Source organism: Mobula birostris, chromosome 17 (assembly GCF_030028105.1).
Source record: "Mobula birostris isolate sMobBir1 chromosome 17, sMobBir1.hap1, whole genome shotgun sequence".
In the NCBI taxonomy this organism is placed as follows: domain Eukaryota; kingdom Metazoa; phylum Chordata; class Chondrichthyes; order Myliobatiformes; family Myliobatidae; genus Mobula; species Mobula birostris.
In genome coordinates, this window is record NC_092386.1 from 504,810 (window position 1) to 620,914 (window position 116,105).

At 42.3% G+C, this 116,105-nt stretch overlaps 2 protein-coding genes across 5 annotated transcripts in view; both read right to left on the reverse strand.

Moving 5' to 3' along the window:
* Positions 1-5,303: 5,303 nt before the first annotated feature.
* Positions 5,304-97,201, reverse strand: ythdc1 (YTH N6-methyladenosine RNA binding protein C1). 4 transcript variants are annotated; one of them, XM_072281165.1, is made up of 17 exons: positions 96,949-97,200; positions 80,247-80,348; positions 79,250-79,593; positions 53,368-53,776; positions 50,404-50,502; positions 50,266-50,319; positions 37,734-37,828; positions 35,248-35,356; positions 34,362-34,479; positions 20,926-21,010; positions 20,680-20,846; positions 17,808-17,890; positions 12,638-12,674; positions 12,512-12,551; positions 12,343-12,408; positions 11,333-11,467; positions 5,304-6,363 (listed from the first exon to the last, which is right to left on the reverse strand). In XM_072281165.1, exons 1-17 carry the CDS (start codon positions 96,974-96,976, stop codon positions 6,154-6,156), a joined length of 2,181 nt encoding a protein of 726 aa, XP_072137266.1. In that variant the 5' UTR covers positions 96,977-97,200; the 3' UTR covers positions 5,304-6,153. The 4 variants fall into 4 exon arrangements, with proteins under 4 accessions (XP_072137266.1, XP_072137269.1, XP_072137267.1 ...); XM_072281168.1 differs by lacking the exon at positions 79,250-79,593; XM_072281166.1 differs by lacking the exon at positions 50,404-50,502.
* A 10,065-nt stretch (positions 97,202-107,266) lies between these two features.
* Positions 107,267-116,105, reverse strand: part of LOC140211358 (uncharacterized) — a 15,024-nt gene continuing 6,185 nt past the window's right edge. The window contains exon 2 of the mRNA XM_072281033.1: positions 107,267-112,770. Within this exon, the coding sequence (XP_072137134.1) occupies positions 110,040-111,650 (1,611 nt within the window). The 5' untranslated portion in view covers positions 111,651-112,770 and the 3' untranslated portion in view covers positions 107,267-110,039. The remainder of the gene's footprint in view (positions 112,771-116,105) is intronic.

The following is a 116,105-nucleotide window of genomic DNA, read 5'->3' on the forward strand; positions in this document are numbered from 1 at the left end:
ATCTCTGTGTCTGACCAACATGTTATGCATTTGTTACATTGATAACTAGGAGGGCCATTTTGTTGAAGTGGAAGGATACATCAGCTCCCACTTTGTCACAATGGTTCTCTCAAGTGATGCTAGTTTGGAGAAAATTGTAAGTCGAACCTTTGAACCTTTATTTGATTTTGAGAAAAGATGGGGTTCATTTGCTTGTTATTATCATTTGAGTTAATTGATAGATTTCCTCCACGATCTAATTGTAAATTTTTGGTATATGTCTTTTTCTTGCTGGCGGTTTGATGTTTATCTTTAGAAGCGTTTTGTATGATACATGGCTCAGGGGTTGTACACCTAATGAGGTTTTTTCCCTCCCACTTTTTCTGCTTAGTAGGTTTTTCTTATTATCACCAAAATTTTTCAATCTTTATTTTTTTTCCTTCAGACATTGTAATGGTTGCTTACTTCAATGTACTCATGTTATTTTTGAATAAAATAAAAAGACTTGAAAAGAAAATTTCTGAATGGACAATGAACACATTTACACCACCTCAATACATTTTCCTTTTTCCTTTTCTTTCCTACTCTATTTAATTATATTGTGATTATACCTTGTGATTTATTGTGGATTGAAATGTACTGTGGCTGCAGAACAACATTCCATAACGTATGTCATATTAAACCTGAATGATTCTGATCAGCTTTATTTCTTGGGGAAAGAAACTGCTATTGGGATTGATGGTCTGCCATGGCCACTGCTGCATCACTATCTATGGATTTACACTATGCAAGGTTGTTTGTTTACTGCAGAGTTTCAAAGAAAACATTGTAACAGTCTACAGACAACTGTGGCAACCATTGTCATTCCAGAGGTACTGCTGTAGATAAGCCTGGGTGTCTGAATGCCCATCATGGTCTCACTCTTGTTATTTTCATAATAAGGTATGTGTATCAGTTTACACTGTCCTGGGAAAGGTAAACTCGACAGCTTAAGAAGCAATGGATACTTCCAGCTGCAGGGAGATACATGGACAGGAGGTTCTGCAGCTGAAGTATCAGAAATGTATCTTTTAGATTTTATTATACAAGGCTTATATTTAAGCTCTAACATGCCTGAATTGAGGTACATCATATTAATAATGGTGTCATTAAAATTAAAACTGAAGTATGTGGTAATACAATTAAATAATTACAACCAAAAGTGTATACTGCCTGACATTCAATTTCCTTGTTTCACTTCATCTTGTTTGAATGTTGTCAGTTTTCAAGGTGATATTTCTTTTCTCGAAACTATATCACCAGGCAGTCTGTGACAAACAGGCAGCAAAAGGATGACAGCTTTGATCATTTCATCTTGGAAGATAGTCATTCTGAAATCTTTGTTGTGGAAGAATAGGAACAACATGCGGCTCGTCAGTTGCTCTGGGTGTAGAAATGAATGAAAAGCATGCATTGGGTGCATATTGAAAAAAACACCCACAGATTGAGTAAACCAAATGCATTGAAATGACACACTAGTAGGAACAGTATTATTACTCAGTTCTTCATTTCACAGTGCATTGTTGCGCTGCTCCTGAACAGGAAAGGAGTGTGGGCATTACTGGGTGCTGAGAAAGGATTTCTTGGAATGTATGCGGGATGGTTTTTTGAACCAATGTGTCGAAGAACCAACTAGAGAGCAGGCTATTCGAGACTGGGTATTGAGCAATGAGGAAGGGTTAGTTAGCATTCTTGTGAGAGGCCCCTTGGGTAAGCGTGACGATAATATGGTGAAATTCTTCATTAAGATGGAGAGTGACATAGTTAATTCAGAAACAAAGGTTCTGAACTTAAAGGAGGGTAACTTTGGAGGTATGAGACGTGAATTAGCTAAGATAGACTGGCAAATGACACTTAAAGGGTTGATGGTGGATATGCAATGGCAAGCATTTAAAGATCGCATGGATGAACTACAACGAATCAGGGAAGGTAGTGCACCCGTAGCTGACAAGGGAAATTAGGGATAGTATCAATTCCAAAGAAGAAGCATACAAATTAGCCAGAAAAAGGGTGGCTCACCTAAGGACTGGGAGAAATTCAGAGTCCAGCAGAGGAGGACAAAGGGCTTAATTAAGAAAGGGAAAAAAGATTGAGAGAAAACTGCCAGGGAACATAAAACTGACTGTAAAAGCTTTTATAGATATGTGAAAAGAAAGACTGGTAAAGAAAAATGTAGGTCCCCTACAGACAAACAGGTGAATTGATTATGGGCAGCAAGGACATGGCAGACCAATTGAATAACTACTTTGGTTCTGCCTTCACTAAGGAGGACATAAATAATCTTCTGGAAATAGTAGGGGACAGAGGGTCCAGTGAGATGGAGTAACTGAGAGAAATATGTGTTAGTAGGAAAGTGGTGTTAGGTAAATTGAAGGGATTAAAGGCAGATAAATCCCCAGGGGCCAGATAGTCTGCATCCCAGAGTGCTTAAGGAAGTAGCCCAAGAAATAGTGGATGCATTAGTGATAATTTTTCAAAACTCTTTAGATTCTGGACTAGTCCCTGAGGATTGGAGGGTGGCTAATGTAACCCCACTTTTTAAAAAAGGAGGGAGAGAGAAACCGGGGACTTACAGAAAGGAAAATCATGTCTGACGAATCATAGAATTTTTTGAGGATGTAACTAAAGAGTGGATAGGGGAGAACCAGTGGATGTGGTATATTTGAATTTTCAAAAGGCTTTTGACAAGGTCCCACACAGGAGATTAGTGCGCAAACTTAAAGCACACGGTATTGGGGGTAAGGTATTGATGTGGATAGAGAACTGGTTGGCAGACAGGAAGCAAAGAGTGGGAATAAACGAGACCTTTTCAGAATGGCAGGCAGTGACTAGTGGGGTACCGCAAGGCTCAGTGCTGGGACCCCAGTTGTTTACAATATATATTAATGACTTCGATGAGGGAATTAAATACAGCATCTCCAAGTTTGTGGATGACACGAAGCTGGGTGGCAGTGTTAGCTGCGAGGAGGATGCAGGATAGGTTAGGTGGGTGGGCAAATTCATGGCAGATGCAATTTAATGTGGATAAATGTGAGGTTATCCACTTTGGTGGCAAAAACAGGAAAACAGATTATCTGAATAGTGGCTGATTAGGAAAAGGGGAGGTGCAACGAGACCTGGGTGTCATTATACACCAGTCATTTAAAGTGGGCATGCAGGTACAGCAGGTGGTGAAAAAGGCAAATGGTATGCTGGCATTCATAGCAAGAGGATTTGAGTACAGGAGCAGGGAGGTACTACTGCAGTTGTAAAAGGCCTTGGTGAGACCACACCTGGAGTATTGTGTGCAGTTTTGGTCCCCTAATCTGAGGAAAGGCATCCTTGCCATAGAGGGAGTACAAAGAAGGTTCATCAGATTGATTCCTGGGATAGGAGGACTTTCATATGATGAAAGACTGGATCGACTAGGCTTATACTCGTTGGAATTTAGAAGATTGAGGGGGGAATCTTATTGAAACGTATAAAATCCTAAAGGGATTGGACAGGCTAGATGCAGGAAGATTGTTCCCGATGTTGGGGAAGTCCAAAACAAGGGGTCACAGTTTGAGGATAAAGGGCAAGCCTTTTAGGACTGAGATGACGAAATACTTCTTCACACAGAGTGGTGAATCTGTGGAATTCTCTGCCACAGGAAACAGTTGAGGCCAGTTCATTGGCTATATTTAAGAGGGAGTTAGATATGGCCCTTGTGGCTAAAGGGATCGGGGGTATGGAGGGAAGGCAGGTACAGGGGTCTGAGTTGGATGATCAGCCATGATCATACTGAATGGCAGTGCAGGCTCGAAGGGCCAAATGGCCTACTCCTGTACCTATTTTCTATGTTTCTATGTGGCTCGGAGCTCGGCTGGGAATGTAATATGAAAGGATAAACATAGTTTCAAAAGGACAGACAGCAGGGTGGCTAAGGTGGTGGGTGGCTTTGGTTAAAAAGAATGAAATCTGATCCTTAGAAAGAGGTGTCATAGGATCGGAAGGTGTAGATTCTTTGTGGGTTGAGTTAGGAGACTGCAAGGGTAAAAAGACCCTGATGGGAATTATATGCAAGCCTCTGAACAGTAGCCAGGATCCAGGATACAAATCACAACTGTAAACAAAGCACATAAGAAAGGCAATATTATGGCTCATGGGGAACTTCAATACACAGGTAGACTGGGTTAGCACTGGATCATAAGAAAAGGAACTTGAAGAGTGCCTACAAGATGGCTTTTTAAAGCAGCTTGTGGTTGAACCCACCAGCGGAAAGGCAACTGTGGATTTGCTGTTGTGCAATGAACCAGATTTGATTAGGGAGCTTAAGGTAAAGGAATCTTTAAGAGTCAGTGATAATAATGGCAGGGTAGGTTAGTATATTTGCAAATGACAAAGGATGGTGAAGTAGTGTATAGTAGAAACAATTGTCAGAATATAACAGGATATTGACTGAATGCAGAGCTGGAATGAGAAGTGGCAGATGGAGTTCAACATGGAGAAGTGATAAGTGATTCACTCTGGAAGGTCATATTTGAAGGCAGAATATAGGGTTAATGACATGATTCTTGACAGCGTGGAGGAACAGAGGGATCTTGGGGTCTACGCCTATAAATCCCTCAGAGCTTCAGCTCAAGTTAATAGTGTTGTTAAGAAGGCACATTATGTGTTGTCCTTCATTAGACAGGGGAGTGAGTTCAACAGCCAAGAAATAGTGTTGCAGCTCTATAAAACCCTAGTCAGACCACACTTGGGAGTATTCTGTTCAGTTTTGGTCACCTCATTATAGAAAGGATGTGGAAGCATTAGAGAATGATGTGAATGGTATTTTAAAATTTAAATACAGCTTTGAAATGTTCATGTTGTAGACCCCTGCTATCACTGTTTATAATGCTGACATCTGCAAAGCATTTTGTGGACTTTGGTTTCTCATATTGAAGGATTAGAAGGTGCAGCTCTACACTCAATAATTTGAAGTTGATAACAGTAACATTATTACAAGAACATAAGGGAAAGGATGTCTCCATGGAACAAATACTAAACAGAATATGATCAATATATAGCATACCTCCAACAGGAATGTAAAATTACCCTACAAGCCAGAAGCACTTTTCTAAATGCTTCCTCAGGGTACAACTGGACAGTATATTTTAAAGAAACAAACACATTTATGGAAGAAAGGGAATAGTCAGCTTTATAAATTTATTAAAGTTGAAGAGTTAAGATTACAATTTGAACACCATCATTAAAAAACTAGGATGAACACTGTGTATGGAAATTTCTGCTTTAGTAAATGAAAACATCTAAACCACCAATGATGATACTTAACAATTTATTAATTCAGGCTTGGTCCAGACTATCTACATGAAACAGTTTCATACCAAATGACATTATCTGAATTTTTACTTTACATCAGAAAGTACAAAGGGAGGAATCACCTTCAACACCAGTTAATGTAATAAAGCGAAACACGCTGAAAGTCATTATTTCTCTCATTTATTTTGTACAAAAGTTTGCAGTTAAAGGCAATGTAACAATTTCTATTCTAAACTTACAGTAAATCCAGGCCACTGCGTGCTTTTTTTTTTAATTTTGGGAGAAAAATAATAAACTTTAGCATCGATTAAATGCTATTAAGCAAGGGATTTCTATAAAAAAAAGTTAAAACTGGATTGCAAATATGTTTTGGAATATTGCTTTCATCATTAACACTGAAAAAACTGAAATCAAAATGGAGTTTTTAAAAAAGTTACTTGCTACAACATTAGGTCACACAATTAGCTCATTATATTTAAGTTGCATACTTATAGCAGCAATTTTTTTCCTCATTAATCCATGTGCAACTACATACAACAAAGTCTATGCCAAGTGCAGATTTCTTCTTACAGCTTTCAACTGAACGGAGGGTAAATATTACTGATTAGACATTGACATTCACAGATGGAAGTATCCAGAAAGCTATCCTTCCCCCGAAATAAAGCTCTAGAAAAACCTGTGCTTCTGAGATCAAAATTCAGTTGATATAGTCCCACATGCATGAAAGCAATAGACATACAAAGGTCAGATTAAGTCTGAATATGTAATTTAACTTAAAAAAAATAAAAAAAGGAACAGATCCAAACATCTTCCAGCCACGGTAAACAAAAATTGAGTGCTTCAGCGATTGAGCTATCGCCTGTATCTTCCTCGTTCCTTCTCTCTGTCTCTCTCCCTCATCCTTTCCCTCTCACGCTCTCTACCTCGATCACGTTCTCTGTCTCTTCTGATGTCTCGAGATCGTTCACGTTCTCTTTCTCTTTCCCGTGGTCTACTTCGCCGATTGGTAACCACTGCTTGTGTGCGACGAAGGAAATCATCTACTCTCATATCATAGTCATGCTGTTGGAAAGAATTAGGTGTAACTGAAGGACCTAAACAAAGTGCCACAGTTTGAACCCAGAGGGTCTGAGTAGAACCTTTTCCTACTCAGAAACTATTTCAGATCAATGCACTTCCATCAAGAGTTAAACACATACTAATCAAGTCATATCCCCACTTTAAAGTTTGACTAAACATTTTTAATTGTGAGAATGTTAAGAATTTAAAGTGTTGGGGGAGGAAATAAATGCAATGTAAAGCATGAAAGTGGCTTGATATAGTCCTTAATTGGTAATTGGTTTATAACTGGCACATGTATGGAGATACAGTGGAAAAACTTGATTGCATGCCATCCAATATGATTCCATGCACAAATACATTTTGTAATGAAAAAGAAACAGGGTGCAAAGTATAGTGTTACAGTTGAAAAGAAGATGCAGTGCAGGTAAACAAGTGCACTTCATTTTGAAATGCACACAAAGTTGTCCAGATGAATAGAACCCAGTTAGGGTGCACAAGAGAAACTGCAGTAATCACAATTTTATGCACATTCAGCATCAGAAACCAGGTTGTGCTCCCACATTAAACATGTAAAAAATCTCCATCTCAAGGACAGCAACAGCAGCAGCCAGGAGTCTGAGCAATACAATTCAATGGACAATCTTGCAATGAAGCTAAAATAGACAATGGGCTAGTAAAATAATATCCATACTATTTATGAACATAGCTATTGTTCCACCGTTTAAGAAAGGCTCCAAGAATAAACCAGGAAATTATAGGCTGGTGAGCCTGACATCAGTGGTGGTAAAGTTATTGGAAGGTATTCTAAAGGATCAGATGTTAAGTATTTGGATTGACAGAGACTGATTAGAGATAGTCACAGCATGGCTTTGGTTAGACATGACTGACCATGCTAAACCTTAGAGAATTTTTCAAGAAAGTTACCAAGAAAGAAATGTTCCTTTTAGAAGGAAGAATGGGAATAGAAAGAACCTTGGATGTCCAGAGAGGTGAAGAATTTAGACAAGAAGAAAAAGGAAAACTTCAGCTTCTAAAGTTAGGATCAAATCAAGCACGAGGATTATAAAGAAGCCAGAAAAGAGCTAAAGAAGGAAATTGGGAAAGCCAGAAAGTGCCATGAAAAGTCGTTGGCAGGTAGGATTAAGGTGAATTCCAAGGCATTCTATACATATAGGATAACCTGGGACCACTCAAGGATAAAGGGTGGGGAACACTTCCTTGGAGGCAGAGATTGCAGAGATCACTGAATCGTGGCTGAAGGATGACTGTAGTTGGGAGCTGTATGTTCAAGGTTACACATTGTATCGGAGGAATAGAAAGGTAGGTAAGGGGGTGGCATGGCTCTGCCGGTAAAGAATTATATGAAATCATTAGAAAAATGTGACACAGGATCAGGAGATGTTGAATCCTTGTAGGTCAAGAAACTGCAAGGGTAAAAGGACCTTGATGATGGTTATATACATGCCTCCACACAGTGCCTGGATGGATATAGACTACAGATTACAATGGGAAATAGAAAAGGCATTTTAAAAGGGCAATGTTATGATAGTCATGGGAGATTTTAACATGCAGGAAGATTGGGAAAATCAGGTTGATAACAGAACTCAGTGAATTTGTTGAATGCCTATGAGAAGGCTTTTTAAGAGTTGCTGTTGTTGAGCCTACTGGGGGATCAGCTATAATGGATTGGCTAATATGTAAGGAACCAGAGGTGATTAGGGAGCTTCAGGTAAAGGAACACAGTGATCACAATATGATTGAGTTCAACTTGAAATTTGATAGGGAGAAAGTGACATAGCAGTATGTCAGTGGATTAAAGGAAATTAGTGGTATGAGAGAGGAGTTGGCCAAAGTAAATTGGAAGGAGATGCTGGCAGGGATGACAGCAGTGCAACAGTGACTTGAGTTTCTGGGGAAAATGAGGAAGGTGCAGCATAGATGCATTTCGAAAAATTAAAAAAACTCAAATGGCACAATAGAACTGTGGCTGAGAAGGGAAGTCAAAGCTAAAGTAAAAAGCAAAAGAGAGGGAATACAACAGCAAAAATTAGTGGGAAGAAAGAGGATTGGGGAGCTTTGAAAACCTACAGAGAACAACTAACACAATCAGTAGGAGAGAAAGGATAAAATATGAAAGCATGCTAGCAAACAATATCAAGCTGGATAGAAAAAGCTTTTTCAAGAATATAAAAAAAGAGATGAAAATAGATATAGGGCCACTAGAAAATGAGGCTGGAGAAATAATAACGGGGGACAAGGAGATGGCAAATGAACTTCACTGTGGAAGACACTGACTGTGCCCCAGAATTTGCAAGGCACATGAAGGAAGAAAAGTGAGTGCAGTTAAAGTGAGAAGGTGCACAAAGAGCTGAAAGACTAAAACTGCATAAGCCACTTGGACCAGATTAGCTGCACCCTAAGTAGATATCTGAGCATTAGGAAACCCCTGGCCTCATTAGGGAGAGCCAGCATGGCTTTGTGTGTGGCACATCATGTCTTCCAACTTGATTGAGTTTTTTGACAAGGTGATGAGCGAGGTTGATGAGGGTAGGGTAGTGGATGCGATCTACATGGATTTTTAGTAAGGCATTTGACAAAGTCCCTCACTGGTGACTAACCCAGAAGATTAAGATGCATGGGGACAATGGCAAATTGGCTGTTTGGATTCAGAAATGGCTTGTGCATAGAAGACAGAGGGTAGCAGTTAAATGGACTTATTTGAGCTGGCCATTTGTAATTAGTGGAGATCCGCAGGGATCTGTGCTGGGATCTCTGCTGTTTGTTATATAAATGACCTGGATAAAAATGTAGATGGGTGGGTTCGTAAATTTGCAGATGATACCAAAATTGGTGGAGTTGTGGGCAATGTAGAGGACTCGCAAAGAATATAGCATGATATAGGCAAGCTGCAGATAAGGGGTGAGAAATGGCAGATGGAGTTTAACCCAGATAAATGAGATGTTACACCTCAGTGGGACAAAAACAAGGAGACTAAACACTGTTCGGGGCAAGATCCTTACCAGTGTTGCTGAGCAGAGAGATCTAGGGATCCAAGTTCATAGCTCCTTGAAAGTGGCTGCACAGGTCGATAAAGTGGTTAAGACGGCTTATGGAATGTTTGATTTTATGAGTCGAGGTATTGTGTTCAAAAGTCAGGAGGTTATGTGGCAACTTTATAAAACTCTGGTTAGGCCACGTATTGAGTGAATTGGGTACAGTTTTGGTCACCCAACTACGGGAAGGACGTTGAGGTTTTGGAGAGGGTGCAGAAGAGGTTTATCAGGATGCTGCCTGGTTCAGAGGGCATGTGCTATCATGAGGCGTGATAAACTTGGGTTGTTTTCTCTGGGGAACCGGAGGCTGAGGGGAGCTCTGATAGAGTGGACAGAAAGCATCTGTTACCCAGGGTTGAAGAGTTTAACATCAGAGGCCATGCACTGAAGATGAGCGGGTAGGTTCAGAGGGATGTCAGGGGCAAATTCTTTTTACTCAGATAGTCGTGGATACCTAAAATGCACTGCCTGGTAGAAGCAAATACATTAGAGACTTTTAAAAGACATTTGGATAGGCACATGGATGCAAGGAAAATGAAGGGATATGGACATTGATTAGTGTTTGAGTGTTTTTAATTTGCTTTTTAGTTGGTTTGGCACAACATTGTGAGCCAAATGGCCTGTTCCTGTGCTGTACTGTTCTACGGTCTATGAAAGTTGATGAAGGCAAGGCACTGGATGTTGTCCACTTGGACTTCACAAGGTCTTACATGGGAAGTGGTCAAGAAGGTTCAACCACTTAGCATACAAAATGAGGTAGTAAATTGGATTAAACATTGGCTCTGCAGAAGTCAGAGTGGTAGTAGATGGTTGCCTCTCTGACTGGAGGTCTGTGACTCGTGGAATGCCGCAGGGATCAGTCCTGGGTCCACTGTTGTTTGTCACCTATATCAACAATCTGGATGATAATGTGGTTAACTGGATCACCAAATTTGCAGACAACACCAAGGTTGGGGGTGTAGTGGACAGCGAGGAAGACTATCAAGCTTGCAGCTGGATCTGGATGAGCAAGAAAAATGAGTAAAAATGTCAGAGAAATTTAATGTAGATAAGTGTGAGGTGTTGCACTTTGGGAGGACCAACCAGGGTAGATCCTACACAGTGAATGATAGGGCACTGAGGAGAGCAGTAGAACAATGGGATCTGGGAATACACGTCCGTAATTCATTGAAAGTGGCATCAAAAGTTGACAGAATTGTAAAGGAAGCTTTTGGCATGTTGGGCTTCATAGATTAAAGGATTGAGTACAGGAGTTGGGATGCTATGTTGAAGTTATACAAGATGCTGGTGAGGCCTAATTTGGAGTATTGTGTATAGTTTTGGTCACCCACCTACAGGAAAGATGTAAATAACATTGAAAGAGTAAAAACAAAAAATTTACAAGGATGTTGCCAGGACTGGAGGACCGGAGTTAAAAGGAAAGATCGAATAGGTTAGAACTTTATTCCTTAGAATGTAGAAGATTGAAGGGAGACTTGATAGAGGTATACAAAATTAGATAGGGTAAATGCAAGCAGGCTATTTCCATTGAGGTTGGGTGAGACTACAACTGGAGGTTTACAACGGAAGGGTGAAAGGTGAAATGTGAGTGGAAACCTCTTCACTCAAGAGGTTGGTAAGAGTGTGGATTGAGCTGCTAGCGTAATTGGTGAATGTGATTTTGATTTCAATGTTTAATAGAAGTTTGGAAAGGTACCTGGATGAGAGAGGTATGGAGGGCTATGGTCTGGATGCAGGTCGATGGGCTGAAGCGCCTGTTTCTCCAGACTCTCTAACAGTAAATTCCTTGACCTCTGGTGAAGTTATACTTTTTCCAATCATGATAAACCATATAAAACATTATTTAAAAGGAATTAATCTAATCTAAGCACAACTACTGATAAGTTAACTGGAATGGCTCTCTAGTTAATACATACCACTCTCTTGTCTCTGTATCTGGCTTCATGTGGGACTGGATGATGTCCAGAATAAGGTGGGTGTGCCTGAGGTGGTGGGGGATGATGCTGGTAATAAGGATGATGAGGCGGCTGTTCCATACCAGGATAAGGTGGCTGGAAATTTAAAACATGTCGATGTTAATATTTCTTTAGAAAGCTCTTTGAAGCAGATGTAGAAAATGCCACTATATCCTATACTCAACTCAAGTGTTCATACTTTTAACTCAACTAAAATGTACAAAAACTGATGTGCAATGTTAGTAGTGACATGGGTTCAATCCTGAACTTCGAGCTGTTATCTGGAATTTGCACATTCTCCCTGTGACCATGTGGGTTTTCTCCCAAAGACCTGCTGCTTAGTAAGTTAATTGATTATTGTAAATGAGTGATTAAATCTAGAAGCTGATGGGAACATAGGGGAATTATGAACCACTGAATTAACATGGGGACAGTTAAAATGGGTACTCGATGATTGGTGAGGACTCTTGGGCTGAAGGGTCTTCTTCAAACTGTGCAACTCTATAAACTATAAATTACGGACTATTATTTACAAAAACGTACTCCAGACCAACATGTCCAAGGCTTGTCCTCCAAGCAATAAAACTTGGCTACTCAACTCAATACCTTCTAAGAAAATCAGGGATTTTTGTGTTATTATCTATCCAGATATACAATCGGCAAATCTTGAAAGGATGGTACAACAGCTACCAGCATTATGGATAGAAATTACTGTCTTCATTGCATTTGACTGTGGCAAAGGGAAAACACTCAGCTACGACACAAGATCAATGTTTACAATTCACATGGGCTGGGGTGTTACTAAAAGCAAATCATTTGAAGTGTTTCACTTAGTCTTGCACTGACAACTTTGCAGAATGGTCAGGCAAAAAGATCAACGTAAAAACGTATTACAATCATCTAAGTGTTTATAGACAGCACTAGTTTTAAATATGTAACTAATCAAAATGATTAAAGGTTTGCTAACTCACCATTCCCTGCCAAGGTGGAGGTGGACCAATGCTGTGATGAAATTCCCTCATATAATCATTGTAGGACTGTGAAAGAGAGATTTGTCAATTGAAACCAAGCTTTCAAATGCATTTATCAACACACTACAATAAATGCTTTGATTTCACAGACTGAGTGAAGATCACTTACTCCATTTAAAAACACATCACGTCTAATGCCGGAAAATCGCCTGTTGGGATATAAAGGTTTAAAATGATGATTGAGTTTATTCAAGGAAAAATAATGCAAATGTGTAATTTAATTTCAATAACCTACCTCTCTACTTCTTGGTATCGTGGATCCTTCATGTACCCTGCCCAAACACGAATACATTAGCAAATAAAGCTTTGCATGAGTATTTAGACAGGAAACCAATTCATTAACACAACTAGCAATACAATTCATTGGCAAAATACTGGGTTAATGGCATGATTCTTAACATGTGAAGGAACGATCCCCAGCCACTGAGACCTCAAAGTTGCCAGGGTTGTTAAGAAGGCTGTAGAATATTGACTTTCATTAGTCGATGTGGGACTAAGTTCAAGAGCTGCACGGTAATGTTGCACCTCTATTAAAACCACACTTGGAGTATTGTGACCAGAACTGAACATATCATTAAAGGAAGATGCAGAAGCTTTAGAGAGGGTGCAGTGATTTACCAGATGCTGCCTGGAATAGAGCGCATGTCATGAGGATAGGTTGAGTGAGGAGCAATGGAGAATGAGAGGTCACTTGATCAAGGTGTACAAGATGATAAGAGGCGCAGATTGAGTCTATACCCAGCACTTCCCCAGAGTGAAAACGGCTAATATGAGGGGTGTAGTTATAACATGATTGGAGGAAAGTATGGGGCGGGCAAAGATTAAGTATTTTTTTTATACACAGACTGGTGAACGCATGGAACACCCTGCCAGGGCTGGTGATAGAGGCAGATACATTAGGGGCATTTAATAAACTCTTACAGGCACATGGGTGACAACAAGTGGAAGGCTATGTAGGAGGGGAGGGCTAGGTTAATCTTAAGTGTAGATTAAAAGGTTGGCACACCATGGGCCGAAGGGTTCATACCGTGCTGTTATTTCCTATGTACATTAAAACATTATATTATTTAACTGAAGTGTGGAACAATAAATACACTTTACCAAACTACAATAGGCTGCATCTATAAATAAAGCCTTAAACATTTCGAATACACCCAAGAAATGAGGTTACACACAATTGCTGCTGCCAATTCTAGTTTTTAAATCAACATTTTATCAATCATCTGAGATGTCTGAGTATCCTATTTAGCACTGCCAAATCAACATGGCCGAATGCTACTGGAACACCCAGTAATCCATAACACTGAAATACCCCCCCCCCCCCCAAAAAATCTGCTGAAGCATTTGTTTTACAAAATTTACCTACAGCCAGTAGTTTGTTTGGACCTGGCAAGTTTAATTACTTTTCTCAAAGCTAATAACCAAATCTGTTAGGGAAAAGAGTGGACAGTTTCAGACTGCATAATTTTTCATATTTAATTGTTGCCACGAGCAGCTGTGGAGGCCAAGTCATTGGGTGTATTTAGAGCAGAGATAGATAGGTTCTTGATTAGCCAGGACATCAAAGGGTATAGGGAAAAGGCAGGGGAGCAGGGATGACTGAAAGAATTAGATCAGCCCAAGATTAAATGGCGGAGCAGTTTCAATGGGCCGAGTGGCCTACTTCTGCTCCTATATCTTATGGTCTTATAATTATAGAATAAAATCAGCTGTGGTCTTATGCAAATAGAAAACTAGTCCCATTTAAAAACGCAAAAACTACTGGCCTTTTTAAACGCCAACTGCACTTTTGGCTAATATACCCATAATTTTTTTAAAACCGATTTTAGGTGACAGTACTCATAGCCAGTCTAATATTATATTGTTATTTATATAAAGTAGAAAAATTAATGTTTCATCTGCTACCTGGTGATTGCAGATTGGCTCCTGATAAACAAGCAGGACCAAATACCATGACTGGAGAGCTTGGTGCAAGAAAAATACATCATTACTGTGCAAAAGTCTTAAGCACCTTTTATATCGTTTCAGATGGTATGGCCTCCATGAAGCCCTGCTCTCAACATCAGAGGCTGTCTGGGATTACCTGGAGACAGAAGTGAAACAGCCTACCAGCCGATTTTCTTATAAAACTGCACAACAGTATACTTAAGATAACTGATGCAATTTTAAAGGCAAAGGGTGGATACACCAAACACTGACTTGATTTTTTTTTACTGTTTTCTGCTCTTTTCAGTAATTTTTTTAATATTTAGAAACTTAATTTCATTATTTTTGAAATCATCTTTGTCTTAGAATTTTTTTTACATGTGCCCAAGATGTTTGCAGCACTCTTACATGCTCACCTCTGTTGTCTTGATTCAATCATGACCAGCTGAAGTGTTTTTACGCAGTAGCAAGACATTTGTGAACCCTCTGCATTAATTATTCATAAAATGTGGTCTTATCCTCACCTAAGTCACAATAATAGACAAACATAATCTGCCTAAACTAGTATCACAAACAATTGCAGTTCTCCTCATCAGTACTGAGCACACCATTTAAACAATCACAGTCTAGGTTCAAAAAAAGTATGTGAATCTTTGGGATAATATCTTCTACAAAAACTATTTGAAGTCAGGTGTTCCAATCAATGAGATTAGATTGGAGGAGATGAGGGTTGTAGAGGTACCCTGCCCTATAAAAAAGGAACACAAAGTCATGTTACTGACAAAGCCTGCTCTTCTCAATGAACATCTGTTTATGCATACTATGCTTCAACCAAAACAGCTTTCAGAGGACCTTAGAAGATGGATTGTAGAGATGCTTGAAGTTACAAAAGCACTTCTAGAAACCTGAATGTTCATCAGCCCACAGTAAGAGAAATTGTCTACAAATGGAGAAATTTAGTACTGTTGCTACTCTCCCTAGGAAACGGGCATCCTGCATAGATCACGCGAAGAGCACAACGTGCAATGCTGGAGGTGGTGAGAAAGGGTCTTGCAAAAGACCTGCAGAAATCCAGGTAACACACATCAAAGTTGCTGGTCCTGACGAAGGGTCTTGGTCCGAAATGTCGACTGTACCTCTTCCTAGAGATGCTACCTGGCCTACTGCGTTCACCAGCAACTTAGAAATCTCTAGAACTGGCTAAAGTCTCTGTTCATGTGTCCACTATAAGAAAATCACTGAAACCCTTTCATGGAAGGACACCACAAAGAAAACCACCGCTCTCCAAAATAAAAACAAAACACAAATACATTGCTACACATCTGAAGTTTGCAAAACATCATATGGATGTTCCACAATATTTCAAGGACAATGTTCTGTGAATAAATGGAACTTAAGTTGAACTTTTCGGCAGATATGCACACCACTATGTTTGGAGGAAAAGGAGCATTGCACACCAAAACCTCATGCCAAATGTGAAGCACGGTGGAAGAAGCATCATGGTTTGGAGCTGCTTTGCTGCCACAGGACCTGGACAGCTTGCAATCATTGAGGGAACAATGAATTCAAAATTGTATCAATACATTTTACAAGAGAATGTCAGGGAGGCAGTCTGTCACCTGAAGGTTAACAGAAGTTGGTGATGCAACAAGGCAAATTTTCGAAACACAAGAGTAAATCAACAACAATGATTTAAAGAGAAGAAAATCTATGTTTTCGGATGGCGAAGTCAGAGTTCAGACCTTAAACCAATTGAGATGCTGTTACATGCCGTGAAGAGGGTTGTTCATGTAAGGTATCCCAGAAATATCAATGAACTGAAAGTTTTGTATGGAGGAATAATCTAAAATTCCCCACTGTTGTGCAAATCTGATCAGCAGCTACAAGAAATGTTTGGTGGAAGTTATTGCTCCTAAAGTAGGTTCTTCCAGTTATTAACTACAGGGGTTCACATACTTTTTCCAGTCTAGACTGTGAATAATTAAACAATGCATTCAATAAAGACATGAAAAGTACAATTATTTGTGTTATTAGTTTAAGCAGATTTTATTCTGCCTGAAAGACCAATGTTAAAAATATAAACGATGCAACCACAGGATCTTTATTTCTATGGAATATGAGCATTCTGCAATTACCATCAACATCCTGAAATACTTTCTAGAAATAAAGTTGAGATATTCTCCATTTGGGAGAACACTTCATTGGCAATGTACTTTGAGTGAACTGAGAATATTGTTGTTTTAAGTACTTACAATGCAGCAGTTTCAGAGCAGTGGAAAATTTCTGGAATATGGGCCGAGATAAATGGGTGGAAGATGACACAGGACACAAACTCTACAGCTGGATTCCAAAGGTTATATTAAACTGTGTTCCCCTACAAGGTAGAAAGCCTTACCACAAAATGCACAGAAAAATTCAAAAACTAAATAGCTAGAGCGTGGCATTACTTTTCATGTGAAGGTGAACTTTCAGGCCTTCTAAAATTAATCAGCTGCCATTTCTGTCCACCCAAGCAACTGGGCACTTGAGTAACAAAACTAATGAGCCATACATGAGCCCTTCTGAACAGCATAAAGATGCAAAGTTATGAACGTTTTCAATCTGATGCCCAAGAACATTTTCTAAAAAGGAAGGTAACTAGGTTAATAGATGAAAAGGAAAAATGTGACTGTTTAAAGGAGAGGAAGAGTAATTAAACATCTGTGAAAAAGCCAGCACAGCAACAATAGCCTGTGCTACATTATTATGCATTTGCATGTTCTAAAATGTTCTAATTAATATTAAACTGCTAGATTGACTAGAATATATAAATACTAACAAATTTAATTGAAACTTAATTATTGTACACATGGACCTTTTTATTGTGCTCATTCAATTCTATTATTGTGTAGTTTTGGCTTTCATTGGGTTAGTAACAACCAATTTGATGCCTGGATTGTAGACTCTCAATTTCACTAACTTAAAATGAAGCATCGATCGCCTATCCTCCACCACAAGGTGAAAATGCAGACAGTTAAACAACACCAGCACTCAGCCTATTTACCCAGTGATTAGTGTTACTCAAAAATTAATTAACAACATTGCACTATTCAAATCACACAAACTGTATCCGCTTTAGAATTTGGTATGCTGTATCTACAAAGATCTGTTATTCAATTTGTTATGTGGCCCAAACTGTCTTTACTCGTTGGTTTATTGCCTACATCTGCTCAACACAAACTTTCACAGGTAACTGGCTGCATTGGTTAACAGAACACCTACCTGAAGTGGAAACCAAACAGTTTTTTGGTTAGATTTTATTTAGGAAACACAAGGACTCCATAAAGCATAAATCTAGCAGCAAACTACTGTGTTCAGAGACTCAAGACCAGCTAAACAATGTCATTCTTGAATGGGTAGGAAATAAAAGCATTTCTGCACATTGACTTCATAGAAGTGCCACATTTCTAACTCATTTCAATATGCTGCAAGATATTGACCTGTTCTTTGTGAGAATTCTGGTGGGTAGTCAATCCTTGGTCTCTTTCTGGTGTTATATGAGTCAAAATCTTCTGGTCGACGCCTACGTAAATTAGGTAAACAGAATCATTATGAAACCAAAAAACCATGAATACAATTGAAAAGCCGACCAATGCAAAAATTGAAGTTAGCAATCAAGAAATGCTAAACAGATGTTTCCTTGCAGTTCATTGATCAGAAATAACTGTCAATGACAGTTTTATCAAATAAGTTGGATGATATTTGTATTATCCTACTAAAATATTTGGAGTTAGTGTACATAATTTTTATTTTCTAAAACTTTAAAACTAGAACAAAAGAGAAAAGAATCTATATTACGCATTTTAAAAATGTGTAAAAAGATGACCAAATTGGATCTGATATTAGAAACACAGTGGGTACACATGTATAAAGCTGCATTTGTTACACCTTGCATTACGTTTAATAAAGCAACAAAGTTTTAAAAAACTAACTTTCATTAAATTGGAATGCACAGTATGTTATAATGTTGACACAATGGCATTTTTTTTTTGAAACTTGCATTAATAGCTAAAAATATTCAAATACTGCACACAAGGTCTGAAACAACAGTTGAAAAGTATCAGGCAGCAGATTAAGACATTGCAACCAGATTTTCAAATTATAACACAACATAGCTTAAGTATCCAACAACTTTCCCTATCCTTTCTAGTAAACGTGCACACTTGTATTGACAATGCGACAAGTGAATAAATATGGGTAGAGATCAAAAAGTGAAACCTATTTCAGATGTGATTCATACCAAGGTGCAAAATCACAATTTCCTATTTTCATGGGGATAAAACAGTGAAAACAAGAGACCTTAAACAAAGTTCCTTGCAAGCCTTGTTCGTTCAAAGTTAACAGGAAAAACGATGACTGGTTGTGTTTATACTGAATTATTTACACCAGTTTTCTGTTGCAAAGGTTTTCAGTATTTAAAATAAAAAATGGCATAAAAATTATTTACAGTGAGAAAAATTCATTAGTTCGAGATCTAATCTTATTACTGAGCTGAGGTGCAAGCAGTTACAGTCCGGATTCCAATTTCATATTGTATTAAAGTTTTGAAATGATAATGTCCAACTACCCAATCTGATACTACAGAAGTAAAACAGCTGTTAACTACTGGAATAGAAGCTGAGACACTATGCATTTGTATCAGAGAAGCTGTTTAAACCATGTCCATTTGGGTTACCCAGTTTTGTCTAGGCAGAAATGAGTGAGATACTTTGGAAAAACTGGCTTATCGTAATAAATTAAAATCATTCCTCAGCCCAGTAACACAAGTAATTAAGAAAACTGGATTTTTCTCACCCTATTACTTAAAACAAAACAAGGGAAACAACAGCAAGTTTATATAAAATGCTGGTTAAAGGAGGAACATACCGCTTCTTGTAGTTGCTTTTTGACCACGCAAACGAAGATTTTAATTTGACAGTAAAGTTCATAAAGCAGTCCAAACTAATGACTTATGATGCGTGAGCCACAAACATAAAAGGAGGGCCTGGCAAGTTGAGCAGGTGTTGTGGTAGCAATGCTATTGCAGTCCAGTGCAAAAAAATAAATTCCATTCACAAAGACCTTTAAAATAGCACAGTGTACCCCTTGGCTTATAACTTGAAAAGACAGCTGGCCGCATAGTCCATGAAAGCCAAAGGGAAGGGTACTGCCAGGTTTCCTCCTACCTAAATCGACAGTCCACTAGATCAAAGAAATGGGCCACTGTTGATTATTTTCTACCTACCACAGGTGCTTTTCATTAAAGGAAACATCTGTATCCCAGCAAACTACAACAATCCATAGTCCTTTGACAGAATGTGGAGGGTATTGAAAGATTTAAATCTGTTGTTTGGTAGTTGGCTACAGGCAAAAGCACTAAGCACAGTAGTTACATCTCAGTTCTTTGAAATTCTCCGCATTTTCACAGTGTGAACACCCCTTTTCTCCCCCCAGGGTCAGGAGGGAAACTGCATACTGTTCATAAGCAGTGCTCAGTGCTCAATGAGGTGGCTTCAAATTGTACAGGTCCAGTGGCACTGTGGACATCTAGGAAGAACGCACACGGACTCAGCAACATCCACTGTCTGGTTTGTTGCCAGGTCTCCAAGGGCCATCGATTTTCCCTTTTACAAAAAACCCTAACCACGTGGATGTTTTCAGAAGCTCAGCAGCTTGATGGATAGGTATTCACTGTGACTAACTGTAAGGAATACTTTCAATAGGTGTATGCGTCACGGTGACCACGGTGTAGCACCAAGTGAAACAGTCCCATATTTAATGCTCTTCTTGAACAAGATAAAATAACTTAACCCAAAATGAGATGTCATCTTCTGCAAAATTAATAGATACTGATCCTTTAAGTCCCAGGCCACATTATTATCCACAGGAATATACCTGGAAAAAAAAGGCTTTCACAAGATATTACAAAAGCAAGTTTACCATTAAAAATATATAATTTACACTCCACCTACCACACCAAGATTTAATTACTTCTACAGAACACCTCACTCTCTCCATGCAGGTTGCATACAGGATGTACTACTCTAACGTTGCATTCAAAATAATATAAATACACCTTTTTATTACAGTTCATTGTGGACATTAATGCTTTAGACATGTATGGCTCCTCTTTTACTCGAAGACGAAAAGCCAATGCGAAAGCACCACACGCTGTGTAATCCTCACTGAAGCCACAGACTAGTCCATGCAGCTTGGCATGAGGATTTTAAAATGATCTTCTGTATCGCTGGTACCATGAATTGGTGACTCTTAGTGCTCCATCATGTTATTCCATTACAAGTGCCTACTATCAGTCCAAAGAACGTTTCTAACCTTCCCACTTCCCGGACAGGATCACGGCGAGGAGGTCGCCCCCTTGATCGTGGCTGAGAATGCACTCTTTTCTTGTGCCGCATTTTATGAATGAATTGATACAAGTCAATGCTTTCATCCGGTGGGAATAGGAGACAAAGCTGTGTGCCACACTCAGGTTCAATTTCCTACACAAATAAATGACTGAATGAATAAAGAGCACCACATTTCAAGTCTACAATAAATCAGAAAAGTTAACTGATATACCTGCCCATCCCGTCCAATTTTGACTGGTTTATTCTCATTCCAAAGGTTGACAAGATGCCCTGTTTTTGTAAATGGCAACTCGCGTCTGGAAAAGAAAGTTAGAATATTATAAACAGCTAACTGTTAAGACCATAACATATAGGAGCAGAAGTAGGCCATTCAGCCCATCGAGTCTGCTCCAATTCAATCAGGGGCTGACCCAATTCTTCCAGTCATCCCCACTCCCCTGCCTTCTCCGTTTGATGCCCTGGCTAATCAAGAACCTATCCATCTCTGCCTTAAATACACCCAATAGCTTGGCCTCCACAGCTGATCGTGGCAACAAATTTCACAGATTTACCACCCTCTGACTAAAGTAATTTCTCAACATCTCTGTTCTAAATGGACGTCCTTCTGAAGTTGTGCCCTCTTGTCCTGGACTCCCCTACCGTGGGAAATAACTTTATCACATCTAATCTGTTCAGGCCTTTTAACAGTCTGAATGTTTCTATGAGATCCCCCCTCATTCTCCTGAACTCCAGGGAACACAGCCCAAGAGCTGCCAGACGCTCCTCACGGTAACTCTTTTATTCCTGGAATCATTCTCGCGAATCTTCTCTGAACCCTCTCCAATGTCAGTATAACCTTTCTAAAATAAGAAGCCCAAAACTGCATACAATACTCCAAGTGTGGTCTCACGAGTGCCTTATAGAGCCTCAACATCACATCTCTGCTCTTAAATTCTATACCTCTAGAAATGAATGCCAACATTGAATTTGCCTTCTTCTCCACCAACTCAACCTGGAGGTTAACCTTTAGGGTATCTTGCACAAGGACTCCAAGTCCCTTTGCATCTCTGCATTTTGAATTCTCTCCCCATCTAAATAATAGTCTTCCTGTTTATTTCTTCCACCAAAGTGCATGACCATACACTTTCCAACGTTGTATTTCATTTCCCACTTCTTTGACCATTCCCCTAAACTATCTAAGTCAGCCGTATCTCCACCTATCTTTGTATAATCGGCAAATTTAGCCACAAATCCATTAATCCCATAGACCAAATCATTGACATACATCGTAAAATATTCTGGTGATAAAAAATAGACAAGCACAGGAACAAGCCCTTCGTCCCACAATGTTGTGTCAAACTATGGAAATGTCCATATTATTCCATTTCCCTCACATTTATGTGCTTATCTAAACATCTCTTAAAAGTATCTCCTATAGATCAGAGAACAATTTGCTGAATTTATGCAGTTATTTGATTCTCAGTTTTATTTGCTTGCAAAACACTTACATAAGAACTTAAGAAATAGGAGCAGGAGGCGGCCATCCGGCCCATTGAGCCTACTCCACCCTTCAATAAGATCATGGCTGCTCTGACCATAGACTCATCTCCACCAACCTGCCATTTCCCCATAACCCTCAACTCCCCTACTATACAAAAATCAACCAATCTCATCTTAAGTACATTTACTGAGGTAGCTTCCACTACCTCATTGGGCAGAGAATTCCACAGATTCACAACTCTTGGGGAAAAGCAGTTCTCCTCATCTTCATCCCAAACTTACTCCCCCAAATCTTGAGGCTATGTCCTCTAGCTCGAGACTCACCTACCAGTGGAAACATCTTTCCTGCCTCTATCTTGTATATCCCTTTCATAATTTTATATGTTTCTATAAGATATCCTCATTCTTCTGAATTCCAGTGAGTACAGTCCCAGGCAACTCAATCTCTCCTTATAGGTAACCCCCGTACCCACCCAATCTCTGGAGTCGAGCTGGTGAACCTCCTCTGCACCATCTCCAAAGCCAATATATCCTTCCTCATAAGGAGACAAAATACTCCGGACATGACCTCATCAAGACCCTGTACAGTTGCAGCATAACCTCCCTGCTCTTAAATTCAATCCTTCTAACACGGAAGGCCAGTGTGCAGGTGCGGAAAGCATCGAGGACATCAGCGGCAGTGGAAGCAGGCGGAGCACCTTTCCCTTTCCATGTTTTTTTTAAAACCATGAAAGAGAGATAGGGTCTAGTGGAGCGGCAATCATCAGATTGTGGGCTAGTCAGAGTGGGAACTGTGTGTTTGACTCAGGCTTTGAGGAGGAGAGGCAGAGGCGAAAGAAACAGGTATCAATGGTAGGTTTCTCCTTTCATTATTACTGACTTGGTTTTGGTTGCCCAAAGTCCAGTGGCGCCAGGATGGCAGATATGGCAGTGGAAAGCTCCTCCTGCAGGACGTGGGAATTCATGGAACCTGATGGTCTCCCTGATGACTACACCTGTGGGAAGTGCAGCCAACTCCAGCTCTAAAAGACCGTATTAATGAGCTGGAGCTGAAGTTGGATGAAGTAAGGGTCATCCAGGAGGCATAGCAATTGATAAGAAAAACTTTTGAGCAGGTGGATACACCCAGAGTGCTGAATTCAGGAAGTAGGTGGGTGAACACCGAGCGAGGTAAAGGGAGAAAGAAGTCAGTGCAGGGTCCCTCTGTGACCATTCCCCTCAGCAACAGCAGCCAGATCAATAGCACTGCGGTCAGCTCTGAGTGTCAGAAGGGTAATGTGAAGTCAGGCGGAGCAAGTCATAGGCAACTTGCTAGTTAGGGGGACAGATAGGAGACTCTGCAAAAGAGACACCAGGATAGTCTGTTGCCTCCTCGTTGCTAGGGTCCAAGTTGTTTCTGAGCAGTTGTAGAATATTCTTGAAGGGGAGGGTGAGCAGCCAGAGGTCATGGTACATATTGGTACCAATGACATAGGCAGGAGAGGGGTAGAGGTCCTGTGAAGCTTAGGGAGTTCCGTATTATTCCCGGTGCCACAGACAGGAAGGTAGCGTAGACGAATGAGTGGCTGAGGAGGTGGTACAGAGGGCAGGGTTTCAAGTTCTTGGATCATTGGAACCTTTTCTGGGGAAGGGGTGACCTGTACAAATGGGGTGGGTTGCACCTGAACTGGAGGGGAACCTATATCCTGGGAGGCAAGTTTGCTAATGCCATTGGGGAGGGTTTAAACCAGATTTGCAGGGAGATGGGAACCAAAGTGAAGAGCCAGAGGATGGGGTGGATGGCGCACAAGCAGAGCTAGCTTGTAGGGAGTTTGTGAGGATGGGTAGGCAGATGATAGAGCAATGATGCACTCAACCAGATGGGTTGAGATGCGTCTTATTTTAATGCAAAGAGTATCATAAACAAGGTGCATGAACTTGTTTGCATGGAGCATGGATCAATAAGTGCAACTATGATATTGCAGCCGTTGATGACTTGGATACCTTGGGCAGAAAAGGCTGCTGAGTGTGCCAGGCTTTAGATGTTTCAAATAGGACAGCGAGGGAAGCAAAAGAGGTGGGGGCGTGGCATTGCTAATCAGAGATAGTATCACGGCTGCAGAAAAGGAGGAAGTCGTGGAGGGATTGTCTACTGAGTCAGTGTGGGTGGAAGTCAGAAACATGAAGGAGGCAATAACTCTACTGGGTGTTTCTTTATAGACCGCCCAACAGTAACAGGCATCGAGGAGCAGATAGAGAGGCAGATTCTGGAATGGTGTTGTTGTGATGGGCGATTTTAACTTTCCGAATATTGACTGGCATCTCCTTGGAGCAAGGGGTTTGGATGGTGTGTTCAGGAAGGTAGCCAGCCACAATATGTGGATAAACCAACTAAAGGAGAGGCTGTACCTGATCTAGTATTGGGAAATGAGCCTGGTCAGGTGTGAGAGCATTTTGAGGGAATGTAATCACAACTCTACCTCCTTTACCATAGCGCTGGAGAAGGATAGAAGCAGATAATTTGTGAAAACATTTAATTCAGGTAGGGGAAATATGATGCTATTAGGCAGAAACATGGGAGTAGAAATTGGGAGCATATGCTCTCAGGGAAATGCAATATTCAGGAAATATTTGCATGGCATTCTGCAGAGGTATGTTCCATTGAGGCAGGAAAAGGATAGTAGGGTAAAAGAACCACACTGTAGAAAACATGTAGAAAGTCTAGTCAAGAAGAAAAGCTCACGAAGGGTTCAAGAAACTAGGTACTGACAGAGCTCTAGGAAATTACAAGGCTGCCAGGAAGGAGCTTAAGAATGAAATTAGGAGAGCTAGAAGGGGCCAGGAAAAGGTCTTGGCAAGCAGGATTAAGGAAAACCCTAAGGCATTCTATAAGTATGTGAACAGCAGGAGGATAAGCCATTTCAGAATAGGACCAATCAGGTGTGATAATGCAGATGTGTGCATGGAATCGGAGGAGGTAGCGGAGGTACTTAATGAATACTTCGCTTCAATATTCACCAGGGAAAGGGACCTTGGCAATTGTGGGGATGACTGACAGCAGACTGAAATGCTTGAGTATATAGACATTAAGAAAGAGGATGTGCTCGAGCTTTTGAAAGGTATTAAGTTAGACAAGTTGCTGTGTCTGTATGAGATATAGCCCAGGCTACTGTGGGAAGCGAGTGAGGAGATTGCTGAGCCTCTGGCGATGATCTTTGATGATCTTTGCATCATCAATTAGGGACGGGTGAAGTACCAGAGGATTGGAGGGTTAAAAATGCTGTTCCCTGGCTCAAGAAACAAAATTAAAGACCAGTGAGTCTTACTTCAGTAGTGGGCAAGTTGTTGGAGAAGATCCTGAGAGGCAGGGTTTATGAGCCTTTGGAAAGACATAATCTGATTAGGGGTAGTCAGCATGACTTTGTCAAGGGCAGGTCATGCCTTACTAGCCTGATTGAATTCTTTCAGAATATAACAAAACACATTGATGAAGGCAGAGCAGTGGATGTAGTGTATATGGATCCAGAATTTGCTTGCCCACAGAAGGAAAAGGGTGGTTGTAGAGGGTTTGTATTCTGTATGGAGGATGGTGACCAGTGGTCTTCTGCAGGGATCTGTTCTGGGACCCTTGCTCTTTGTGATTTTTATAGATGTCCTGGATGAAGAAGGGTAGGTTAGTAAATTTGCTGATGACACAGAAGTTGGGGATGTTGTGGGTAGTCTGGAGGGTTGTCAGCAGGACATTGATAGGATGTAGAATTGGGCTGAGGAGTGGCAGATGGAGTTCGACCTAGAAATGTATGAAGTGGTTCATTAACAGAATATAATATTAATGGTAAGAGATCCTGGGCTCTGTGTCCAGAGAACAATCAAAACTGCTGTGCAGGTTGACAGTATTGTGAAGATGACATTTGGTGTATTGACCTTCATCAGAGAGTTCAAGAGCCATGAGGTAATGTTACAGGTATAGAAGACCTTAACTAGACCCCACTTGGAGTACTGTGTTCATTTCTGGTCACCTCACCACAGAAATGATGTGGATACTATAGAGAGTGAGTGCAGAGGAGATTTGCAAGGATGTTTTCTGGATTGGAGAGCATGTCTTATGAGAATAGGTTGAGAGAAGTGGGTCTTTTCTCCTTGGAGTAATGGAGGATGAGAGATGACCTGATAGAGATGATGAGAGGCATTGATTGTATGGCCAGAGGCTTTTTCCCAGGGCTGAAATGGCTAACACAAGGCAGCATAGTTTTAAGGTGCTTGGAAATAGGTATAAGGGGGATGTCAGAGGTAAGTTTTGCACAGAGTTAGGGTTACGAATGCATGGAATAAACTGCCAGGGATGGTGCTAGAGGTAGGTATAAATGAGTCTCTTAAGAGACTCTTAGTTAGGTACATGGAGCTTAGGAAAACAGACGGATATGCAGTAGGAAAGTTCTCAGCTGTTCCTACTCCTGCACCTATTTTCTATGTTTCTAGAGTAGATTACATGGCTGGCACAACACTGTGGGCCGAAGGGCCTGTAACGTGCTGTAGACTTCAATGTAATAGCATTCCATTTACCTTCTTGACAGCCTGCTGCACCTGCACACCAATCTTTTGTGATTCATACACAAGCACCACTAAGTCCCTCTGCACAGCAGCATGCTGCAATCTTTTACCGTTTAAATAATAATCTAATCTTCCACTTTTCCTTCCAAAGTGGATGACTTCGCATTTACCAGCATCGTACTCCATTTGAGAGATGCTTGCCCACTCACTTCACCAATCTATATCTCTCTACAGACTCTCCATATTCTCTGCACAATTTGCTTTTCCACTCAATTTAGTGTCATCAGTAAACTTAGATACACTATACTCAGTCCCTTTTTCTCGATCATTAATCTGAGTTGGATGATCAGCCATGATCATAATAAATGGCGGTGCAGGCTCAAAGGGCCGAATGGCCTACTCCTGCACCTATTTTCTATGTTTCTATATCGTGAACAGCGCTGACCCGCCGGCACCTTCCCAGAGTCCAGAGAACTATGGCAAGTTATCACCAAAGCCTCTACTATAGCCTCTGCCATTTCTTTCAGCACCTAGGGATGCACTCCATCAAGATCGGGGACCCGTCTATCTTCAGGCCCACAAGTTTGCTCAGCACTATCTCTTAGTGATAGTTGTTGTATCGAGGTCCTCACCTCCCATCACATCCATACCATCTCTCTTTGGCACCTTAGAGTGCCCTCTACCGTGAAGACAGACAAAATAGTGATTCAAAGCCTCTGCCATTTCCTCATTACCCAGTATCAATTCTCGTTCTCCAAGGAACATATGCTCATCTTAGTCACCCTTTTCACTTTTACTATCCGTTTTTATATTTTGTGCTAGTTTGTTTTCATAAAATATCTTCCCTTTCTTTATTGCTTGCTTAGTTATTCTTTGTTGCTTCTTAAAGTTTTCCCATTCTTCCAGTTTCGCACTACTCTTGGTGACTTTGTGAGCATGAGCTTTCAGTTTGATGCCTTCCTTTATTTCCTTAGGTATCCATGGCTGGCTCCCACAACCCTTACTGTCCTTGCTTTTAACTGGAATATATTTTTGTTGAGCACCAGGAAAAATGTCTTTGAAAGTCTTACACTGTTCAACCGTCCCACCATATAGCCTGTGTTCCCAGTCTACCCTATCCAACTCCTCCCTCATCCTGTTGTAATCTCCCTTGTTTAGGCATAAAACACTGACTTTAGATCGAACTACTACACACTCCATTTGTACAGGAAACTCAATCATACTGCGATCACTCTTTCCAACTACAAGATCACTTGCATAGCACCAGATCCAAGACAGCACATTCTCTTGTAGGTTCACTAACATGCTGTTCAAGAAAGCTATCACTTGTGCATTCTCTGAAGGCCTCCTCAAGATTGCCTCAAACAACTTAATTCACCCAATCTCGAGTAAGTTAAAGTCCCCCACGATAACTGCTGTTCCATTCTCACATGCCTCAGATATTTCTTGGTTTATTGCCTATGCACTGCAATGTTATTATTCGGTGGCCTATAGACAACTCCCACCAGTGATTTTACCCTTACCATTCCTAATCTCTACCCAGATGGACTCAACATTCTGCTCCTTAGATTTTATATCTCACTATCACCTTGATTTCATTCTTAATTAAGAGCGCAACCCCACCTGCTTTACTTTCCTGCCTATCCTTCCGTGTTACCCGATATCCTTGGATATTTAATTCCCAATCCTCTGCAACCACGTTTCTGAAACAGCCACTAAATCATACCCCTGTATACTGATTTGTACCACAAGTTCATGGACCTTGTTTCAAATACTACAGGCGGTCAGATAAAGTGCCCTTGCACTCATGGCACTGTTAAAATGTAGTAAACCTTTGTCTCTTTTGCACTTGAACGAGAGATCTTATAGAAACATAAAATATTGAAAGGAGTTAAGATAGAGGCAGCAAAGTTGTATCCACTTGTAGGTGAGACTACAACTAGGGGACATAGCCTTAAGATTCAGGGGAGTAGATTTAGGATGGAGATGAGGAGAAACTGATTTTCCCCAGAGTGGTGACTCTGTGGAATTCTCTGCCCAATGAAGCAGTGGAGGGTACTTCAGTAAATATATTTAAGCCAAGGTTGGAGAAAATTTTCAATATAGTAGGGGAGTTAAGGGTTATGGGGAAAAGGCAGGTATGCGGAGACAAGTCCATGGCCAGATGAACCATGAATTTATTGAATGGCGGAGCAGGATGGACGAGCTAGATGGCCTACTCTTGCTCCTACTTCTTATGTTGACTTTTCTGTACTCCACCATTACTTTTCTCTTTGTTTTGTTTTTACTTTACCTTTATCCACACTTTTTCTCTTTTACCTTATCCATACTTCTTCAATCTGTTGAACACACCCCCATCATTTAGATTAAAGCCAATCCACAGCCCCAGTTACGCGATTCGCCAGAATCTAGGTCCCATCACGGTTCAGGTGAAGTCTGTTCCAATGGAACAGCTCCCTCCTTCAACACCAAGAGTGGTGTTGCCAGTTTCCCATGAATTCAAACCTACTTCTCCCACACCAATCCTTCAGCCATGCATTTAACTCTCTAATCTTCTTGATCCTGTGCCTATTTGCACGTAGCTCAGGTAGTAATCCAGAGGTTACTACCTTTTCCGTTCTGCTTTTTAATTCAGTCCCTAGCTGCTCAAATTCTCTCAGCAGAACCTCTTTCCTTGTTATGTCGTTGATACCCATATGGACCACGACAACTGGATCTTTCCCCTCCCACTGCAAATTCCTCTGTGGGCCAGATAAGATGATATATATATTAAAATTAATTTATTTTTATTCCTTTCTATATTATGATGTATTGCATTGAACTGCTCCTACTAAGTTAACAAATTTCACGACACATGCTGGTGAATCTCCTCTTCATCCTCTCCAGAGCAATCACAATCTTTCAAGTGTGGTAACCACAGCTGCACGTGGTACTTAGGCTGAGGTCTGACCTAGGATTTACAGGTTTGAGCATAACCTCCCCATTTTTGCATCAACCCTGACTAATGAACCTTCAATGATCTATGCCATACTCAAAAGTCCTTCTGTTTCTTACAGATCTTTAAAACTGTACCATTCATGGTATCTTAGCCCCATCAGTAATTCCAAAGTGCATCTTACATTTGTCTGAATTAAGTACCATTTGTTATTTTTAAGTCTATTTCACCAACATATCAATGCCTCTCTGCAAATGAAGACTACCTTCCACAACTCCACCAATCTTTGTCATCTGTCTATTTACTGATTCAAGATATTATGAAGAGCAAGGGTCTCAGTACCAATCCCTGTGGGATACCACTAGTCACAGACATCCAATCAACACTCTACCATCACCCACTGTCTTCTACTCTAAGCCAATTCTGGATCTAGTTACCAACATGTCTTGGATTTTATGGGCTCTAATAGTTTTAACCAGTCTCTCATCTGTCTGATCTCTCCCTTGGGTGTCAAGTGTTTTTAAAGGGGGAGAAAACACTTACTCTACACCTCTCAGTATATCTCTCAAGTGGTCGGTTTTCATAAATCGTACACTGTTATTGTTAATAATTGAGAAGATGGGGAATAAGCAGTGGGGACTGTTTTGAGTGTTTTAAAATGGACAGTGAAAGAATAATTCAGAAATAGTTATTTTAATAAAGCTGAAAACAAGTAACAGAACATCAGAAATTTGTTAACTAAGAACATTTGATGCATTTGTTTGTCCATTCAGATAAACACTGCATTCTTACTCCATTTACAATTTCCAGTTTAGAATTTAAGGATTGCATTCTTCGCTATTCACTTCTTCATCCAGAGGGTGATGAGAGCGTGGAATGAGCTGCCAGCAGAAATGGTACATTGGGCTGAACTGTAATACTTAGAAGTTTGGATAGGTACATGAATGCAATTGGTTTGGAGAGATACAGTCTGGAATCAGGTAGGTGAGTCTAGACCAGGGGCTTCCTTTTCCTTTTTTGTTATTTTGAAACTGTAAAAGATGGAAATAAAAGCTTTCTTGCTTAGAATATGAAAGAAATGTGTCACCTCTAACTTTATGCTTTTTGGAAATCAGTTCATCTTTTACTCACTTAGCCATTCACAGTAACAGAAATTTTGACCAGGGGTGCCCAAACTTTTCCATGCCACTGTTTATTGAATAGATTAAAAATTGTGCAAAAAACAGAATATATATTAAAAAAGTGAGGTAGTGTTCACTGGTTCAATGTCTATTTAGGAATTGGACGGCAGAGGGGAAGAAGCTTGTTCCTGAATCGCTGAGTGTGTGCCTTCAGGCTTCTGTACCTCCCACCTGATGGTAACAGTGAGAAAAGGGCATGCCCTGGGTGCTGGAGGTCCTTAATAATTGACGCTACCTTTCTGAGACACCATTCCTTGAAGATGTCCTGGGTACTTTGTAGGCCAGTACCCAAGATGGAGCCGACTAAACACAACTTTCTGCAGCTTCTTCTGGTCTTGTGCAGTAGTCTCCCCACCACCTCCCCCTCCCATACCAGACAGCAATGCAGCCTGTCAGAATGCTCTCCACAGTACATCTATTGAAGTTTTTGAGTGTGTTTGTTGACATAACAAATCTCTTCAAACTCCTAATGAAGTAGTCACTGCCTTGCCTTCGTTATACTACGTTGATATGTTGGGACCAGGTTAGGCCATCTGAGATCTTGACACTCAGGAACTTGAAACTGCTCACTCTCTCCACTTTGTCTTACCTTTGTTGAAATCCACAATCAGCTCTTTCGTCTTACTGACGTCGAGTGCAAGGTTGTTGCTGCAAAACCACTCCTGTATGGCCTCTCATCTCCATCTGAGATTCTACTGACAATGGTTGAATCATCAGCAAATTTATAGATGATATTTGAGCTATGCCTAGCCACACAGTCATGGGTATAGAGAGAGTAGAGCAGTGGGCTAAGCACACACCCCTCAGGTGCACCAGTGTTGACTGTCAGCAATCAGAACAAGATGTTGGAGAAATTGCATTTGGTTGCCCACATTATATAAAGGATATCATTAAGCTCGAAAGAATGCTGAGAAGATTAATAGGGATGTTACCTGCTCACGTTACAAGTAAAGAATGGATAGGTTCAGGCTGTTTTCTGTGGAGTGTAGGAGACCAAGGAGTGAGCTTGTAGAAGCAAATAAAATGATAAGGGGCATAGATAATGTGAATGATCTTGGAGTAGGGAAGTCTAAAATTGGAGGTTTAAAATGAGATGGGTAAGTTTAAAGGGACCTTTCCCTTGAGAGAGTAGAGAGAATGTGCTCCAAACAAGCCCCAAAATCTGGCCCTTTGCAACTGGATTCTTGACTTTATCACTGGGAGACCACAGTCTGAGTGGTTTGAAAATAATTCCTCTTCGCTGACAATACTGGCGCATCTTAAGGATGTGTGCTTAGCCCACTGCACTACACTTGCTATATCTATGATTGTGGGGCTAGGCACAGCTCAAACGTAACCAATAAATCTGCTGAGGACACACTATTGTTGGCAGAATTTCAGATGGTGACAAGGAAGCATACAGGAGCAGCTGGTTGAGTGGTGTCACAGCAAATTGTGGACTTCAGGAAAGAGAAGTCAGGGTAACACATACCAGTCCTCATTAAGGGATCAGAAAGGGTGAGCAGTTTCAACTTCCTGGGTGTCAACATCTGAGGATCTATCCTGGGCCCAACATATTGATGCAACAACAAAGGAGGCATGAGAGTGGTTATATTTCATTAGGAGTCTGAGAATTGGTATGTCACAAAAAACACTCTCAAATTTCGACAAATATACAGGTGTCGACAATTGTTGAATTAAGAGATTCAAAATTATTAGAGAATCATGCTGTAATGTTGGAATGTGGAAACCAGACTGGTGCAGTTCTAAGGGGCTACAGGGTCAATATTTACTACTATGGCCATTTCTCCACTTACATTCAATGCTCCAATTTTCACCATAACGTCACTGATTCTTTGGATGCATGTTTTTGACCTTAAGCCACATTTTGCAATAAAATCACAAGACTGAGAACCACTACAACCATGTAACATTACAACCACAAAATTCAATTAACAGAACACCTTCAAGGAAACTATCCCTTTTGTACACAGCAACACACATCAAAGTTGCTGGTGAACGCAGCAGGCCAGGCAGCATCTATAGGAAGAGGTGCAGTCGACGTTTCAGGCCGAGACCCTTCGTCAGGACTAACTGAAGGAAGTTTTGTACACAAATGGTTTTAGCATGTTTCAATAAACAAGAAATGCTTAGATCTCCCTTCATTCCCAACAGTAATCTTATTTGGATCAAACGGGATTGTACAAAGTCAATTAGACAGAAACTCACTAGTACATGGAGCAGACACAAGAAACTACAGATGTTGGAAAATTTAGAACAAAGAACAGCTGGAGAAACTCAACAGGTCAAACAGCATCCATGGAGGCAAAAGGATAGTTGATGTTCAGGGCTGAGACCCTGCATAACGAGTGAGGATACCCAATATACAGGTGAGACAGGTGATAGTATGATTGGGCATTTGAACCCAGGTAGTGAAGCGCCACAAATCAAGACTATGGAGGAGTGAAACAGTGGACCAAAGTCACAGGATGCAGCACGGAGTTGAAAAGTGGCAGATGGACTTCGGAAGGTCTAACTTGAAAGAAGAGTACAAACTCAATAGCAGGATTCTTAGCAGTGTGACGGAACAATCAGGATCTCAGGGTCCACAGATGTTATAGTAAGTCAATAAAATTACCATGCAAGTTGATAGGGTGGTTAAGAAGGCATATGCTGTGTTGGCCTTCATTAGGATTAGGGTTAGAATTGGAGAAAAGAATTGGAGCTCAAGAGCTGTGAGGCAACATTGAAACCCTATAAAACTGATTAGTCTACACTTGAGTAGTGTGTTCAGTTACAGTTGGCTAAATAAAAGGAGGATGTGGAAGCTTTAGAGAGGGTGCAAAGGAGATTTGGAAGGACGCTGCCTGATTAGATAATGTCTTATCGAGGTAGGTTGAATGTGCTAGGGCTTTTCTCTTTGGAGTGAAGAAAGATGAGAGACGACTTGACAGAGGTGTGCACACGATTATTAGAGGTGTACACGATAAGCATAGATAGAGTGGAAAGCCAGCAGCTTTCTTCTAGGCTGGCAATGGTGAGTAGAGGAAAGTTTAGGGGAGATGTCAGAGGTAGGATTTTTATTTTTTACAGAGATTGTTAAAGTGGCATGCATTGCCAGGGGCTGTGGTTCAGACATTTAAAAGACTCTTAGATAAGCACATGGATGAAAGAAATATGGAGGGCTCTGGGGAGGGATGGTTAGACTGACCATCGAGTAGGTTAAAAGGCTGGCACAACATCGTGGGCTGAAGGGCTTATACTGTGTTATACTGTTCAACGTCTTATAAAATATGAACAAACGGAGAAAAAATCAAGGTGGACCAGGTGTGGGACAAGGGCATTGGGAGGTGTGGATTACCCAAAAATGGAAAATTCAATGTAATAAACATCAATCACCCCTATGCCTCTGCAGATGTTGTTTAACCAGCTGAGTTCCTCCAGCAGTTTTTCTGCCATAGTTGGTCATTCCATTGCAAGGTGCACTTAAAATAGTGTCTAGTGTTTTAAAATTTTCATTTTGCCTCCAAACACACATTGTACCTGCAAATCCAGTCAATTTTAAAGACACCACCCAACATTTTTGCATTCATCCCAGCTGGCAGCACCCAGTGTATTGGAGAGCCTCCATGGTGAGATTCTGATGAAAGTCTAGCGAATCCTGCAAATAAATTTTATTTAAAAGTACACACAATTAATGGATGCCCTTCAAATATGTATTTCATTCATGTGCATATTCATATATTTAATTTTCTATTTTCAGACTTTTTGATGATTTAAACACTAAGTGTCAAGACAGAACAGTAACTTCAGTTTTATTCATTGAGCTTTAGCAATACTGTCCGAATACTGCAAATATCAAATAGTTAAATTCAATTATAGGTTTTGCAGAAGTTAAAAGAAATCTGCACAGCTAAAAAGATACCACCTTAAATATTTACAACCTTTACTGTCTAGGAAATGAACCAACAATCTCATCTTGGTCCCATGTAGGAAATGAAGGAAGTGTATTTAACAGGGACATTTGAAGACCTCCATATGCATAAATTCATGTTTAATTATCATTCAACCATACATGAATACTCATGAATACAGCCATACAAAAAAGCATAACTTTACATCCTTACCCAAATTCCTTTTTCACAAAACTTAAAATACAGGGATCCATACATAAAGGTGCAGGGGTAGTGCATTCCAAAAAAAAATTGCCGAATCATGATTTTTCATAATGCAAAGCCACATCATTTGTGCACGAGTCAAAAACAATGACTTGTATTTGTTTTTCTCACCCCACATAAAATCTGTAAGAGCAAGAGCTTTTTGGAGGTGATTTGTGAATAATTCTGTAGAGACAAGTTTCCATACCCAATCATCTGAAATATGTACAACAAAAGCAACATCACTCTATTTCCTCAAACTATATTCTCACCCTGGAATTTCCCACTCTCTCGAACAGAGAATATCAGTATAACACTCCGAGCATCTCGGAATGCAGTGTTCAGCTTCTTCTCATTTACTGGCAATGTTGACCACACACCCTAAAAGTAAAATGAAGAAAAGGTTACTTCACTAACAACCACCCCAGAACAAGCAACCCCCATGCAGTGAATAAAAAGGCAGCAGTGGCCATTTGGAGAAGGATTTCTTTGAGATGTTGAAGTGCTACTGGTGCTCAAATTGTGGACTTTGGACCCCACTCCCCTGCCACAGAAGCACTAGAGAACTTCTCTCAGTTCAGGTGCAAGCTGTATTTTTTCTACTGTACATCCCATCAGCAACAAGGGCAAGGTGAGATTTTGTTTCTTCTTCATCCCCAAGTTTGCTAGTTTATGAAAGGTGCACTAAAGTCTAGTCAGTATAATCCTCTTATTACCAGGTCTATAAGATCATGGGATAGGCTAGAGTCCACAATGACTACATCTGTAGAAAACACATCCAGCTGCGTCGCCTGTGAGATTGGCTGGAGTGGCAGCTAGACACACTAGAAGCATGAAAAAGGGTGAGAGCATCATAGAGTAGATTGAGGGAGGTGGTAATTTCGTATTTACTACAGTTTCAGATACAATGAACAAATTTCTTTTGCATACTGCTGTCCATACAGATTATTTCTAAACAGAAGTACATTAAGGTAATACAAAGGGAAAACCATTAACAAGATGCAGGGTATCGGGTTATAATTAGCTACTGCAGAGGTTTTCATCCTGGGGTCCATGGACCCCTCGGTTAATGGTAGGGGTCCATGGTATAAAAAAGGTTGGGAACCCCTGAGCTACAGAAAAAGTATAATGCAAGTAGTCAAAGTGCAAGAGTCATGACAAGGTAGACTGTAAGGTCAAAAGTCATGATAGAAACCACCACTTAGTCTGATAGTACTTGATCTCAACAATTTGCCCTTTTTGCCCAACGAACAGGAGGTGAAGAGAGAATGCACAGAGTAGGAAGGGATTTAGTGTGACAATGGCTAATACCAGAGAACATACTTTTAAGATAAGTAGAGGAAAGTTTAGGAGAGATGTCACAATGCACTCCCAGGATGGTGGGAGAAGCATACAGATTAGGGATATTTAAGAAAATCTTAGACAGGCTTAGAAGGAAAAATAGAAGGCTACATAGCATGAAAGGCTTAAAAGGTCAGCATAACACCATGCGTCAAAGGACCTGTACTGTGTTGTAATGTTTTATGTTCAAAACTACAAGGAAATCAAAAAGAAAGGGTAACTAGGCAGAGAATAGTTTCCAAAAACAATCGTTGCTGTCATCCATGTGTGGAGCCACCGGAGATGGGCAAGGTCATAAATGAATGCATTCCAGCTGTATTTACTGTAGAGGACATGGATGCGAAGGAATTTAGGGAAATGAACTATGATTCTTAGAACATATCAACAATACTAAAGAGGAGGCTCTGATGGTCTTCAAGAACAGTAAAGTGGATAAATCAAGTCAATAAGGTTTATTGTGTACAGTTCTGGTCACTTAACTATAGGAAGGATATCAGTAAGATTGAAAGAGTGCAGAGAAGATTTACTAAGATGTTGCCAGGTCTTTAGGAGTTGAGTTACAGGGAAAGATTGAACAGGTTAGGACTTTATTCCTTGGAGCGTAGAAGATTGAGGGGAGATTTGATAGAGGTTTACAAAATTATGAGGGGTATAGACAGAGTAAATGCAAGTAGGCTCTTTCCACTTAGATTAGGAGAGATAAGTACAAGGGGACATGGCTTTAGGGTGAAAGGGGAAAGGTTTAGGGGGAACTTCACTCAGAGTGGTGGGAGTGTGGAACAAGCTGCCATCTGACGTGGTAAATGTGGGATCACTTTAAGTTTTAAGAATACATTGGATAGATACATGGATGGGAGAGGTCTGGAAGGTTATGGACTGTGTACAAGTCAATGGGACTAGGGGAATAAAGTTTCGGCACAGACTAGAAGGGCAAAATGGCCTGTTTTCTGTGCTGTAGTGTTCTACGGTTCTAATCAAGTGTATATTAAGACGTTGAAGGAAGCTAGAAAAGAAATTGAAGGGTCCCTGACAGATAGTCACAAGTGAGATAATAGAAGACTGAAGGGTGTTGAATGTTGTAGCCCTTTTTAAAATAAAGGCACTAAAACAAGCAAGGGAACTACAGACCAATGAACCTAACCTGAGTGGTGCGAAGGATATCAAAGGGGGATTCTGCAGGACAGGATCTACCAGTATTTGGGGAAAAAGCAGACTAATTAGGGTAGTTAGCCTGGCTTTGTGCATAGTAACGGTCTCATAAATATGACTGATGTATTTTAAAGAGGGAACCAAGAGGATTGACAGGGGTAGGAAAGTAGACATTGCCTACAAAGTAGTATTAAGTTAATAAAATGGAAACAGCAACATGTACTAAGCAATGTATAGTTAAGATACTTTCTTAGAACTAGTTCTATACCTTAGCCTTTGCCAGAGATACATTCTCATGGTTATTGCTTTTTATGAGGAAAAACCGTGCATCTCGAAGAACATACTTCAGTTTACTAGTTTGATCTGAAAAACAAATGTAAAATTAGTTGAAAACTGCAAATAATACAAATAAACTATCTGTAATGCACTTTTTGGTTTATGATTTCAGCAACTTTGTACCAAGTACACAAACATTCAGGTAACAAATAGTAGTAAAAGTGCAGGGCAACTAATCAAGCAAGTCACTATCTCTAAACTTGAGTCATAACTGTTAGCTGACAAATATTGCCTAAAAGTCCAAAGGAAAAACTGGATAATCCCATTGGAATTCCAGTACATAAAAGCAAACAGAAAGTATGTCTCACACACAAAAAATGCTGGTGAACACAGCAGGTCAGGCAGCATCTATAGGAAGAGGTACAGTCGACGTTTCGGGCTGGGAGCCTTCTTCAGGAAAGTATGCCTGTTAGCTTTAACAATGACACAATTGGAATATAGCACGTAATAAACCCTTCCAGCTCTTACAGCCATGCTGCCCATCTACACACGCAAATGCGCACTCACAGACACACGTAAAAATAAACATACTACTCTTTCAAATATACAGAGGCTCAATGAAGCAAACTGGTTCCCCGTAGTGTCTCCCAATGACACTGACCATCCAATTAGAAAGTGAAACTTCACATTGCTACACTAGGAAGCAAAAGGCAGAGGAACACTGGAATAGCTGAACACGAGGAAATCTGCAGATGCTGGAATTTCAAGCAACACACATAAGAATTGCTGGTGAACACAGCAGGCCAGGCAGCATCTATAGGAAGAGGTATAGTCGACGTTTCGGGCCGAGACCCTTCGTCAGGACTAACTGAAAGAACAGATAGTAAGAGATTTGAAAGTGGGAGGGGGAGGGGGAGATCCAAAATGATAGGAGAAGACTGACTAGTGTGTGCTTAATATTCACAAAAAACAAAGCTGTCTGACTCTTGATTTTGCTGAAGATGTGCAAAACAGCAATGTAATACACAATGCTGGAGGAACTCAGCAGGTCGGGGGCATCTATGGACAGGAAAAAACCTTTGACATTTCAGGCTGAGGAAGTGTAGTGGTTGTGTAGAACTACAGTTATTTAGAGAAATCAAGAAAAGTGTTTGATCAGGTCAAATTGAACATTTAATACAATGCCTTTTAGAATTATCCCAGAGAATAGATTAGCAATGCACTCAAAAGCATTCTTCAGTGCAGAAGTCGATTATTAACTGCAGAGAAATAAAACCATCTTGCAGCACATCCCACTCCCCAGGTGGCATTGAACACTGAAGAAATTAATGTGACATACAGTTCAGTAACATTTCCAAATTCAACTGCTCCTAGCAAGTATAAATGCAGACGTCCTGTATCAAGCTTGAACTAACTTAATCAACTATTTTACCTAATAAGTTACAGAGAAATAACCCTTACACTTCCTAAATTAACATGTTAAATACCTTTGCTTCCTTATAAACATAAACACAAATAAATAATGCATTACATGCAAGTCTGAACCAAAAATTGCTTATCAATTCAATCAATAACAACATTCAGGCTGTACCACTTAAGCCTGGACCACAGTACAGGCCCTTTGGCTCAGTCTTGTTCCCACCTTTTAACTTACTCCCACAATCAATCTAACTCTTCCCTCCTGCATAAACCTTCAATTTTCTTTAATCTATGTTACAATCTAAGAGCTTCTTAAATGTCTCTAATGTTTCAGCATCTACCAATTCCAGCAGTGTGTTTCAGATACTTACCACTCTGTAAAAAACCTGTCCGACATCTCCCTTGAACTTTCCTTCAACTCAACTAAAAACTGAAAAATTCTGGTATTCACCAATTGCTGTCCTGGGAAAAAGGCACTGACTGACCACTCAATGTCTGATAGAATACATACCTCTCTCAAGTTGCCTCCCATCCTCCACTCCAAACAGAAAAGCGATAGCTTGCTTAAATTTTCCTATGATATACTCTAATCCAGGCATCCTGGTAAATCTCCTTTCCACCCTCTCTAACGCTATCTTTCCTATTCACTGGCACAGCAACTTATAGGGTACTCTATAAGTCTGCTCATCCAGACTAAAAGTCCTGGATTTCACCTTCTATGCCATCTTTTTACCCAACTGCAAGGGTAAGAAGTCCCTGATGGGAATGAATATATGTATGTATGTGTATATATATATATGTGTGTGTGTGTGTGTGTGTGTGTGTGTGTGTGTGTATATATACATATACACACACACATATGCAGATGAACAGTAGCCAGGATGTTGGACATACACTTCAAATATGGAGTATTTCAATATGCAGGCAGATTGGGAAAATCAGGTTGATGCTGGATCCTAAGAGGAAATCTGTAGAATACCTACGATGTGGCTTTTTAGAGCAGCTTGTGGTTAAACACAACAGGAGAAAGACAATTATGGATTGAGTGTTGTGTAATGAGCCAAATTTGATTAGGGAGCTTAAGGTAAAGGACCCTTGGTAGGCAGTGATCATAACTCCCTCCCAGCAGTTTGAGAGGAAAAGGTAAAGTCAGATGTATCAATCAAGTGAAGTAAAGGAAATTAGAGGTGTGAGAGGAAAGCTGGCCAAGATTGATTGGAAAGGGACGTCAACAGGGATGATGACAGGACAGCAATGGCTAGAATTTCTGGGGGCAATTTGAAAGGCGCTGGATAGATAAAGCCTAAAGATGAAGTTTTCTAAAAGAGAGGATGAGGCAACTGTGGTTGACAAAGGAAGTCTAAGGCAGCATCAAACAAAAGAGAGGGCATATAATATAACAAAAATTAGAGAAATGTTAGAGGATTGGGCAGCTTTAAAAAAAAACAACAGAAGGCACCTAAAGAAACCATAGTGAGAGACAAGATGAAAAATGATGGTAGGTAGCCAAAAATATTAAACTGGATACCAAAAGTTTTTTTCAGATATTGTTACATACTTCATGGATATCTTGCGATTGTCTTATCAGAATGATGTAATGGTCTTGCAGAGGTCACATGATGTAATTTTCCCGCTGATGTGAGGTCACGTGATGACCTGTTCTCAACAGGTATATAAGTGTAGACCCTTGGCGACACAGTTAGTTTTCAGTTAGATCGCCAGTCAGATACTCCGCTACGCTGCTTATTAATCTCATGACGCAGTATAGCTTTACTTTCTATTGTGAGGTACAGAAGTGTTGGGCCAGCAGTTTCACCAACAGCTGCCAGATTTGTTGATGTACCTTTTCAATAATATTGGAGAGTGAAGACAGGAGCCTGAAGGAGTCATTCAGCGGTTTTGGAGAGGATCGATCATTATTGAATTCGTTCAAGTAAGAGTGATCTGCATGAGATAACCTCTGCTAAAAGAAGCAGAAAAGGTTGTGCAGTATCTAGTCTATTCTACAGAGGAAAAAGGTCCGTGCCTTTAAACCGTTTTATTTCCATCGTCGTGAATCCTGTGGACAAGGCAAGTTCCGGCTGGGATCGAATTCTTTTCTTCAGGAAAGTCTCTCCTAATTGACTGTATAAATCTCTTGGACTTTCAAATTTACCATTCGAAGAACTGTGTTTGAATTTACCACTTTAAGACTGTTTTTGCATTTACCACTTTAAGAACTAGTACTGAGTGACAGTTTGTTAAATGGCCGCATAGCAGTTTACTTCCGGTTGAGAATTTTCTTTTGTTTATATTTTTTAATATTGAGCAGAGTTTAATAAATGTTCACTTGTTTATAAAACCTGACTCAATCCTATATTTATTGTTGCCGGTCACGTGACAATATATAAAGTGCAAAGGAGAGGAAAGATAGGACATTGGACTACTGGAAAATGACGTTGGAGAGGTAGTAATGGGGGACAAAGAAATAGTGGACAAACTTCAGTATTTTGTGTCAGTCTTCACTGTGGAAGACACTAGCAGTACACCAAAAGTTCATGCGTGTTGGGGAGGTAGATGTGAGTGTACTTGCTATTCCTAAGCAGAAGGTGCTTGGGAACCTGAATAATGTGAAGGTAGATGGAACAAATGGACTACACCCCAAGGTTCAGAAAGAGAAAACTGAAGAGGTTGCCATTTAATGATCATTCAAGGATCACTAGATTCTAGAATGGTTTCAGAAGGCCGGAATATTGCAAATGTCACTCCATTCTTTAAGGGGGGGAAGAGAGGCAGAAGAAGGGAAATTGTAGACCAAACAACAGGAATTCTGCAGATGCTGGAAATTCAAGCAACACACATCAAAGTTGCTGGTGAACGCGGCAGGCCAAGCAGCATCTGTAGGAAGAGATGCAGTCGACGTTTCAGGCCAAGACCCTTCATCAGGACTAACTGAAGGAAATTATAGGCCAGTTAGCCTGCCTTCAGTGGTTGGGAAGATGCTTGAAGTCCATTATTAGGGATGAGGCTTCCAGAAGCTCAGAGGTACATGACTTCCCCAACAAATCTTGCCTGACAAATCTGTTGGAATTCTTTGAAGAAATAGCAGACAGGATAGACAAAGGAGAGTCAGTGGATATTGTTTACTTGTATTTCCAAAAGGCCTTTCACCAGGTGCCACACGTGCGTCTACATATCTTCCGCAGTTGAACGGGGCACGACTGCGCAAGCGCATGAAAGTTGGACCGTGAGGCAGCAGGAGTGTTTAAAAGCGAGAAGATTGTGGAAGTCAGTCATTTCTTCGGCAGTTGAACAGGGCATGACTGCGCAAGCGTGTGTAAGTCGGACCGTGAGGCAGCCGGAGTGTTTAGAAGCGAGAAGATTAACGAAGCGGGCGACGGAGTAGAGGGAGACAGTAGGAAGGCTTTGGCTCCTGAGGCTTCGGCGATCAGAGGCTGAGGAAGAGCTCACTCCAAGTGAGGTAATGCCGGCTAAGTTCCTTTAATAAATCTAATTACCTTAAGAGTAGGCAATGGAGGCAGTAGTTAGGGCAGTTGAGTGCTCGAATTGCAGTATGTGGGAAGTCAGGGCGAGCACAATCATCCCTGATGACACCGCCTGTAAAAGGTGCATCCAGCTGCAGCTCCTGACAAACCGAGTTAGAGAACTGGAGCTGGATGAACTTTGGATCATTCGGGAGGCAGAGGCAGAAATAAACAGGAGTTACAGGGAGATAGTCACTCCTAAAAGTCAGGAGACAGGTAGCTGGGTGACTGTCAGGAGAGGGAAGGGGAATAGACAGAATGAGCAGAGCACCCCTGTGGCTGTTCCCACCAATAATAAGTACATCGTTTTGGATACTGTTGATGGAGACGACCTAACAGGGACAAGTTGCAGTGGCTGCGTCTCTGGTACCGAGACGGGACCCTCAGCTCAGAAGGGAAGGAGGGAAAAGAGGAGAGCAGTAGTGATAGGGGTCAGATAGTTAGGGGGACAGATAAGAAATTCCGTGGAAGAGATCGAGAACCCCAGATGGTCTGCTGCCTCCCTGGTGCCAAAGTCCACGATATCTCGGATCCAGTTCTCGGTATTCTCAAGAGGGAGGGTGAGCAGCCGGATGTCGTGGTCCATGTAGGGACCAATGACGTGGGTAGGAAGAGTGAAGAGGTCCTGAAAGGTGAACTTAGGGAGTTAGGTGTCAAGTTAAAAGACAGGACCTCCAGGATAGCAATCTCAGGATTGCTACCAGTGCCACGTGCAGGCGGGTTTAGAAATAGTAAGATAGCGCAGATCAACACGTGGCTGAACACATGGTGCAGGAGGGAGGGCTTCAGATTTATAGATAATTGGGCAGTTATCCAGGGAAGGTGGGACCTGTTCCGGTGGGACGGTTTACATCTGAACTGGAGGGGGACAAATATTCTTGCAAGTAGGTTTGCTAGAGAGGCTCCAGTGGATTTAAACTAGATACAAGGGGGGAGGGGAACCAGAGTTAGGAACAAATGTAGGGGAGAAGGAAGAAAAAGAAAATAGTAAAGTTGTTTGCACCGTTCGTGATAAACAGAGAGTAAGAGGTGGAAAATTTCTTAAATGCATTTATTTTAATTCTAGGAGCATTGTAAGAAAGGTGGATGAGCTTAAAGCATGGATTGATACCTGGAAGTATGATGTGGTAGCTATTAGTGAAACATGGTTACAGGAGGAGTGTGACTGGCAACTAAATATTCCTGGATTTAATTGCTTCAGGTGTGATAGAATCGAAGGGACAAGAGGGGGAGGTGTTGCATTGCTTGTCAGAGAAAATATTACAGCGGTGCTCTGGCAGGATAGATTAGAGGGCTCGTCTAGGGAGGCTATCTGGGTGGAATTAATGGGAAAGGTGTAGTAACACATATGGGGGTGTATTACAGACCACCAAATGGGGAGTAAGAATTGGAGGAGCAAATTTGTAAGGAGATAGCAGATATTTGTAGTAAGTACAAGGTTGTGATTGTGGGAGATTTTAATTTTCCCCACACAGACTGGGAAGCCCATACTGTAAAAGGGCTGGATGGTTTGGAGTTTGTAAATGTGTACAGAATAGCTTTTTACAGCAATAGAGGTACCAACTAGAGAAGAGGCAGTGTTGGATCTCCTGTTAGGGAATGAGATAAGTCAGGTGACAGAGGTTTGTGTTGGGGAGCACTTCAGGTCCAGTGATCACAATGCCATTAGTTTTAATATAATTATGGAGAAGGATAGGCCTGGACCCAGGGTTGAGATTTTTGATTGGAGAAAGGCTAACTTTGAGAAGATGCGAAAGGATTTAGAAGGAGTGGATTGGGACAATTTGTTTTATGGGAAGGATGTAATAGAGAAATGGAGATCATTTAAAGGTAAAATTTTGAGGGTACAGAATCTTTACATTCCTGTTAGGTTGAAAGGAAAGGTTAAAAGTTTGAGAGAGCCGTGGTTTTCAAGGGATACTGGAAACTTGGTTTGGAAAAAGAGAGCTATCTACAATAAATATAGGCAGCATGGAGTAAATGAGGTGCTCGAGGAATATAAAGAATGTAAAAAGAATCTTAAGAAAGAAATTAGAAAAGCTAAAAGATGATATGAGGTTGCTTTGGCAAGTAAGGTGAAAACAAATCCAAAGGGTTTCTACAGTTATATTAATAACAAAGGGATAGTGAGGGATAAAATTGGTCCCTTAGAGAATCAGAGTGGACAGCTATGCGTGGAGCCAAAAGAGATGGGGGGAGATTCTGAACAATTTCTTTTCTTCGGTATTCACTAAGGAGAAGGATATTGAATTGTGTAAGATAAGGGAAGCAGGTAGGGAAGTTACGATATTCCCTAGGACCTTGAGGAAAGTTAGTGTGGAAATAGCAGGGGCTCTGACAGAACTATTTCAAATGTCATTAGAAACGGGGATGGTGCCGGAGGATTGGCATATTGCTCATGTTGTTCCATTGTTTAAAAACTGTTCTAAGAGTAAACCTAGCAATTATTGGCCTGTCAGTTTGACGTCAGTGGTGGGTAAATTCATGGAAAGTATTCTTAGAGATGGTATATATAATTATCTGGATAGACAGGGTCTGATTAGGAACAGTCAACATAGGGTTGTGCATGGAAGGTCATGTTTGACAAATCTTATTGAATTTTTTGAAGAGGTTACTAGGAAAGTTGACGAGGGTAAAGCGGTGGACTACAAGGACTTCAGTAACGCCTTTGACAAGGTTCCACATGGAAGGTTAGTTAGGAAGGTTCAATTGTTAGGTATTAATATTGAAGTAGTAAAATAGATTCAGCAGTGGCTGGATGGGAGACGCCAGAGAGTAGTGGTGGATAACTGTGTGTCAGATTGGAGGACGGTGTGTAGCGGTGTGCCTCAGGGATCTGTACTGGGTCCAATGTTGTTTGTCAGATACATGGGGTAGTAAATTGGATTAGTAAGTATGCAGATGATACTAAGATAGATGGAGTTGTGGATAATGAAGTAGGTTTTCAAAGCTTGCAGAGAGATTTAGGCCAGTTAGAAGAGTGGGCTGAAAGATGGCAGATGGAGTTTAATGTGAGGTGCTACATTTTGGTAGGACTAATCAAAATAGGACATACATGGTAAATGGTAGGGCACTGAAGAATGCAGTAGAACAGAGGAATATAGGAATAATGGTGTATAGTTCCCTGAAGGTGGAATCTCATGTGGATAGGGTGGTGAAGAAAGTTTTTGGTATGCTGGCCTTTATAAATCAGAGTATTGAGTACAGGAGTTGGGATGCAATGTTGAAATTGTACAACGCATTGGGAAGGCCAAATTTGGAGTATTGTGTACAGTTCTGGTCCCCGAATTATAGGAAAGATGTCAACAAAATAGAGAGAGTACAGAGAAGGTTTACTAGAATGTTACCTGGGTTTCATCTCCTAAGTTACAGAGAAAGGTTGAACAAGTTGGGTCTTTATTCTTTGGAGCGTAGAAGGTTGAGGAGGGACTTGATAGAGGTATTTAAAATTATGACGGGGATAGATAGAGTTGATGTGGATAGGCTTTTTCCATTGAGAGTGGGGGAGATTCAAACAAGAGGACATGAGTTGAGAGTTAAAGGGCAAAAGTTTAAGGGTAACATGAGGGGGAGCTTCTTTACTCAAGAGAATGATAGCTGTGTGGAATAAGCTTCCAGCAGAAGTGGTTGAGGCAGGTTCGATGTTGTCATTTAAGGTTAAATTGGATAGCTATATGGACAGGAAAGGAATGGAGGGTTATGGGTTGAGTGCAGGTCGGTGGGACAAGGTGAGAGTAAGAGTTCGGCACGGACTAGAAGGGCCAAGATGGCCTGTTTCCGTGCTATAATTGTTATATGGTTATATCAAGATAAGAGCCCATAGTATACAGAAAAAGTACTAGCATGGATAGAAAATTAGCTGACTGGTAGGAGAGAAAGAGTCAGAACAGAGAGGCCTATTCTGGCTGCCAGTGACTAGTGGGGTTCCACAGGGGTCGGTATTGGGACCACTTCTTTTCCTGTTATATGTCAATGATTTGGATGACAGAATTCATGGCTTTGTGGCCAAGTTTGCAGACGATACAAAGACAGGTAGTGTTGAGGAAGCAGGGAATCTGCCGAAGAACAGATTCGGAGAATGGGTAACAAAATGGCAGATGGAATATAGTGTAGGGAAGTGTACGGTCATGCATTTCAACAGAAGGAATAAAAGCATCGATTATTTTCTAAATGGGAGAAAATTCAAAAAATCAGAGGTACAAAGGGACTTGGGACTCCATGTTCAGGATTCCCTAAAGGTTAACTTGCAGATTGAGTCAGTGTTAAGGAAGGCAAATGCAACGTTAGCATTCATTTCTTGAGATCTAGAATACAAGAGCAAGGATCTGATGCTGAGGTTTTCTTCACAAGGCATTGGTTAGACCACACTTTGGACCCTTTATTTAAGGTGTGCTGGCATTGGAAAGAGCCCGTAGGAGGTGCACAAGAATGACTCTGGGAATGTAAGGGATAACAATATAAGGAGTGTTTAATGTCTCTGGCCTGTATGCACTGGGGTTTAGAAGAAGTATTGGCGGGGATCTCACTGAAACCTATTGAACATTGAAAGGCCTAGATAGAGTGGATGTGAAGATGTTTCCTGTAGTGGAGGAGTCTAGGACCAGAAGGCACATCCTCAGAATAGAGGGGTGTCATTTATAACAGATGAGGAATTTCTTTAGGCAGAGATGGTGAATCTGTGGAATTCATTGCCATGGACAGCTGTAGGAGGCTAAGTCACTAAGCATATTTAAAATGGAGGTCGATAGGTTCTTGTTTGTTAGGGTGTTAAAGGTTACAGGATGAAGGCAGGAGAATGAGTTGAGAGGGATAATAAATCAGCCATGATGGAAAGTTAGAGCAGACTCAATGGGTCGAGTGGCCTAAGGTCTTATGGTTTTACTTTCAAGCTGAAATGTTGAAATGCTAAAAGTAAAAGTGTGATTACAAGTTGAGTCGCAAGCAGTTGAAGATACAGCAGGAAATGATTGGTCACTGCCAACTGGAAAGAAAGGCCTGTAAGATTGTGCATGACGGACTTCCCACAATACAAATTGGAAGGTAAACGTGTTGCTATGGTCTGATCAAGGATTTAACATGAGGAAAAATTACTTCAACATTAGTAATCATCTTTGAAAGAAGGAATGAACTACAGCACAAGAACTATTACGTACAGACACTTTCTGGGTCAGATATTACGGGAGTTGCCTGTAACTCATGTTTTCCTCAATTTAGAATTGCTGTTGGCTGAAATGGCAAAAGTTGCACTGATGGGATACAAATTAGTACAATCTTGTTAATTTTAAAACCTTACTGAGAATCAGTTAAATAGTACAGATCCATGTACAGACTGAAAACATGCTGAGCACCAAGAGATGCTAAACTAAAGAGGTTAAACCTGCAAAACACGCTGGACATCGGGAGATGCCGGACTAGAGTTTAAATCTGCAAAGGAAACCTGCAAAACATGTTGGACCCCAGGAGATGCCAAATTAGTGTTTAATGGTGCACAGTAAATTAGAAGAAATGTTTGCTGTATTTCAGCATCCTGCCAACTGTGTGTCCCATTTAAGGAAATTAAAATATAATGCACTTAAATAAACAAGTTAAAAGCTTTGCCAAAAATCTTCAAAAAAAAATTCAAGTTGATTCTGCTTCCAATAGCCTCTTCTAAGAATTTCTGTGAATAGCATTAAGTGGAAAATGTATTTCTCTCCAGCGTAATCAACTGCTAGCTAAAGAAACAAACAGGATTTTAACCTTGACCTATTGAAGTGCTTAAACTTTTTTCTGTACTTCTCACTTTGAATCCTACTCCATGAGTTATTGTCCAAATTTACACAAAGTTACAATGCTACATAATTTCTCAATTCTCTCTCCCCAACTAAAAGTCCAAATCATCATCTGCTAGATCCAGAGAGTTCCTTGAGACCACAAACTGACACATTTACATTGCATAATCATTCCCAGAGCAGCTCACTGTGCCGAAGGATCCTAGGCTTAGAGGAACAAAATTTATAGGAAAAACACTCTCAAGCAGCTGAGTCAATAACGAACTGCGCAGAATGTGCAGTATAGTGGTCGCCAACTGGTCGATCTTTGAGACTTTCCCAGTAGATCCCGAAAAAAATGAAAATAAATAAATACACAAGTACTGTTGTAATGTGAGCATTATAAAAATAAGTAATACCAATTAGGATAATGGTAATATAGCAGTAGTCCAGCTGCTGAAAGCTGTTTGTGAAGAGAGATTGCTTCCGGGTTACGGGGTTTCAGTTCCGTTCCTTCTGCCCAGTGAGCATGTGTGTATAACTCCACTGCCATGCACCAGAAAAGACCGGAAGTACAACCTTGCAACCTGGAAGCAACCCCTCTTTACAAACAGCTTTCCATAGCCACGTAGCTACGGAATTGCTATATTACCATTATCCTAATTTGTATTAACTTATCTTTATAATGTTCACATTACAACACTTCTCCCCCTTTAAATTCCAACTTTCCCCAAGTGTAAGCAACTGGGAAACAAAAAACAGTGGTGTCATTATCTTGCGTACCTCTGAAACTTATACTGGTGTCTCAGTAAGTTTACCAATACAAAACACCTGAAAAACGTGGCAGATTCAACGTTCAGTCTAACAAAGGAAACTGTCCATTCAAATATTCAGTCTGTCAGGTGGTTTGCCAGGGCACTGTGCTGCAACAGATGAAAATTATGAAATCTAAGTACAAGAGCTGTCTTACTGACAAGACACCTCACAGACTGTCTCAGACTGGCTGTCTGTAGTTATGAGCCAAATTTCAGGGAACTAGCGAAATGTATTCAGCCCCAGTCACCACACTGAGTGCAACAGTCAATTTTTATTCATTTATTTTTCGTGTTGAAATAAAATTAAACAATGAAACATAGGTGTTGTAATGTGAGCATTATAAAAATAAGTAATATTAATTAAGATAATGGTAATATAGCAATACTCCAGCTACTGAAAGCTGTTTGTAAAGAGAGATTGTTTCCGGGTTGTGGGGTTTTACTTCCGGTTTTTTCTGCCCAGTGCACATGCGTGTGACTAAACGATTTAGTAGGTCGATCTTGCCTTTCAGTAAGGCTGAGGTAGGGTTAGGGTTAGGCTTGGACTTAAAAAGGTTGGCGACCACTAGCATAGTAGATGTGATTAAAGCTAACAATACACATCAGAATAGAATTAAGCAAATGGAAAGAAAATCTGCAGTCTATTTTGAAATACAGAAGCTTCCCCAGTAAATTACATCTCAGCTGAAATATCAATCAAAAAATATAGAAAGTTAGATCTGGACTGCTAAGGTTGTCTGAGAATTGCTGTTATGACATTAAAATTATCAAACAAGTCCATTCAAATTTAATAATATTCCCTTTCACCATTAATGTAAATATTACTTGGCTTTCAGGTGAAACTTTTTATAGATTATGGAGCACTGCAGCTTTAAGCTAATAAAGGCAGACAATATTTATTTTGGAGCTTAGAGTATTAAGTGCACACTCAAAATAACAGTGGCTTTTCAAGTTGTTCAACAGCACACTGAGGGTGTGCGACCTTAGGTTAACCTCCAACCTATTTGATTCCATACCTTTACGTACTGCACGCACAGATGATGACAGCTTCTCATGTTTCTTCTCAGACCCTGCATTACAGTATACAAAACCCATTAGACCCTTGTTATTTAAGCTCCAAGCACAACAAGTTCCAAATGAAACACAAAACATACCTGCATATGAATCGGATGCTGAACTTTCACTCCTATCAAATACAATTGGAGAAATGTCTCTAGACCGCTTTTTCTTCTCCTTTTTATCTGTCTCATTGTCTGAAGAAAATTTAATTTGTAACAATTCTATTTAATTATACTCTGGAAATAATTGAGATTGCAGTAAGAATGATGGGGGTTGAAAATTTCAGTATATTTAGTCTGAACCAGCTGAAGGCTGTTATACAGCAGCATGAGTGTATCTGAACCATATTGTTCTGGGATCCATTCTCTGCTAACAAGCACATATGAAGCAACATCAAAATTTTGTAAAAGTACAGTTGAATCCAGATAAGTGATCTGAAGCAAAATTGTACACTCAGAAATAATTTATCAACCTTTGCAATACCTGTGGAATGTCCTCAAGTTAAAAAGATCAATGATAAATGTTGCTATCAATATTGTATCAATAATTTTTTAAATAGTGTGAAAAACAGCACTGCTTGTAGAATAGAATGGAAGCATGCCTCATTCTAGATCCTTTGAGTGTTAAATATGGTTCCAGGGTCAATTTAATAATTGCTACCCAGGCACTGCTCCGTAAAATTTCCCCAACATCTTTTGCTCTCATACCAAAGAACAATTAACATGAAAGTTCACCATCCACTACAATGCAAGGAACATCTTTGATCTCATTCTCTGTGGGCATTCAACCACAACACAAAACCATCTTATTATAATGGGAGGCATGTGGAAAAGGCATCGAACTTGCACAACAGTAAGTATTCAGATGAAGCATCTAGATGGAGCTAGGTAGAGGGAGCTATACCTTTCAATGATCATGCCAATACTCTGTGGGCAATATAAAAATTATTCCATTCCCAATTCTCACAACTGGACCAACACTGAATTTATACAAATCTTTTAGAACCAACACAAGAGCTAATGCCTTACAGAAAAATATATAGATTATTTGACTTTACACCCAAGATTTTTCTTTTAATTGAGAATTCGACTTGGACATTACTCACTAATCTGAAGTCAACTGTACTGCAGACTGAGGATATAAAATTTGGCCACAATTAATACTGGATCAGCAGTGCTCTACATTCAGTCACCAAGCAGTCAGCATAGCCACTTAGCTAGAAACCTTAACAAGTGCATTAAATAGAGTCAAATATACCTTTTCATTAAAAATTCACTGCAATTCTCATTTAATTCTAGGATTCCTATAGCCATTTTTTTTCTTTGATATGGTATATTTTCAAGTGTGACAGAATTTTCAACTTCCTGCCTGTGCATGTATGTCTAAAGAAGGTACTTGTCTCTACCAGTTCATTGTTCCACTAGACCTGAATATTTAAATGCTTTTTAAAGTGGCCCAACATAAAAAGCAGCATGTCGCTGTAGTAGGAAGTAAAGTATTTAACAATGTGATGAAATTAAAGGTTAAAGGTAATTATGCAAAACTATGACATTCCTGAATATGAGGATTCTATAATTTTTGAAAAAGAAACAAACACCTTTAAAGGAATAGGGGAAAACGTCTGGAAGGAAAATGAAGAAATATTGCCAAAATCTAAAGCAGTGTGGTTTAGATGGCTAAAGAAATCAAATCTGATAGCTTGCTGGTGAAATTTAATGAATCATTTAGAGAGCCCAAATCATTTAGAGTAACCCAGCCAAATTTTTATTTTTGTGACTTCTCAATTCGCAAAAAAAAAATTCCATTTCATATCATTGTCAAGCTACCCCAAGTGTGTGCATCTGTGTGTCTTAAATTTAAAGTGACCAACTTTATGTGTAGCCTTGACTACTACTATGGTACCAATGTAGAGCTATGATCTGTATAGCTGGAATAAAATTTTCAACCCCCTAAAATCATTACACATTTGATAAATCCTCATTACTTGCCTATCTAATAACATCCCTTTGGTTTTTTGTCTGCTAACTGCCTACCACTAATTTTGAATGTTTTGTAGTCTAACACAGTGGGGAGGAATTAAAAAATTGAAGGGTTCACAATTTAATAGCACAGAAAATGATTATCAAAGTGAATTATATAGACTAGGAAGTGGATATGTTGAAACAGACAGCTGTACTACAACTTTAATATTTCCCCAGATCTGTTTACAACAGTCTACTCTTTTCTCCATTTCTAATAATCTCCTTTCATATGGTTACATGAACATGCCAAGTGCAACACGAAGCACAGCTATTACAAAATCAAAATGGAATAACTTCTGGGGAGGGGGAAATTAATGCCAGATGGCCTCCAATTCCCAACCGACCAGAACACCAATAAAAAGGTATATGAAAGTAAGTCTAACTTACAAAGTTAAAATAAATAGTTATGGTCTTCTTGCTGTTTGAAAAAGTGTTGCATGATGATTCAGAAGCATAGGTGAATTTGGGACGTTATTAACCAGACACTTAAACCAAACATTGTTCACTTAAATTGCCACTGTAACATTTCTGGCCATCTTTTTTGCAAATTCAAACTGCAGGAAACTTGCCACCCTTCCATAACAGTTCAGCCAAAATGCATAAACATTCAATTTCTCAGCAATAATCCAAACATGTACAGTTAAATCTGTGCTGACTGATTTATCCTAATATAACTGTCCAGTACTCTAGATCAGAATATTTGACCAGCTTACTGATCGAGAGTATTAGCACAGTAATTCTTCAGCCTTAGAACATCAGGCTGCTTAAATGCTAAAATGCCCAAACACAACAGACTATTAGCAACAAAACAACAAAATATTAAACCATTTATTTTGATGCTATTAAATATCACTTTCAGTATATTAGATATGAGCAGTGGTTTATACAAATGGTAAAGGAAGTAGTTTATACACTGGATTTCAAACTATAATATTCATTCATATTGGAAAAGTACATTCATAACATTGCATTCATATTGGAAAAGTACATTATCTTATAAGTGACTAGTATAGGATAAAGTTACCAAACAGAATTTACCTGATGCATCAGAAAGAGAAGCAGATCTGGTGGCAGATTCTCCATCAGAAAATGAGACAGACTCTGACTGAGAGTCACTGGCTTCACTCCTTGTATCATAATCCTGCTCATGGCCTTCCTCCTTGCCTTCTCTGGGATCTCTTTCTCTGAAATCATCTTGTTCACACATATCCTGTTCATATTCTTCTTCCTCTACTTCCTCCTCCTCCTCTCCCTCCTTCTCTTCCTCAGGATCATCTTCAGCTCTAATCTCATCTACAGCTTCATCTTGATTGTCATGGTCTTCAGAAGAAGCATTGCCATCAGAATCAATCTCAACTTCTGACTGATAATCAGAATGAGTCTCCTCCTTAGAAGAATGGCCTGATCGATGCATTTTAACACCCTCGTCGATATTCCTCAAAGTCTTCTGCATTAAAATAAATAGAATTTTGGTTAAATAGACATCTTCATATTAAAGAATGAGCAAATACAGATTATGTATTTATACAGATTAAGTACTAATCATCAGTATATTACTTTCAAATACAAGTTGATTAAAGTTGTTAAATACTGCAGAACTGAAAATAACAGTTTGAAAGCATCAAGACAGAGGAAAATTAATCAAATGAATGTTAAAGATCACAATCCTTTAATTATTCTTTCAATTTTTCTCCTTGGTTCAACCAAAGTCAACATGCATGTCATGCACTCTGAAGTCTGTATGACCGACTTATTTCACACAACATCATGGTGGCAAACGCTGTGCAATGCAAAACAAAGAAAAAGCCAAATGTATACAAGAGATGTGTAACATGGTGGATTTGTGTCCCTATCAAAGGAGGTTAAAGTGCTCCTTCCCTTCACTAGCTTGCAATTCACCCTTGGGCAAGGTGTAGCACCAGCTTAGGACACCCTCCCCCCCACCCTGATTAGGGTCACATGAAGCCTTGGGAGCAAGTGGCAGCTGTTTGTATGAGCAGCTGATGCACATAACAAGTACTAGTTGTGTGACCACTGGTGCCACACAATCCCTGAAGACTGTTAATAATGGCTGGGGTCACCATACCACATGGCACGAAATAATGATGATGGTACAAAAGAGAGATCCCCTGAAAAAAAAAGGTGAACAAAGCTAATTCAGTTAGAGTGGGCACAGAACCCATCTAATTCTCTATTATGCATTTTTCATTGGATTCACTTAGCTCCAACCACCATTGAACAGGTAGAAAGGTCCCTCAAACACTTAAAGGGTGTATCACCCAGTAGCTGGGACTAGGATGGCAAGGCACATGAATGGCAATGGTCTTATGTTTTAAAAAATATTAAAACTACTGAATATATTGAACGAATGACAGCAAGAACAGAAGATGTTTGTGCAATTTTTATTATGTATAAAATTTGTTTTTAAAATTTAAAAAATTCTGGCACTTTCCTTCTACTTCCTTATTACCTAAAATACATCAATCCTTCTCCATAATACTGCGCAAATGAACTTCATCTGTGTGAAAAAATGTCTTCGCATCTATTCTGAATTTCCAAGTTATGCTGCCTGAACACCAACTCCTTTAAATCTCACCATATACAAAATACTAGAACATAGAATATTACAGCAAAGTGCAGACCCTTCAGCCCATAATGTTGCGCAAACCTTTTAACTACTGTAAGATCAATCTCATCCTTTAAATAAATATTTATTAATTTTTCTATCATCTGTGTGTTCATCTAAGTTTCGCAAATCTCCCCAATGTATCAAATACCACCTCCATCCCCTAGCAGGGTTTTCCATGCTCTGATTTGTGTAAAAGAAAACTTACCTCCGACATCACCTCCTATACTTGACTCCAAGCACTTTAAAATTACTCCACGTATTAGCCAATTATTCCCTGGGAAAAAGACTGGCCATCCACTCAGTCTATGCTTATTATCATGTATTCCTCTATCAATTCATTTCTTATCCTCCTTCAGTCAAAAGAGAAAAGGCCGAGCTCACTATCCTTAAAATGCATACTCTCCAAGAAAAATGGAGGGCTATGTGGAAGGAAAGGCTTAGAATAATCTTAGAGTAGATTGAAAGGTCAGGAGAAAATCATGGGCTAAAAAGCTCTCCAGAGCCTTTTCTGATCATTGCTTCCTAAACCTTAAGTACGCTTCCTTTATCCTCTTGACGAGATGTTCCATATCTTGTCAACTATGGTTGCTTTACCCTCCCATTTTTTCGCTGACCCAATGGACAAACCTATCCAGAACACCATGCAGATGCTCCTGAAACATAGAAAACCTACAGCACAATACAGGCCATTCGGCCCACAAAGCTGTGCCGAACATGTCCTTACCTTAAAAATTACCTAAGGTTACCCACTGCCCTCTTTTTCTGAGCTCCATGTACCTGTCCGGGAGTCTCTTAAAAGACTCTTTTGTATCCGCCGGCACCACCATCATCGGCTGCCCACTCCATGCACTCACCACTCTCAGCATAAAAAACTTAGCCCTAACATCTCCTGAAGCACCTTAAAACTATGCCCTCTCGTGCTACCCATTTCAGCCCTAGGAAAAAGCCTCTGACTATCCACACGATCAATGCCTCTCATTATCTTGCACACCTCTATCAGGTCACCTCTGATCCTCCGTTGCTCCAAGGAGAAAAGGCCGAGTTCAGTCAACCTATTCTCACAAGACATGTTCCCCAATCCAGGTAACATCCTTGCACAATTTCTATGGTTTCCACATCCTTCCTATAGCGAGGCAACCAGAACTGAGCACAAGACTCCAAGTGGGGTCTGACCAGGTTCCTATATAGCTACAACATTACCTCCCTGCTACTCCAAGTGGAGTCTGACCAGGTTCCTATATAGCTACAACATTACCTCCTTGCTTCCAAACTCAATCGCACAACTGATGAAGGCCAATGCACCGTATGCTTTCTTAACCACAGAGTCAACCTGCGCAGCAGCTTTGAGTGTCCTATGGATGCAGACCACAGGATCCCTCTGATTCTCCACACTGCCAAGAATCTTACCATTAATACAAGATTCTGTCATATATGACCTACCAAAATTAATCACCTCACACTTATCTGGGTTGAACTCCATCTGCCACTTCTCAGCCCAGTTTTGCATCCTATCAATGTCCTGCTGCAACCTTTGACAGCCCTCCACACTATCCACAACACCTCCATCATTTGTGTCATCAGCAAATTTACTAAGCCATCCCTCCACTTCTTCATCCAGGTCATTTATAAAAATCACGAAGAGTAGGGGTCCCAGAGGAACACCACTGGTCACCGAACTCCATGCAGAATATGACCTGTCTGCAACCACTCTTTGCCTTCTGTGGGCAAGCCAATTCTGGATCCACAAAACAAATGTCCCTTGGATCCCATGCCTCCTTACTTTCTCAATAAGCGCTGCATGGGGTAACTTCTCAAATGCCTTGTTGAAATCCATATACACTACACCTACTGCTCTTCCTTCATCAATGTGTTTAGTCACATCCTCAAAAAATTCAATTAGGTTCGTTAGGCATGACCTTGCCTTTCACAAAGTCATGCCCTGCCTTTCACAAAGCCATGCTGACTATTCCTAATCATATTATGCCTCTCCAAATGTTCATAAATCCTGCCTCTCAGGATCTTCTCCATCAACTTACCAACCACTGAAGTAAGACTCACTGGTCTATAACTTCCTGGGCAATGTCTACCCCCTTTCTTGAATAATGGAACAACATCTGCAACCCTCTAATCCTCTGGAACCTCTCCCGTCCTCATTGATGATGCATAGATCATCACCAGAGGCTCAGCAACCTCCTCCCTCACCTCCCACAGTAGGCTGGGGTACATCTCACCCGATCCTGGTGACTTATTCAACTTGATGCTTTCCAAAAGCTCCAGCACATCCTCTTTCTTAATATCTACATGCTCAAGCTTTTCGTTCCGCTGTAAGTCATCTCTACAATCGCCAAGATCCTTTTCCATAGTGAATACTGAGGCAAAGTACTCATTAAGTACCTCCAGCAACATACACAAAATGCTGGTGGAACGCAGCAGGCCAGGCAGCATCTATAGCAAGAAGTACAGTCAACGTTTCTGGATGAGACCCTTCGTCAGGACTTTGAAAGCGGGAGGGGGAGGGGGAGACCCGAAATGATAGGAGAAGACAGGAAGGGGAGGGATGAAGATGGAGAACAGGCAAGGAGTTACTGTGAGAGGGAAAAAGAGAGAAAAAAATAATAATAAATAATAAATTAGGGATGGGGTAAGAAGGGGTAAGTACCTCTGCTATCTCTTCTGGTTCCATACACACTTTTCCACTGTCACACTTGATTGGTCCTATTCTCTCACACTTTACCCTCTTGCTCTTCACATACTTGTAGAATGCCTTGGGGTTTTCCTTAATCCTGTCCACTAAGGCCTTCTCATAGCTCCTTCTGGCTCTCTTAATTTCTTTCTTAAGCTCCTTCCTGCTAGCCTTATAATCTTTTAGATCTCTATCATTATCTAGTTTTTTGAACCTTTTGTAAGCTCTTTTTTCCTTCTTGACTAGATTTTCAACAGCCTTTGTACACCACAGTTCCTGTACCCTACCATCCTTTCCCTGTCTCATCGGAACGTACCTGTGCAGAACTCCACACAAATATCCCCTGAACATTTGCCACATTTCTTCCGTACATTTCCCTGAGAACATCCGTTCCCAATTTAAGCTTCCAGTTTCCTGCCTGATAGCCTCATATTTCCCCTTAATCCAATTAAACGCTTTCCTAACTTGTCTATTCCTATCCCTCTCCAATGCTATGGTAAAGGAGATAGAATTGTGATCACTATCTCCAAAATGCTCTCCCACTCTCCTCCACATTTCTATTGTGCATTTCTGAGAGTACACTGCTCCCAGTTTAAGTTCCCAAGTTCCTAGCATCATAATTCACCCTCCAGCAATTAGAATACTTTCCCATACTGACTGTTCTTATCCGTGTCCAAGGCTATGGTATAAAGGTCAAGGAGGTGTGGTCAGCATCTCCAAAATACTCATGCACTGAGAGGTCTATCACCTTGTTAGGTTCATTGCCTAATACCAGATCCAGTGTGACCTCCAGTTGGCCTGGCCTGTCAACATTTTGGGTAAGGAATCCTTACTGGACACACCTAACACATTCCACCCCAGCTAAACCTTTTGCATTAAGGTGTTAATCAATATTAGGGAAATTGAAATCTCTCAGGCAACAATCCTGTTAATCCTCTTACAATTGGAGGAGGAGCTTAGGAGAACAATGGTGCGTAATGGCGACTCCTTTGCTTGCATCTTTGGAAACAGCTCTATTTCTAGCTTCAATATCTCTATTTTTCCTTTTCGGGGTTCTTTTGAAGACCCTGATCTGGAGTTACATGCTGGCTTCGGTTCTTTGCAGGAATGGGACCCGCTCTCAGGGTTTCATGACTGGCCACTATTCAATATGCCAAGGACGTGGTCTAGAAGATTAGCGCGCCTTTAGGATAACGGGATTTCGTGGCCCTGGACACGGGCAGAAGAAACAACACAACGGCCTTATAACATCATAAATTAGCGAATTGTTTGTTCTGTCTCCGCTTTCACTGTGAAATGGGGACACCTCTTTTTCCCTTATTAGGAAGGGAGAGCCTGTGTTATGTTGAATTACCGGGTGAAAAAGTAGTGTCTGGGGTACTGCAAGTCTGTGTCTTTACTGATGCTTTGCTGCAAGCCTGAGTGCTCGTGGGGGGGGGGGGGGCACTGATGCTTTTATTTTACTGATGGGGGGACGGCATTGCTCTTCTGCCGCTTATGCGTGTGTGGGGGGATCTTTGCAGTTCTAACATTTAACTGTCATTCATTCAGTCCTCTTTTCGTGGATGTTTGCGAAGAAAAATAATTTCAGGATGTATATTGTATACATTTCTCTGACATTAAATGTACCTTTGAAAACTTTGATTTCTGCAGCTTTGTAAACTTTGCCTCCTGATCTGTTTCTCAGTATCCCTATTGCTATTGGGGGTGTCCACAGAATATTCCTTGAAGACTGACTGCTCCTTTCCTGTTTCTAACTTCCAACTATACTGACATATTAGACAACTGCTTTTTGACAAACTTCCTTTCGAAAGCTGTCATATTATCCCTGATTAGTAATACCACTCCCCCACCTCATACCTCCAATCCTGTCCCATTTAAAACATCTAAACTCCAGAATATACAGCAGCCATTCCTCCTCCTGTGACAACCAAGTCTCGGTAATGCTTACAATGTCGTAGTTCATCACCCCATGTACTATCCCTGCAGCACTCACTGCGTCACACACCTCCACTCGGCAACCATCTACTTCCAATCTCTGATTTCCCCCACAAAGTCAATGTTTACTACCTCATCTTGAATGGCAAACGACAGAACTTTCTTGACCAACCTCCCAAGCAGGACCTTATCAAATGCCTTGTTGAAGTTCATGTAGACAACATTTACTAACTTGTCTTCATCAGCTTTCTTGATAACTTCCTTGAAGAATGGTTAGATATGAGCTACTATGCACAAAGCCATGCTGCTTATCCCTAATCAGTCCAGGTCGATCCAAATACTCATATCTGGTCCCTTAGAATAGACCATAAGACATTGAACAGAGTTAGGCCATTTGGCCAAGTCTGCTCTGCCATTCAATCAAGGCTGATCCTTCCCCCTCCCACCCCTCAGCCCCAATTCCCAGCATTCTCCCCTTAACCTTTGAAGCCAAGTCCAATCAAGAACTTATCAATCTCTGCCTTAAATACACTCAATGACCTGGCCTCCAAAGCTGCCAGTGGTAATAAGTTTTTAAAAATTCACCACCGCCTGACTAAAGAAATCTTTCTGCATCTGTTTAAATGGACGCCCCTCTATCTTAAGATTGTGCCCTCTTGTCCGAGACTCCCCCACCATGGGAAACATCTTTTCCACGTCTCAGCCTTTCAATATTCAAAAAGTTTCAATGAGATTCCTCTCTCACCCTTCTAAGTTCCAGTGAGTACAGACCCAGAGTCAAACGTTGCTCATATGATGACTCTTTCATTCCTAGAAACATCCTTGTGAACGTCCTCTGAAAGCTCTCCAATGCCAGAAACACTTTTTCTTTGAAGGGGATCCCAAAACGTTTCACAATTCTCAAGGTGAGACCTCACTAGTGCCTTATAAAGCCTCGGCATCACATCCCTGCTCTTGTATTCTATACCATTTGAAATTAATGCTAACATTGCATTTGCCTTCCTCACCGACAACTCTACCTGCAAGTTAGCCTTTAGGGTGCTCTGCACAAGGACTCCCAAGTCCCTTAGCATCTCAGAATTAGGATTTTCTCCCCGTTTAGAAAATAGTCCACACATTCATTTCTTCTACCAAAGTGCATGACCATGCTAAAACACTATTTCATTTGCCACTTTCTTGCCCATTCTCCTAATCTGAACAAGTCCTTTTGCATCCTACCTGTTTCTTCAACACTACCTACCTCTTCACCAATCTTCGTATCATCTGCATACTTGGCAACAAAGCCATCTATTCCATCATCTAAATCACTGATATACAGCATAAAAAGCAGCTCTAACTCCAACTCCTGCAGAACATCACTAGTCACTGGCAGCCAACCAGAAAGGGGGAACATCGACTCAGACCATGAGAGGTCTGCATCGGGCATTTTCATGCCTTACAAGGTGCAGATTGGAAGTCTGTGTGGGGCGCCACTCCTCGCACAGACACTAGAGCAATGTGTGACTAAGTGTCTTGCTCAAGGACACAAACACGCTGCCACAGCTGAGGCTTGAACCAGCGACCCTGAGAAAACTAGATGAACACCTTAACCACTTGGCCACGTGCTCAACACAACCAGAAAAGCATCCTTCTATTCCCACTCACTGCCTCCTACCAATCAGCCAATGCTCTAACCATGCCAGCAACTCTCTTGTAATACCATGGGCTCTTAATTTGGTAAGCAGCTTCATGTGTGGCATCTTGTCAAAGGCCTTTTCAAAGTCCAAATATACAACATTCACTGCATCCCCTTTATCTATTCTACTTGTAATCCCCTCAAAGAACTCCCAACAGATTGGTCAGGCAAGATACTCCCTTAAGGAAACCATGCTGACTTTGTCCTGTGTCACCAAGTACTCCATAATCTCATCCTTAACAACTGACTCTAACATCTTCCCAACCACTGAGGTCAGGCTAACTGGTCTATAATTTCCTTTCTGCTGCCTTCCTCCTTTCTTAAAGAGTGGAGTGACATTTGTAATTTTCCAATCCTCTGGCAGCATAGAGCCCAATGATTTTTGAAAGATCATTAACAATGCCTTCACAATCTCTACCGCTACCTCTTTCAGAACCCTAGATGTTCATCTGGTCCGGGTGACTTGTATGCCCTTGGGTCTTTCAGCTTTTTGAGCACCTTCTCCCTTGTAATAGTAACTGCACTCACTTCTCTTCCCTCACATCCTTCAACATCTGACACACTGCCAGTGTCTTCCACAGTGAAGACTGATGCAAAACACTCATTTAGTCCATCTCCTATCTCTTTGTCCCCCATTATCAATTCCAAAGAAGCAGCATACAAATTAGCCAGAGAAAGTGGCTCACCTGAGGACTGGGAGAAATTCAGAGTTCAGCAGAGGAGGACAAAGGGCTTAATTAGGAAGGGGAAAAAAGATTATGAGAGAAAACTGGCAGGGAACATAAAAACTGACTGTAAAAGCTTTTATAGGTATGTAAAAAGGAAAAACTGGTAAACTGGTAAAGACAAATGTAGGTCCCCTACAGACAGAAACAGGTGAATTGATTATGGGGAGCAAGGACATGGCAGACCAATTGAATAATTACTTTGGTTCTGTCTTCACTAAGGAGGACATAAATAATCCTCCAGAAATAGTAGGGGACAGAGGGTCCAGTGAGATGGAGGAACTGAGCGAAATACTTGTTAATAGGGAAGTGGTGTTAGGTAAATTGAAGGGATTGAAGGCAGATAAATCCCCAGGGCCAGATGGTCTGCATCCTAGAGTGCTTAAGGAAGTAGCCGAAGAAATAGTGGATGCATTAGTGATAATTTTTCAAAACTCGTTAGATTCTGGACTAGTTCCTGAGGATTGGAGGGTGGCTAATGTAATCCCACTTTTTAAAAATGGAGGGAGAGAGAAACCGGGGAATTATAGACCGGTTAGCCTAACGTCGGTGGTGGGGAAACTGCTGGAGTCAGTTATCAAAGATGTGATAACAGCACATTTGGAAAGCGGTGAAATCATCGGACAAAGTCAGCATGGATTTGTGAAGGGAAAATCATGTCTGACGAATCTCATAGAATTTTTTGAGGATGTAACTAGTAAAGTGGATAGGGGAGAACCAGTGGATGTGGTATATTTGGATTTTCAAAAGGCTTTTGACAAGGTCCCACACAGGAGATTAGTGTGCAAACTTAAAGCACATGGTATTGGGGGTAAGGTATTGATATGGATGGAAAATTGGTTAGCAGACAGGAAGCAAAGAGTGGGAATAAACGGGACCTTTTCAGAATGGCCAGGCGGTGAATAGTGGGGTACCGCAAGGCTCAGTGCTGGGACCCCAGTTGTTTACAATATATATTAATGACTTGGATGAGCGAATTAAATGCAGCATCTCCAAGTTTGCGGATGACACGAAGCTGGGTGGCAGTGTTAGCTGTGAGGAGGATGCTAAGAGGATGCAGGGTGACTTGGATAGGCTGGGTGAGTGGGCAAATTCATGGCAGATGCAATTTAGTGTGGATAAATGTGAAGTTATCCACTTGGTAGAAAAAATAGGAAAACAGATTATTATCTGAATGGTGGCCGATTAGGAAAAGGGGAGGTGCAACGAGACCTGGGTGTCATTATACACCAGTCATTGAAAGTGGGCATGCAGGTACAGCAGGCGGTGAAAAAGGCGAATGGTATGCTGGCATTTATAGCGAGAGGATTTGAGTACAAGAGCAGGGAGGTACTACTGCAGTTGTACAAGGCCTTGGTGACACCACATCTGGAGTACTGTGTGCAGTTTTGGTCCCCTAATCTGAGGAAAGACATTCTTGCCATAGAGGGAGTACAAAGAAGGTTCACCAGATTGATTCCTGGGATGGGAGGACTTTCATATGAAGAAAGACTGGATGAACTGGGCTTGTACTCGTTGGAATTTAGAAGATTGAGGGGGGATCTGATTGAAACGTATAAAATCCTAAAGGGATTGGACAGGCTAGATGCAGGAAGATTGTTCCCGATGTTGGGGAAGTCCAGAACAAGGGGTCACAGTTTGAGGATAAAGGGGAAGCCTTTTAGGACCGAGATTAGGAAAAACTTCTTCACTCAGAGAGTGGTGAATCTGTGGAATTCTCTGCCACAGGAAGCAGTTGAGGCCAGTATATTGGCTATATTTAAGAGGGAGTTAGATATGGCCCTTGTGGCTACGGGGATCAGGGGGTATGGAGGGAAGGCTGGGGCGGGGTTCTGAGTTGGATGATCAGCCATGATCATAATAAATGGCGGTGCAGGCTTGAAGGGCCGAATGGCCTACTCCTGCACCTATTTTCTATGTTTCTATATTATTATTCCTCCGGCTTCATTTTCCAGCAGTCCTGTATTAACTCTCATCTTTCTCTTTTTTTTTTACATACTTGAAAATTCCTTTACTATCCACTTTGATATTGTTTACTTACATCATCTTTTCCCTCCTAATGATTCGTTTAGTTGCTCTCTATAGGTTTTTAAAAATCCTCTTATCTTCCTGTTAACTTTTGCTTTATTGCATGCCCTCTTGCTTTGGCTTTCTTTGTCAGACACAATTCTACTATTTTGCTATTTGAGTATTTCTTCGTTTTTGGAATACGTCTATGCTGCACCTTCCTCATTTTTCCCAGAAACTCATGCCACTGCTGCTCTGCTGTCATCCTTGCCAGCATCTCCTTCTAATTTACTCTGGCCAACTCCTTTCTGTAATTTCCTTTACTCCACGGAAATACACTGTAATTTCCTTTACTCACGGAAATACACTGTAATTTCCTTTACTCACTGAAATACAGCTACCTCTGATGAAGTTTTGAGGGTATTGGGGAAGTAGGAAATGATTTTTAGACTCTTGTAGATAACGGGTTAAAGGGAACTTTGACTCAGACCATGAGAGGGCTGCGTCAGGCACTTTCATGCCTTACAAGGCGCAGATTGGAAGTCTGTGTGGGGCGCCACTCCTCGCACTGACTAGACCAATGTGAGATTAAGTGCCTTGCTCAAGGACACAAACACGCTGCCACAGCTGAGGCTCGAACTAGTGACCTTCAAATGACTAGACGAACGCTTTAACCACTTGGCCACATGCCCAACATTTGGCCGGGTTAAAATTGGGTACAAACTTCTGTTTATTCTGCTCTGAGTTATCCGCCTGAGGTTGGTTTCAGACTAATGACCTTGCAGATGTCTCCTGAGAATGTTATGCTCTGGCAGTTGGGTTCTGATCAGTCACACACATCCTGCCTTACGGTTTTGCAAGAATTGAGCTAAGCACCCTCGTTTGTTTAGGGAAAGGGAGGACTCATTGACAAGGACAGGAATGAATAACTGTCTGTAATTAAGTCAGGGCCTAGCAAAGGGAATAACTGATAAGGTCTGGACAGTACATCCATCTGTAATTAAAACCTTGAATTAGTGGACTCTCTTATCTAAGTAATTAAGTTTTGCTCCAACAGACTTGGTGGGAATACCCGTTGAACTAAGTGCTCTATGTCTTGTTAGTTCTATAAACTGTAATGTTACTGCATCTTAAACAGAGATCCGATACGAGCCCCCAGAGGGAGAGGAAATCTGTCCCTCCGGTGTGCGGCTCCGCACCTCTCACCAGCTGAGTTTGAACAAATAAACTGGTGAAAAGGATAAAGTCAAGAACTGTTTGTGGTGTGGTTATTGGTCCGGCAAATTTAAGTCTACATTTGGTGCCGTGACTCGGATCCCAACGTAGGGAAAGTCCCTATGGGCTGAATAATTGACGGGGGGATTCCAGGTGAATATGAACGGGCGGTAGGGGTGCCCCGAGGTACTTTAGCTCTGACCGTCCCTTCCACTCATTTGAAACTCCTGCTCCTCGCCCCAAGGAATCTGTACCTTGACGGGATCCAACCAACCACCTGGACCAGGAGAATAAGGTAAGCAGTTGTTTTTATGAGTATTAAAGTCTTCGGGTGCTGAAGAATTGGGCAGTGGAGCAGTGGATCAGTGGCAGTGATCTATTACATTTTTCCTTTGGGTGGAACACAGCGATTGGGCAGCGGGTTAGTGGCAGTAACTTATTACATTTTGGGGCTGGTGGCAGCAACCCAGTAATTAGATAAGGGGGTAATTGACCTGGTCTATTCTAATTGATGTGGGGGCTAGTGCTAGTGGCCTGGTAAATTTAAGTAACTAATTGGGCGACAGGCGACCCAGTAAATTAACTAGCACAGGACGGGACAGATGTTTGGCCAAACAGAGGGGAAAGGGGCTCCCCTGCAGTCTATCCGGATGTTAAGTGCAGCACTAACAAAGAAACTGGGAAACGGTGTGTAGCCACCGGGGGAGCTTGGGATATAATCCCTTGTGAACGAGCAGCAAACTTAATTTGGAAAAAGAATTGCGGTAAAAAGTGGAAATTACTGATTAAAGAATGGAAAGATAAAGCTGATACCAAATGGAATAGTACTTTACTGGCCAGTTGGAGGAACAACACCTGTGATAAAGGGGTGTAGAGGTATGAACATCAGAAGGAAATATCAAGAGTTGGGAAACATTAAAGGCAGAGTGAGAATGGGTAGATGGAAGAAGAAAAAGAGAACGAGAGAAACAAAGTAAATAGGCAAAGGCAGATATGGACAGACAGGAAGGTTTGGATCGGCAGTGCCGCACGCGAGATCCAGGGGCAATATGGGATCCCGAACCCATGTCTGGCATACCAACCCTGTTTGAGGACAGTGACCGTGATGAGGATTGGGCACCCACCGTATCCCCCACCTTACCAGGGGCCAAGTGCACCAGTGCTTCCAAACCCCAATCCTCCCAGTACTCATAGATACGGTGGCCGCTCGGGTAAAACAGCGGCAGCAGGGAAGGGGAGGCTCTCTATATCCTGAGATCCAGGAAGGAAATACTGAGAATTATTCCGAGACAGGGAGGGAAGACTCCAATAAAACCCTAGAGTTAATGGCTCCACATAGACAATTGCGAGGAGGGACAGCCCTCAGTAATTCCTGTGTATGCACCCTGGAAGACTCAAGAAATGATAATGATCATGAATCAGGCCCCAGACAGAAAAGAAAAATCAGCACAGTTTGTTCAGTATGTCCGCAGTAATGAGAAATGCAAAATGAGACCCCGCAATATTTATTTGGTCTCTGCTGCATGATTCTCTCAGCTGATGAGGGGCGGAAATGGAAGGCAGAATTAAGATAACGAACCTATCAGGAGTTACAGGCAGGAATCCACAATGAGAATGAACAGACAGACCAGATTATTCAAGCCCTGGAGAGGGCTCTCCAACAACCTGTAAGTATCACTAAAGTACTTGAATGCAAACCTAAGCCCGGGAAATCGGGACCAGACTACTGGGAGCGATTTGTGGCCTGCTATGGCACTTTCGCAGGAGACCAAGCCTCTATTAATGGGAATCTGTCCCCCCAGTTTAATGCCTTACTGCTCCAATACTTACCAATTAAGTTAGCCAACATGATTAAAACTAATAATATGGATTGGCCTGACAATGACCGAAATTGAATGCGACGAGCTTTGACATATTACTGAGACCCAGCTTTCGAATATCTATCAACCCCGAAGGGAACTAATATTAAAGCAGAATATGTTCAGCAGGAAGAAGGACACGAGTGGGATACATCTGGGGATCAGAAATGGGAACAAAAACCTACCAAGGGACGGGTGGGGACAACAACCCATTTAGAAATTGACAAGCAAGGATGCTCCCTACCGTGAATACCACCCCTCAGGAAGAGCCCAATGTAATATTGCAAATGGCTAGAATTCCAATTCCGTTTATGATTGATACGGGGGCAACCATATCCACTCTCAATCAGGAAATAGTATCGGAACAGGGATTACAGCTATCAGACACTACAATCATTCTGACTGGGTTCGAAGGCACAGAACGTACGTGCGCAGGTGGAATTCCAGGGGAACCAGTGTGAGGTTTCATTTACAATCACCACCAGTCTGGTGTGTAATCTAGGAGGGAGACTTGCTCTGTTCGTTGGAAGTCGAGATTCTATGCACAGACAAGGGTATGACCCTGGGACTAGCGAACAACCGACAGCTTCTCCAATTTACGATCCCCCAGTGGTGGGCACTTAATCTGGACTCCACTGTGTTTGAATCCCCTCTGCGAGTGGCTGACCCTCATGTGACTCTGTGCTATGATCCTACGGGGTGTTCAACTGAGGAAACCCAATATTATGCACCCTTCGAGGGACAGAAGTTCCCAGTCACAGTGATTGGAGAGGTTAAAGGAAAAGGGCAGTGCATTACTGGTCAAAGTTCCAGGTTTCCTTTGGCGACAGACAGGACTGGTGGTTCCCCATACCACCGTTAGGGTTTGCCCTGGGCTCCAGCCAAAGAGCCAAGGGTTCCTTGCCTACACCCTGACGAAACAAGCCTCAAGCACTGAGGGAGACTGGCAAGACTTGGCCGCGGATCAATTCCGATACTGGAAGGAGTCAGAGGTGAAGACGGGACATCTGGAAAGACACTCTTTTAATAATGACCGGGAAACGATGTTCTGGCTATGCGATAGTGACTAACAGTGAAGTAATTGAGCAGGCCTCTTTTGAAACAGCTGTCTCTGCCCAGAAGGCTGAGCTGTTTGCTCTGACTCATGCCTGTATCCTAGCAACAGACTAAAGTGTAAACCTTTACTCAGATTCCCATTATGCACTGACTACGGGGCTCTCTGGGAACTTTGGGGATTCCTGACTTCCTCTGGCCACCCCATTAGTAATGCTACCTTTGTAAACAACTTACTCACCACTCGACAGCTACCTCAAGTTTTGGCTATTATTAAATGTGCAGCCCATACTGGGGAATCTGATGAGATATCTAAGGGTAATACTAGGGCTCAAGCAGCGGCCAAACAGACAGCCTTGAACCCCACACTTTTGATCCCCTTGGGAAATAAGCAGGCCTCTAGTCGACGTGACCACGGAAGGGTATGCCAGATATGGGGGAAATGCGTGCGTTCCAGGGGGACACCCCTGAAGGAGAGCACAAACTATGGTCCCAAATGGGTTGCCACCTTGGACCTCAGACCAATTTATGGGTGACCCCTGCAGGACAGGTCTGTGTTCCCTCTGTGTTCTTACCTATTTTGATAGATTATGTACATAATTGTATACACTTAGGCAATCAGAATGGTTTTCGGCAGAAGCCCACAACAGTAATGCAAATACTTGCTCTCCGTAGGATCACTGAGGAAGTCAAGAACAACCGACCAGCCGTTGCTTACTTACATTGATTTTCGCAAAGCTTTTGACTCCATTCACCGAGGTAAAATGCTGAAGATCCTGAAAGCTTACGGAGTGCCAGACCATCTACTGAGAGCAATAGAGTCCAGCTATACCAAAACTATGGTGAAAGTTGTATCACCAGACAGAGAAACAGCAGTGTTCGAGCTCCTAACTGGTGAGCTGCAAGGAGACACTCTGGCACCCTACATCTTTATTATTGTCCTTGATTACGCTCTGCGTCAAGCTACCAAAGATCATGACAAGCTTGGTTTTACCATAAAATCAGGACAAACCAAAAGTGTCAGACCAGTTATGCTCACAGATCTAGATTTTGCAGATGACATAGTCCTGCTCTCCGACCAGATGCAGGAAGCACAGCAGCTACTGACAGAAGTGGAAATTGAGTGCAATAAAGTTGGACTTCACCTAAACACTAAAAAGACAGACTACATGGTGTTTAACTGTGATGATGGTACTCTCAAGACCGTAAAGAATGATACCATTCAGTAAACCTATAACTACATGTACCTCGGGTCAAGAATGATGAGTTCGGAGAAGGACATAAAGATACGGAAGTTGCTGGTGTGGAGGGCTATGAACGACATGAAGGAAATCTGGAAGTCAAACCTGACCAGAGGGCTTAAAAGGAGGATTTTCATAGCAGTCATAGAGTCCACTCTCACGTACGGATGCGAGACGTGGACACTCACCAAAACAATGTGGAAGTCTCTAGATGGTTGCTATACAAGAATGCTCTGGAAGGCTATTGATGTGAGTTGGCAACAGCACATGACGAACGTTGAGCTCTATAACAACCTACCGATGCTCTCCACTAAAATCGAGGCGAGAAGACTGCAACTAGCGGGGCACTGTCTACACCACCCCGAGCTACCTGCCAGCCTAGTCATCATATGGGAGCCCAAGCACGGGAGGTTGAACCCTGGGCGCCCTCCCAAGACTATGGTCAACACACTCCTAGAAGACAGCGGCGCGGCTAATGTAGATGAACTGAACACACTGATGAGGGAGAGGGAGAAGTGGAGAGTCCGTCATCGTGCCCGACGCCAGCCCCCTAGGCCTGAGTCGACGTAGTAGTAGTGGGCAAGGAGGGAATGGTTAATACATTATTACAATCTTGGTGGCACCCAGGTTTCCAGAAAGCAGCTGAAAAGCGAGCCACAGTATGTTTAATTTGTGGAAAAAAAACAAATGCTGGAAAGGGAACGCCTTGTGTTTCCGGAACTACCCCCTTGCCTGGTGGACCTTTTTCTTGTTTGCAACTTGCTTTTACAGAACTACCTAGAGTACATTGTTATAAGTATTGCTTAGTGATAGTAGATGTACTTAGCAGATGGATTGAAGCTGTTCCCACAACTAGTAATACCGCTATGGCTGTTGTGAAAATATTGCTTAAAGAAATAATTCCTCGCTACGGACTTCCAGAAGTGATAAGCTTGGACAATGGACATTTTGTTGCCAAAATAAATGAGGAAGTCTGTAAAGAACTCGCTATAAAACAGCAGTTCCAATGCACCCATCATCCGAAAGCAGCTGGCATAGTGGAACAAGTCAATGGGTTGGCCAAACTTACGCAAGAAACTGGATTGACCTGGTTGAAGGTTTTACCCTTAGCCCTATTCCATATGAGAATCACGCCATCAAGACAGGGTTATCACCTGCAGAAATTATCTACGGGAAGCCTATAAGAACCCCATGGGGACCCCAACCTTGTTTGCCGCTCCTCCCTAAGAGCTTACCTACAAAATTAGATATGCATACCTTGGGGGAGGAGATGGGAAAATGCTTATGCAAATTAACTAAAACTCTCCAAAGCTTGCATTCACAGGTGTGGCAGGGCTATCGGAAAGACGAAACCCAGCCCAAAGATGACTATCCCACAATTGAACCTGCAGATTTTGTCCTGATCAAGAACTAGGATCGAGGGACACTCAGTGGAGAGGACCATATCCGGTGTTACTGACCACTCCCACAGCTGTGAAACTAAAGGGGCAATCTCGGTGGATACATCGAACAGACTGCAAACATGTTACTGAAGGAACTGAGCAGAAAAACTCTCTTGGACTAAAGGAAAACGTATTGGTTGATAGTGGCGTTTTGGCATTTCGGAAGTCTGATTGAATTAATTTTGATTATTGTCTGTATCCTACAGTGCCTTTAGCCATGTTTTGCATCCTGTTGTAGAAGAGACAATCGATTGTAAAAGGTTATCATATAATGATAAAAAAAGGAGGAAATGAAGAAGTTTCAAGGGTATTGGGGAAGTAGGAAATCATTTTTAGATGCTTGTAGATAACAGGTTAAAAATTGGGTACAAACTTCTGTTTATTCTGCTCTGAGTAATCCGCCTGAGGCTGGTTTCAGATTAACAACCTTGCAGATGTCTCCTGAGAATGTTATGCTCTGGTGGTTGGGTTCCGCTGATCCGTCAAACACATCCTGCCTTATGGTTTTGCAAGAATTGAGCTAAGCACCCTCGTTTGTTTAGGGAAAGGGAGGACTCACTGACAAGGACAGGAAGGAACATGTCTGTAATTTACTTATGATGATTATGAAGACACGTAGTCCTCTTTTATTGTCATTTAGTAATGCATGCATTAAGAAATGATACATTATTTCCTCCGGTGTGATATCACAAAACACAGGACAAACCAAGACTGAAAAACCTGACAATACCACATAATTATAACATATAGTTACAAACAGTATAACAATACCATAACTTGATGAAGTCCGTGAGCACAGTAAAGTTCAAAATTTCTCAAATGTCCCATATCTCATGCAGACGGGAGAAGAAAAACTGTCCCTGCCATGCCGACCACAATCCGACTCTGAGTCATCCGAAAACTTCGAGCTCTGATCAGCTCTCCGACACCAAGTACTGAGCGCCATCTCTGTCCGAACGATTCGACCTCCTTCTCGGTCGTCAAAAGCAGGCAAGGCCGGGGATTCCCAAAGATCACGACCACACAGTAATGACAGCAGTGAACGGGCGTTTCAGAAATTTCTCCAGATGTTCCTCTGTGCTTTCACGTCCATTCTCCATCAAATCAGAATTGTCCACGGCCCCTATTTAACAGATACGATATCATTTTTCACCAGAGCGCTGCGCACACACGGCGCACCGCCATCTTCCCCTCTCGCCGTTTTTTTTAAGGTAAGGACACTCAGTCCTCGTTTATTGTCATTTAGAAATGCATGCATTAAAAAAAATGATACAACGTTCCTCCAGAATGATATCACAAGAAACATTGGACAAACCAACAAAACCACATAATTATAACATATAGTTACAACAGTGCAAAGCAATACCGTAATTTGATAAAGAGCAGACCATGGGCACGGTAAAAAAAAGTCTCGAAGTCCCGATAGCCTCATCATCTCATGCAGATGGTAGAAGGGAGAAACTCTCCCTGCCACGAACCTCCAAGCGCCGCAAACTTGCCGATGCAGTACCATGGAAGCACCCGACCGCAGCGGACTCTGAGTCCGTCTGAAAACTTCGAGTCTCCGACCAGCTCTTCGACACCAAACACCATCCTCTGCCCGAACACTTCAACCCCACCCCAGCCGCCGAGCAACAAGCAAAGCCGAGGACTCTGGGCCTTTCCCTCTGGAGATTTTGGATCACACAGCAGCAGCAGCAGCAAAGCAGGCATTTCAGAAGTTTCACCAGATGTTCCTCCATGCTCTCACATCCGTCTCCATCAAATCAGGATTGTGCACGGTACCCTACTTGACAAATAACAGACATCACCACCGGAGTGGCCGCTGCGAGCTGCATCGCGCCGCCATCTTCTCCTCTCCTCCTGGGAAGCCGGGGCCCAGCAAAGGGAATAACTGAGGCCTAATTACGTTAGGGCCTAGCAAAGGGAATAACTGATAAGGACTGGATAGTACATCCATCTGTAATTAATACCTTGATTTAGTGGACTCCCGTATCTAAGTAATTTAATTTTGTTCCAACAGTCTTGGTGGGAATACCAGTTGAACTAAGTGCTCTTTGTCTCACTGTTCTATAAATTGTAACGTTTCTGCATGTTAGAAGTCCGATATGAGCCCCCAGGGGGAGAGGAAATCTGTCCCGCTGGTGTGCGGCTCCGCACCTCTCGCCAGCTGAGTTTGAACAAATAAACTGGTGAAACGGTTAAAGTAAAGAACTGTTTGTGGTGTGGTTATTGGTCCGGCGAGTTTGAGCTTACACCTCAGACTTTACTTTCTCCTTATTAAATTTAAAGTTGAACTCAATCATACTGTGATCACTGCCTCCTAAGGTTAGACCAGAAGACAATAAGATATAGGAGTAGAATTAAGCCATTTAGCCATTCAAGTCCACTCTGCCATTTCATCATGGCTGATCCCGGATCCCATTCAACCACATACACCTGCCCTCTCACCATATCCCTTGATGCTCCAACCAATCAGCAATCTATACTACTTTAAGTACCCTCACACACTAGGACTCAACCAGTCTGTGGCAAAGCATTCCACAGATTCACCACTCTTTGGCTAAAAAAAATTAATTCCTCCTACCTGTTCTGAAAGGTCACCCAATTTTGAGGCTATGCCCCCTAGTTCTGGATACCCCCACCGGGGGAACATTCTCTCCATATTCACCTATCTAGTCCTTTCAACACTTAGTAGGTTTCAAAGAGATCCCCACACATTCTTCTAAATCCCAGTTAAGTACAAGCCGAAAGCTGCCAAATGTTACTCTTATGTTAACCCTATCATTCCTGCAATCATCCTTGTGAACCACCTCTTGACTCTCTCCAATGACAACACATCCTTTGAGATTATAGAGTCCTAAACTGTTAACAATACTCCAAGTGCAGCCAGACTAATGTCTTATAAAGCTTCAGCATTATGTCCTTGTTTTTTATATTCTATTCCCCTTGAAATAAATGCCAACTTTGTATTAGCCTTCTTTACCACTTGCCCTTCAGGTCCACCTTAAATCTGCCCCTCTCTCCATAAACGTACATACTTTGAACTCTTATAGAATATTGGAATCCTCTACCTGGGGAAAAGTCTGTGAGCATACTTATCTATGTCCCTTGTATTTGCCTTCTTTTCCTCGTGCCTTCTTACACGAGGAATTTTAAGTCCCTTTGCACCTGTGATGTTTGAATTTTCTCCCTATTTAGATAACAGTCCATACTATTGTTCCTTTTACCAAAATGCATTATCATACATTTCCCAACACTGTATTCCATCTGCACACTTTTTTGACCAGTCTTTCAATTTGTCTAAGTCCTGCTTCAATCTCACTGCTTCCTCACTTTTCCATCTATCTTCATATCATTCATAAACTTTGCCACAAAGCCATCAACTCCATTATCTAAATCACTGACAAACAAAGTGAAAAGTAGCGGCCCCAATACTGACCCCCAAGAAACACCACTTAGTTACTGGCAGCCAACCAGAAAAGGACCCCATAGTTCCCCTCCAGTTCAGATGCAAACTGCCATCTCATCTCTACAGGTCCCATCTTCCCTTGAAAAGAGCCAGATAATCCAAAAATCTGACTCTCCCTCATTCATGGATGACCTCTGACTGCAACTTCTCACATTAAAATAGAAAGACTTCAACCCATCCAACTGAGTACAATTTTGTCATATCCACTGTGTTTCTCAGTCTCTCTAACCAACTGTTCTGATGCACATGATAAATAAAGCTCCCCAACTCTTATTACCATCTTATTCTGGCTTCTTCCCCTTTCCTTTCCAGTCCTGATGAAATCTGAACCCCTCAACAGATGCTGCATGACTTGCAGAGTTCCTCCAGCACTTTGCGTGTTGCTCAAAATTTCCAGCATCTGGCCTAATCGCGGGACAATTTACAATGATCAATGAACCTACTAACCGGTAGGTCTTTGGACTTTGGTAGGAAACTGGAGCACCCAGAGAAAATCCACGTGTTTGTGGAGAAGATGTACTAACTCCCCATGGGTAGCACTGGAAATATACTCCCGACGACCCAGTCTGCAATGGCATCACACTAATTTTAATGCTAATGTGTTGCCCAAGTCTATGCCAAAAGCTACTTTGCTTAGTCCCTAAAATCTGTACTTGGACCACGGTGTTCATACCTCTCCTATCCATGTACTTACCCAAATTTCTTTTAAATGTTGCAATGGAACCTGTATCCACCTGTTCTGCTGGCAGCTCACTCCACAATCGCGCCCACCTGAATGAAGAAGGTACCCCTCAGGTTCCTCTTCTGCATTTGCAGCACCTATACCATTTATAATTCTGTATACTTCCATCAAATCTTCCCTCATTCCAGGGAATAAAGTCTTAAGCTATTCAACCTTTATCTATAACTCAGGTCCTCAAGTTGAGGGCCACATCCATGTAAATGTTCACTATATTAGAACATAGAAAATCTACAGCACATTACAGGTCCCTGAGCCCACAATGTTGTGCCAACATGTAACCTACTCTAGAACCTGCCTAGAATTTCCCTACTGCATAGCCCTGTATTTTTTGAAGCTTCATCTAAGAGTCTCTTAAAAGACCCCATTGTATCCACCTCTACCAACTTTGCTGGCAATGCACTTCACGCACCCACCACACTCTGTGTGAAAAACCTGGGTCCGACTTTCTCCTTGTACCTACTTCCAAGCACCTTAAAACTATGTCCCCTCATGTTAGCCATATCAGCCCTGGGAAAAAGCCTCTGGCTATCCACAGCATCAATGCCTCTCACCTTATATACCTCTATCAGGTCACCTCTCAACCTCCCTCACTCCAAGAGAAAAGGCCAAGTTCACTCAACCTATGCATAAGGCATGTTCTTCAATCCAGGGAACATCCTTGTAAATCTCCGCACTCTCTGTATAGCATCCACAATCCTTCCTGTAATGAGGTGACCAGAAATAAACACAGTACTTCAAGTGGGGTCTAACTAAGGTCTTATATAGCTGTAACATTACCTTACGGTTCTTGAACTTTTTTAATCTTATTGGTATCTTGACCAGAACTGCACACAATACTCCAAATTTGGCCTCACCAACCCTAACTACCCACGAACACTGCTTTCAAGGAAGTATGGATCGATATTCCTAGATCCTTTTGTTCTACTGCAGTACTCAGTGCTCTACCATTCACTGTGTCAGTCCCACCCTGGATTTCCTCCCGCAGTGCAACATATCACACTTGTTTGTCTGCATTAAATACCATCTCTATGCAGGAAATCTAGACCTCATTTTGAAACTGGCTTTGTCACGAACCCTGACTAAGGCCCATGAGAATCAGAGTCCACTCACTGTACTGATTCAAATCATGGGTCTACATTCCCTTGCTTTTATACGACCACTGAAAATTTTCAATGTTCTTGGGACTACTTCCTCCTCAAAAGCTGCTAACTAGGTTGTGCAATAATGCTATGCAATGCTCATGTGGTGTTACATGCTCAAGCAGATCTGTTTTTTTGTGTGAGAATGATGTAATGATCTTTTGGAGGTCAATGATGTGATTTTCCCGCCGATGTGAGGTCACATGATGACGTGCACCATGGGTATATAAGGGGAGATCCCAGGTGACGCAGTAGGTTTTTAAGTTTGGAGATTTCCAGGTAGAATGTGCTATGTCTCCGTTTCTGTTGCATGTTTGCTTTTGTGACGCAGTTTCATTTTTAAAACTGAGTATTGTGTTCTATTGCAAGATACCATATTATTGGACTCGAAATTTTTGCTAGATGTGCTGATTTACTCAATTCCAACAGTAGAAGGGAGAGTGAAGGATTTACCGAAGTACAGGACCAAAGAATCAAGAGGAGTCGGCATCGTTTGGCAGTTTAATAAAGGATCGACCTTATTGAGTCTTCGTGGAAGGAGTAGTGATCTGCATCGAGGATAACACTTCCCAAAAAGAGCGAAGAGTTCATGTAAAGGTTTGCTCTCTCTGTAAAAGAATTTAAGGTCAGTTGGTTTAAACTGTTTATTTACTGCCACGTGAATTCTGTGGACAGAACCAGCAGGAAAGTTGCATCTGTGAAGAAATCCTTCTCCGGAGAAGTCTCTCCCAATTGAATGTATAAGTCTGTTGGACTTCCGAATTTATCATTTTAAGAACTATATTTGACTTTATCGCTTTAAGAACCAGTGCCGAGTGATGAGTTGGTGAACGGCTGCATATCGGCTAACTTCCAGTTAAAGTTTTCGTTTGTTTTTTCCCTTATCGTTTATCCGTGTTTAATAAATGCTTGGTTGTTTTTATATAACCTGTCTCAGTTGATATTCATTGTTGCCGGTTACATAACAGTGGAAATACAGAAATTACAGGAATGGGTGGCTTTGATAACACATGCAAATCATTCAACCAACAAATTAAAAGATAAAAGTGTCCTTCAATATTTTAACCTCTGTATATCCATTGATGTACAGATAGTGAGGCTCAGTTATGAGTAGTCCAATTGCTCAGCTGGACTGAAATTACAAAAGCCACATGGTGCACTTAAATTGGAGGGAAAATAACCTTAGCCAATAAAAGTTAATTAATTGTATGGATAATACTTTTCCCAGCTTACACTGGAACGTTTGAATAGTGATGTGACCTCAATGGCAAAACTGCTTTAATAACCTTATTTTGATATCTGCAACTCTTACTGCACAAACATTTGAATGCTCTAAACCACTCAAATGTTAAGATGGCAAAACAAACTCCTTCAGTAAAATCCCAACATGCAAACTGTCAAATAAACACCTGCAATCTAGAATGCAATAAAGGGCAAGTTCACTGCCCACAGTAAAGCCACAAACCTCTAACATTGCCATATTATTCCTTAATGACCAGTCATTCAAAATACCTAATCGTACTATACACAGCAAATTGAATTTTACAATCTTACACTAATAATACCATTTATAGAGAATTAGTGATTTCCAAAATGTATATAATGGAAAATAGGAAGGTGAATGAAAGGTTAGTGGCACTCTCTATAAAAAATTACAAGTGATACTCACAAATAGCTACAAGATGAAGGAAGGATTAAAGAAATTACAATCACATTTGGAGCTTACATGTCCAGGTCCCAATGGACCATTGTAGGTCATTAAAAGAAATGGCTCGAGATAAACAAGTGGGTTTTAATCCGGGAACAGTTCCACTGATAAATAGCTTTACTCAAATCTAAAGTAACTCCACCACAGATGGCCCCAAGCCCAGCTTCGAAAGGAGGGTTGGGCATGAGGCAAGCAGCCCCATTCTATAAAAACCCAGTGCCAGAGAAACGTCAGCAGGAGCTCCAAAGACCTCACCCCTGAGAGGAACGATCTTTGAAGATAGGCTACATCTTGGGACAACTAGGAAAGGCTGGCCCAGGAGAGTGGACTCTGCACAGCTACTGTCAGTGGTCTTTGCTGTAAGCTGAAGTAAAAGTGAATTTGTGAAAAGGCAATCATGCTTGTCCATACTATTTCAGCTCAACAAGGTGATGTAGCTGTATCTATAGAAGGCACTTGATAAGGTGCTGCATCAAAGATTATTTCAGAAATTTATGTTCATTACATGGGAGACAAAATATTGGCACAGAAAGTAAAATATGCATAACTGGCTGGGAAGTGTTGGGACATCAGCTAATTTTTCATTTATCGAAGAAATTTGAAAATGGTTCCAGAGATTTGATGCTGAATCTGCTGGTGATACAAAGATGGGTAGGAATGTTGCTACAAAAGAAATACACACAGGTGAAGTAACAGGACAAAGGTCTTGGAAACAAAGTATAATATATGATTACTCAAAGAAACAGCAAATCCATTTACGGCAGTCTCTCAAACAACTGTACACAAGATGGACATTCATAAGCTGGGGAGGACCTGTATGCAAAAGGCTAATATGCAGGCGTAATTAGAAATGCTAACAATGTTACAACTTATTAAAAAGAACAGAATGCTAATGTGAGAGACTACACTCCGGTATACAGGACACATCTGAAATTGGAAAGTTCTGACAAGACATGCCTGAAATAGAATGTGCTAGTTTTCTTACCATAAGTTGCACCAGATTTAGATCCACTCAAGTTAGCGGATGCCTTTAATATATTAACATCTGAGGGGTCTTGACAGGGGGGATGTGGGAATAATGCTTTCACATGAGAAGCAATGTGGGAAGATTGTTTTCTCGTGACCAACTTCTCTCAGAGGGTTGAGTGTCTTTGGAATGCACTTACTCAAAAGCAATGGCAATAGCATTTGAAGGTAAGAGTGCATAGATTCATGATATATAAAGATTTGAAAGCCTGCCAAGGACAGCAGAGAATTTTATTGAATTATAGAACAAATTCAAGGGGCTAAATAGCCAGGATCAATTGTAGACTGGAGGATTGGGCATGGATACAAAGAAAACATGCAAATGCAAACATTTACTATTTTATAAACTAGCCAGTTTTGCCTTACCATGCTGTAAGTTTCTGACTCATCAGGAGTTGCTGATTTGGTTTTTCTGTCAGACTCTCTTCTTCTGCTACCCCCTTTATCTGTTCGGTCTTTCTGCGACTCCCGAGAACCCTGTGCAAGGTTCTTTCTATCACTGCTTGCAGTTTTGCTTCGTTCATATCGCATGTATTCATCCTTCTTAAAGGCTGGCAGATGTCTACCTTTTGAAAGGGAAGCCTTTATGTTGTCTCCTGCAGAAGGGCAGGAAGATCTTTTGCTAACTTGTCGTGCTGAATGGCTTGAAGATTTCTGCCTTTTCCCATCACCACTGTCAGCCCTCTCCTTTTCATTTTTTCTTTTTGATGCTGTTCAATAAAGGTGAATATTCTTTATGACTCAAAAAAGTTAAATACAAAATCAAAGTGAAAATAGAATTCCAAGTGATTGGTAGAAATATCAATACACATGTAACATTGTTAAATACACTGCTTTCATTGTATTATATGTAGTAAGAATACCCAATCCAATCTCACTGTAGTTATTAAGTACTAGGTGTCACAAGGGAAGACAAACGTAACAAATATTTTAAAGAATTGTTAATGACACTGTGCAGAAGAACAAAGTGTCTTTTACCACATACTGACCACTCAAATTCAACACAAAAATTTTATTGAACCCTAGACTGCTTAAGCAAAATGGCAATCAAAAACAGAACACAAAACTGTTAAGACTGACAATTCAATTAAAATCTAAAACTAGAACAATTTCCTTTATAAATTATTCAAATCATAGTTAATAATGAAATAAATTGAAAGTTCCTACAATTCTTCAAAAAAATGAACTAAGATAGTGAAGGTGAATAAACCTGCAAGTACCAGCTCAATCTCGTCTAATACAAAACCAAGAAATTATCTGCAACACAAACAATCCAATTGGACCCAGCCACGATTAACTCAAAGCTTTAAGTGGCGGTGCTGTCAATGCAAGCAACACGAGCACCATCACTATTACATCATACCTTTCTTCTCACTAACGTCTTGTTCACTCTCAGGATTATAAAGCTCATCATCTTGATCAGGCGCTTCTGTCAAGATATCATCCAAAACATTGACTTCACCATCTAAAAGACAAGAAATTCATCCGTTACCTTGTACTTCTCATATGTCATATTCCTACTTGTACAGCTAATACGGTGCTATAATACTACTGAGTCTTACAATATGATAAGCTTTTAAAAAAAGTTACATTTTCACTTGATTTTTGCTCCTGAAACATTTAACTTTACCTATCTCAGCAGGAACAAACTCAATGTATCCTGTATATGGCGGCTTTCTCTGACCACCCACTCCTTTCTTCATGCTAAGTCTCCTCATTCCTGAGCTCAGATTTTTTGCTCTCCAAACATTATTTTAGGAAAATGTGAATTTATGCAGTTTAACAAGTGGAGAAAACTTTTTTCAGAAGCATTGAAAAACAATTAAAAATGCAAATAAGTCAAACCTTGGCATAATAGATTGAGAAGTAAAAAAAATAAACATGCAAGTATGTGGTAAAACAGCCATGGGAATAAAATGTCAACTTCTTTGGCCAAGACCATTCTTCAGGACTGGAAAGGAAGGGTGCCTGGATATCATTCCTTTTGTGGCACAACAAAGCAGTTCCCCAATCTGCACTGGGTCTCATTGATATCGAGGAGGCTGCACCAGCAGTACCAGACACAATACATGATCCCAAGAGACTTGCATGTGAAGTGTCACTTCCCCTGGAAGTATTGTTTGAGGTCCTGAATGGAGGCAATGGAGATGTAGGGGCAGGTGTAGCACTCCCCCACCCACCAGTTCCATCACCCGGTCATACCCATCAACTGCCAGATTATACTCCTCCTCCCCACACCTCTGTTTTCTGCTCTCTTCCTTCCTTACCACTCTTGATGAAGGGTCTCAGACCGGAACCTCCAATGGATGTAATTTCCATCCATAGATGCTGCCTGACCCGTTGAGTTCCTCCTGCATTTCATATGCATTGCTCCAGATCTCTAGCATTTGCAGAACATGGGCCGACTTAAAAGGTGTCAGTGAAATTAAGGAATAGAGACCGATTGGTGGAGTTTAATCCAGATAAATACGAGGCAATGCACTTCAGCAGTATCTATGAGGCTAGAATGTACATACTCTGATAAATTTCAGGGAGTATTGAGGAATAGAGACCTCAGCATACTTCCAAAGATTTGTGAAGGTGGGCTTGCAAGTAGGTTACTTTTTTTTAACGTTACTGATCATGTACCTTGGGGATTGACCCTCCACTGAAAGCTAAAATTAGTAGATGTTACAGTGAAGAAGGTTGTCAAAGATACTGGAGGATACAGATCAGTTACAGATATGACAGAAGCAATGGGAGGCTAAGTTTATTCTGGGAAAGAATAAGATGTTGCACTTTGGGTGGTTAATTGTATAAAGTTAACATGAAACATAAAAACAGTACAACACAGGAAGATGCCTTTCAGCCCACAATATAGCATCAAACTAATTTAATTAATAACCAAATGATCAACTGAAACTAATCTCTTCTGCCTACACCAGGGGTCCCCAACCTTTTTTGCACTGTGGACTGGTTTAATATTGGGGGGGAGGGGGGGGTGAGGGTTGCCAACGGACAACAGCAGCAGTCAAATATGTTGCATTTACCCAGAGAAAGGCTACAATGACCATGAAGCCTTGTGCGGGCACCAGTGCGCATGCGTGACCTGCCCACTTGCGTACCTGCCGATTTTTTTTCCCCCTGCGAATCGATTTTGGCAATTCTGCTCCGGGGGGGGGGGGGGGGGGGGCTGTTAATCACAACCGGAATATAGGTGAGAAGTGGCTAATACACTCAATTTCGTTTGTAAAAGGGTCTATCTAACGAATTTAATATTAAACACACAGCACATATTTTCCTCGCATGAATATAGTGATAAGTCAATTATCAGTGGAGGATGGGGAGCTTGAAGTAAGTGTTGAACGAACTTCCAGTAGAAGTGGCAGAGGCAGGTTCAATATTATCATTTAAAGAAAAATTGGATAGGTATATGGACAGGAAAGGAATGGAGGGTTATGGGCTGAGTGCAGGTCGGTGGGACTAGGTGAGAGTAGTGTTCGGCAGGGACTAGAAGGGCCGAGATCGCCTGTTTCCGTGCTGTAATTGTTAAATGGTTATATAAGTAAGTCAATAGCATCATAACATTTTAAGTAACATTTGGACATTAAACATACAGCACATATTTTCCCCGTATGAACATATAAAATCATTGCAACACACCAATATCGCTGAATCAGTGGGAGCCCTAGACTTGTTTTCCTGCAACAAGATGGTCCTATCAAGGGGTGATTGGAGACAGCGATAATCGAAGGGGGTTCCTTATGTCCAGTCTATTCCGCAATTTAGTTTTCGTTGCATTCATTGCAGAAAACTCCGCTTCGCAGAAGAATGTTGGAAATAGAAGCAATGTTTTCAGTGCTTTCATGGCTATCTCAGGATATTTAGCCTTGACTTTGATCCAGAATGCCGACAGAGATGTTATGTCAAACATACTTTTCAGCCCGCCGTCATTTGCAAGCTCGAGGAGTTGATCTCCTTCCTGCACTGTCATGGATGACGCGCGGGTAATGACCTCGCATGCGTAATGGCTCAACAGTGGCCGTGACAGGGATGAGGAAAGGTGCCGTTGACAGGGAAAAGTGCCACCCATGACAGGGAATGAGGAGAGGTGCAGCCGACTCATATCGCCAAATCATATCGTTTCCTCGTGGCCCGGTAGCAAATGCTTTGCGGCCCAGTGGTTGGGGACCGCTGGCCTACACTATGCATACATACTTCCATTTTCCTCACGTTCATGTGCGTATCTAAACATTTTTCAAAAGCCTCTAATGTTCCTACCTCTACCACCACCCAGGCAGCACACTCCAGGCACCAACCATACGGTGTAAAACACTTGCCCCTCACATCTCATTTGAAATAACCTCCATCTTAAATGCATGACCTCTGGTATTATGACATTTTAACCCTTGGAAAAAATATTGTCTGTCCACTCTATCTCTTTCATAATAATCTTATAACATCTAACAGAGCTCCAAGCAGCCTCTGCCGCTCCAGAGAAAACATTTCGTTATTGCACGTTTTCTCATCTAAGCAACATTCTGATAAACCTTCTCTAAACCTTCACCAAAGCCTCGACATCCTTCTTATAATGGGCTAACCAGAACTGTATGAAATACTCCATATGCAGCCTAACTGCAGTTACATAATGTCCTGACTTTTGAACTCAATGCCTTGACTAATAAAGGCAAGCATGCTATGTGCCTACATTGTGGGCCGAAGGGTCCGTACTCTGCTGTACTATTCTATGTGCCTACATTGTGGGCCCACTAAACCAGCCTATCAACTCTTGTAGCCACTTACAAGGAGCTATGAACTTGGACCCCAAGATCCCTCTGCTCATCCACACTGTTAAGGATCTTCCCTTACCAGTGTATTGCCTGTTTGCATTTAACATACCAAGGTGCAGCACTTCACATTTAGCCAGGTTAAACTCCATCTGCCATTTCTTTGCTCATATCTGCAACTGAATGATATCCCATTGTATTCTTTGCCAGTCCCCTAAGCTATCCACACCACCAATCTTCATATTCATGCATTAGGACAGCAAACTTTATATCCACATATCAACATTTTCATCCAGGACATTTATATACATCATAAGCAGCAGAGGTCTCAGTACAGATCCCTGCAGAACAGCACTAACTACAGATCTCCAGATAGAGTAAGCCCCTTTGACCACGACCCTGTCTTCTATGGGTAAGTCAGTTCTGAATCCAAGCGACCAATTCACCATGGATCCGATACAAGTGTCCTCCGCTTTCCGAACGTTCTAGTTACGACATTTTGTTTTTACGAAAGACCTGCATTAGTACCTGTTTTCGTTAACCGAAACAGGATTTCTGCTTTTATGAAAAAAGACGCTCGCTTTAAACTTGTGTTTACCCTGAGAAAGACTACCATGACCATGAAGCCTTGCACGGGCAGGTACGTGCACATGCGTGACGTGCGTGTATGTGCGAATGCGTGACGTGCACATGCTTGTAACGTGCCGATTTTTTTCAACAAATCCATTTTGGCTCAAACTTCCCGATTCTGTTAAGTGAAACTACACTGCACATAAATTATTTCTATTTTATATAGGCTGTATATTTATATCATTCCTGCTTTTACTATATGCTAGTGTTACTTTAGGTTTTATGTGCTATTTGGTATGATTTGGTAGGTTACTTTTTGGGTCTGGGAATGTTCAAAAAATTTTCCTATATAAATTAATGGTAATTGCTTCTTCGCTTTACGCCATTTCGGCTTATGAACGGTTTCATAGGAACACTCTACATTCGGATAGCGGGGGAAACCTGTACATCTTAATCTTCTGGATGAGACTACCGTGACAGACCTTGTCAAAAGCCTTACTAAAATCCATGTAGGCAACATCCACAGCTTTATTGAAATCAGTCACCCTTGTTACCTTGTCAAAAAAACTCAATCAAGTTAATAAGACAGTAACAACAGATCTCTTTATAGCATTTTGTACAGAGGTATCTTTGCATCCAACTTCATATCTCCCTCGAAGTAGCAATGCCACTAAGTAGATAGTGGCACTTGAGAGTAATTATCTGGTGTTCTGGTTGCCCCATTACAGGAAGGACACAGAGGGCTCAGAAGAGGTTTACCATGACGCTACCTGGATTAGCAGGTTTAGCCACAGGAAAGGATGGACAAACTGAAGAAACTCAGAGGGTTAAAATGAGTTTATCTTTTAATCTGGGATTATTTACACAAATTTATTGTTTTGCTCCAGATTTCAGCATCCAGATGCAAATCTCCATATTGATTTTGTATTCACCACGAGTTTGAGAGGTACCTTAGGTACCTTAAAATCAATATATCAAGGTGCTTAGGTTCTACTGTAGCAAAGGAAGATAATGGTCACTTACTTTCACTTGGGTCAATATGTTGGTTCCATCTACCTTCCGCAAGCATACCGCCTATTGTGTATGTGACAAAAACAAACTCTCTTTTCATTACCACAAGACTGCATGTGGAAATGAATACATGCAAACACTGACATATTTATTACTATGAAAGCATTTGTCCGTACCACACCAAACAAAGTGTTTCGCGGGGATCCTCACATTAGCGGCCGACCAATCGATTTGCAATTCATTAGCAGAAGCAAATAAAGTAAAGCAGGATCAAAGCAGAGTGGCCATTATGTGAGTGGACCAGTGTAGGAGTGGGAACTTGAGGCTTTGGTGAGGAGGCACAGCTAAGTAGCAGGTAAGGCTTTTGTAATGGTTGAATAAAAAGTCACTAAGTTACAGCTAATTAAATTAAGTAAGGATGATGAAGGATCAGGTGACGTGCTGTAGCTGCATGATGTGGGAGCTGGTGGACCCCACTGTGGTCCCTGGTGACCACATCTGAAGTGAGCGTTGGCTGCTTGAGGAACTCAGGCTCAAAGTTGATGAACTGGAATCTGAGCTTCACTGCAGCACATCAGGGAGAGTTACTGGATTCTGTTTCAGGAGGTAGTCGCACCCATCAGATTAGCTGCCTCAAATCCGGTCTGTAGTCAGGGACAAGAGGGTGTGACTGCGAGTGAGGTGGGTAGTGGGATCCAAGAGAGTGCTGGAGGAGCCTCAGCCCTTGAGCATATCCAACAGGTCTGAGAATCTTGCTCCCTGTGTGCATGAGAGTAGGAAGGATGAGCAACCTAATTATGATACTGTAGTTCAGGGAGCCATTCAAGAGGGGGAAAGAAGAGAAAAGTCGTGGTAAATGGATTCACTGTCATGAGGACAGAGCATCCCTAAGGCTATGTTGCTTGCCTGGTGCTCACATTCGGGACATCTTATCTAACCTGAAGAGGAATTTGCAGTGGGAGGAGAAAGGTTCAGTTATCATGATCCATGTGGGCGCCAACGAAGTAGGTAAAACGAGGAAAGAGGTTCTGTTGAGAGAATTTGAGCAGCTAGGGGCTAAATTAAGCAGAACCAAAAATGTAGTAATTAATCTCTGGATTACTACCTGCTCCACGTGCAAATTGGCATAGGGTCAAGAAGATTAGAGAGTTAAATGTGTGGCTAAAGGATAGGTGTGGCAGAAGTGGGTTTGAATTCATGGGAAATTGACACCAGTATCGGGAAAGAAGGGAGCTGTACCATTGGGACGGGCTCTACCTGAACCGTGATGGGACCTGGATTCTAGTGAATTGCATAACTAGGGCAGTGGATAGGGCTTTAAACTAAATAGTAGTGGGGTGGGTTCAACAGATTGGAAAAGCATGGATAAAGTGGAAAAGAAAAGTGTGGATAAAGATAAAGAAAAAACAAAAGTTAAAAGAGAGAAAAGTAGGAGTGGAATGAAGAAAAGTCAAGTGAAAAAAGAGTAAAAGATTCCAAAATTTTAAAAGCACAATGAGTGTAAGGGCACTTTATTTGGATACCTGTAGTATTCAAAACAAGGTCAGTGAATTTGTGGCACAAATCAGTACAAAGAGGTATGATTTAGTGGCCATTACAGAGGCATGGTTGCAGGGTGGAGAAGATTGGGAATTAAATATACAAGGGTATCAGGTAATACAGAAGGATACACAGGAAGGTAAGGGAGGTGGGGCAACAATCAACACAGGAGCCCCTCAGGACTGTGTACAAAGTCTACTCCTTTACTCCCTGTATACCCATGACTGTGTTGCCACCCAAAACTCTTAATCTGCTAATTAAATTTGCCGACGACACTACATTGATTGGCCTAATCTCAAACAATAACGAGGTGGTCTGCAGGGAAGAAGTCATCTCTCTGACACAGTGGTGTCAAGAAAACAACCTCTCCCTCAATGTCGGAAAAACGAAGGAGCTGGTTGTGAATTACAGGAGAAATGGAGACAGGTTAACCCCTACTGACATCAATGGACCTGGGGTTGAGAGGGTAAACAGCTTTAAGTTCCTCAGCATCCACATCACCGAGGATCTCACATAGTCTGTACACTCCAGCTGTGTGGTGAAAAAGCCACAACAGCACTTCATCTCAGATGGTTGAGGAAGTTTGGTATGGGCCCCCAAATCCTAAGAACTTCCTACAGGGGCACAATTAAGAGCATTCTGACTGGCTGCATCACTGCCTGGTATGGGAACTGTACCTCCCTTAATCGCAGGAATCTGCAGAGAGTGGTGCGGACAGCCCAGCACATCTATAGTTATGAACTTCCCATGATTCGGGACATTTACAAAGACAGGTGTGTAAAAAGGGCCCATAGGATCATTGAGGACCCGAGTCACCCCAATCACAATCCATTCCAGCTGCTGCCATCCGGGAAATGGTATCGCAGCATAAAAGCCAAGACCAACAGTCTTCTTCCACTCGGCCATCAGACTGATTAACTCATGCTGATTTGAGTGTATTTCTATGTTTCATCAACTTCTCTATTTATTATAAATTAATATGATTGCACACTGCACATTTAGATGGAGACGTAAAGTAAAGATTTTTACTCGTCATGCATGTGAAAGATGGAAGAAATAAAGTCAATTCAATAAGGATGAGATCAGGGCAATAGAGACGATATAAGATCCAAGGAGCAGAATGTTGAATCATTCTGTGTAGAGATTAGGAATAGTAAAAGAAAACAATCACTGGTGGGAGAGGTCTATCAGCCACCAAATTATAAAATTAGTGGACAGGCAATAAACAAAAAAATATCTGAGGCATGTAAGAATGGAACAGCAGTTATCATGGGGGACTTTGACTGTGAGGGAGGACAGGCAGGTGATAGGGAAGGAACGCGCTCAGACAGATGGTCTGAGATGTGTCTATTATAATGCAAGCAGTATTGTGAACAAAGCGGATGAGCTTAGAGTGTGGATCAGAACTGGTGGCCATTACAGAGACTTGGATGGCTCAAGGACAGGAATGGTTACTTCAAGTGCCGGGTTTTAGATGTTTCAGTAAGGACAGGGAGGGAGGCAAAAGAGGTGGGGAGCGTGGCACCGTTGATCAGAGATAGTGTCACGGCTGCAGAAAAGGTGGACATCATGGAGGGATTGTCTATGGAATCTCTGTGGCAGGAGGTTAGGGACAGGAAGGGGTCAATAACTGTACCATTTTTTTTAATAGGCTGCCCAAAAGTAACAAGGATATCGATGAGCAGATAGGGAAACAGACCCTGGAAAGGCATAATAAGAGTTGTCATGATGGGAGATTTTAATTTCCCAGATATCGATTGGCATCTCCCAACAGCAAAGGGTTTAAATGGGGTGGAGTTTGCTAGCTGTGTTCACCAAGGTTTCTTGACACAATATGTAGATAAGCCTACAAGAGGAGAGACTGTATTTGATTTGGTATTGGGAAATGAACCTGGTCAGGTGTCAGATCTCTCAGTGGGAGAGCATTTTGGAGATAGTGATAATTCTATCTCCTTTACAATAGCATTGGAGAGAGATAGGAACAGACCAGTTAGAAAAGTGTTTAATTGGAGTAAGGGGAATTATGAGGCTATCAGGCAGGAAACTGGAAGCTTAAATTGGGAACGGATGTTCTCAGGAAAAAGTACAGAAGATTATTCCCTGAAGCATAGAAGAATGAGGGGAGATTTGATAGAGGCATATAAAATTATGATGGGTATAGATAGAGTGAATGCAAGCAGGCTTTTTCCACTGAGGCAAGGGGAGAAAAAAACCAGAGGACATGGGTTAAGGGTGAGGGGGGAAAAGTTTAAAGGGAACATTGGGGGGGGCTTCTTCACACAGAGAGTGGTGGGAGTATGGAATGAGCTGCCAGATGAGGTGGTAAATGCGGGTTCTTTTTTAACATTTAAGAATAAATTGGACAGATACATGGACGGGAGGTGTATGGAGGGATATGGTCCGTGTGCAGGTCAGTGGGACTAGGCAGAAAATGGTTCGGCACAGCCAAGGAGGGCCAAAAGGCCTGTTTCTGTGCTGTAGTTTCTATGGTTTCTATATGCGGCAAATGTTCAGGGGATACTTGTGTGGAGTTCTTCATAGGTACGTTCCAATGAGACAGGGAAGTTATGGTAGGGTACAGGAACCGTGGGGTACAAAGGCTGTAATAAATCTAGTCAAGAAGAAAAGCTTACAAAAGGTTCAGAGAGCTAGGTAATGTTAGAGATCTAGAAGATTATCAGGCTAACGGGAAGGAGCTTAAAAAGGACATTAGGAGAGCCACAAGGGGACATGAGAAGGCCTTGGCGGGCAGAATTAAGGAAAACCCAAAGGCATTCTACAAGTATGTGAAGAGCAAGAGGATAAGACATGAAAGAATAGCACCTATCAAGTGTGACAGTGGGTGTGTATGGAACCAGAGGAAACAACAGAGGTACTTAATGAATACTTTACTTCAGTATTCACAATGGAAAAGGATCTTGGTGATTGTAGTGCTGACTTGCAACAGACTGAAAAGCTTGAGCATGTAGATATTAAGAAAGAGGATGTACTGGAGCTTTTGGAAAGCATCAAGTTGGATAAGTTGCCGGGACCGGATGAGATGTACCCCAGGCTACTGTGGGAGGCACAGGAGGAGATTGCAGAGCCTCTGGCGATGATCTTTGCATCATCAATGGGGACGGGAGAGGTTCCGGAGGATTGGAGGGTTGCGGATGTTATTCTTTTAGTCAAGGAAGGGAGTAAAGATAGCCCAGGAAATTATAGACCAGTAAGCCCTCTATTTTTCTGAGCTCCATGTACCTGTCCAGGAGTCTCTTAAAAGACCCTATCGTATCCGCCTCCAGCACCGTCACCCCATTCCACGCACTCACGACTCTCTGCGTAAAAAAAAACTTACCCCTGACATCTCCTCTGTACCTACTTCCAAGCACCTTAAAACTGTGCCCTACCGTGATAGCTATTCCAGCCCTGGGGAAAAGCCTCTGAACATCCACAAGATCAATGCCTCTCATCATCTTATACACCTCTATCAGGTCACCTCTCATCTTCCATCACTCCAAGGAAAAAAGGCCGAATTCACTCAACCTATTCTCATAAGGCATGCTCCCCAATCCAGGCAACATCCTTATAAATCTCCTCTGCACCCTTTCCATGATTTCCACATCCTTCCTGTAGTGAGGCAACCAGAACTGAGCACAGTAGTCCAAGTGAGGTCTGACCAGGGTCCTATACAGCTGCAACATTACCTCTTGGCTCCTGAACTCAATCCTACGATTGATGAAGGCCAATGCACTGTACGCTTTCCTAACCACAAAGTCAACCTGCGCAGCAGCTTCGAGTGTCCTATGGACTCGGACCCCAAGATCCCTCTGATCCTCCACACTACCAAGAGTCTTACCATTAATACTATATTCTGCCATCATATTTGACCTACCAAAATGAACCACTTCACACTTATCTGGGTTGAACTCCATCTGCCACTTCTCAGCCCAGTTTTGAATCCTATCAATGTCCCGCTGTAACCTCTGACAGCCCTCCACACTATCCACAACACCTCAAACCTTTGTGTCATCAGCAAACTTACTAACCCATCCCTCCACTTCTTCATCCAGGTCATTTATAAAAATCACGAAGAGTAAGGTCCCAGAACAGATCCCTGAGGCACACCACTGGTCGCTGACCTCCATGCAGAATATGACCCGTCTACAACCACCCTTTTTGCCTTCTGTGGACAAGCCAGTTCTGGATCCACAAAGCAATGTCCCCTTGGACCCCATGCCTCCTTACTTTCTCAATAAGCCTTGCATAGGGTACCTTATCAAATGCCTTGCTGAAATCCATATACACTGCAGCTACTGCTCTTCCTTCATCAATGTGTTTAGTCACATCCTCAAAAAATTCAATCAGGCTCGTAAGGCACCACCTGCCTTTGACAAAGCCACTCTGACTATTCCTAATCATATTATGCCTCTCCAAATAAATCCTGCCTCTCAGGATCTTCTCCATCAACTTACCAACCACTGAAGTAAGACTCACTGGTCTACAGTTTCCCGGGCTATCTCTACTCCTTTTCTTCAATAATGGAACAACACCCGCAACCCTCCAATCCTCCGGAACCTCTCCCATCCCCATTGATGATGCAAAGATCATTTCCAGAGGCTCAGCAATCTCCTCCCTCACCTCCCACAGTAGCCTAGAGTACATCCTGTCCGGTCCCTTATCCAACGTTGTTTTCCAAAAGCTCCAGCACATCCTCTTTCTTAATATCTACATGCTCAAGCTTTTCAGTCCATTGTAAGTCATCCCTACAATCGCCAAGATTCTTTTCCATAGTGAATACTGAAGCAAAGTATTAAATAACTACCTCTGCTATCTTCTCCGGTTCCATACACACTTTTCCACTGTCACACTTGATTGGTCCTATTCTCTCACATCTTATCCTCTTGTTCTTCACATACCTGTAGAATGCCTTGGGGTTTTCCTTAATTCTGTCCGCCAAGACCTTCTCATGGCCCCTTCTGGCTCTCATAATTTGATTCTTAAGCTCCTTCCTGTTTGCCTTATAATCTTCCAGATCTCTGTCATTACCTAATTTTTGGAACCTTTCCTAACCTCTTCTTTTATTCTTGACTAGATGTACAATAGCTTTTGTACACCACGGTTCTTGTAACTTAGTATCCTTTCCCTGTCTCATTGGAACGAACCTATATAGAACCCCACAGAAATATCCCCTGAAAATTTGCCACATTTCTTCCGTACATTTTCGAAAACGTCAGTTCCCAATTTATGCTTCCTAGTTCCTGCCTGATAGCTTCATATTTCCCCATACTCCAATTAAATGCTTTCCTAACTTGTCTGTTCCTATCCCCCCCTAATGCTATGGTAAAGGAGATAGAATTGTGATCAGCATCTCCAAAATGCTCTCCCACTAAGAGACCTGACACCTGACCAGTTCATTTCCCAATACCAGATCAAGTACAGCCTCTCCTCCTAGGAGGAGAGGCTGTATGTTGTGTCAAGAAACCTTCCTGAACACACCTAACCAACTCCACCCCATCTAAACTCCTCGCTCTAGGGACATGCCAATCAACATTTGGGAAATTAAAATGTCCCACCATGACAATCCTGTCATTACACCTTTCCAGAATCCGTCTCCCTATCTGCTCCTCATTGTCCCTGTTACTATTGGTTGGTCTATAAAAAACACCCAGTAGAGTTATTGACCCCTTCCTGTTCCTAACTTCCACCCACAGAGACTCCGTGGACAATCCCTCCATGTCTTCCTCTTTTTCTGCAGCCGTGACGCTATCTCTGATCAGCAGTGCCACGCCTCACCTCTTTTGCCTCCCTCCCTGGCACTCGAAGTAACCATTTCTGCCTGAGCCATCTAAGTCTCTGTAATGGCCACAACATCATAGCTCCAAGTACTGATCCCTGCTCCAAGCTCATCCGCTTTGCTCATAATACTCCTAGTATTAAACTAAATACAGTTCAAACCATCTGTCTGAGTGTGTCCCTTCTCTATCACCTGCCTATCCTATCTCTCACACTGTCTCCAAACTTTCTCTATTTGTGAGCCAACCTCCTCTTCTACCGTCTCTTCGGTTTGGTTCCCACCCCCTAGCAATTCTCATTGAAAATCTCCCCAAGAGCCTTAGCAAACCTCCCTGCCAGGATATTGGTCCCCCTGGGATTTAAGTGCAACCCGTCCGTTTTGTTCAGGTCATGCCTGCACCAAAAGAGGTCCCAATGATCCAGAAATCTGAATCCCTGCCCCCTGCTCCAAACCCTCAGCCAAGTATATATCCTCCACCTCACTTTTTTCCTTGCTCACTGTCACGTGGCAGACAGTAATGCCAAGATTATTACCTTTGAGGTCCTGCTCCTCAACTTCCTTCCTAACTCCCTGCGGTCTGTTTTCAGGACCTCCTCCCTTTTCCTACAACATTGGTACCAATATGCACCACAACCTTTAGCTGTTCACTTCCCCATTTCAGGATATTGTGGACACGATCAGAAACATCCCGGACCCTGGCACCTGGGAGGCAAACAGCCATCTGTGTTTCTTTCCTGCATCCATAGACTCGCCTGTCTGACCCCCTAACTATAGGGTCCCCTATTACTGCTGCCTTCTTCCTTTCCCCACCCTTCTGAGCCAATGGCCAGACTCTGTGCCAGGGGAGCAGCCACTGCCATTTCCCCCAACAGTACTCAAACAGAAGTATTTATTGTTAAGGGGGACAGCCACAGAGGTACGCTCTAGTATCTGACCCTTGCCCTTCCCTACCATGACTGTTACCCACTTATCTGTCTCCCGAGGCCCCAGTGTGACTACTTAATTGTTCCAATTAAGGAACCTAGGTCATAGCAAATGCTGTGTAAATAAGGCCCATACACAGATATCGGTAGCCCAGAAAATCATACATCAGCATAAAATTAATTTACTAAATTTTCAAAGGCCCATTACAGTTAAACTAGTCAAATGCACACATAGGTGTTGGACCTCATTTCTGGACTACTCCAGAAATGCCCTCTCACCATATCCCTTGGTGCCCTGACCAATCAGGAAACTATCAACTCCGCTTTAAATATACCCAGACTTGGCCTCCACCACATTCTGTGGCAGAGCATTCCAGTTTCACTACTCTATGGCAAACAAAAACCCTCCTTACCTCTATTCTAAAAGGATGCCCCTCAATTTTGAGGCTGTACCATCTATCTCTGAACACCCCCACCATTGAAAACATCCTCTCCAAATCCATCTTATCTAGTCCCCCCGCAGGTTTCAGTGAGATTCCCCCACCCCGCATTCTTCTAAATTCCAGTGAGTACAGACCCAAAGCTGCCAACTGTCCTCATGTTAACCCCTTCATTCCCAGAATCACCCTCATGAATCTTCTGTGGACTCTCTCCAATGAGAACACATCCTTTCTGAGATATAGGGCCCAAAACTGTTGACAGTACTCCAAGTGCGGCCTGACTAATGTCTTATAAAGCTTCAGCATTATCTCCTTGCTTTTATATTCTATTCCCCTTGAAATAAATGCCAATATTGCATTTGCCTTCTTTACCACAGACTCAACCTGTAAATAAACAGCCTGGGAGCCTTGCATGAGAATCCCAAGTCCCTCTGCACCTCTGAAGTTTGAATTTTCACCCCATTTAGATAATAGTCTGCACTATTATTCCTTTTACCAAAATGCATTATTGTACATTTCCCAACACTGTATTCCATTTGCCACTATTTTACCCATTCTTCAAATCTGTCAAAGTTCTGCTGCAATTGCATTGCTTCCTCAGCACTCTCTACCCCTCCACCTATCTTCATATCATCTGCAAACTTTGCCACAAAGCTATCAATTCCATTATCCAAATCACTGACAACGTGAAAAGTAGTGGTCCCAATACTGACTCCTGAGGAACACCATTATTCACTGACAACCAACCAGAAAAGGCCCCCTTTATTCCCACTCGCTGCCTCCTACCTGTCAGCCATTTCTCTATCCATGCCAGTATTTTTCTTGTAACACCAAGGATTTTATCTTTAAGCAGTCTCATGTGAGTCACCTTATCAAATGCCTTCTGAAAATCTAAGTAAATGACATCCACTGCCTCTGCTTTGTCCAGCTTGCTTGTTACTTCCTCGAAAAACTCTAACAGATCTGTCAAGCAAGATTTCCCTTTACAAAAACCATGCTGACTTTCACTTATTTTATCAGTAGTCTCTTGATTACCTTGAAACCTCATCCTTTAATAATAGACTCCAACACTTTCCCAACCACTGAATTTAGGCTAACTGGCCTATAATTTCATTTATTTTGTCTCTTCCCCCCCCCCAGCTTAAAGAGTGAAGTGGCATTTGCAATTTTCCAGTCCTCCAGCTCCATGCCAGAATCAAGTGATTCTAGAAAAATCATGATCAATTCATTTTGGAGGGGACACGGTCAGGTGATGCAGAAGTGCTTGAAGAGGTTAAGTAATCTGATGAAAATTTAAGAAAAATCAACTTGCTGGGAAGTCCCCGTGGAAATGTGAATGGTGGGAACCAACTTACACCAAATGGAGTCAGGCTTCCCACTATTAAAATTGTTAAATAGTGAGACACACACCAAGCTTCCTCCAGGCATTAATCCATACAGATGCTGTAATACACTACCAAAATTCACAGCAGTTGAAGAGTAAGTGCTTTTCCTTTTTACAGCAAAAAGTGGAAAATCCCTCACATTGAGTAGGCTAAACAAAACAAAAAACACAGAACACTGGAGGAACTCAGGTCATGTAGCATCTATGAGAAAAGTAAACAGTCAGCCTTTCTGCCCGAGAAGGGGGAAGATGTCAGAATAAAACAAAGAGGTGGGGAGTTGGGGGAGGCTCACTGGAAGGTTGAGCCAGGTAGGTGGGAAAGGTCAAGGGTTGGAGAATAAAGAATCTGATAGAGAGGAGAGTGAACCATAGGAGAAAGGAAAGGAGGCAGGTGAGAAAAGGCATGAGGCCGGGGGGGGGGGGGAGAGAGGATTTATTGAAAGGAGGGAGAAATCAATATTCATGCCATCAGGTTGGTATTCAGACAGAATATAAAGTGTTGCTCCTCCAACCTGAGGGTGGTCTCATTGTGGCCATAGAGGAAGCCATGGACCGACACATCAGAATGGGAATTGATATTGAAACATTTGGCAGATGGAGCAAAGGTGCTAACGAAGTGGTCGATGGGTCTCACAAATGTAAAGGAGGCTGCATCGGGAGCACTGAGCACCGGACACAATAGATGACCTCAGCAGATTCACAGGTGAAGTGCTGCCTCGCCTGGAAGGACTGTTTAGGCCGCTGAATAGAAGTGAGGAGGAAGCGAATGGTCAGATGTAGCACTTAGTTCACTTGCAGGGATAAATGCCTGAAGGGATATTAGTGGGGAGGGACGAATAGACAAGGGAATGCACAGGGGAGGTAAAGATTATGTTTAGTGGTCAGAAACAAATTAGAGCATGGACTGCTAGAAACTAGAATAAAAATTTAGCTTATTTGGTCAAGGAGCAACTTCATGGTACAAGAACATTACCTAGTTCTAAGAACCACAGAGGCATAAAGATCTTACATTGCACCCATGCATCATTGACTACATCTAGTTAGCCCAAGAATTTTAGAACTAATGAACTTTGAACTTCCCTAGCCTAAAGCAGAAGGATCAGCAAACCGAGGAAGGACAATAAATCTACTTGAAGCCTGGCCTGCTGAGTTCCTCCAGCATTTTGTGTTTGTTAAAGGACAATAAATGGTATTTTACCGCATCGATAAACAATACTTTTGGCATTGGCCTATTGGTCACATGTACCGATCTACAATGGAAATATTTTGTGTGCCATCCAGATAAATTATGCCATACACAAGTACATCCAGTAATAAATAAAAGGACTGAAACGCTGCCGTGTTTCAACCGTAAACCTAAAACTCGACAAACCCCACCCCTCCGCTCATGGAAACAGCCTGGGCTGGAGGCACCAACAGCCGCCCATCACTGGGAACCGGACGCGAGCCAGGCAGCGCCAGGGCGGATCCCCAGGCCCTGCCGAGATGTGACTGCGGCTCCCTCCAAGCCCAGGCCGAGACCACTCCACAACCTCGGGGCTAGGCCACCGAGCCCATCTCAAGGCTGCTCCGGGCCTAGGCCGGTGACTGCGGCACACACATCCTCGGATCGCTCGCGGTTCCCCCTCCCCTGCGCATGGTGCCGACTCTTTTTACCTTTGTCGTCACGGCCGTCAGCCGCCATCGATGCCCTGTGCTGAGGCGGGCCCCTGCCCGGTGGGTCCCGCCCGGGGCCTCGTTGCTGTCCGCTGGGGCACGGCCGGGCAGGTTCAGCACCACTTGGCCAGCGGAGCGGGATCCTGTACCTCGCTGCAAGCGGCAGCCGCTCCAGATGACCGTTCGCTCCTCACAAAATGGCGTCGCCGAGCAAAGCGGCCGCCCTGGTCCCTCAATCTGCGTCACAATGTACGCCGACTTGACGTCACAGAGTGCGCCGCCTTGACCCCGCCCAACCAACGCTAGAGGGCTGGCCGGGCCGGGTGGCGGGCATGCGCAGTCCGCCTGAGCCCCTTCACCTGGTCAACACCCCATTTCCTCCTGAATTCCTTTTCATCCAGATCGAGCATCTGCAGAATCTATTGTGTCACAAACAGCCTGATTGCTGAGGAAATCTGCAGATGTTGGAAATTCAAGCAACACACACAAAATGCTGGTGGAACGCAGTATCCATAGGAAGAAGCACATTCTTGAGATGTCTCTCCTTTCAGTTAATCCTGACGAAGGGTCTTGGCCTGAAACGTCGACCTTCCAATGCTTCTTCCTGTGGATGCTGCCTGGCCTGCTGTGTTCACCAGCATTTTGTGTGTGTTGCTTGAGGCAAGAACCAACAGAATCAACAAACATAGTCATAGTCATACTTTATTGATCCCGGGGGAAATTGGTTTTCGTTACAGTTGCACCATAAATAATTAAACAGTAATAAAACCATAAATAGTTAAATAGTAATATGTAAATTATGCCAGTAAATAAGTCCAGGACCAGCCTATAGGCTCAGGGTGTCTGACCCTCCAAGGGAGGAGTTGTAAAGTTTGATGGCCACAGGCAGGAATGACTTCCTATGACGCTCTGTGTTGAATCTCGGTGGAATGAGTCTCTGGCTGAATGTACTCCTGTGCCCACCCAGTACATTATGTAGTGGATGGGAGACATTGTCCAAGATGGCATGCAACTTGGACAGCATCCTCTTTTCAGACACCACCATCAGAGAGTCCAGTTCCATCCCCACAACGTCACTGGCCTTACGAATGAGTTTGTTGATTCTGTTGGTGTCTGCTACCCTCAGCCTGCTGCCCCAGCACACAACAGCAAACATGATCGCACTGGCCACCACAGACTCATAGAACATCCTCAGCATCGTCCGGCAAAAGTTAAAGGACCTCAGTCTCCTCAGGAAATAGAGACGGCTCTGACCCTTCTTGTAGACAGCCTCAGTGTTCTTTGACCAGTCCAGTTTATTGTCAATTCGTATCCCCAGGTATTTGTAATCCTCCACCTTGTCCACACTGACCCCCTGGATGGAAACAGGGGTCACCGGTACCTTAGCTCTCCTCAGGTCTAGTCTCATTCTAGTCTCACCTCCCAGTGGAAACTGCCTCTAGCTTATCTATCCCTTTCATAATTGTTTATGTTTCTATAAGACCTCCCCTCATTATTCTGAATTCCAGTGAGTACAGGCCCAGGCAACTCAATCCCTCCTCATGGTCTAACCCCTCGTCTCTGGAATCAACCTGGTGAACCTCCTCTGCACCACCTCCAAAACAGTATATTCGTCTTCAACCAGATCTGCATGCAGTACTCCAGATGCGGCCACATCAGTACCCTGTACTGTTGCAGCATAACCTCCCCACTCTTAAAATCAATCCCTCTAGCAATGAGGGCCAACATTCCATTTGCCTACTTGATAGCCTGCTGCACCTGCAAACCAACCTTCTGTAATTCATGCACAAGCACTCCCAAGTCCCTCTGCACAGCAGCATGCTGCAATTTTTTACCATTTAAATAATAACCTGCTTTTTCATTTTTCATTCCAAGTGGATGACCTCACATTTACCAACATTGTACTCCATCGGCCAGACCCTTGCCCACTCACTTAACCTTCTATATCCTTCTGCAGACTCTCCATACCTTCTGCACAATTTGCTTTTCCACTCAATTTATTTTCATCAGCAAACATAGATAGACTACACTCGGTCCCGTCTTCCAGATCGTTAATGTATATCGTGAACAATTGTGTGCCCAGTACTGACCCCTGTGGCACACCGCTCACCACTGATTGCCAACCAGAGTAACACCCATGCATCCCAACTCTCTGCATTCTATTAGTTAACCAATCCTCTATCCTTGCTAATACATCAGCCCCAACTCTATGCATCCATATCTTATGGATAAGTCTCTTATGTGGCACCTTATCAAATGCCTTCTGGAAATCCAAGTAAATAATGCCCATCTGATCCCCTCTATTCACTGCATTTGTTATATCTTCAAAGAGCTCCAGTAAGTTTGTCAAACAAGACTTGCATTTGCTGAATTGATGCTGCATCTGGCTGATGGATCCATTTCTTTCCAGATGCCTCGCTATTTCTTCCTTAATAATAGTTTCAAGCATTTTCCCAACTACAGATGTTCAACTAATTGGCCTATAGTTACCTGCCTTTTGCCTACATCCTTTTTTGAACAGTGGCGTGACATTCACGGTCTACCAATCCACCAGGATCTGCCCAGAGTCAGAGAATTTTGGTAAATTATCACTAAAGCCTCTACTATAACTTCTGCCATTCCGTTCAGCACCCTGGGACACATTCCATCAGCACCATGGGACTTAGCTATATTCAGGCCCACAAGTTTGCTCAGCACTAGCTCTTTAGCTACTGTGTCGAGATTCTCACCTCCCATTGCATCCTTAACATCTCTCTTTGGCATGTTAGACGTGTCCTCCACTGTGAAGACTGACACAATATAGTCATTCAAGGCTTCTACCATTTAGACCATAAAACCATAAGATGTAGCAGCAGAAGTAGGCCATTCGGCCCATCGAGTCTGCTCCGCCATTCAATCATGGGCTGATCCAATCCTTCCAGTCAACCTCACTCCCCTGCTTCAACCCTATACCCTTTGATGCCCTGGCTAATCTCTGCCTTAAATACACCCAATGACTTGGCCTGCACAGCTCCTCATGGCAACAAATTCCACAGATTTACCGCCCTCTGACTAAAGTAATTTCTCTGCATCTCAGTTCTAAAAGGACGTCCTTCAATCCTGAAGTCATGCCCTTTTGTCCTAGAATCCCCTACCATGGGAAATAACTTTGCCATATTTAATCTGTTCAGGCCTTTTAACATTCAGAATGTTTCTATGAGATCCCCTGAACTCCAGGGAATACAGCCCAAGAGCTGCCAGACATTCCTTACATGATAACCTTTTCATTCCTGGAATCATTCTCATGAATCTTCTCTGAACCCTTTCCAATAAGGAGCCCAAAACTGCACACAATACTCCAAGTGTGGTCTCACGAGTGCCTTATAGAGCCTCAACATCATATCCCTGCTCTTATATTCTATACCTCTAGAAATGAATGCCAACAATTCACCTTCTTCACAACCGACTCAACCTGGAGGTTAACTTTTAGGGTATCTTGCACAAGGACTCCCAAGTCCCTTTGCATCTCTGCATTTTGAATTCTCTCCACATCTAAATAACAGTCTGTCCATTTATTTCTTCCACCAGAGTGCATGACCTTACACTTCCCAACATTGTATTTCATTTGCCACTTCTTTGCCCATTCCCCTGAACTATCTGAGTCTCTCTGTTTCCTCAACACTACCCATTCCTCCACCTATCATTGTATCATCGGAAAATTCCCCTAAACTAGCGGTCCCCAACCACTGGGCCGCGAGGAAACTGGCGATATCAGTCAGCTGCACCTTTCCTCATTCCCTGTCACGGCGAGTGTTGAGCCATTAACACGCGAGGTCATTACCCGCGCATCATCCATGTCAGCGCGGGAAGGAGATCAACTCCTCGAGCTTGCAAATGATGGCGGGCTGAAAAGTATGTTTGACATAACATCTCTGCCAGCATTCCGGATCAAAGTCAAGGCTAAATATCCTGAGATAGCCACGAAAGCACTGAAAACGTTGCTTCCATTTCCAACATTTTTCTGTGAAGTGGAGTTTTCTGCAATGACTGCAATGAAAACTAAATTGCGGAATATAAGTAACCTTATTCACTCAACCTGTTTTCATAAGGAACCCTCTTCGAGTATCGCTGTCTCCAATCACCCCTCGATAGGACCGTCTTGTTGCAGGGAAACAAGCCCAGGGCTCCCACTGATTCAGCGATATTGGTGTGTTGCAATGATTTTATATGTTCATACGGGGAAAATATGTGCTGTATGTTTAATGTCCAAATGTTACTTAAAATGTTATGATGCTATTGACTTACTTATATAACCATTTAACAATTACAGCACGGAAACAGGCAATCTCGGCCCTTCTAGTCCCTGCCGAACACTACTCTCACCTAGTCCCACCGACCTGCACTCAGCCCATAACCCTCCATTCCTTTCCTGTCCATATACCTATCCAATTTTTCTTTAAATGATAATATCGAACCTGCCTCTACCACTTCTACTGTCCTCCCCTGATAATTGACATCACTATATTCATGCGAGGAAAATATGCGCTGTGTGTTTAATATTAAATTCGTTAGATAGACCCTTTTACAAACGAAATTGAGTGTATTAGCCACTTCTCACCTATATTCCGGTCGTGATTAACAACTCCCCCCCCCCCCGAACAGAATCGCCAAAAACGATTTGCAGGGGAAAATATCAGCAGGTACACGCATGGGCAGGTTACACATGCACGCTGGTGCCCGTGCAAGGCTTCATGGTCATTGTAGTCTTTCTCGGGGTAAATGCAATGTATTTGATTGCTGCTCTTGTCTGTTTGCAACCCTACCGCCCCCCACCCCCTGGGTCGGCTGGTCCGCAAGAATATTGCCAATATTAAACCAGTCCGCAGTGCAAAAAAGGTTGGGGACCCCTGCCCTAAAATATCTAAGTCTCTCTGCCGGCTGTCTGTTTCCTCAACACTACCTGCTCCTCCACCTATCTTTGTATTACCGGCAAATTTAGCCACAAATCCATTAATCTCATGTCCAAATCATTGACATACATCGTAAAAAGCAGCGGTCCCAACACCGACCCCTGTGGAACTCCACCGGTAACCGACAGCCTGCCAGAATAGGATCACTTTATTCCCACTCTCTCTTTTCTGCCAACCAGCCAATACTCCACGCATTCCAGTAACTCCCCTGTAATTCCATGGGCTCTTACCTTGCTAAGCAGCCTCATGTGCGGCACCTTGTCAAAGGCCTTCTGAAAATCCAAGTACACCACGTTTACTGCATCTCCTTTGTCTACCCTGCTTGTAATTTCCTCAAAGAATTGCAGTAGGTTAGTCAGGCAGGATTTTCCTTTCAGGAAACCATGCTGGCTTTGGCCTATCTTGTCATGTGCCTCCAGGTACTCTGTAATCTCATCCCTAACAATCAATTCCAACAACTTCCCAACCACTGATGTCAGGCTAACAGGTCAATAGTTTCCCTTCTGCTGCCTCCTAACCTTCTTAAATAGCAGAGTAACATTTGCAATTTTCCAGTCATCCGGTCCAATGCCAGAATCTACTAATTCTTGAAACATCATTGTTAATGCCTCTGTAATCCCTCCAGCTACTTCCTTCAGAACTCAAGGGTGCCTTCCATCAGGTCCAGAAGATTTATCTACCCTCAGACCATTAAGCTTACTGAGTACCTTCTCAGTCGAAAATTTTCACTGCACAAACTTTACTTCCCTGACAGCCTTGAATATCCGGTAAAAGGCGGGAGGAGAAGATAGCAGTGCGCTGCGCGTGCGCAGCCCTTCGGTGAAAATGATATTGTATTCATTAAATAGGGGCCGTGGACAATTCTGATTTGCTGGAGACAGACGTGAAAGCACAGAGGAACATCTGGAAAAATTTCTGAAACGCAGGTTTCACTGCTATTGTTACTGGGCGATCGAGAATCTTCTGAAGGGAAGGCCTCAAAATCCCCAGCTTTGCCTGCTGTTGGTGACCGAAATTGAGGTTGAATCGTTCGGACAGAGATGGTGCTCAGTACTCGGTGTCGGAGAGCTGATTGGAGGCTCGAAGTTTTCGGACGACTCAGAGTCGGACTGTGATCGGGCATGGCAGGGAGAGTTTTTCTTCCTTCTCCCGTCTGCGTGAGATGTGGGACATTTGAGAGGCTTTGAACTTTTTACTGTGCTCATGGACTGTTCTTCATCAAGTTATGGTATTGTTGCACTGTTGTAACTATATGTTATAATTATGTGGTTTTGTTAGTTTTTTCAGTCTTGGTCTGTCTTGTGTTTTGTGATATCACACCAGAGGAAATATTGTATAATTTCTGAATGCATGCATTACTACATGACAATAAAAGAGGACTGCGCGTCTTCATGATCTAAATCTAAATCTATTGCAGTCGTCTTCCACTGTGAAGACTGATGCAAAATACGCATTCAGTTCCTCTGCCACCTCTGCATCTCTCATTACGATATCTCCAGCGTCATTGTGTATTGGTCCTATATCTACCTTTAGCTCTCCTTTACCCTTTATATACTTAAAAAAGCTTTTAGTATCTTCTTTGATATTAGTCACCAGCTTCCTCTCATAATTCATCTTGTCCTTCCGAATTAACTTCTTAGTTTCCTTCTGCAAGTTTTTAAAAGCTCCCCAATCCTCTATCTTCCCACTAGCTCTGGCTTCCTTGTATGTCCTCTCTTTTGCTTTTACTTTGGCTCTGACTTCACTTGTCAGCCACGGTAGTGTCCTTCTTCCCTTTGGAAATTTCTTCTTATTTGGAATATATCTGTCTTGCACTTCCCTCATTTTTCGCAGAAACTCCAGCCACTGCGACTCTGCTGTCCTTCCTGCAAATGTCCCTTTCCAGTCAACTTCGGCCAGTTCCCCTCTGATGCCATTGTAATTTCCTTTATTCCACTGAAATAGCGACACATTGGATTTTACTTTGTATTTTTTCCCTTTCAAATTTCAATGTGAACGCAATCATATTGTGATCACTGTTCCCTAAGGGTTCCTTAACGTTAAGCTCTCTTATCACCTCTGGATCACTGCACAACACCCAATCCAGCACAGCCAATCCCTAGTGGACTCAACAAAAAGCTGTTCTAAAAAGCCATCCCTTAGACATTCTACAAATTCTCTCTCGTGAGGTCCAGTACTGACCTAGTTTTCCCAATCCACTTTCATGTTAAAATCCCCAACGATTATCATGGCACTGTCTTTCTGACATGCCTTTTCTATCTTCTACTGTAATTTGTAATCCACATCCCGGCTGCTGTTTGGAGGCCTGTATACAACTGCTATTAGGGTCCTTTTACCTTTGCCATTTCTTCACTCAACCCACAGAGACTCTATACCTTTGAATCCTATATCATCTTTTTCCAATAATTTAATATTATTTCTTATACACAGAACCACACCACCTCCTCTGCCTAATAAATGGTCTTTCTGATACACCGTATATCCTTGAACATTCAGCTCCCAATGGCAGCATCCTTTAGCCAAGTTTCAGAGATGGCCACAACGTCATACTTGCCAATCTGTCGCTGAATTTCAAGATTGTCCATTTTACTCCTTATGCTGTGTTCATTCAAATATAACATTTCCAGTACAATATTTGTTGCTTTCTGTTTTGACTGCAGCATGCCTCTATTGCCCTGTAACTCATCCCACTGGCTGTGATTATGCCTCATCTCCCGCCTGTTCTTCCTATCAACTCTTTTGCACGCTATGTTTGATTTATTTCTGTTTTCCCCTTCCTCAGCTCTATCTCTCCAGTTCCCATCCCCCTGCCAAGTTAGTTTAAAGCCTCCCTAACAGCTCTATTAAATGTGCCGGCTTGGATATTAGACCCTTTTGGGTTCAGGTGTAACCTGTTCTTTTTGTACAGGTCCCAATGATCCAGGAATTTGAATCCCTGCCCCCTGCACCAGTCTCTCACCCACACATTAATACGTTTGATCATGCTATTCTTGCACCCCTAGCACGTGGCACAGGCAGCAAACCTGAGATTAGTTCTGCCTTTCAGCTTCCTACTTAACTCCCTGAATTCTCTCCAGGACCTCCTCCCTTTTACTACCTATGTCATTGGTACCAACGTGTACCAAGACTTCTGGCTGATTACCCAATATCAATTCCCCCTTCTCGTCTTCCAAGGGACCTACATTCACTTTAGCCACCCTTTTTCGATTTATATAATTATAAAAACGTTTACTATCCATTTTTATATTTTGTGCTAGTTTATTTTCATAATCAGCTTCCCTTTCTTTATTGCTTGTTTAGTGGTACTTTGTTGCTTTTTAAAAGTTTTCTCAAGCTTCCAGTTTCCCACTACTCTTGACGATTTTCTATGTATGAGCTTTTAGTTTGATGCCTTCTTTTATTTCCTTAGTTATCCAAGGCTGGCTCTCCCCACCCTTACAGTTCTTGCTTTTATATGGAATATACTTTTGTTGAGCACTGAAAAAATCTTTTTGAAAGTCTTCCACTGTTCCTCAACTGTCCCATCATATAGCCTGTGTTCCCAGTCTACACGCCAAATCCTCCCTCATCCCATTGTAGTCTCCATTGTTTAGGCATAATACACAGGTTTTAGATTGAACTATTGCACCGTCTACTTCTATGAGAAATGTACGAGGATAGCCAATATCTATTTGCTTTTGCCTACAACAGGCAGCAGTAAACCTGGGCGCGTCTTCCCCAAGGATACACAGAAAGTCCAGCAGTTTATGTGGCAGCTGTTCATCTGATTTTCCTCTTTGAGAGGAAACAGTGTGGTTGCAGTATGCCGACGACCTGTTGCTGGTGTTCATGAGTCTGCATGTTTGCAGACAGGACTCAATCATTCAAATCACCAAACTCCTTCTGTATCTAAACTTCAGTACTGCCGATTAACAGCTACGTACCTAGGCTACATACACCAGGGAGGTTTAAATACTTATTCGTGATAGAGGACATGTTCTCTAAATGGATAGAAGCCTTCCCAATTCGCAGAAATGCTACTAGGATTGTAGTCTAGACCTTTAAGCGAGAGATTATCCCCTGTTTTGGAGTCCCCTACCAGATCAGCAGTGATATAAAACGCACTTCACGGGGACATTGATTAAGGAATTGAGTCAGGCCTTAGGATTAGTTGGGAGTATCATCTCCCATAGCAACCCCAATCTTCCAGGTTAGTAGAAGGAATGAATGGTGTATTAAAAAAAACCTGTACGAAAACCTATCAGGACACTGGACTAAAATGGCCTGAGGCCTTACCAGTAGTCTATGTTCCCTCTAAACTGTGCGCGTGTGCACAAAGGAAATTAATGTGTGCACAAAAGGTTAGTTACCTAAAATAATGTAGTAATTAATAATCATACTTATTGAAAATAATCTTTTAGCTAAATGTTTCTGTTAACTAGTTAGTCGGTTTTTAAATACCACAATGCACGTCACTAATTTACGTCACCTCACCTTTCCTGTTCCGGTTTCTACAGCTGCATCATGGCGGCAGCCATCTTTGGCGGACAGTGTTCATATCGTAAAGTTTACAAAGATCTGTTTCAAATCCTGTAGATAGCTTACTAAGTTTTCATTGAAAAAGATCAGTCAAATGACCCTGTGGCTAAATACTGTCACAAGAAATTGATAAGCATCACATACAAAGTAGCTTTACAGGTTTTAAGTGATGTCTTTGATGAACTGGCCGCACTGCAAGGTTCTGTACAAGAGTAGCCTGACACCGATTGATTCACTTCATTTTGTGCGAGGCAGAATTAACAAGATAAGAAAGCAGTATCTGGGAGACAATGTTTCGTGAAGTGACAAAGTTTAAGTTTTGCAAAGCCAACAACATGAAGAAAATGTCATAGTAGATACAAGTTCACAGTTGACTTTTATAAATAGTCTTTGTGTTCATTTAGAAGAAAGGTTTCCTGAAGATGAGGTACAAGAATGATCAGCTTTTGATTTTTCCACAATTGCAGATTGCGACTTCACATTTGGCAATGAACAACTTAATGCCTTATGTCTAAAATATCATGATTATCTAGCTGAAAATACTGTAATAGTTAGACAGTTTAATGATTTCAAATTTTCTGTGCAAGAAAAAATTAAATCCAAACTGATTTCAAACTTTGCTCAAATGGTGGCATTTGTACTTCAAAATGAACAGTCTTGCGATCTTGCACAGTTGATGGTGTTACGTACCCCGTAACTGGGTTGTCAAACCAGCAGAAATGGAACACTCGTTGGAGTCTGTGGTTACTAGAAACTAATAAAGTTTTATTAAAAAATAAGTAATACAGTACACTAACCACAAGCATATGAATGTAACAGGTTAGCAATGATAGTATACACATATACACAGAACTAAGGTAATAGGAATCAACCAACCTCTATCGCAGTCTAGGGATAAAATGATCGGTCTTAAGGTGAAGCAGAGTTCAGTTCAGTCTAGTGTAGTTCGAAGTAATCGCTGTTGTTGTACCATTGGAGAGAGAGAGAGAGAGAGAGAGAGATACAGTTTCCAGGCTCTCGTGGTGTGTGTCCTGGTGCCTTAGCAAACCCACTATTTTATTCCACCCCCCCCCCCCCGATGGGGTATCACCTGTCCACCAAATTTCACACTTCCTATTGTCTCAGCAGGATTGTTAATGAACAGTTCAGGTTCAGAGCAAACTGTCTGTGGCAGACGCCAACATACTGAATTATGTGTCTCACTCTCATTATCTCTCCTCTCTTATTAGCATTTTGAATAGCTCTCCTTTGTCTCTCGTTATCTCTCTCTCATTAACAGCATCCATTCTGCAGCTCTTCACACATGACACCCCCACCCTTAAAAGAATTTTTACCGGGGGTAAAAATTACGGGCATGAATGCATATTACAAAATACAAAATAGTCATCAGCTATTTGGCTAATACAGAGAACTTTAAATTTTAACACCTGGACAGACAATCAGCAATCACATTGTCGGTTCCTTTTACATGTTTTATCTTTATAACAAATTCCTGTAATATCAGACTCCAAATTAACAAGCGTCTGTTTTTATCCTTCAATGTGGTCAAAAACACTAATGGATTGTGATCAGTGTAAACTATCAGCGGTTTCCGTGCCGGACAAATATAAACCTCAAAATGTTGTAATGCCAGAATGATTGCCAGTAATTCCCTTTCCACAGTGGAATAATTTCTCTGATGGACATTAAACTTCTTAGAAAAATAAGCCACTGGGTGTTCAATTCCCTCTTTGTCTGTCTGCAACAGCACCGCCCCTGCCGTTTCGTCGCTAGCATCTGTTGCTAGGGAGAAGGGTTTTGAAAAGTTAGGCGCATTCAATACAGGGTGGTGACACAGAATCACCCTCAGACTCTCGAAGGCTTGTTGACAAAGGTCGTTCCACACAAACTTCTCATTCTTCGGCAAGAGCTTAGTAAGAGGGAGGGTAATATCCGCGAAGTTTTTACAAAACTTCCGATACTACCCCACCATCCCCGAAAACCTTCTCAGGGCCCTCTTGTCCGTCGGGATGGGAACTTCAGAGATAGCCTGCACCTTAGCCTGCATCGGTGCCAGCTGCCCCCGTCCTACCACAAATCCCAGATTTGTGACCTTAGCGTGGCCGAACTCACTTTTCGCGAGGTTCACTGTCAGGTTGGGTTCAGACAGCCGTTTAAACAGTTCCTCTACTGCCACAATGTGCTCCTCCCATGTGTCACTCCCGACCACTAAATCTTCAATATACGCTTCTGCGTTCTGTAACCCATTTATCACTGAATTAATCATCCTTTGGAAGGTCCCTGGGGCGTTCTTCATACTAAAAGGTAAAACATTATATTCGTATAACCCAGATGGAGTGACAAATGCTGAGATCTCTCTAGCCCGGTTGGTTAAAGGAACACACCAGTACCCTTTCAGCAAATCGATATTTGTGATGTACTTAGCTCTCCCCACTTTATCGATGCAATTGTCTACCCTTGGGATGGGGTAAACATCAGTTTTTGTGATGGTGTTCACCCTTCTGTAATCTGTACAGAATCCTATGTTCCCATCGGGTTTCGGGACAACCACACAGGGAGTGGCCCATTCCACTTTGGAATGCCTAATAATGCCTGTGGCCAGCATGTGTTCAATTTCTTTCTCCACTAACTTGCCCTTCTCCAAGTTCATCCTATAGGGGTGTTGCTTAATAGGCTGATCTGACGTAACAATAACATCATGTACCATCCCCTTGCATCACCTCGGGACATCCAGACATACATCTGCATGCCGGTTAATTAGCTTTATCAGCGACTCGCTCTGTTCAGGGGTTAAGTGAGAGACTTTATCAGCAAAGTTGGCTAAAACAACAGAGTTCTCCAATCTGGTCGGCACCATGTTTATCTTTTCAAGACGTGTTTTCCCCTTATCATTTGGCACCACAGCCTCATTTATTTTTGTGATAGCACCAACTAGATCTGCTTTCTCATCGTGGTAAGCTTTTAGCATATTGATATGCACTAATTGTGTCGGCTTATGTCTGTCCAGCGTTTCAATAACATAATTCAAAAAGTCTATCTGTTTAATCACTTTGTACAGACCGTGGAATCTCGTCTGGAGGGGGTTGGTTACCACTGGAAACAGAACTAAGACCCTATCGCCCACTTGCAGCACCTGCTCTGGGGCTCATCTATCATACCACTGTTTCATTTTTGTTTGGGAGTCTCGTAGATTTCCTTTGGCAAGGTCACAGATCCTTTTAAGCCTCTCACGAAATTTTAAAACATAATCAATCACATTGACTTGTACTGTCGGGCTGGACCATTGCTCTTTCAGTAAGGTCAGAGGTCCTCTGGGCCTATGACCGAAGACGAGCTCGAATGGGCTGAACCCCAGTGACTCCTGAACCGTGTCCCTTACGGCAAGTAACAAGAGAGGCAAGGCATCATCCTAGTCTCTAGTGTTCCCATGACAATAAGTTTTAATCATGGTCTTTAACGTTGCGTGGAATCTCTTCAACGCCCCTTGGGACTCTGGGTGGGACGCGGAGGCCAAATTCTGCTTTGCTCCCATCTCATCCAACATCCGTCGGAGGGTGCGAGATGTGAAGACACTCCCCTGATCTGACTGAATTTCCCTTGGCAGCCCCACCGTAGTGAACAATTTTACAAGCGCCCTTTACCACTGTGGGAGCCTTGATGCTTGCCAGGAAACCTAGTGGCGGTACACATCATAGTCATCACATACTCTCGCCCACTCGCAGTTCTGGGCAGGGGACCGACAAAATCCACAATTATTTGGGAAAAAGGTTCCTCGAAAGTGGGTATCGGTCGAAGGGGCACTTTAGGCAGGACCTGGTTCGGCTTACCTATCACCTGATAGGTGTGACACCGTCTACAATATTCAATAATATCCTTCCTCATGTTTGGCCAGTAAAACTCTTTCATAATTCTATCAACTGTGTTCCTCATCCCGAAATGTCCACCGAGGGGTATCTTGTGGGCCAGGTTAAAAATCTCGTCCCTATAAATTTCCGGCACTACCACCTGGTGTACCACCCCCCACTCCTCATCTGCGGGCACGGTACTCGGTCTCCACTTCCTCATCAGTACTCCCTCCTTCACATAATAGCCCACCAGTTCCCTTTTTATTTCTTTTTCAGAGAGAGCTGTCTCCGTCAAAACCATCAGCTCCTCGTCTTGTTCCTGTGCCTGTATAAATTCCTTCCTTGCTAATGATAAATCTACCTCAACTCCCTCACTTCCTTCCACTCCACTATGCTCCTTCTTCTCACTTTCTAACCCCTCCTGGTACAAGGCTGGTAAAAACGTCTCAGCTAAATCTACATTCGATTCGGCAGCCTTTCTCGACATGCGTCGAGTTACTGCGCAAGCGGGATAAACCTGTGAATCCATGGGCGGATCCTCAGTCCTGGCAGGTTTGCTCGTCAGCTTTACTGCTGGGTACAGATCTTCACCTGCAAGGTCGTTACCGAGTAAGATCTCCACGTCTTCTATCGGTGATTTGGGCCTCACCCCTATCGTGACAGGTCTGGAGACCAAGTCACTTTTCAGGTATATCTGGTGCAAAGGTACTGCTTCAGTCCCTTTCCCAATGCCATTTATCACACTGACCTCCCCACTCTCGGTCTCTGCACTGAATTCTAACACCCTCTTTAAGATCAATGATTGACAAGCCCCAGTGTCTCTCCAGATCCGTACTGGAGCTGGAGTTGACCCCTCCTTCACCGACACCAATCCGGCCGAAGTAAACTTCTCACGTCCTTCCTGAACTCTATCAGACCTCTTCTTCCCTAGTGGTTTGTTTGCCGGCTCAATACAGCCAGTCAGAGTCATCATTTTTCCTTTCCCCGTCTCCTTCTTTGGGGCAAAACACCTGGACGCAATGTGACCGGCTTTCCCACAATTATAGCATACGAAACCAGGAGACTTCCTACCAAACTGCTTCCCGTCCTCCTTATCCTTCTCACCAGTCCCCGGCTTACTTTCTGGTTTTGCTGGCGGACCTTCTCTGCCCTCTCGACTACCCTTCTGGTAGCTCTTACTCGGGGTAAACTTTGCTTTGTGTGTTAACGTGTACTCATCCGTTAAGTTAGCAGTCGCGGCTAAGGTTTCTGCCTCCTTCTCATCTAGATAGGGCCTCATACCTTCAGGGACACAACCTTTAAATTGCTCAATCAGTATTAGCTGTAGCAGTTTGTCGTAATCACTAGTGACCCCTTTCGAGGCGCACCAATGCTCACAATACATTTGCATCTCACAGGCAAACTCTAAATACACTGCTTCCTCACATTCCAGAATCTTTGCCGGTATGGCTCCAGGACGAACTCATAAATCCTGAGTATAGCTTCTTTTACCACATCATACTTCTGTGCATCTTCTGCTGACAACGCTGAGTAAGCTTGCTGAGCCTTCCCCTTAAGCACGCTCTGGAGTAAAACAGCCCACTTAGCCCTCGGCCAGTCCTGACTTGCAGCGACTTTTTCGAAATGTAGAAAGTACCGATCAACATCAGCCTCCTCAAATGGGGGAACCAACCTAACCTCCTAGGTCACCCTGAACCCTCCACCTTGGTCTGGCATTTGGCCCCCCTCTAGCGTTATCTTTAATTTCTCCAGCTCAAACTCCCTTTCCTTCTCTCTTTCCTCCCTTTCTAGCTGCTTCTCTCTCTCTTCCCGTTCTAGCTGCTTTTCTCTCTCTTCCCTTTCTAGCTGCTTTACTTGGAACTCATGCTCGAGCCTTAATCTTTCCATCTGCAGCTGCACCGCCTCCCCACCAGGTTTACTCATAGACACCATCTCCAGCTCCCCGCGGGGAAACACATCTTCAGATACATAATACTCAACGATGGCTCTGTGCATCTCCGCTCTCCTCATTGTCTGCTTCCCCTTCAAAAGATTCAACCATTTTGCAACAGTCGCCAATTCTGATTTCTTGGCATCCTCTAATGCCTCCAAGGTTGGCACCTTTAGAAATTCCTCAATCTCCATTTCTGCTGTTTGCCCTTTTTTTTATACGGGAATTTAACCCAATCAATTTAACCAGTCCCAATTTTGGCGTTCAAAATCCTGGACGAGCCCCCACTTATGTTATGTACCCCGTAACTGGGTTGTCAAACCAGCAGAAATGGAACACTCGTTGGAGTCTGTGATTACTAGAAACTAATAAAGTTTTATTAAAAAATAAACAGTACAGTACACTAACCGCAAGGATATGAATGTAACAGGTTAGCAATTATAGTATACACATATACACAGAAATAGGGTAATAGGAATCAGTCAACCTCTATCGCAGTCTAGGGGTAAAATGATCGGTCTTAAGGTGAAGCAGAGTTCAGTTCAGTCTAGTGTAGTTCGAAGTAATCGCTGTTGTTGTGCTGTTGGAGAGAGAGAGAGAGTGAGAGATACAGTTGAGGTTTCAGGCAGACCTTTCGAGGCCTTCCGATCCCGTTGTGGTCACCGACTGTGACCCCGCCATTCCAGATGTGATCATTCTTCCGTGGTGAACCTGGCACCCAGGCAAGGGCGGACGCACAACAGGTTCCCACCGGTCGTACCTTTACACCCTGTGAGCCTCTGACCGATTTCCGCGAATCGGTCCTCCAAACTCCACCAACTTGTGGCGCGCAATGCTCTTTCCAGGGTCTCGTGGCGTGTGTCCTGTGCTATTTTACTCCCCCCCTGCCCCCGATGGGGTATCACCTGTCCACCAAACTTCACACTTCCTATTGTCTCAGCAGGATTGTTAATGAACAGTTCAGGTTTAAAGCAAACTGTCTGTGGCAGATGCCAACATACTGAATTATGTGTCTCTCTCTTGTTATCTCTCTTTTCTCTCTCATTAGCATTTTGAATGGCTCTCCTTTGTCCCTTGTCATCTCTCTCTCATTAACAGCATCCATTCTGCAGCTCTGCTTGTCTTCACACATGACAATGGACATTGAGGGAACCTTTCTTGCGTTTAGTGCGGACTGTGAGCGAGGTTTTAGCCTAATGAATCAACTCGAAAACAAGCTGAGAAACCGTTTAGGTGAATGTGATTTGGATATGTTAATGAGAATCATAAGCTATCAATTGGGTGGAAGTTCTATTAGTCTAGATAGAGTTTACAAAGAACGGGTAAATGCTAAAGACAGGAGAGAGAAAAAATAACTGAGTGACTTAAATATGTATGTTATTTTGTTGTTATTCTGTGCAGTTTTATGTCAAATATTTTGTAAACCTACGTAAACTGTGCCATGTGTGTATTCAGTGCGCACATACTTTTGTCACAGGAAAAAAATTTGCACAACGTAAGATTTTTGCGCACACTGACTACTAAAAATTAGAGGGAACATTGCCGGTAGTCCACTTGGCGACAGCTGTGTAGGGATGGGGTTCGTATTCTGGAGATGGAAAGAACAACCAGAAGAGAGCCAGGAGAAATGCAGCCATGGTTGCCACCACTACCACATATACATGTCCCACCTGCATAGAGCTTGTGGGTCCAGGATAGGACTGTATAGTCATCAAAGATCTCACTGTTAAAGGAGTGGACGTGGTCAACGGATTTCAACGGACAACCGAAGAAGAAGTCCTCTATGTCTTGTGGAACCCTGTCAACAGGACCACGAAATTAACCCTATTTGAAGTCATAATGGAATGATCCCTACCTGCAGGTTCCCCCCTCCCCATAGAAGGAGAAAACACACCCTTAATCTGGGCTGTTGAGAAAACTTTAGAAATGGAAAAGGCTCTTAGAGAGGCGCTCAGGAAGAAACGAAAACAATGAAAGCAGCCCTACCTCAGCCGGGTGAGGAAAACACCCATCCTTTTTAAGCTAGGAGACATGGTGTATGTAAGGACGATGAGAAGGGATTCCCTCTCTCGTAGGTGGAAAGGGCCGTTTCAAAGTCTGCTGGCCACCAGGACTTCACTCAGACTTGAAGGAAGACCTAATTGGATCCATGTCATCCAATGCAAGCCAGAATGAGGACCCTCCAGCTGATACTGACAGCATTGAAAGGGATGTTGGGGAGGGGGGCAGGGAAACACAGCACACCCACTGCCTAATCCATTTATCCGTATGACCTATGAATATACATTATGAATATACATTTATGCGTATGACCTACGAATATACATTTATGCGTATGACCTATGAATTGGATTGTCAGGTCAGGGCCTTGCCTTGCTACTGGTACCACGTAGCCCTGTACTGCCTGTCTCGAGTCAGGTTGTTGGCAACTCAACCGGCTTACCCCCGGTGCACTCCGGTTAACCATGGAGGAGGGTGTGTAGGCACCCAGCAGGACTGAAAACAAAACCTGCCAAAGGGCGGATGAACTCTTTGTGAGTCAACGGCCACCTACTGTCTGTGTGAGGAGTGGTGCACCACACAGTCTTTCGTTTCGTGCCTTGTAAGGCATCATGATAACAGACAAGCCAACAAACCCTATACTTCCAGAGCCGGGAGTGCTCAGGAACTCTGCAGAACGCCCAGACCCTGGCCGAGACAGGCAGTACAAAGATGCAACCTCAAACCCCACGGGGAGAGTTGAGTCCGACAGGGGGGCTGAGCGAACTGCGCCTCTTTTGCGTTGTAAGGTAAAAACGATCATCTCAACCTTCAACGCAAACACCATCTGTCTCTTGCCTCGATGCACAGAGTTGGCATCACAGGCAAGCAGATATGAGATCTCCATCCTGGGGATCCAAGAACACCGTCGTGTACACCCTGATGAAGAGATGAGGTTGACAGAGGTAGAGGGGATGCAGCTCATCACCTCGTCCACGTGGAGACAGCCGACGACGATGTCAGCACAAGGTGGAGTAGGGTTATGTTGAACCACAAGGCGAAGAAGGCACTGAGGGGCGTAGTCTCAGTCAGTGACAGAATCCTTACTGCGGAATTCAGCGGAAACCCGGCGACCTCTGCCATCATCTGTTACTCCCTGCACAACTGTAACTTCACCAAGCTGTCACTTCAATACCGGCACATATCTTCCTGGCTGTGCTCGGCGATTTTAATGCCCAGGTCGGACTGGAAGATGTTCCATACTCATACCAAGACTTTACCAACAGAAATGGATAATATCTAGTTGATTTCATCCAGGAACAGAGTCTCATTGCCGCCAACACACAATTCAAGAAGCAAGCTGGTAAACTGTGGACATACGAAAACAGAACCTCCATCTACAGGAAACAGCTCGATTACATCCTCGTAAGAACAAAGTGGCGTAATTGTGTGATCAACACAGAAGCCTACAGCACCTTCAACTCGGTCAGTTCTGACCACAGAGTAGTGTCAATGCAAGTAAGACTCAGCCTGCAGCAACCCAAAGCCACAGGTCCTAAGGAGAAGGTAGACTGGAAGGCATTCTCCTCACAACCTATTCTTCAAGCCCAGTACACAGTGGAGGTGAGAAATCACTTCGGCCCACTGGAAAGGGGGGAGGAAGAGACTGCCACCAACCGCTATCAACGGCTCATAGACACACACACAGATGCAACAAAGAGTTTGCCTACTGTGAAGCGAATCAAGTAGAGCTGGATCTCGAAACATCCTGACGTCGTCACAGCAAGAAGTGTGGTCAATGCTTGTCATGCCGAACTTAGAAGGAGCAAAACAGAAGAGCTAAGAGACAATTTCAAGACAGCAAAGAAGAACCTCTTTGCCACCTACAACCAACTGAAGGAAGAGGAATTAGCTGAGAGGATTAGAGGGATAGAA

Excerpts from the sequence above, each read along its gene's own strand:
- ythdc1 (XM_072281165.1), bottom strand. The coding sequence starts at position 96,976 with ATGGCGGCTGACGGCCGTGACGACAAAG. Across the intron at positions 34,480-35,247 it reads AGAGAGTGGGAAATTCCAGG|GATTCGCTAGACTTTCATCA; the intron begins GTGAGAATATAG and ends ATTTATTTGCAG. Across the intron at positions 12,552-12,637 it reads CGATACCAAGAAGTAGAGAG|GCGATTTTCCGGCATTAGAC; the intron begins GTAGGTTATTGA and ends ATATCCCAACAG.